This window comes from Perognathus longimembris, chromosome 26 (assembly GCF_023159225.1).
Source record: "Perognathus longimembris pacificus isolate PPM17 chromosome 26, ASM2315922v1, whole genome shotgun sequence".
In the NCBI taxonomy this organism is placed as follows: Eukaryota; Metazoa; Chordata; class Mammalia; order Rodentia; family Heteromyidae; genus Perognathus; species Perognathus longimembris.
In genome coordinates this window covers 11,293,762-11,433,111 of record NC_063186.1, presented here as the reverse complement: position 1 = coordinate 11,433,111, position 139,350 = coordinate 11,293,762, and the positions used below count along the sequence as shown (strand labels likewise).

Below are 139,350 nucleotides of genomic sequence, written 5' to 3'. Positions count from 1 at the left end.
AAATATTTATAATGATAAGGAAGGAAGGAAGGAAGGAAGGAAGGAAGGAAGGAAGGAAGGAAGGAAGGAAGGAAGGACATTTCCTCAGACCCCAGGCTAGATTTAGACTGAATTCAAAGGATTTTTAGAGTAAGAGTAAAAGCCTGCAGGGTCTCCATCTTGCCTACACAAGCTAAAAAGAACAAGACAAATCACATCTTCAGAGAACCAGAAATAAATGCCTGTTGACTCCATTTGATAATGTCTTCTTTTTTCTGAGAGAGAGAGAGAGAGAGAGATACAGTAATACTACAAATTTGTTCTCTTCTTTATATTATGAACACACCACTACCTCATATGAAAAAATTAATATAAAAGGGAAAGAATTGAACTCAACCAATTTAAAGGTATTTTTTTTCTTAACTGCAGTAAGGACTAAACAATTGACCTAATTAGAGTAGCTCTCCTCTCTCATCTCTCTCTCTCTCTCTCTCTCTCTCTCCTCCTCTCTCTCTCTCTCCTCTCCTCTCTCAATTTGTATCATCTTTTTGTATCTCTTTAGAAAGTATGGAATTTCCTTCTTACCAAGGAAAACCTACAGTTCTTTACAGGCACATGGGAGCTCTGGGGAGAGGAAGGCTGGTGAGAAGCATGTTCAAATTCCTACACACACACACCCCCACCATTCCCTAGATTCAGTCGAGTTCCCTAGATTCAGCTGAAATTTAAATGGCCCCTTCTGTAAATGATATTTTGGTTGTTTTTTGTTTTGTTATTTGTGTGTGTGTGTTTGTCCTGGGGCTTGCATTCAGGGCCTGGGCGCTGTCCCTGAGCTCTTTTGCTCAAGGTTAAGCCTCTACCATTTGAGCCACAGCACCACTTCCGGCATTTGGTGGTTCATTGGAGATGAAAGTCTCACGGACTTTCTTGCCAGGGGCTGGCTTTGAACCGTGATCCTCAGATCTCAGCATCATGAGTAGCTAGGCTAAGAGGCGTGAGCTACCGATGGTTGACCCAGAGATTTTATATTTTTGAGTGAGAGAGATTAAAGCATATTTCATAGTGATATAAACCATGAGACAAAGAAGCGCTGGGAGGCTGCTCTTCTCTCTTAGAAAGCCTAAGAGACGCTGGGCACCGGTGCCCACGCCTGTCATCCCAGCTCCTCAGGAGACTGAGATCTGGGGATCGCGGTTCAAAGCCAGCCTGGGGCAGGAAAGTCCCTGAGACTCTCATCTCCCATGACACCACCAGAAAACCGGAAGTGGAGCCAAACATGGCTCAAAGAAGTAGGGCACGAGCCTTGAGCAAAATAAATAAAATAAAAATAAATCTCAGGGGCAGCGCCCAGGCCATGAGTTCAAGCCCCAACACTGACCAAAAAAAAAAAACCCACCATTATTTTAAAACAAATCTCTGCCCAGTGCATGTGCCAACTGTCACTGTTCATTATCAATCCAGATGCCCTAGGGTGAGGCTAGCAAAAGCTGAAGTGGTGACTCCACATCGATTGGCTCACATCCTGCTTTGCCCTTGAGCCTCGATGGCCCTTTGTTGACAACAGTAGCTGCTAGGAGGCGACAGCTCACTGGCCTGGGCACTTGAGATGATATGGGGTTTGATCAATGGCAGGCTGTCATTAGAGCCTCTCTCTCTCCCTCCCTCCCTTCCTCTCTCTCTCTCCCTCTCCCTCCCCTCCTTCCTCCTCCTCTCTCTCTCTCTCTCTCTCCCCCCCTCCCACCTCTCTTCTTCTCTCTGTATTCTGGCACTGAGGCTTTGAAGTCTGGACCTCCCGTTCGCATTTGACTGTCTTGCTCCACAGCCGGTGCTTTACCACGCGAACCACGCCTCCAGTCTCCAGCATTTTGCTAAAGATCCGCTCATTCTGCCTCAGCTGGCCTAGCACCTCAATCCTCCATATCTGAGTCTTCTGTGTTGGCTAGAATGGCAGGTGGGAGCCACCAGCACCTGAGTTGTTATTTTGTTTTCTTTTTTCCTTTCTGGAATCACATACACCAATAATATTCTGCATTCGATAAATGAATGAGAATATTGAAATATAAAAAGTGGAGTAGCCAATGACAGGCATGCAGGACTCTCCTGGTCATGGTTTGGGAAAATGGCATTTGTGGTTCACGCTGGTCATCCTAGCTACCCCAGGAAGCTGAGATCTAAGAAGAACCCCAGTTCAAAGCCAGCCAGGGCAGGAAAACCTATGAGACTCCCTTCTCTTCGGAAACAACCCAACTCCAGAAGTAAAGCCATGGTTCAAATGGTAGAGTGCCAGCCTTTGTAAAAGACAAAAACCAAAAGCTAAGGAACACTACTTAGGCCCTGAGTTCAAGCCCCAGTCCCAATACAAACTAACAAACAAAAAAAAAGAACAAGAAAGAATGAACTAAGTAGTAGCTCACTTTATTCTGTATCCAGCACCCCTTGTATGAGGTGAAATTTGGGGGTTGGGGGGTGTGGGGTCCCTTTCCACCTGGAGCTGTCGGGCCATGGCGTAGCAATGACAGATGGGAGGACAGCAAGTTGGGGAGTCGGCCTGGGCCAGCTGTGTGCTCCTCCAGGCCTATAGCTTGCAGCCATCTAGCCAACGGTCCAGGGTGTCCAGACAGCTGGCAGTTCCGGGACCAGGTGGGCCTAGGAGAGGGGCAGGCCAGAGAGAGAGAGAGAGAGAGAGAGAGAGAGAGAGATCAGGAGGAAGCTCCTATCTATCTTTTTCTTCCAGTCCCAGGACTTGAACTCAGGGCCTGGACTCTGTCCCTGAGCTTCTGTTTGCTCAAGGCTAGCACTCTACCACTTGAGCACAGCACCACTTCCGGCTTTTTCTGTGTCTGTGTGCTGAGGAATCGAACCCCAGGGCTTTGTGCATGGTAGCGTGCGCTCTATCACTGAGCCACCTTCCCAGCCCATGTGTGTCTATCTCAACCCTGTGCCTTGGAGGTGAGTGTGTGGCCCGTGCCGCCCCCATGTCACACATGCACCTGGCCCAACTGTCAGCTGTGGAACCCTCTCCACCCCTGGCCGCACGCTCACTCGCTGCTTCTCTAAACATGAGAACTTCTAATGGCGCCGGTGGCTCACGCCTGTCATCCTAACTTCTCAGGAGGCTGAGATCTGAGGATCGCAGGTTCAAAGCCAGCCTGGGCAGGAAAGATTGTGAGACTCTTATCTCCAGTGAGCCACCAGGAAACCGGAAGTGGTGCTGTGGCTCAAGTGGTAGAGAGCTAGCCTTGAGTGTAAGAGCTCAGGGACAGTGCCCAGTCCTGTGAGTTCAAGTCCCAGGACTGGCCAAAGAAAGAAAAAGAATATGCTATAGATATTGTTCTGTATATTGTGTTCCCCATTGCATTACAGTGTACTGTATCTTATATGTTATGTCTCATGTACTGCTATATCTAGCATAAATGTGTACGGTTGTGATGTAATGTTTATATATTGTTATAATCTAACATAATTACATATGTCTCTATAAATATATACATATACGCACTTATGCTTATATTTATATATTAAAATATATATAACACATTTGCTGTCTATAATAAATGTAAATAATACATCTTTATATAATATTTACGTTTTTACATATCACATATATTTACATGTGAATATATTTGATATAATACACACAATATAAAATATATTATTATATTATACATTTACATATGCATATAGTATTATTTATTATATTATTTATAGGTAGTATTATATATAACATATTGTTATATATTACATGCAATATATAATGTAAATAATGTATTATTTGTATATTATATATTATAATAGCATGTATAGCATAAACATAAATAGTATAAGTAACATATAATATATAATACATAATATATAAATATTATATAACATATTATATATAAATATAATAAAAGATATTTTTATACATAAATATATTTTATATTATATGGATTATTTATATATCTTACCATATAGAATATGTACATTTGATATTACATTTATCTATAACATGCATTCATAATAATAAACAGAAAGAATACAGCTTTATATTATATGAAAATATGTATATATTTGTCAGACACACATTTATGTGAGCTATATAAATGTTACAATACATTATAAATATACATCCACATTTCCGCATATACACTGTATGCATTACATATTGTATATTATATAATATACATACTATATAATAGATAGATTGCATGGTATGTGTATACACACATATACACACTCACGACATATTATACACACAAATATACACACACACAGTGACTCACCACGCTCCCATCCCTTGCTTGCCTTTCACAATTGTCTTGGCACATTTTATCGTGTCCTTTAAATTCGGATTCAGTAACGCTGTGGAGGCAAAGGAAATGGCAGCTATGTGGACAGCTCCCACCGGAGAGTAGCCCTCCCTCCCTCCCTCCCTCTCTCCCTCCCTCCCCATCCTCTCCCTCCTTCCTCCCTCCCTCCTTTCCTCCTTCTTCCCTCCCTCCGTCCTTCCTCCCTCCTCTCTCCCCCCTCTCCTTCCTTCCCTCCTTCCTCCCTCCCTTCTCCCTCCCTCTCCCTCCCTCCTTTCTCTCCCCTCCCTCCTACCTCCCTGCTCCTTTCACCTCGGTACTCCCTTCCTCCTTCCTCCCTCCTCCCCCTCCCTCCTCCCTCTTTTCTCCCTGCTTCTTCCTCCCTCCTTCCCCCATCCCTCCTTCCTTTCTTCTCTCTTTCCCCCTCCCTCCCTTCCTCCCTCCTTTCTTCCTTCCTTCCTTCCTTCTTCCCTCCCTCCTTCCCTCCTTCCTTTTTTCCTTCCTTCCTCCCTCCTTCTTTCCCTCCCTCCCTCCTTCTGTCTCTCCCTCCCTCCTTCCTTGCTCTCTCTTTCCTCTTTTTGTGTGCCAGGACTGGGACTTGAACTCAGGCCTTGGGCTGCCCCTGAGCCCGCATCCTCCCCCTCTCGGCCTCCCCGCCCCCCCACCGCACCCCTTCAGGCCTCGCAGGCCTGGGCTCCCCTAACCTCCCCCTCCCTGCACGTCCTGGCTGGGTTCTCGTCCTCCCTCCCCCCCACCCCGGAGGAGGCCGCGTGGGAGCCCACCGGAGCAGGACACGCGACACAGGTTCTTCCCGTGGTCACACCAGTTGGTGTCTCGGATCTGAAAGAGGCCGTAGCCCATGTAGCCGCCCTTGGCATTCTCATACACGGCCGTGGGGTTGAACTTGCTCTCGAAGTAAGCCAGGCACACCCCTGGGGAAGCAAGGAGGGGCACGTGGGGGGGGGGCCCTCCCCAGGCCGGGGGGGACAGGGAAAGGAGAGAGGGCAGGGAGGCCTCTACTCACAGTTCTGAAGGCTGTAGCCCTCGAAATAATTCAGGCCTCCATCACTGAGTATCTTAGCGATTTCACAGCGGCCCATGATGGCCGAGCCAGTGGGGGCCGCCAGGTAGCCAATGAGGGAGAGGAGAAGGGGTGCACGCATGGTCTCCCCTGAGCAGGGGATGATGGTGGTGGGACCGATTACTCCTGCCAAGATAGCAGGGACACTGGGGAGAGTCTCACCAGGAAGCCTGCAAAGCTCCCCAATCTAAAATCCTTAGCCACTCCAAAGGCTGAGATCTAAAGGATCACAGTTCAAAGCCAGCCCAGGCAGGAAAGTCTGTGAGACTCTTAGTGTACAATTCACTACGCCACCACCCCCAAAAAGGCCACAAGTGGAGGTGTGGCTCAAGTCTTGAGGGAAAAAGCAAAGGGACAGTTCCCAGGCCCTGAGTTTAAGGCCTGACACACACACACACACACACACACACACACACACACAACAAATGAGCAATACATGAAGTTACTAACAAAGTGCCCCCACAGTTGAGTGTCAATGCAAGACCCCCCTCCTGCTCACCATCTACCCACTCTGGCTGCACACCTGAGCTCTCCCAGCTCTTCCAGTACCTTCTCCAGGGAGGGGAAAGGTCAGTCCCAGCCACAACCCTGGGGGGTGCAGCTGGACCGGTTGCTGGACCTGCGAGTGGTTTCCTGGTATCTTAAGGCTTTGTTTCTTCCTTCCTAACTCATTTGCCTTCACCCAGCAACTTCTAAACCACCAGTCCTTCTCCATGACAGGACCCTCTTCTAGAATCTTCTCTATGACATCACCTTACTGGGAGCTAGCACATTCTGAAAAAGGAAGGGCTAGATCACCATCCGGGTTGGTAAGAGCTCTCTACTGTTGTTGTTAATAGGCTTAGTCTCCAAATTCAGAGGCCGAAAGACAGACAGACACAGGCAGCTGAATTGATGTTTGGATGGGTATCTAGATAGCTGGATCGATAGAGAGATATATGGATGGATGGATGTGTGGGTGGATGGATGGATGGGTGGATGGATGGGTGGGAGGATGGATGGATGGGTGGATGGGTGGATGGATGGGTGGATGGGTGAGTGGACAGATGGATAGATGGATGGATGAGTGGGTGGGTGGATGGATGGTTGGATGGGTTAGTGGATGGATAGATGGATGGATTGATGAGTGGATGGATGGATATATGGAGTGACAGGTGGACGGATGGACGGGTGGGTGGGTGGATGGGTGGATGAATGAGTGGAAGGACAGATGGATATATAGATAGATGAATAGATACTTCATTTGCTTGCTTGGTGCTACTTTCTCCCACTGTTGCCCTCAGCCAGAAAACCTGCAAGGCTCAAGAAGGCCTCCATACACCTGCCAGACCCCCGACACTCCCGGATTCAGAGACCGCGGTAGCCGAGGCCCACCAAGCCCACCCTAGCTGCACGGGAGTGGCAGAGACTCAGGCCAGCTCCAGTGGGAGGGCGTGTCCCCAGAGGGAGGGGTTCAAGTGTAAGGGGCGTGCCTCGACTGGGAGGGGCGTGGCTAGCAAGTGGGGCGTGGCCTGCGTGCAGTGGGTGTGGTCCGGGGAGGAGCAGGGCCCCAGTGGAAGGGATGTGGCTTGAGTGGGAGGGGCGTGGCTCGAGCATGGGCGTGGTTCGCACGTGGGGCGTGGCCTGCGTGCGGCGGGTGTGGCTCTGCAGGCACCAGCGGCATTTAGTGGGCTTCAAAGTGGTTTTCACGCTGTGATGTCACCAGCACAAAAGTCCTGTGCAGGGCTGGGGGCGTGGCTCCAGCGGGAGGGGCGTGGCTCGAGTGGAAGGGCGTGGCTCGAGGGGAGGGGCTCAAGCTGGTGGGTGTGGGTTACTTGGGATTGGCATTGCTCAATGGGAGGGGTGGGGCTCAAGTAAGAGGGGAGGGGGCTAAAGCAGGAGGGCGTGGCCATGTGGTCAAGGTGGGGTTCAAGGGTAAGGGGAGGAGCTCAAGGGAGAGGGCGTGGCTCACGTGGGCGGGGCATGCCCTCGTAGGATTGGAGTGACTCACTCTGACGGGGAGGGGCTGAGGAGGAGGGTATGGCTTGCAAGAAGTGGGCGTGGCTCAAGTGGAAGGAAATACGCGGCTAGAACTCTGTGGGTGTGGCTCATCCTGATGGGCGCGGCTCTCGCGGTTGGTTGTGGCTGTGTTGAATGGGCGTGGCTCACACTGGGTGGGCGTACCTCGTGTTGAGCAGGCGCGGTTTACACTGTGGGCGTGGCCCTGGGGCGGGCGTGGCTTGCACTGAGTGGGCGTGGTTGTTGTTGAATGGGCGTGGCTCCGTGGTGGGCGTGGCTTGCGCTGGGCAGTCGTGGTTCTCCTAGGATGGGGAGGCTCCAGATAGACCCGGAGGGAACAGGCCCAGCTCTTGCTCACCCCGCTTCCTCTTTGGGGGCCCTGGGCCTGGCGCTGCGCCCCGCGGCCGCTGCCTGGTTGCCCTGGCTGCCCCTGACCCCCAGGGGCCCAGGCTCCCCAGGCCTATCCGCCTGCCCGGGGCCCGCCTCGCCCAGCGCGCCCCCTTCCTGGCTGCTCTCCCGCTGCCTCGGAGGGAGATGCGCGACGCGGTCACACGTTTTATTTTCAGACCTGAGCATCCCGAGCCGGGGTGTTGCTTGCCTGGCTTAAAAATATCCGACTGACGGGAGAGAAAGCAGGCCTGCCTCCTCCGAGCGCCCATTAACTGTTCATTCGAAATAACAATATATATATTACATTTCAATTAAAAGTACATTTATATATAAGATCTGTAGAGAGTAGGCATTATATGTTTATTTTTCATGTGTTCTTCACCATCCCTGGGCCATGGCAGGGATGGGGGGGGGGGGCCAAGCTGCCTTTGTGAACCCCTCCTCGTCCCCTCTGCTGGGGACAAAGCCGCCCCTGGCCGCCCACCTCGCTTTGTCCAGATGGAGAAAGGCCCCAGGCTGTGCCAAGAGGCCCAGCGGCCAGGCGCAGGCGGGGGACCATCACGACCACAAACCCCAGCATGGTGGGAGGCAGACACACCATTCAAGGCCCCGAGTCCTGTGAGCTCACGTCATAAAGGGGGGTGAGGAGACCCAGCGGGGACCCCTGACCCCAAGGACAGCTCTGAGGTGGCGACTTCAGGGTTGGGAAAGGCTGACATCATTGTCGATCTGGCTGCAGGAGGGGTTGGTGACTAACCTCTCCCTGTTTATCTGGGACTGAGGGGCTTCCTATGCTGGCGAAAGAATGTGGGGGTTCTAAAAAGGAGGCACATGATTTCGTCTGAAAGAACCCCCTAACCCTCATATCCTTGGCCCCTTCCCATCCCCTACCAGGGGAGGAAGTAAACTAGTGTGGTATAGGGTACCCAGGATGAAGACGTCTCTTGTGGGGTCTAACATCCAAAGGTGGGGGATGGATGGATGGATAAATGGATGAGTAATTGCATTAGTTCTGATAGCTTTTTTCTTTGCCCATCCTGGGCTTGAGCTCAGGGCCTGGGTGCTGTCCCTGAGCTCTTCAGCTCAAGGCTAGCGCTCTACCACTTTGGGCCACAGCTCCACTTCCGGTTTCCTGGTGGTTCATTGGAGATCAGAATCTCACAGACTTTTCTGCCTGGTCTGGCTTTGAACCATGATCTTAGTCTCCTGAGTAGCTGGGATGACAGGCCTGAGTCCAGTGCCCGGCCCATCTTTTTTTTATTATTATTATTAATCACATTGACACTCATAGGTGCACCATTCGTGGTCCGTTTGTGTGTGTGTGTGTGTGTGTGTGTGTGTGTGTGTGCACCTGTGCCAATACTGGGGCTTGAATTCAAGGCCTCCCACTCTTGTTTGGCTTTTTTGTTCAAGGGTAGAGCTCTACCACTTGAGCCACAACTCCACTTCTGGCTTAAGAGTCTCCTGGACTTTTCTGCCCAGGGTAGCTTTGAACCATGGTCCTCCAGATCTCAGCTTCCTGAGTAGCTAGGATGACAGGCAAGAGCCACCAGCACCCAGCACAGAATCTGCATTTTTCACAAGATCCCAGGCAATTCCTAGCTTCGCAGAAGTCTAAGCCTCAGAAAGCTGGCCTTTGAGTCATAGAGATGGAGAAAGGGTATGGGGAGGGGGAAGCAAAATGCTAGACTGACTTTGAACCTAATTAAACTCCAAAGTTCAGGCTGGAGGGGAAATGAGGGGATGGTTATTTTACAATGGCGATCGGATAACCTCATCTCCTGGCCAACACAAAAGGTAAAGGTGGTAGATCGCTGTGTGTTTAAACTTCAGATGCATTCTGTGGTTGTAAATGTTCAGGAAGTGAGAGCTCTTTCTGGCTGCTCAGTGTTTACTTATCCACTACTATATCCGCCAGAAGACTATAATATTATCTGGTGTCAACAGTTTTCTTGTTGGGCCCTGGGCTGGGATTGCCAGGAAAATATCAGCCTGGTGACAAGGAAATGATACCCAAAGGGCACTTTGCTCATCCAAAAGAACTAGTTTCTTATGTCTGGGAAACTGAGGTAAACTGTGGAGAATTAAGCAGTTAGTTCCCCAGCCAGGACATGAATTTATCCTCTGTCGACAAAGCAAAAGACAAAAAAAGAAAAAACGGAAGAGACATTCGTTTCACACTTTGTGGACTCTCAGAACAGTAATTCTTAAAACAGCAAGCCCATCTGGATTAGCCATACGCTCTTTTAAAACACAGATGGCTGAGCCTCACCTCCGGAATATCTGACTCCACAATCTAGAGATCCGGTACTACAGAATGGCCCATCTAGACGTCCAGTAACAAGACCCATTACAGAATGACCCATCTCGACATCCAATAACAAGGCCCATTACAGAATGACCCATCTCGACATCCAATAACAAGACCCATTACAGAATAGCATCTAGACATCCAATAACAAGGCCCATTACAGAATACACCATCTAGAGCCTGGGAATATGGCCTAGTGGTAGAGTGCTTGGCTTGTATACATGAAGCCCTGGGTTCAATTCCTCAGCACCATGTATATAGAAAAAGCCAGAAGTAATCCTGTGGCTCAAGTGGTAGAAGCCAAGGACAGTGCTCAGACCCTGAGTTCAAGCCCCAAGACTGGCAAAAAAAAAAAAAAAAAAAAAAAAAAAAACACAGAATACACCAGCTAGACATCCAATAACAAGGCCCATTACAGAATACACCATCTGGAGATCCAGTACCAAGGCCCAGTACAGAATAGATCATCCTGGTTACAGAATAGACTAGAGACCCAATAGCAAGGTCCGTTACAGAACAGATCATCTAGAGGTCCAACAACAAAACCAGTTACAGAACAAACCATCTAGGGATCCAGTAACAAGGTCTCTTACAGAATGGACCACCTAGACATCCAACAGCAAGGCCCATTACAGAATAGAAAACATCTGACACATGATGGCCCCCCAACCCCATAGTGTTTTCATCTCAGAAAAAAAAGGGGGGGGGGGACTCTGCCCTTCCCAACACCTGAAGATAGGACGAGAACTCTGCTAGAATCCCCCCAGGAACACCCAAGGGCCCATGGTCATTTGGATCAATCCATATCAGACTTTCACAAAGGAAACAAGGGTGTCCCTAGTCCATTGTAGTTCAGGACCCGAGAGAGGCCTTCATGGACAAACACCCCCCCCCCTCATTCCTACAGGCCGTCCTCCACGGCACTCCAACTCCCGTGTAAGTGCAGAATCCCTCCCATGCGTGGCTTCTTCCCACTCTTGCCCAGTGATGTTTCTCATGAAGCTGCAAAAGTGTACATGATGCCCCTTGGATCACATCGTATAAAGGACCCCATAAAGCAACCTACACCTGGGTTCAAAATCCAAAGCTCTAAGCCGTGACTGAATTGCAAGTTTTAATTAACAGTATGGGTCCCCCACAACCTCTGTGACCAGGTTCCGTCACTCAACTCTCATCTTTTACGCTTCTTTGTGTCTGTTGGTTTGTCTGTTTTGCTGGTGTTGCAGTTTGAATGCAAGGCCTTACATTTGCTGAGCAGGTGCTCCACCATCTGAGCACACCCCCAGCCTATTTTGCTTTTCTTCTTTTTGGGATAGGGTCTCACATGGAGATGTAAGCCCGCATAGATCATGATCCTCTTCTTTTTATTTTTTATTTTTTTATTTTGTGTGTGTGTGCCCTTTCTTGGGGCCTTGAACAGCTCCGCTTCTGGACTTTTTGGTAGTTAATCAGAAATAAGAGTCTCACAGGGAATATGGCCTAGTGGTAAAGTGCTTGCCTACCATGCATGAAGCCCTGGGTTCGATTCCTCAGCACCACATACACAGAAAAAGCCGGAAGTGGCGCTGTGACTCAAGTGGTAGAGTGCAAAAACAGTTCAAGGGACAGTGCCCAGGCCCTGAGTTCAAGTCCCAGGACTGGCAAAAGAGAGAGAGACAGAGAGAGGGAGGAGGGAGGGAGGGAGGGAGGGAGGGAGGGAGGGGAAAGATCAGCATGTAGGAACAGCAATGAGATGGGAAATTTCCCCCATTTGGTAGAAACTAATTGCCCCCCAAATGGCTGGTGAAAAATGATGGATGGGGTGCCAGAATTATTTCTAAAGATTCTGGCTCCTGTGATTTTGATACATTTATCATGACACACTGCACAGAAATGCAAGCCCAGCAGTAGTCTGCTGTTTTTGTGATCACCGTTTCAGACATGCTTACCATTCTCCCTGGAGCCTGGGTTGTTGGGGTGTGTGTGTGTGTGTGTGTGTGTGTGTGTGTGTGTAGTGTGTATGTTGCTTGGTTCTGGGGCTTGAACTCAGGGCCTGGACATTGACGCTGAGTTTATGTACTCCAGGTTAGTGCTGTACCACTTTGAAGCCACAGCTCCACTTCCAGATTTTTCTGGTGGTTCATTGGTGATAAAAGTCACAGGCTTAAGGCTGGGGATATGGCCTAGTGGCAAGAGTGCTTGCTTCCTATACATGAAGCCCTGGGTTCAATTCCCCAGCATCACATATACAGAAAACGGCCAGAAGTGGCGCTGTGGCTCAAGTGGCAGGAGTGTTAACCTTGAGCAAAAAGAAGCTCAGGAACAGTGCTCAGGCCCTGAGTCCAAGCCCAGGACTGGCCAAAAAAAAAAAAAAAAAAAAAGTCACAGACTTTCTTGCCCCAGGGCTGGCTTTGAACCAGCAATCCTCCAGATCTCAGCCTCTTGAGAAGCTAGGATGATAGGCGTGAACCACCAGCACCTGGCTTATTCAATCATTTGTTCAATAAGTATGTACCAAAGCTGATTCTGCCTCTGATAGCGTTCAAAGAGCTAGAGGGCACCTGGGAAAGTTTCTACTTGTGGAACTTAATAGTCTATAGAGGACGGAGAATGTGGCTCAGTGGTAGAGTGCTCGTCTAGCATGCATGAAGCCCTGGGTTCGATTCCTCAGTTCCACATACACAGAAAAAGCCGGAAGTGGTGCTGTGGCTCAAGCGGTAGCTAGCCTTGAGCAAAGGAAGTTCAGGCACAGTGCTCAGGCCCTGAGTTCAAGACTGGCAAAAACGTCTATAGAGAAGACAGATAACAAGCAACCAGACAGACATGACCAAGATCGTATCCAAATTGTGACAGAAAAGGGCAAGGAATCTAGCTCTCCTAGTTTCCTAGTTTGTACATTTGGCTGGGAAATCCAATTTTGCTTGAGTCTATGATTCCTCAAGCTAACAAAACACGTTTCCAGACCTCACTTTGTTTCCCAAGACAATTCCAAGCTGCTTGGTTGGGACCACATGGCGTAGTTATTTCTGTTCTTCTGCATAGGTCCGTCTTAAATAGATGATGCAAAATGGGGCCTTTACCACCGCCCCCAGGAAATGAAACATTTTCATCATTTCCGGGAACTCATGCTTCTTAGCAAACACAATGCTAAGGAGTCACAAGCTTCCACCTGCGACTTGTCAGGTCTTGTGTCTTTCTGAATCCGTTTAGATCTCTTTTGGGGGAGGGGGGGGAGAAAAAGAAAACAAAGCCTTGATTAAATTTGGAAATAATATCAATGTCTTGGAATTGGGAAGTGTCAATGAATAGCTAACTTGTCAAGGGTTTCTTTCCCTCCCTCTATCCCTCCCCCCAGACTCTCTCCCCTCCCTCTCTCCCTTTCTTTCTTTCTTTCTTCTTCTTTCTTTCTTTCTTTCTCTCTATCTTTCTTTCTTTCCTTCCTTCCTTCCTTCCTTTCCTTCCTTCCTTCCTTCCTTCCTTCCTTCCTTCCCTTCCTTCCTTCTTTCTTTATACTGGTCCCTGGGGCTTGAACTCAAGTCCTGGGCACTGTCCTTGAGCTTCTTTTGCTTACGGATAGTGCTTGCTCTACCACCTGAGCCACAGCACCTCTCCCTGTTGTTGTTTTTTTTAGGTGGTTACTTAAAGATGAGTGGACTTGCCCTACCTGCCCTGGGCCTCAAGCCTCAATCCTCTAGATCTCAGTCTCCTGAGGAGCTAGGATGACAGGTGAGAGCCAGTGCACCAGGCTTTGGTTCACAAAAGGCTCTGCCAGGCTCTTGTGTCTTTCATCCTGGTCCCCCCAGCAGATGGAAAGGCTAGCTCATCGCTCAGAAGACAATGACACACACACACACACACACACACACACACACACACACACACTGCCCCACATCTGGAACCCAGCCAAGAACAGATGACTGAGTTTTCTGGCAGGTGCTAAGGGAGGATGCTCTAAAGAAGAGAACCTCTCCTGCCTGTCGTGCTGCGATCTGACTGCTGTCACCAGTCACCCAGTGCACAAGGTGGAGATGACAGTGTGGGAGGCTCCCGTGAGCCTCACTGACTTCGAGGATGACTTCCAGATGTGGCCCAGCCCCCGGGCTTCCTCCCTTCCAACATCTGGGACTCCCTTCCAGGGGAATCCAGGACATGGGAAAGATAACAGAAGGGAGGCAGCGTTTGGGGTGGACCTTTGCATTTCAAGAGTCCACTTTGAACATGGGGTTGTGGCATACTAACACGACTAGGAAGGGAGGATTGCAAGTAGTGGCAAAGAAAAGACAAATGGACCATTTGTGCATAACCCCGGGGCTGACCGATACATCCTGTGTGAATGCATTGACACTATTACAACATGTAATTCAGGCTGGGCGCTGGTGGCTCATGCCTGTCATCCCAGCTCTTCAGGAGGCTGAGATCTGAGGATAGTGGTTCAAAGCCAGCCCAGGCAGAAAAGTCCATGAGTCTCTTATTTCCAATGAGCCACCAGAAAACTGGAAGTGGAGCTGTGGCTTTAAGTGGTAGACCGCTAGCCTGGAGCAATGACCAAAGAAATGGAAGTGGAGTTGTGGGTCAAGTAGAATGCTTACAGAAAGAAAATCCTAGGGACATACTAAGACCTTCAGCTCAAGTCCCAGGACCAACACACACATGCACACGCGCGCACACACACACACACACACGCACACACCTTTGTTGCTGTTTTCCTTTTCTTTTCCTTTGTGTCCTATTGGCTTGTTCATCTGTCTGGGGGGGGGGGTCAAAGGGAGGCACAGAAATGGGGGGACAGAGGGTGAACAAAAGCAGCCATGGTCCTCACTGGACACGATGTGGAAAATGAACTCTACAACTTGTGGGTGGAGACAGGAAGGAAAAATGAGGAGAGAGAGAGAGTGAAGGAATGGGGAGGGACACTGTCCAAAAAGAAATGTGCTCATCAATGGAATTTTATGCCTCTATCAGAAAGAATGACATTGCCCCTTTTGTAAGGAAATAGAAGGACTTGGAAAAAATTATACTAAGTGAAGTGAGCCAGACCCAAAGAAACGTGGACTCTATGGTCTCCCTTATTGGGAATAATTACTACAGGTTTAGGCAAGTCATAGCAGAGGATCACAAGAGCCCAATAGTTATAACATTATGATCACATAAGATGATGCTAAGTGAAATGAACTCCATGTTATGGAAACGATTGTTATATCACAGTTGTAACTACTTTCAATGCCCCATGTGTAGCTTCTATTATTGATGATGTTCTTGTATCACCTTCCTGTGGTTGTACCTACACTATCTCTGTAATCTTATCTGAGTATATTGGAAACCGTGTATACTGGTATTAGAACTAGGAAATTGAAAGGGAATACCAAAATTAAGAGACACAGGGTAAAAAAAGACAAACAAGGGCTGGGGATATGGCCTAGTGGCAAGAGCGCTTGCCTCCTATACATGAAGCCCTGGGTTCGATTCCCCAGCACCACATATACAGAAAATGGCCAGAAGTGGCGCTGCGGCTCAAGTGGCAGAGTGCTAGCCTTGAGCAAAAAGAAGCCAGGGACAGTGCTCAGACCCTGAGTCCAAGGCCCAGGACTGGCAAAAAAAAAAAAAAAAAAAGACAACTACAAAAGCAATATTTGCAAAACTGTTTGGTGAAAGGGAACTGAACACCTCATGGGGGGGAAGGGAAAGGGGGAGGAGCGGGGGGTATGAGGGACAAGGTAACAAACAGTACAAGAAATGTATCCAGTGCCTAACGTATGAAACTGTAACCTCTCTGTACATCAGTTTGATAATAAAAATTTGGAAAAAAAATAAAAATTCTTCCAATTTAAAAAAAAAAGAAATGTGCTCATTACTTGACTTATGGAACTGTCACCCCTTTGTATATCACCTTTGTAATAATGTTTTCTTTGCCAGTCCTGGGGCTTGAACTCAGGGCCTGGGTGCTGTCCCTAAGTCTCTTTGTGTTCAAGGCTGGTGCTCTACCACTTGTAGGCCACAGTGTCACTTCCAGTTTTTTCTGAGTGGTTCACTGGAGATAAGAGTCTCATGGACTTCCCTGCCCAGGCTGGCTTTGAACCGTGATCCTCAGCTCTCTGCCTCCTGATTATCTAGGATGACAGGTGTGAGCCACTGGTGCCCCGGCTTAGAATCATAATTTTTAAAATTAGAAAAAACAAAGCTGACGAGGCAGGAGGTTAAGGCACAGAGAAGTCCTTAGAAATCTCCTCTCAACTTCTCCAACCTGGGGACCCCCCCCCACACCCGGGGACCCCCCACACACACCTGGAGCATGGGGGCCCCCTCCTCACACCGCCTTCCAGGAGACCCTCCCAACCAAACACTAACGGGGAGGCTCTCCTGGGTCCTCAGAGCGTGGCGAGCCTGCCCTCTGGTGGCGCCACTCCTGTATGACACCCACCTCATGCTGGTGGCTCAAGACCGGCAGGCATACTAGCTACCTAGGAGGCTGAGATCTGAGGACAGCAGTTCGAAGCCAGCCTGTGCAGGAAAGTCCCCAGGAAACTCTGGTGTCCAATAAACTTCTCCAAAAAGCCAGAACTGGTGCTGTAGCCTAAGTGGCACAAAGAGGCTCAAGGACAGCACCCAGGCCCTGGGTTCAATCCCCAGGACCAGCAAAAACATTAAAAGACAAGGCAGTTTGTGACCAATGTCGCCCCCTTTCAACATCCTCACTCATCTTCCCACCCATCCCTTCCCTCACTTCCTTTTTTTTTTTAATTTTTTCTTTTTAAATTGTTATGATAAAGGTGTTGTAAAGAGGGGTGACAGTTCCATAAATCAGGTACGGAGCATATTTCTTTTTGGACAGTGTCCCCCTCCTTCCCTCTCTCTCTCTCCCAGTTTTTCCCTCCTGTCTCCACTCCCAAGTTGTAGAGTTCATTTTTCCATATCGTGTCCAGTGAGGACCATGGCTGCTTTGTTTACCCTCTGTCCCCCCATTTCTGTGCTCCTCTCACCTTCTCAAAGACAGATGATCGAACATACAGGACAGAAAGGAAACAGAAACAACCACAAAAAAAAAACCCTCTTGGGTCCATTTCCTAGAGTTCATTTCAATAAATATTATTGGACGTGATCAGAGGCCTTGAGCCTTTGTGTTCCTCCCCTAATAATTTTCTTTTTAAAAAAAATTAATATGTATTAATTATATACATTACTAGCATTCCAGATAACATTTTTATTTTTCACAGTTTGATTTGCATTTTTATGATGTGGAACCAATCCAACAGCTTGCTTGGTACATGTAAGTAACCAATAAATTAGAAAAAAAGTAATAGAGAGTCATACCGAAAATTTCACACCCACTTCATAAGTAACTGTATTTGCTGTTTTCTTTTTAATTACTGATAATACTTGGGCTTGAACTCAGGGCTTAGGCATCATAATTGACTTTATTTGCTGTTTTTGGTGGGGTTTTTTTTTGATTGATTGTTTGCTAGTCCTGGGGCTTGAACTCAGGGCCTGAGCTTCTTTTACTCAAAGCTAGCACTCTACCACTTGGAGCCACAGCACCACTTCCGGCTTTTTCAGTGTCTGTGGTGCTGAAGAATCAAACCCAGGGCTTCATGTGTGCTAGGCGAGCACTCTACCACTGAGCCACCTTCCCAAGCCCTGTTTGTTTTATTAACGCCAGTACTAGGGCTTGAACTCAGGGCCTGGGCCTCTCTGTCCCTTAGCTTTTTCATTCAAGGCTGGTGGTCTAGCACATGAGCCACACCTTCACTTCCTGTATTTTGCTAGTTCATTGGAGATCAAAGAGTCTCCTTTTGGGTTGCCCCAGGCTGGCTTTGAACCACGATCCTCTAGATCCCAACCTCCGGAGTAGCAAGGATGCCAGGCGTGAGCCACAAGCGAGTTGTTCTATCGCCATCTGGCCCAGTCTGGGGTTCATGTCAAGGCTGTTTGATTGGACAGATCGTGGGGACAGATTCTATTTGGTAGGTATCCATCTCATCTCGAGGCACAAATAAGCAAGTTGGGAAATAAAGGATTAGTTTAATCCCCAGAAGAATCTAGATCTTCGCCTGTAGCTGTGGAAGGCAGGGCGGGCGGTGAGCTCTAAGCCTCCCTTGGGTTCCCCTCAATGCATCTGTGCACATCAAGGCCACAGAGCCACCAAAGGCCCTGCACTGGTCACATGATGTGTGGTCGAGGGCCTGAGCTAGGGGAGAGGAACCGGATCCCTTTGAGGGGTTCAACACCAAAGCCAGTCCAGCACAGGCTCCCTCCATGCTCCTAGCTCCTCAGGAGGTGAGATCTGAGGATCACAGGTTCAAAGCCAGCGCAGGGCAGGAAAATCTGTGCAACTCTCCTCTCCAATGAAACCACCAGAAAGCCAGAAATGGAGCTGTGATTCAAGTAGTTGAGCACCAGCCTGGAGTGAACAAGTGAATGGACAGTGCCAGGTCTGGAGTTCAAGCTCCAGGACCAGCACACCGCACATGTACATGCGCATGCATGCACACCGCAACACAGCAACAGCATTAGAACAGTCTCTGAGGCCTACAACTTGAACCTGAACCTTGTGGTGGGGCCTGCTCCCAGAAACAAGATTGGATCAAGGCTCTACCTTCAGGACTTTAGAAATGGAATTTGGATCTAAGAACCAAGATTGATTCAAAAGTCTCTATTTCTTTCACTATTTTATTTTATTTTTGTCAGTATTGGGGCTTGAACTTGGGGCCTGGGCACTGTCCCTGAGCTCTTTCGCTCAAGGCTGGCGCTCTACCACTTGAACCTCAGCGCCAGATCTGGTTTACTGGTGGTTTATTGAAGATAAGAGTCTCACGGACTTTCCTGCTCACGCTGGCTTTGAACCATGATCCTCCAGATCTCAACCTCCTGAATGATGACAGGCATAAGCCATCTGCACCGGGCCCAACATCTCTATTTCTATGTAGAACAAATATGATAAAAAGCAGACATTATTCTAAGATGAAATCTAAAAAAAATACTCATTTGTCTCAATTTTATGGATGAGTCGTCATAGCATTCGCGAAAAGGAGCAAAGAATTGCATGGTTCTTTAAAAAAAAATCCCTCTTGAAAGTTAGTAACAGTGAATCTAAAGAGGATTTGTTTACGAGTCCATTCATCGCATGTTGCTATCTAAAATGTGTCCTTATTGCAAGTTATAGCTAGTTAAGATGAATCAGATAAGTGTCTGGGAAACGAAGACAATTTATAAAGACAGTCACATACATTTGTTCTTCAAAGAATGTTCTTGCTGAAATGAAAATACCTTTACTTGCACAACACAACAAAGGGGTGATGGGAGGGGAAAAAAAAAGGAAAAATAAGCTCAGAATCAAAGCTGAAGGTTTTGCTTTCCACAGCAAAATCTAGGCCCAAGGTCAAATTTAAAACCCCAGTGGCTCACGCCTGTCATCCCAGCTACTCAGGAGGCTGAGATCTGAGGATCACAGTTTGAAGCCAGCCTGGGCAGGAAAGTCCCTGAGACTCTTGTCTCCAGTGAACCAGTAGAAAACCGGAAGTGGTACTGTGGCTCAAGTGGTAGAGTGCTAGCCTTGAGCAAAAGAAGCTCAGGGACAGCGCCCAGGCCCTGAGTACAAGCCCTAGGACTATGAAAAATAATTATTATTATTATTAATAATTATTAGTAATAATAATAATTTTAAAAGAAGGCTGTCTAGAGATATCTGAACTTAAGAACCAAGCTGCTGTGACTCCTGTTTTCCTCCTCATCCAGATTTTCTGGCCTGGGTCCTGTCTTAAGCTCTTAACCATGAATAGGCAACAGATATGGAAGCCCCAAGAAAAACCAGTTTCCTCCCTAGCCAAAGGGTCAGGAAGAGAAAATTTAAAAAAAAAAAAAAAGAAAAGGTGGGGCTGGGGATATGGCCTAGTGGCAAGAGTGCTTGCCTCGTATACATGAGGCCCTGGGTTCGATTCCCCAGCACCACATATACAGAAAATGGCCAGAAGTGGCACTGTGGCTCAAGTGGCAGAGTGCTAGCCTTGAGCAGGAAGAAGCCAGGGACAGTGCCCAGGCCCTGAGTCCAAGCCCCAGGACTGGCCAAAAAAAAAAAAAAAAGGTGCCTTCAACAAGAGAAAGAAGAAAACAACAGCTCTTGGCAATCGTCTTTCTCTGCCAGCCAAGCACAACCGATGTAGCCCTCGGCAGCTTCCAGGAACCCTTCCAATCCAGGTTGGGTGTGGAATTGCTCTTCTCCTGGGTTTGTGCCACCACCAGCAAAGCAAAGGGCATCCTCTCCTTCTCTTTCATGTGTGCGCACACGCGCATATGTGCAGGTGTGTGTGTGTGTGTGTGTGTGTGTGTGTGTGTGTGGTCATGCGTTCAAGCATACCACATCCATGTTTGTTACCACCCTTTTCACCAGAGCCAACATGGAAACAACCCAGATGCCTCACAATAAATAGAGGAATGGATAAAAAAAAATGTGGTACCTATACACAATGGAATTTTATTTATTTATTTATTTTTTGCCAGTCCTGGGTCTTGAACTCAAAACCTGAGCACTGTCCCTGAGCTTCTTTTTGCTCAAGGCTAGCACTCTACCACTTGAGCCACAGCACCACTTCTGGCTTTTCTGTATATGTGGTGCTGAGGAATTGAACCCAGGGCTTCATGCATGCTAGGTGAGCACTCTACCACTAAGCCATCTTCCCAGCCCAGGTGTCTGTATTTCTTGACTTTATCTATGGTGTGCTCACATGCACATCTGAGGGAGGACACACAAAATCAGAGGGAAAAGGGTGAAAAAGTGCAGCCGTGTTGCTCACTGGACACTGTGAAAGGATGCATGAAAGGTTAACCCCTCTGTACAGGACCTGTAAAACAACTGGGCAAAATGAAAGTAATAATAACAAAAGGTAGCACCCATAGGGGGCAGTCGTGAGCCATGACGTCTATCTCCACCACCCAACAATCCTGAAATCCTGTTCCAGGCTGCAGGGAAATAGGAGAGGCCAGGGTTGTGTTTTTTTTTTATTACTACTATTATTATTATTACTTCCTTTTTTGGGACCAGCTTAGAGACAAGGGGTGCTGAGCCTCCTGGCCTTCAACCTCAGCTACTCGGGAGGCTGAGATCATGGTTCAAAGCCAGCCTGGGCAGGAAAGTCCATGAGACTCTGATATCCAATGAACCACCAGAAAACCAGAAGTGCAGCTGTGGCTCAAAGTGGTAAAGTGCTAGCCTTGAGCTGCAGAGCTCAGGGACAGCACCTAGGCCCTGAGTTCAAGTCCCAGGACTGACAAGAACAAAAATAAAAAAATAAAACCGCTGGTTCCATGACTCTAGGTGGGGACAATGGAGGCTTCTCCTTGGAGTGCCTGGCACGTTGATGTTTCTTCGGTGAGCTGCCCTGAGGCTAGACTGCAAGCTGGACCGGATCTCCCAGTAGCCTCCCTAGGAGGAAATGCCCCTTCCCCCCAGCTTAGCAAAGCAGTTCGGGCTCCATTGGTGTCAATCCATCCCCCACGCCCCAGCCTCTGCACCTTCACTCCTGATCAGAGCTGACCTCAAACCGCCATCCTCCAGGTCTCAGCCTCCTGAGGAACTGGGGTGACAGGCGGGGGGCCGCTGGTGCCTGGCTCGTTTGCTTTGGTACCTTTTCAGGGTGGGTTGTTTGGCTTTTCTAGTTTCTTGAGCTAGGCCCCAGTTGCTCACGCCTGTCATCCCAGATACTCAGGAGGCTGAGATCTGGAGGATGGCTGTTCAAAGCCAGCCCCGGGCACGACAGTCCCCAGGAGAACTCTGATCTCCAACAAAGTATTCAGGAAAGCTGGAAGTGGCACTGGGGCTCAAAGTGACAGAGCGCTAGCTTTGAGCAATAGAAGCTCAGGGACAGAGCCCAGGCCCTGAGTTCAATCCCGGGGCCTGGCTAAATAAATAAATCAACAAATCAAAGGAGATAAAGATAGCCTATGTAGCCCAGGCTAGCTCTTCTCCTCTCCTCTCCCCTCCCCCCTTTTTTCTCTGTCTCTGTCTCCTCTGTCTTCCTCTGTCTCTGTCAGTCTGTCTGTCTCTCTGTCTGTCTCCCTTTCCATTCCCTCACTGAGGACAGAATTTATAGCCTCAAGCCCTACCTCCCACTCGAACAATATCACGGGGCCTTTTGTTTTTCTTCTTCTTTTGTCAAATAAGGTCTTGTGCTTTTGCCCGGGTCTCCCATCACAGATTCTCCTACCTCCACCCCCCCCAATCACAGCTGGGATTACAGGCGCCCCCCCCCCCCGCCCCATCTCCCCCATCTTGCGGCTTTCCTGGGCTTCTGTTTGTTTTTGTTCGAAATGGCTTGGAATGGCAGGAGCTGGCATTCTCGCAATCCTGGAAGCCCAACATCCAAGATGGAGGCGTGAGCCAGGCCAACCAGGCCCCAGGGAAGAAGTGGGGTGCAGGCCAGGGAGTGCTGAGATCCAGGAGGCGGCACAGGGAGGAAGCCATCCCGGCTGTGTCAATAGAGGCCTGGGCTGGTCTGGCCAGTTTTCTTCCTCTCCCTCGGCCTGGCCTGGCGCCTGGCCTTGGCCGCCCTTCCCTGGCAGGCCAGGCCTACCCTGGGGTGGGGAGCCAGGTGGAAGGGATGAGGGGAGACAGGCACAGGTGGACAGCAGCCTCCAGCTGCCCCCCTTCCCACAACCACCCCCACCCACAGTCCCCACCTTCAAGCCCTCACTCCTGGTGTGATCCTGGGCTGAAGCTTCAGATGTGGCCCACAGAGCTCTGGGACTGGGGTTGGGGTGGCCGAGGGGGGACGGTCAGGCTGGGGGTGTCAGGAGTAGTAACTCGAGGTTGGAAGGCTAGAATCTCCAGGATGAATTGATGTAGGGTCACAACAACAACAACAACAACAAAAGGCCCTGACCAGGAGACCCCCGAGTCTGAGATCTCCACATGCCAGTGTCTCCCCCTGAGGACCTGTGGTCCCCAGAAGACGACCCCCCTCCCCCCCAGTATAATCTCCCCAGTAGGGTGGCTGCCTAGAGATCTGAAAGGATATGTCCCCCGCCTTCCCAGGGGATCATGGGGAGATGGTCACTGACAGGAGAAGGTTCATAAGGAGGTTTATTAGTGGGGTCATATCTCCCACAAGAGAGGGGAGCAATATGGCATCTGTGCCTTATCCAGGTGGCAGCTTCTCTCTGGGGCTAAAGGGGAAGTAGGCAGGTCTTTTTTTTTTTTTTTTTGCCAGTCCTGGGGCTTGAACTCGGGGCCTGAGCACTGTCTCTGGCTTCTTTTTGCTCAAGGCTAGCACTCTACCACTTGAGCCACAGCACCACTTCTGGTCTTTTTGTATATATGGGGTACTGAGGAACCGAACCCAGGGCTTCATGTATAGGAGGCAAGCACTCTTGTCACTAGGCCATATTCCCAGCCCTAGGTAGGTCTTACTAGTGAGTAGGAGTGGCCCATTAGGTTTGGGTGGATCTGGGGGGCTAATGGGAGGAGCTGAGGACCTGAGGCAGGGGAAATGCTAACAGATTCCCCACCCTGAGCCAAGCTGGTCTCCTAAGAAGAGTGGGAAAAGGCATCCAAAAAGAATAGAAGGGGGGAGGAGAGAGGAGGAGGAGGAGGAGGAGGAGAGGAGGAGGAGGAGGAGGAGGAGGAGGAGGAGGAGGAGGAGGAGGAGGAGGAGGAGGACAGGAGGACAGGAGGAGGATAGGGGGAGGATGGGGAGGACGAGAAGGAAGAAGAGGAAGAAGAAGAAAAGGAGGAGGAGGAGGAGGGGGAGGAGGAGGAGGAGGAGGAGGAGGAGGAGGAGGAGGAGGAGGAGGAGGAGGAGGAGGAGGAGGAGGAGAAGCAGGGTGCTGGTGGCTCACACTTGTCATCCCAGACACTCAGGGTGCTGAGAGCAAGAGAAGCGCAGTTCGAAGCCAGCCCGGGCAAGAAAGTCAGTGAGACTCATATCTCCAATAGAACCACTGAAAAGCCAGAAATGGAGCTGAGCTCCAAGTGGTAAAGCGCTAGCCTTGACACCCACCAACAAACCAAATCTAAACAACAAGGAATCTCAGGGCCTGAGTCCAGACCCTGATCTCTCCAGCCCAGGACTGACACAGCCTGGCACAGCAAAGGATGCTGGGTGGTGGCTGGAGACCGGGAGGAGGCGGCCTGGGTGTGTTGCACACCAGCCGGGCACGCTCCTGGATAAGTAACTAACTGCAGATTTACAAGGGATGGCAAAGTGACTCTCTCTCTCTCTCCCCCACCTCCCACTTCACCCCTGTGATTTGTGGGGAAACCAGAGGGAGATGGAGACTTAAGACGATGTGGAAGAGCAGGTTCTAGGGCAGGGTAGACGGGGGTAGCCACTGCCGGTGGCTCAGGCCTGTCACCCCAGCTACTCAGGAGGCTGAGATCTGAGGATCCAGGTTCAAAAACAGACTGGGGGGGCTGGGGATATAGCCTAGTGGCAAGAGGTGCCTGCCTCGGATACACGAGGCCCTAGGTTCGATTCCCCAGCACCACATATACAGAAAATGGCCAGAAGCGGCGCTGTGGCTCAAGTGGCAGAGTGCTAGCCTTGAGCGGGAAGAAGCCAGGGGACAGTGCTCAGACCCTGAGTCCAAACCCCAGGACTGGCAAAAAAAAAAAAAAAAAAAAAAAAAACAGACTGGGCAGGAAAGTCTGTGAGACTCTTCTCATCAACCAACTGCCAAAATTTAAAATAATAATAAGCAGGAAGTGGAGCTGTGGTTCAAGTGGCAGGGCACTACCAGCTTTGAAACACAAAAGCTCAGGGACAGTGCCCAGGCCCTGAGTTCAAGCCCCAGGACCTGCAAAACAATAAATTTTCTTGTAAATTGTAGAGGCAGGCAGAGCCAGGGATTGGATGTGGTTCATGTCTCCTGCCTGAACCTGTAAGCAGAGGGAAAAAAAGCGAGAAGAGCTCAAGTTAGGGACAGGGTGTGTATTGGGGTGCTAGAGGTGGGGGAGGGGGGAGGAGGGCTCTGCTTTCCTCTTGTCCCAAAACCTTCTCACACATTACCTGAATGGGTCAAAAAGGGGTGGGCTTCCATCAGATTGTAAAGGGTCCCCAAGAAGAAGCCTGTGCGATGGAGGATCAACGTTTCACCTCTGATTTTCAGGTTTGAGTGTGTGTGTGTGTGTGTGTGTGTGTGTGTGTGTGTGCGTGTGCGCCGATCTTTGGGTCTGGGTCTTGAACTCAGGGCCTGAGCACTGTCCCTGAGCTTCTTTTTGCTCAAGGCTAGCACTCTACCACTTCAGCCACAGCGCCACTTCTGGCCTTTTCTGTGTATGTGGTAGTGAGGAATCGAACCCAGGGCTTCATGCATGCTAGGCAAGCGCTCTACCACTAAGGCACATTCCCAGCTCTGAGTTTCTTTTCTGTTTGTTTTTGTTTTTCTTTTCCACTCAAGGCTGGTGCTCTACCACTTGGAGCCACTGCTCCACTCCCATTTTTTGGTGGTCCATGGGGGCTGAATGAGTCTCACAGACTTTCCCTGTCTGGGTTGAGCTTCGAACCCTGATGTGATCCTCAGATTTCAGCCTCCTGAGTAGTTGGGATGACAGGTGTGAGCCAGAGGGGGGAAGAAGGAAGAAGGAAGGGAAGGAGGAACAGATGAGGAAGAGGAAGGAGAGGTGAGTGCATTTGGATAGAAGCCACACAATTCACCCCTTTACCTCCGGTTTCCCCTAGCTCACCCCAACAAGAATAAGCTGGAGAGGGAGAAGCCCAGATGTGCTCCTCACCCCAGGAAACTGCAAGGACACCTGTTGATCAGCCAGTGCCTGGGAATTGGGGGTGCATCTTTAGATCAGTACACATGGGGCAGGGGGCACCCCAACCCTCGCTATCTGCTCTGAACACATCACCCCCTTTTCATTCTGTCATGCCCCTCCACCTCACACACACCATTCACCCTGTATCACTTATCACCTGGCCAAGACAGACCTCTGAGCTGGGGGGAGAAGGAGGACAGGGTTTGGGGGGGGGGTGAACCTCAGTCTCTCCAGATAGTAAAGTGGGCAGCAGAAGCAGATGAAGATGGAAGTGGCTTGCAGGCGGGGGGACCAGCCGGGATCCCCTCAGCGCCCACGTGAGGGCGCTGGAGTCTCGTCTGCCTTGGGGAGACGCCTGGGGGACCCCAGGGTGTGGTGGGGGTGGGGAGGCTGGGCAGAGACATAGATCTTCCACCATGGATCAGTGATCACAAAAATCTGGGGTGTCCGGTAAATTGGGATGGCTTGAAAAGTCCCATACCTAACCCTGATGGAGCTGCAAGTACTGGCAACCCACAGGCTGGGAACAGAAGTTGGTGCGTTCCTGTCTGTGCCCACCAGTCCCCCCCCCACCCCGTTCCCCCCACCCAGTGATGGCGGTCTGGGGAGAGGGCCTTCCTGGAGGAAGTGTCTCAGAGGACAAACGAGGTGCTAAGCCCCCTGGAAATCTGGGAACAAGCAGGGAAGGGTGCGTAGGAGCAACCAGAATGAGGCTTGGAGCATCGTGACCCCCTTGATCCAAGTGTTGGGGTGTATATAGGCATGCATGCTCTTGCATGTGTTTGCATGCTTGTGTGCGTGTGTGCATCTGCGTGTTTGCATGCATGCACATGTGCATGTGTGTATGGGGGAGGAAGGGGGGTGACATGGTCCACAAAAGAAATGTACTCATTACCTGATTTAAAGAACCGGGAATTCCTCTGCGCATCATCACCTGTATAACATTCAAACGTTTCAAAGAAACATTTCCACCTCCAGTGATGGGAGGAGGGAGGAGGGGGGGGGAAGATGCTAGTGCCCCCTCCTCTCCGGGATGGCGGGGACACCCCACTTTCAAGACCACTTTCAAGATAATAAGGTAGGGTGGGGGGCACTCCAGCTCCACCCCCTACACCTGCGCTGGAGGCCCCGCCTTCCACCGACCCATTGGCAGGACCAGCTGTCTGTCAGACCAGCCCTGGCTTCTCTGTGGGCACGCCCCCCCCCTCACTCTCTACACACCTATCCCCCCCACAAGTGTCAGGCAAGCCCCGCCTCTCCTCGGCCACGCCCACCCCGCGCCCTCCCACATCTATCCCCCCAACTGTCAGACAAGCCCCTCCCCTGCCACGCCCACCCCGTGCCCTCCCACACCTATCCTCCAAGTCTGTCAGGCAAGCCCCGCCCCTTCCGGCCACACCCACCCCCCCCGCGCCCTCCCACACCTATCTCCGCCTGTCCAGCAAGCCCCGCCCTCCAAGGCCCCGCCCCTACACTCCCCACCTATCCGCAGCGTCGGTCGGGAAAGCCCCGCCTCCCGGCCCCGCCCCTCCTCCTCCGGGAGCGCCGCTGCCGCCGCCGCCGCACTCGCGCCCGCCGCCCGCCGGGGACTCCCTGCCGGGTGTGGGGTCCCCTCCCGCCGCCCCCGACACGACGCCTCGCCGGCTCCTCGCGGGCTCCGGGAGGACCATGCGCCCGCCCGCGCGCTGGCTGTGGGTGCTGGCCGGAGCCCTCGCCTGTGCCCGGGGCCCCGCGGTGAGTGCTCCCCCACACTCCCGACACCCCATCTCCCGGGCTGAGGGGCCGGGTGGAGGGAGCTGTGCCACCTGTGCGCGGGAGAGGGGGTGGCTGGGGACGTTGGGGTGCCGGGCACCCCCTGCTCGCCCCTGCCGGGATGGGGGGAGCTGTGCCACCTGTGCGCGGGAGAGGGGGTGGCTGGGGACGTTGGGGTGCCAGGCACCCCCACCCCCTGCCCTCCACTAGGATCAGACGCAGAGCCCCAGAAGTGAGGGGTGTCCTCAGTGGGCGCCCGGCCTTTCCTGTGCAGCCGGGGCTGCCTGCGTGGGTCCGGGGTGCCGGGGAGCCCCGGTTTGCCTTCATGAGTTGGGGCTGTATGGAGGTGCATGGAAGAGAGGAGGCAAGGTGGGCTGGAGGGGCCCATGGAGGGGAGGGGCGCTGAGAGACAGGTGGCTGTGGAGGTGGGGGTGTGTGTGTCAGTCCTGGGTCTTGAACTCAGGGCCTGGGTACTGTTCCTGGCTTCTTTATGCTCAAGGCTAGCACTCTACCTCTTGAGCCACAGCGCCACTTCCAGCTTTTTCTGTGTATGTGGTGCTGTGGAATCGAACCCAGGGCTTCGTGCACGCTAGGGGAGCACTTTACCACTGAGCCACGTCCCCTGCCTGTTTTTCTTTGAGGCGGGGGTGCAGCAGGGGTTGGTTCATTGGAGATAAGAGTCTCAGAGACTTTTCATCCCACATCCCGAGGTAGGGGGTTGGTGGCGGGGGAGGCTGGCTTGGAACCACCATCCTCAGCTCTCTCCAACCTCCCGCGTAGCTGGGACGACAGGAATGAGCCACCGTTCCGGCTGGAGGATTTTAATATCTCAGCAACACACTCAGTACTGGGGGAGGAGAAGTGGGGGGTGTCACACCTGTCATCCCAGCTACTCAGGAGGCAGAGAGATCTGGAGATATCGTGGTTCAAAGCCAGCCCCCACCCCCACTTACCCCGAAGGAGAGTCTATGAGACTCTTAGGTCAATGAACCACCCAAAAAGAAAGTAGAAATGGAGCTGTGGGTAGTTCAAGTTGTAGAATGCCAACTTAAGTGGGAAAAAAATTAAAAAGCTAAGGGACAGGCACCCAGGTCCTGAGTTCAAGTCCTAATATTGGCATCGCCCCCCCCCCACACACACACAAATAAAATATAAAATAACATAACTGTAGAAATGAGCCAAGGATCTTAGCCTGGTCCTTGACTCCCCCATTTTCTCTATCCACGGAGGCTTGTGAACCTGGAAGGGCCTGTGTCCTTCTCTTCCCTTTCCCACACCTTGATTCACCAAGCTCCTCCTCCAGACAGCCCTCTAGGATTGCTCCACCTTTCAGCTGAACAGATCTGGGGGCATTCAGGGATGGGGTTGTGGGAGGGGGGGGCAGGGAGCATGGGGTGTGGACTGTGGTGGGGGGGAGGGAGCAGACGTTATCAAAGTCATAAAGTAGGAACTGCAAAGTTCAAGTGGAAGGTCTGGAGTAGCTTTTATCGCTGTGTTTATGGTGCCCTGCCTTTGGCTTGGCAAAGGGGAAAAAATCTTTCTGAACAGAGAGAGACATAAAAACATAAAGTGTAAAAAAAAAAAAGAAAGAAAGAAAGAAAAACTTCAGTGTGTGTCTGGGAAGGAAGTTTGCTCTTAAGAGCCATCTGCCCCTGCCCTCTCCCCGCCCCCCCCCACCCCCCCCCCATACACACACCCTCGCCCCACCCGCCCAAGAAGGCCTGGAGGAAGAAATCACAAAGGAGCTAGGAAGGAATCTCAGGCTAGGGAGTACACTACACCCAGGAAAAAGAGTTCCCCACCACCACCTCCCCGGCCATCTGCTTCAGAGGTTAATTCATTGTCCTCCTAGGCCTCCTTGATCCCCCTGCAAGGCCATACTGTGGGGCTTTAGAAACTTCTAGCAACCTTCACCTATAGAGGGGACAACCTCGTTTAGGCCTGCCTGGAAATATTGTACCTTCCCATCCTGAGACCCTTTGCTGAAATTCCGGGGGAGACTCTCTTGGGCAGGACCCTGGAGTTGGGGTGCCCAGTTGGCTCGAGAAGATCGCTTTTCTCTTTTGGAGGGCTCTTGGGTTCCTCATCTCAAAAGAGGCACAAGGTGGGGACTGGTGGCTCACGCCTGTCATCCCAGCTCCACAGGAGGCTGAGATCTGAGGATCGTGGTTCAAATCCAGCCTGGGGCAGGAAAGCCTGTGAGACTCTTTATCTCCAATGAAAACCACCAGAAGACTGGAAGTGGTAGATCGCCAGCCTTGAACTGAAAAGCTCAAGGACAGGGCCTAGGCCCTGAGTTCAAGTCCCATGATCAATTCTACCACACACTGTAGAGCCCTCAGCCCTGCCTCCCTCATTTCTCCCGCACACCCAGTCAAGGGTTCCCCCATTCCCCTACCTCTCTTTTTATTCGTGGGCCTCTACTGGGCCTGACTTGAACTCAGGACCTAAACACTGCCCCTTAGTTTTCTCCCCCTACTGGTGCTCTACCACTTGAGCCACACCTCCACTTCCAGCTTTTCACTGGTTCATTGGAGATAAGAGTCTCACAGGGACTTTCCTGCCCGGGCTGGCTTTGAATCCTCGATCCTCAGATCTCGACAGTCTTTGCCCACCCTTCCTCTCTCCCTTCCTCTGTCCTCCCTCCTCTGGGCCTCCCCCCACCCCTCACAATGCACATTTCAGCTGCCCGGCACTCATTTTGTTCCACTAGAAGTTTGGTTGTTCAAAGGGGTTAGACCAGACACAGGAAGGAATCTGCACCTGCTCCTCTATGTTTATAATTTACATCCACATATGAGAGAAGACATATGAAGAAGAAGAAGGAAAGCACAATAAATGTATACAAATCCTCCCTGCGGATTTGACAGTCGTCAACCTCTCACAATGAATCTTTGCATCATTTCCTTTCTTATTTTTCTTTGTTGGCTCACGTCTGTTAGTTGATTTATAAACATCCTGACCTTTTGCCCGGAATTATTTCTAGATGCAGTCTAAAACCAAAGAGTATTTTCCTATATAAACAATACTATCATCAGACAGAAAATAAAATTGAAAACTAGGTGGGCCGGTGGCTCATGCCTCTCATCCCAGCTACTCAGGAGGCTGAGATGTAGAGGATCACAGGTTCAAAGCCAGCCAGGGCAGGAAAGTCCATGAGACCCTTATCTCCAATAAACTACCAGAAAAACAGAAGTGTTATCGTAGCTCAGAGTGGTACAGCACTAGCCCTGAGCAACAAAGAGCTCAGGGACAGCACCCAGGCCATGAGTTTAAGCCCCAAGATCCATAAACAAAAAAAAAGTTTGAATATTACCTTTCTTCATATCTAATATTCAAATATTCCCCAGTCACATTCGATAAGGACCACAGAGTGATTGCTGCCCTATCCAAGAGATCTGCTTTTGCCAGAAGCTTGCCTGTCTGTATCTGGTAGTGTTTGGGCAATGACCTAGCTGGGTTTTATTTTATTTTATATTGTGCCCATCCTGGGGCTTGAACTCAAGACCTGGGCACTGTCCATGAGCTTTTGTGCTCAAGGCTAGCATTCTACCACTTTAAGCCACACTTCCAGCAGTTTTTGTTTTTGTTTTTGTTTTTGGATCAATGGAGCTAAGAGTCTCACAGACTTTATTTCCCTGGACTGGCTTTTATCCGCAATCCTCCAGATCTCAGGCTCCTAAGTAGCTAGGATGACAGACGTGAGCCACCAGTGCCTGCCACCTTGACCCTTCTTATGCTGCTGGAGACAGGGGATTTCTGGCTTTAAGGAAGTCTCTCCTCTTATCTAACTTCAAAACAAGTTCTTCCTGCTTAGCAGTTCACCCAGCAAAGGGGGAATTAATTCACCAAGGACTAGCTGCCATCTGCCTATCTTTGCTGGCATCTGACCCCACACCAACAACTCTGACACCAACCCCCCCACAGACACTGTGTTTACAAACAAGGTTTTGGAAACCCCACTGTTTTCTTTTTAATGTGCAAGTCCTGAGACTTGAACTCAAGGCTTTGGCTTCTTGTCCCTGAGTTTTCTTGCTCAAAGCTGGCATTCCACCACTTGAGCCAGAGCTCCACTTCCGGCTTTTGAGGAGAAGATTAAAAAGTCTCCTGGACTTTTCTCGCCCCTCTGGCTGGCTTTGAACCATGATCCTTAGCTCCCAGCCTCCTGAGGAGTGACGCCAACAGGTGCCTGGCAGAGTGCTCATTTAATAAAACTTAGAGGCACAAAGGACTGCTTAGCAATCCGTAGCCGTTGCTGCTTCTGATTTCACCAATTAAGTTAATCTAATTTGTACCACTGGGGAGGAGTGGGGTCCTCTCTTTCTGTGCTCTACCCACCTGTAAACCTCAGGGGAAGGGGTGTCTCTTTTTTCTGGTCCCCATAATCAAAGCTCACCTCACAAAATGGACCTTCAAGGCTCTTTTCAATGCCAGAAATTTCCCCCTCCCCCAATCCACAATTTCTCAGGCTTCTCTCTGTTTTCTGGAATTTTCTTACTTCGCCTCTCATTGTCAAACCCTTATCCGTCCTCTAAAACTTCCTTTTGTGTATTGCCCATTCCTTCATAGGACCCCATCACTGAACTTTCTCCCATCCCTCAAGCTCTTCTTCTGGCTTGATAAGCCATGACATTTGACCAGGAGATTTTCCAATTTGTTTTTTCCCCTCTGTGATCTCTGGAATCCAGAGGGATAATGAGAATGTTTAGAAGAAGGAAATGAGTGGAAGAAGTCCAAAGTTTTGCCTGAATTTCTCCATGATAGCAAAGGGGCTGACCTGACCCCGCAGCCTTCCGAGGTTGACCAGATGTCTGCAGACAAATCAAATCTACAGAAGTGGATTGATAATTGTTGGGATCAATGGTCAGAGAGACTTCGACCTGTCTTGGAATGTGCTTCGGCTGTGTGACCTCAGCTCCCCCCTCCTTTTTGTATGTGTGCCTGTTCTGGGGCTTGATCTTAGGCTTAGGTGTTTGTCTCTGAGCTTTCTTTTTGTTGTTGTTGTTCAAAGCCAGCGCTCTACCACTCTGAACCATTATGGCGCCACTTCCGGCTTTCTGTGGTTCATTGAAGATGAAGAGTCTCACCGACTTTCCTGGCTTTGAACAGCAATCCTCTAGATCTCAGCCTGCTGGGAAGCTGGGATGGCCGGCGGGCCGGCGGGAGCCTCAGAGCCAGCCTAGCCGATTGGTTTCTTACTAGTTGTGACTCCCCCACACCCCCCCCCAGGGCAGCCGGGCGGCCATGCTGCAGCAAGAATGTGACTACTTACAGATGATGGAGGACCAGCAAAGGCAGTGCCTGGAGGAGGCCCAGCTGGAGAATGAAACAACAGGTGAGACCCCCAGTGGGACAAGAAAAACCCCTCAGACCCCACGGAGCCCCCCCGTAGCTCTTAGGTGGTCACCCCCATTCTACCCCTGCTCAAGTGCTAGCCATCCACCTCTTAGATGGAGAAACAGAAGAAAAGTCTAACAGAACCCCCTCCCCCCACACACACATGCACACCCCAAATTCTCATCACTCCACCCCAGGCCTTATGGGGTGTTAGCTGGAGACAATATGCTTAAACTAGGGTTCTGAAAAAAAAAAATTTATGGAAGTCAGTTTTGTCTTTGGGGAATCCAAGACAAAAGAGAGGTGAAGCCAGGTGCTGGTGGCTCACACCTGTCATCCCAGCTACTCAGGAGGCTGAGATCTGGAGGATCGTGGTTCAAAACCAGCCCAGGCAGGAAAGTCTGTGAGTCTCTTATCTCCAGTGAACCACCAGGAAACCGGAAGTGGTGCTGTGGCTCAAGTGGTAGAACGCTAGCCTTGAGCTGAAGAGCTCAGGGACAGCAAAGTATATAAAATAACACAACAGATGTGGAGGCTGTTGATTGTGTTTGCTCCTTGGGGAGGGGGAAGCACAGGCCCCGGGGCGGGTGTGGAGAGGGGGGTCCTTCCAGATCATTCTCAGGCTAAGGGACCATAGCTCTATCACTGGCTCTCATCATTTCACTGGTTTTATTTTTATTTTGGTTTTTGGTCGGTCATGGGATTTGAACTCAGGGCCTAACACCTTGAGCTACACCTCCCTCCCACCCCCTCCTCCACTGGCACCCCACTCTGCCCTGAGAGTCAGTTGGAAGGGTGGGCAGGGAGGCCATTTTTCCACTTCCGCTTCCCAGGTTCCTTTTTTTCTTGGCAACCTTCTGACCTGGGCCGGACTCTTCTTGGCCCAAGGCTGACGTTGACTTTGGCTCAGGGATTCAGTTTCCCTGAACAAATCTACAGCACTGGGTAGCAATGAAACACTTCCCTCAGGGGAAGGTTCTGGAATAGTCCTAGTCCCCCATCCCCCCACCACTCTTGAAGTGTGCATGCCATAGCCGCTCCCCCCCCCCCCCGCCCCCCAGGCCAGCCTTTCAGGCTGAGAGCTGTCAGGAGGATGGAGGGAGGGACCATGAGCTTAGCTCACCTGCTTCACTTGACATTCCATCACTCCCCACCTCTGAAAACCTGAGCTAGGGACTTCCCTGTGTGTTTGCCAGCTTTTCACAGGGCCGCTTGCAAACACAGGAGATGGCCCTAGCGCCACTGCGCCAGGCCTGAACAACATCTTCTTAGAAGCAACAGTTTCATCTTTGATCTATTTTTCTATGATAGTACTGGGATTTGAACTCAGGGCCTCACACTTCGCTAAGTCGGTGCCATGCCACTGAGCCATGCCTCCAGCCCTGTTTTTCACTCTGTGTGTGTGTGTGTGTGTGTGTGTGTGTGTGTGTGTGTGCCAGTCCTAGGGCTTGAACTCAGGGCCTGGGTGCTGTCCCTGAGCTTTTCTGCTCAAGGCTAGCACTCTACCATTTTGAGCTACGGCGCCACTCCTGATTTGGGAGTGGTTCATTAGAGACAAGAGTCTCATAGACTTTCCTGCTTGTGGCTGGCTTTGAACCAGGATCCTCCAGATCTCATGCTCCTGAGTAGCTAGGATGAAAGGCATGAGCAAGGGGTTGGGGATATGGCCTAGTGGCAAGAGTGCTTGCCCTGTATATATGAGGCCCTGGGTTCGATTCCCCACCACCACATATATAGAAAATGGCCAGAAGTGGCGCTGTGGCTCAAGTGGCAGAGTGCTAGCCTTGAGCAAAAAGAAGCCAGGGACAGTGCTCAGGCCCTGAGTTCAAGGCCCAGGACTGGCCAAAAAAAAAAAAAAAAAGAAAAAAGAAAGGCATGAGCTACTGGGATCTCCTGACTTATAACACACATCTTCTAATTCTTTCTGTGTGATGATAAAATCTAATTCAGAACACACACATAGTCATTTGGGGGCCATAGGGGGACAAGCTTTGATGTTTAAATGTGGAATAAAAGTCTCGTGGGTGTCAGGAAAGACGAATTAATCAGAATCATAGTGGTTCACGTCTGTCATCCTAGCTACTCAGGAAGCTGAGACCTGAGGATCGCGGTTCAAAGCCAAACTGGGCTGGAAAGTCCATGAGTCTCTAATCTCCAATGAACCACCTAAAAAAGCTAGAAGTGGAGTTGTGGCTCAATTGGCAGAGCACTAGATTTGAGCACAAAAAAAAAAAAAAAAGCACACCTGAGTTTGAGTCCCAGGACTGGCACCAAAAAACAAAAACCAACCAACCAAATAAAATAATCCTGCTGCTGGTAGTTCTGTAATGTAAAAATTGAACATGGAAATGTCTTGTTTTCTCACAGATCATAAAATTAAAAGGTCCCACGTGGTGTCGTCACTAGGTGTAAATATATGGTGTGCTAGCTTGTAAGGTAAAGGAAAAACAAAAGGGAAGTGATGGATAATAAAATGCTGGGTACAAGTTCAGGCGTGACTGCACTAAACGATAAGAAGTTTAAGAGTCTGAAGGTTGTATCTATAAATATAAACGCTGGGAATGGGAGAGGTGTAAATGTTGGGTTACATACACATACAGTGGCCGAATCATCAACTCTCACCTTGAAAGTAGAGCCTGGCTGTAGGTGACTTAATTTCCCCAAACTTCAAACAACTCTTCCTGAAAGTTTGGAACCAAGCAAAGCACACAGCGCCTTCTCCATTTTCTAAAATCAAAACCTTTCTCCTCCATTCTGTGGGATTCTCATATTACTAGTCTATGCTATGATCATTGTAAATAAAGTTTCTCCCAGTGCCTCATTTAAAAGTCATGTAGAATGTAAGGTTGTTCCTCATTGGACAGGACCATCCAAGTGGCCTGTCCATCATTCCCAGTGCCTGCCTATCAAATGCTTGGGGCTCTTAGAGGTAGGCAGCACCTTGGCAGGAGGAGGAAGAAAATGGGATACAGACCCCAGGACTGACTTGAGTGACTCCCATGTCTGTCTGTCTATTTGTCTGTCTGCCTCCAATCCACAGGCTGTGGCAAGATGTGGGACAACCTTACCTGCTGGCCAGCCACCCCTCGGGGTCAGTCGGTTGTTTTGGCCTGCCCCCTTATCTTCAAACTCTTCTCCCCGATTCAAGGTAAGAGCCAGGGGCTAACAAGAAGGTGCCTGAGGCTGAGATCTAGAGGATCGAGGTTCGAGGCCAGCCTGGGCAAGAAAATCCGTGACTCTGATCTCCAATGAAGCACCAGAAAACCAGAAATGGTGCTGTGGCCCAAAGTAATAAAGCTCAAGCCTTGAGCAAAAAGAGCTCAGAGGTGGCACCCAGGTGCTGAATTCGAGCCCCACAACTGACAAAAAAAATAGTAGAGAAAATCCTGGGGTACTGAGGGGGTCTGTAGTGATGGGGCAGGGTGCCTGGAAGAGGAGGCGAGGCTGTGGCAAGCCTCTGACAGGCACATGGGGTTTTGATTCTCTCTTCACATAGAGATAAGCACGGGAAAGGCGTCACTAAATATTTGCTAAGCAATTGATAAAGTGATTGACCGACAGGGACTTCATTACGCGATAGCTCTGCGCACCTGCTTCTCCCCCGCTACTGGCGATTCCGTCTGTGCCTACCTGGGGCAGGTGACCTTTTGGGGTCCAGTAAAATAGTCACAGAGAGAGAAAGAGAGAGACACACAGAGACACAGAGAGATATACAGAGAAAGAGAGAGTCAGATACAGAGAGACAGAAAGAAACAGAGACAGATCGTCACACAGATATAGAGACAGAGAGACACATACAGGGACTGAGTCAGAGACACACAGACACACAGAGAGAGACAGAGACACAGAGGGACAGAGAGAGTCAGGCACAGAGACAGAGACATAAAGGGACAGAAAGTCAGAGACAGAGGGAGACAAAAACAGAAATATAGGGGGACAGAGAGTCAGACAGAGAGACAGAGACAGAGGTATACAGATACACAGAGAAAGAGAGAGGGAGACACAAAAACAGAGAGGAGCTGCGAATGTGGTCTAGTGGTAGAGTGCTTGCCTCGTATACATGAAGCCCTGGGTTCAATTCCTCAGCACCACATATACAGAAAAAGTCGGCGCTGTGGCTCATGTGGTAGAGCACAAGCCTTGAGCAAAAGAGGCCAGGGACAGTGCTCAGGCCCTGAGTTCAAGCCCCAGGACTGGCAAAAAAATAATAAAAATAAAAAAACAGACACATAGGGGGACAGAGAGAGTCAGAAAGAGAGACAGAGAGGCACAGAGACAGTCAGAGACAAAACGAGAAGCCCTTTGCTCACCTGGTTACATTCTCCTTCTGTAAATGACAGATAGGAAAAGGAGCAGCCCTCCCCCACACCCTTGAGATTCTAGGGTTCACTCGAGTCTTGTGACCTACAGCTTTCCTTGTGATGTGCCCTCCCTATATGTCACTTGGGGATCCCTTAGCCTTTGGTTTCCCCTACTTTTGGGGGGGGGGCAGAACTCATGTAAACACTTGACCTTCAGCCTTTCACACATTTCTCCCCCATACCTCCACCACGCCCACTGAGGCACGCCAAGTGCATGTGTCACCACGGTGTGGATCATGCCAGAGAGAGCCGGCCACCAGCCCTGCCTGACCTAACCCAGCCCAATCCTCCTGGAGGAAAACAAACTCAACTGGAATCTCATCTCTCTCTCTCTCTCTTTTTTAAAAAAATCTTTCCTGGGCTGGGGATATGGCCTAGTGGCAAGAGTGCTTGCCCTGTATACATGAGGCCCTGGGTTCAATTCCCCAGCACCACATATACAGAAAATGGCCAGAGGTGGCGCTGTGGCTCAAGTGGCAGAGTGCTAGCCTTGAGCAAAAAGAAGCCAGGGACAGTGCTCAGGCCCTGAGTTCAAGCCCCAGGACTGGCAAAAAAAAAAAAATCTTTCCTATTATAATGTGTACCAGTCCTGGGGCTTGAACTTGGGGACCTGGGCACTGTCCCTGAGCTTCTTGTGCTCAAGGCTAGCATTCTACCTACCACGTGAGCCACAGCACCACTTCGGGCTTTTTCTGTGGGTGTGGTGCTGAGGAATCGAACCCAGGGCTTTGTGTTTTATTCTGCTTAGACTAGCTAGCTGCAAGTGGACAAGGGAGTCTCAGGAACTTTTGGGCTGGGGGGGGGGGGAGATTCTGGCTGGCCTCTGACTGTGATCTTCCTTTTCTTGGGGCCTCCCAAGTCATTAGCCTCAGCCTCCCAAGCTGTTTGTTTCAAGACACACACCACCACCCCTCCCCCCTTTCAGATCAGGAGCTAAAGCAGCATGCTTGTGGGTTTGAGGAAGGACAGAAATGAAGACTTGAGGTCAGGAACATTCCAGATGCAATTTTGGGGGAAGCACCAAAGGGCTAAGTAGCCAGAATGGATTCACTCCTCCCAGCCTTGCTAAGAGCTAACCAGCTGGGAAACAGAGTCAGCCTGGCTGTCAACCCCCACCCCCCCACCCCCTCATTCCCAGATGCCTACGCACTCATTCCTTGGCCAGGAGGATTTGCAGTGGGCAAATCTAGAACCCTCTGGAATGTTCCAGACACATGCCAACATGTGGCAAGTAGGCACAGGACACAGACCCGAGTCCCTGGGGGCAGCTGAAGGTCAGGCTTAGTTGGGAGTGCCAGGTCACCTGCACTCTGGGTGGGACCTTAAGGCAAGTGACCTGTCTCCTGAGCCTCCCCTTCTGAGTGTGAGCTGGGGTCACTTTCTTCACTGGGCACTGGAGGGGCTAAATAGGAGAAAATGTGCTTAAAGGTACACAGCACCACTTGGAGAAAAGTTCTACAAATTGGTGATGGATGTTGGATGCCACCACTGGTAGCTCACGCCTATCATCCAAGCCTTGGGAGGCTGAGATCCAGAGGATCATGGTTCAAAGCAAGCCCACCCAGGGAAGTCCAGGTGCCTCTTATCTCCAGTGAACCCCCAGAAAGCAGGAAGTGGCGTTGTGGCTCCAGTGGTAGAGTGCCAGCCTTGAGTGACAAAGCTCAGATAGGACGCCTAGGTCCTGAGTCCAAGCCCAGGACTGGCACACACACACACATTGTAATGACACAGATGGTGCTGATGGTGGTATGGCTGATGTGATAGCATTTCTGAGGACAGTGAGGATGCTCACCATTGTTGGTCCATCTCCCTCCTTCTGAGGAGAAGGGGTGCCTCCCTAGGAGCCTGGGTGGTAGCCCTCACTCTTCCTGCCCCCTGAGACACCTCTGTGTACAGCCATCAGTTTGCAAGGACAGCAGAGAGCACAGCTGCCCCGGAGCCCCCGCCCCAAACTGTTTTAGCCCCAAGATGCCCTCAGTGCTGGGCTGCTCAGTCCCCTCTGGGTGCTTTGCCTGGGTGGCTGCCTCTGCCAGGAGCTTCTCTTTCTCTCTATAAGCAGATTTCAGTCCCACGCCTCACCAGGTGTCCTGCAGCTAACAACTGTGGTCCTCCTCCAGCTGCTCACAGAAGCCCCGTGCCAGGTGTAGGCAGACACGCGGCTTCCACAAGCCCAGGCAGGCTGAGCCCAGGAAGGTGAGGCAGGACCGGGGCTCCTTGCTCCAGTGATAGTTATAAAGCCTTCTGTGACAAGGATCAACATTCATATTGGGGCTGGGAAGGTGGCTTAGTGGTAGAGTGCTCGCCTAGCATGCAGGAAGCCCTGGGTTCGATTCCTCAGCAAGCCCACAACACACACACCAAAAAAAGCCAGAAGTGGTGCTGTGGCTCAAGTGGTACAGCGCTAGCTTTGAGCAAAAGGAGCTCAGGGGATAGCGCCCAGGCCCGGAGTTCAAGCCCCAGGACTGGCAAATAAAATGCTCAGGGATGGCACCCCAAGCCTTGAGTTCAAGCCTTAGGACTGGTGCCAAAAGCCCCCAAATTTAAAATAATAATTTAAAAGACAGAATTCGAGTTTATATTATACCTAGCTGGTTGTACCTGGATCCAGGAATGTCTTATCTGCTGCTTGAAACTGGTACCCCTGCCAGGGACCCCTGCCCCATTGAGGAGGCCGTGTCTGGCAAGACCAACAGCTAAGAACACCCTCCTGCCCGGCGCATGCACAGTACAAAGCTAGGACCACTCAAGCCATGTTTCCTGCCCTGCGCAGGCGCGGTACAGAGCTAGGCCCACTCAAGCCATGTTTCCTGCCCGGCGCAGGCGCGGTACAGAGCTAGGCCCTAGCGCATGCGCGGTACAGAGTTAGGACCACCCACACCACACGGTTCCTGCCTGGCGCATGCAAGGTCCAGAGCTAGGACCACCCAAGCCACATTCCTACCCTGCACCTGCGCAGTAAAGAGCTAGGACCACCAAGCCACGTTTCCTGCCTGGCGCACGCATGGTACAGAGCTAGCGTTAGCGCAAGCCACGTTGTTTTCTGCCGTGCACATGCGCAGTACAGACATCCGGGGACCCTGCGGCCTACTTCCGGCGTTCGCCTCAGCCTCTTTTCCCTGATCTCCTGACTCCACCTCAGGTCGCAACGTGAGCCGCAGCTGCACGGACGGAGGCTGGACACAGCTGGAGCCCGGCCCCTACTCGCTTGCCTGTGGCCTGGACGACAAAGCGGCGAGTCTGGATGAGGTGGGGGCCCCATGCCTCCACGCCCCACTGCACCCCATCCCACCCAGGGCAGCACCCAGCCCAGGTGCCTCTCACTCTCCACCATCTAGGACTTTTTTCTCTGTGGCCAGTGGTGGGACTTGAACTCAGCGCCTAGGCGCTGTCCCTGAGCTCTTGTAGCTCAAGGCCAGCGCTCTACCACTTGGGCCATATATGGCGCCACTTCCGGTTTCCTGGTGGTTGGTTGGAGATTAAAAGTCTTATGGGCTTTCTTGCGCCGCAGGCTAGCCTCGAACCCGATCCTCCAGATCTCAGCCTCCCTGAGTAGCTAGATGACAGGCCGAGCCACCGGTGCCCCGCTTCACCGGATTTGAGGTTTTCTCTTGTGCCTCAGAGCCAGGAGGCCTTGGATCCACATTCAAAGCCACCTGCCCGGTTACCTCTGGAGGCTGGGCCCTTCACAAAGAGGGGTTCACCCACACCACAAGGGCATCCTCTTTTCCAGAGCAGCTGGACTCAAGCTGCACCCCCCAGTGGCTCATGCCAGTCCTGGAGCTTGAACTCAGAGCCTGGGCGCTGTCCCTGAGCTTCTTTTGCTCAAAGCTAGCACTCTACCACTTTGAGCCACAGCGCCACTTCTGTTTTTTATTTTTCTGTGTACGTGGTACTGAGGAATAGAACCCAGGGCTTCATGCATGCCAGGCAACACTCTACCGCAAAGCCACATTCCCAGCCCAACCCACTTGAGTTTCAGAAACTAAGCTACACAAGGTAACCAGCCTCAGATACCCAAGGACACATTGGAAACGGGCAAGAGCAGGGCCCTACATCCTGAGACTCAAGCCACGAATAGGTGGTTTTTTGCCACACACCAGTGTCTGTGGCCTGCCATCCCAGCTGCTCAGGAAGCTGAGATCTGAGGATCTCGGTTTGAAGCCAAGCCTGGGGAAGGAAAATGTCAGTGAGACTCTTACCTCCAAGGAACTAGCAGAAAAGCTGGAAGTGGAGTTGTGACTCAGGTGGTAGAACACTAGCTTTGAGTGAAAAAAGCTCAGAGACAGCATCCAGGCCCTGAGTTCAAGTCCCAGGACTGGCACCAAAAAAGAATAAGCGGTTCTTCCCTGGCACCTGGTCATCCGAGATGCTCAGGAGGCTGAGGTCTGAGATTCAGTGCTTGAGGCCATCCAGGACTAAAGGGAAGCCCATGAGACTCCTATCTCCAACAAACCAGCAAAAAGCCAGAAGTGGAGCTGTGGTTCAACTGGTAGAGCACCAGCTTTGAACAGAAAAAAAGCTCAGGGACAGAGCTCCAGCCCCACATGCCTCCTTTGTCTGAGCTGGACTTGGAAGGCAGAATATGCAGCCAGCTTCCCCTCAGCCATAGCCCTGGGGCCCAAACAAACCCAACAGCCCCCCACCCCATCTCCCTTCACCCCATCTCTCCAGCAGCAACAAACAATGTTCTACAACTCGGTGAAGACCGGCTACACCATTGGCTACAGCCTGTCCCTGGCCACCCTCCTGGTTGCCATGGCCATCTTGACACTATTCAGGTGAGGACCGGCACTCTCTTCCCCTTCCCCTCTTGGGCCAGGCCAAGCCAAGCCAGCCGCCCCCAAAAGTTAGAAGACCCAGGTGTGCCCAGGGAGGGGCTTTACTGGGAGCTGGACTGGGCCTGAGGACTGATTCCTATTGGCTGGGGTGGAGTAGGGGGTGGGTGTAAGATGCCTTCAGACTCTACGATCCACCTGCTTCCCCCCACCCTCCAATGCAGGAAACTTCACTGCACCCGAAACTATATCCATATGCACCTCTTCATGTCCTTCATCCTGAGGGCGGCCGCTGTCTTCATCAAAGACCTGGCTCTCTTTCACAGCGGGGAGTCAGACCACTGCTCCCAGGGATCAGTAAGGACCCCGAGCCTTGGAACCTCTTCTCCTCTCTTCCCTCCACCATTTTTTTTTTTGTTTTAGGGGGGGTGTGGAATCCTGGGGCTTGAACTCAGGGCTTGGGTGCTTTGTCTCTGAGCTGTTTGTGCTCAAGGCTTAGTGCTCTACCACTTGGGTCATAGCTTTTGTTGGATCATTGGAGATCATAGTCTCAAAACTCTCCTGCCGGAGCTGGTTTTGAACCACAACCCTCCAGATCTCAGCCTCTTGAGTAGCTAGGATGAAAGGCCAGGAGCCACCAGCACCCGGCTTGAGTGCCCCCATTTCAACCTTAAACAGGGCAGGGACCCTGATGTCTAGAGATATCTCAAATCTAAGGGCACAGGAAGGAAGGGCGGGGAGCTTTTGCTGTGGGTACAGGGGAAATGGGAGCCAGACAGCTTCCGGAGCAAGGTGGCTCTAAGCCCTGACTCAAAGGCACATGGCTTGGGTCTGAAAATGACATCCTTTTTCTGGAAGGGAACACAGGACCCAAAAGATCTTCAAAGAAAGAACAGGCGCTGGTGGCTCACACCTGTCATCCTAGCTACTTAGTAGGCTGAGATCTAGAGGATGGCGGTTCCAAGCCAGCCCAGGCAGGAAGTGTGGCTCAAGTGGTAGAGCGCCAGCCTGGGGCCATGAGTTCAAGTCCTGGGACAGGCCCTCCATAAGCCTTGTCTCCGTTGCTCCCCTTGGCAGGTGGGCTGTAAAGCGGCAGTGGTCTTCTTCCAGTACTGCGTCATGGCTAACTTCTTCTGGCTGCTGGTTGAAGGCCTCTATCTGCACACCCTGCTCGCTGTCTCCTTCTTCTCTGAGCGGAAGTACTTCTGGGGGTACATAGTCATCGGCTGGGGTACGGTGCAAGGGGGGGGACCCCAGGTGGGAGCAGTGGGGGAGAGGTGTGGGGAGTTCATTGGGAGGACAGTGTTAACCCAGCCCACAATGTTTTTCTTTTTTCTTGGTTGTGGGACTTGAACTCAGGGCCTAGGCATTGTCACTGAACCTCTCTGCTCAAGGCTAGTGCTCTACCACTTGAACCACAGCATCACTTCTGGTTTTTCAGTGGTTAATTAGAGATAAGAGTCTCAAGAGGACTTTTCTGCCCAGGCTGGCTTCTAACCCACAGTCCTCTAGATCTCAGCCTCCTGAGTAGCTAAGATGGCAGGTGTGAGCCCACTGGTGCCCAGCTAATATTTGTGTGTGCGTGTATGTGTTTGTCTGTTTGTGTCTGTGTGTCTGTGTATGCCAGTCCTGGGCCTTAAACTCAGAGCCTGAGCACTGTCCCTGAGCCTTTTCACTCTAGGCTAGTGTTCTACCATGTAAACCATAGCTCCATTTCTAGATTTTTTTTTTTTTTGTGGTTCACTAAAGATTAACAGTCTCTTGCCGGGTGCCGTTAGCTGACAGCTGTCATCCTAGCTACTTGGGAGTTTGTGAGGATTGCAGTTCGAAGCCAGCCAGGGACACAGGCTGTGAGACTCTTAGATCTAACGAACCACCAGAAAAACCTGGAAGTGGCACTGTGGCTCAAGTGGTAGAGCACCAGTGTTGAGGAAGAGAAGCTCAGGGACAGCACCCAGGCCCTGAGGTCAGACTCCACAACTGGCAAAAAATAAAGTGTCTCAGAGACTTTTCCTGCCCCGGGCTGGCTTTGAACCATGATCCTGTAGATCTCAGCCTCTTGAATAGCTAGGATGACAGGCGGGAGCCACCAGCACCTGTCTACAACTACATCCCTCTTTAAGGAAACCTATAGTTTTTGGTTTTTTGAGTTTTTTTACCACCTCAGTTTAGCATTTTTGCACAGAATACAACCTGGGTAACCCTAGGTGGCTGCTCAGAAAACTCATCCTCCCTTTTTTTTCCTGTGTCTTCTATTATGCCCCCCTCCTCTTTTTCCTCTCTCCCACCCCCTCTGTTCGGCCCTGACAGGAGCGCCCAGTACCTTCATCATGATCTGGACCATCATCAGAATCCACTTTGAGGACCATGGGTGAGTGTTACCCCACTTCCTGTCCCCCCTGGAACCATCCTTGGGTAAGGAAATGATAAAAACACACACACCCCCTCTCCCCGCAAACTTAGCATACTCAACAGACAGATCATCCTATTTGAAAGTCCAGATATAGGAGGGAGAAACACCAAATTGGTCATTTAAGGACTGGGGGGGTTGGGGTGGAGGCTTAGGATCGCTTCATTCTCTCCTAACCCCCACTCCATCTAGGTGCTGGGACACGATTAACTCCTCCCTCTGGTGGATCATCAAAGCCCCAATCCTCACTTCTATCCTGGTAAGATTTCCACCTGCCACTGGGACCTGAAGTGAGGTGGGGGGTAAGTGGCGAGGCCCAGAATATGAGTAGGCAGCTAAGCTCAGGCCCCCAGGAAATTGAGTCTAGAGAGCAGACCTTTGGGGCATGGGGTGTTGTCCTGTAATGCACAACTGGGCGCTGGTGGCTCACGCCTGGCATCCCAGCTACTCAGGAGGCTGAGATCTGGAGGATCACGGTTCAAAGCCAGCCCAGGCATGAAAGGCTGAGGGACTCTTTCTCTCCAATGAACCACCAGAAAACTGGACATGGTGCGGTGGCTCAAAGTGGTAGAGCACCAGCCTTGAATGAAAGAGCTCAGGGACAGCGCCCAGGCCATGAGTTCAACTCCCATAATCGACCAAAGTAATGCACAGGGAAGAAGAAAGGCTATCAGAAGCTGGGGACTGAACACCCCAATCTCCCCTCCTTCTCTAAATGACCATTTGGGGGGACCTCTCCCTTCTTCCCCACCTGCTAGGTGAACTTCATCCTGTTTATCTGCATCATCCGAATCCTGGTTCAGAAACTGCGGCCCCCCGACATTGGAAAGAATGACAGCAGCCCATATTCGTGAGTGTTACCCATTCCTTGTACCCTTCCCCTGCCCCCCCAAACCCCACCCCCACCCCCACCCCAGTCCTCCAGGCATCCATCATGCTCAGGTTACATGGCCAGGGAATTTAAAGGGGTCAGAAATGACCTGTGGGAACCAGGCACCAGTGGCTCCCACCCGTCATCCTAGGAGGCTGAGATCTGAGGATCACGGTTCAAAGCCAGCCTGGGCAAGAAAGTCCATGAGACTGTCATCTGCAATGAACCACTAGAAAACTGGGAAGTGGCGCTGTGACTCAAAGTGGTAAAGTGCTAGCCTTGAGCTGAAGAGCTCAGGGACAGCGCCCAGGCAAATATTAAGAAGAATACAGATATGTGCTGGGAAGGTTGCTTAGTGGTAGAGTGCTTGCCTAGCATGCATGACACCCAGGGTTCGATTCCTCAGTAACCATCCAGAAAAAGGCAGAAATGGCGCTGTGGCTCAAGTGGTAGAGTGCTAGCCTTGAGCAAAAGCAGCTCAGGGACAGTGTCCAGACCTTGAGTTCAAGCCCTATGCCTGACAGCAATATATGGATGGATGGATGGATGGATGGATGGATGGGTGGATGGGTGAGTGGATGGGCGGATGGTTGGATAAATAGATGGACAGATGAATAGATAGATGGATGGGTGGGTGGATGAGTGAGTAGATGTACAGATGGATAGATGGATGCACAGATAGACAGACAGACAAAGAGATGGGAATGAGTATTCTAGAGCGTGTCCACCAATGGGAACCTGCCCAAGAACCTTTGAACAGGGGCAGACAAGATTAAAAATTTAGCATTCTCACAAGGGGCTTTCTGCTGAGCAGAATGTTCTAGAATGTTCTAGAATGTTCTCCCTCTGGCTTCTCTTTGTGGGATTGGGGGGAGGAGTCTAGGTTAGGGTTCCAAGATTTCCCTCCACAATGTCACGAGCTGCCGGATTTCAGGTTCTATTTTGGAGTCGTGTGATTCTTTCTAATGAGATTTAAGATTCACATTTGTGGTGTGACAGGTTTTTTGGTGTGTTTTTTTTTTTTTTCCCCCTCTCCCACCCTCCTGCCTGCCTGCCTGCCGGGTGTGTGGGCAGGACTCTTTCCTGTAAAGATGGAGAAAAAGTTGGGGGAAGGGGGCCGGTGCTGAGCCAGCAGGACAAGGCAGACAGCCCACCCTCCTCTTCCTCTCCTTTTTGCTGGATGGGGCTTTGGCCCACCTCCCAGGCCCCCCAAAGAACCAATAGCTGACATGGGCTGGAAACTGAGGGCAAGGATCTGAGCCGGTCCCAGTCAGGTCCTTTCAGTTCAGGGCAGAGAACAGCTGTTGGTGGCCAGCAGGGGTGGCAGGAGCTGAAGATGATATTCTCCCTTCATTCTTCCACTTTTTTTTTTTGTCTTAAAAAATGCCTCCATCTGCCAGCCTATCCATTGGGGGTGCGTGGGATGGGTTTTGCCAGCCAGGGAGGGGCCCGCGGGGAGCCAGGCGGAGGAAGGGCTGCGCTTGGCCCCAGCCAGAGTCTCTGTCCTCAAACTCTGGATCCTCAAAGGCAGACAAGCACCCCCCTCCCATCTCTCCTCAAATCAACCTGTCCCCCAAAGAAGTGGACGGAAAGAACCAGAAATTCTAACCCAGGGCTTTTCTCATGGCATTTGGGCACTAACGCTAGTATGTCAAAGAGATGTGGCAGCTGGGTGCTGGTGGTTCACACCTGTCATCCCAGCTACTGAGGAAGCTGAGATATGAGGATGGCAGTTCAAAGCCAGCCTGGGCAGGAAAGACTGTGAGACTCTTGTCTCTCATGAACCACCAGAAAACCTGAAGTAGGGCTGTCGCTCAATGTGGTAGGGCACTAGCCTTGAGCAGAAGAGCTCAGGGACAGTGCCCAGGCCCTGAGTTCAAGTCCCACAACCAAGAAGAGAGAGAGAGAGAGAGACGTGACAAAGGGCCTTTACCCAATTCTAGACAAGGGAGAAACTAGGAACAAAAGATCTTGCTTCCTGACAATATTTCTCAGTAACTGAAGTCCTACATAAAATAATAGCAATAAAAAATAGCAATAATAATAATAAGAAGAAGAATAGGGCCAAGTGTCAGTGGCCCACACCTCTCATTCTAGCTACTCAGGAGGCTGCGATCTGAGGATTCCAGTTTCAAGCCAGCCCAGGCAGGAAAGTCTGTGAGATTCTTATCTCCAATTAAGCACTAAAAACTAAAAATCAGGGGCTGGGAATGTGGCCTAGTGGCAAGAGTGCTCACCTCGTATACATGAAGCCCTGGGTTCGATTCCTCAGCACCACATATATAGAAAATGGCCAGAAGTGGCGCTGTGGCTCAAGTGGTAGAGTGTTAGCTTTGAGCAAAATGAAGCCAGGGACAGTGCTCAGGCCCTGAGTTCAAGCCCCAGGACTGGCAAAAATAAAATAAAATAATATAAAAAAATCAGAAGTGGAGCTGTGGTTCAAGTGGTAAAGTGTTAGCATTGAGCCTTGAGCAAAAAATCTCAAGCACTCAAGCCCTGAGTTCAAACCTCAGGACTGGAACAAATATTTTTTAAATAATAATAATTCAGGACTGTATACTTACTAGGCAGGTGCCACTTGAGCCACACCTCTAGTCATTTTTGCTTTATGTTATTTTCTCATATAGGATCTTCAGATTGGTGTGCGTGTGTCTGTCTGTCTGTCTGTGTCTGTGTCTGTGTCCTGGAGCTTGAACCCTGAGGATTCCTTAGCTTTTTTTTTTTTTTTTCCCAAGGCTGGTGCTCTACCACTTAAGCCACATCTCCATCCTAGCTTTATGGTAGTTTGTTGGAGATAAGAATCTCACAGACTTTCTTGCCCGGGACTGACTTAATATCCTCAGATCTCAGCCTCCTGAGTAGCTAGGATGACAGGTATGAGCCACCCGTGCCAGGCTAGTCTTGTGCCTTTTGTTTCTACCCAGGCTAGCCACCTGCCCATGACCTTCCTGCTTACCCCTCCTGCGTAGCTGGGGTTACTGGATTGTACTTTTATACCCAACTTGCTTGTTGAGATGAGGTCTCTCTGGTTTTGTTCCCCATCTCCAACTCCCCACGATGCTACATCCTCCTCACTGACTTCTCGTTCAAGAAGGATAAGCAGGGGCTGGGGATATAGCCTAGTGGCAAGAGTGCCTGCCTCGGATACACGAGGCCCTAGGTTCGATTCCCCAGCACCACATATACAGAAAACGGCCAGAAGCGGCGCTGTGGCTCAAGTGGCAGAGTGCTAGCCTTGAGCGGGAAGAAGCCAGGGACAGTGCTCAGGCCCTGAGTCCAAGGCCCAGGACTGGCCAAAAAAAAAAAAAAAAAAGAAGGATAAGCAGAGAGAGAATCTATCTCTTTCTCTCCAGGCCTAGATGGCCAAGGACAGGAGGGCAGACGCCCTGCAGGACTGGTAGAGGAGTTGATGTGAGCGTAGTGTTGGGGAGGGAGTTCCACACATGGCACAGTGGAGCGCATGCTCGCTGCTCACCGTCCCCGCCCCCTACGAAGCTGACAGAGTCCACACCCTTGCTGACCCCATTTGGAGTCCTTTAGTGTGTATGGGTCCATGCGGGGCACACGGGCTCACCATCCATCATTCCCACCCCCTAGGAGGTTGGCCAAGTCCACATTGCTGCTGATCCCCCTGTTTGGAGTCCATTACATCATGTTCGCCTTCTTCCCCGACAACTTCAAAGCGGAAGTGAAAATGGTCTTTGAGCTGGTGGTGGGGTCTTTCCAGGTATGGACTGTGGATTGGCTGGCCCTTCTTTTGTGGGGATCCCTTAGGAAGTGTTTAACCTTTAGAGGAGGCAAACCTCAATATGGAACCTCTAGCTGCTTTCATAATTCCCAGACTTTTCCATCGTCACAAGCATCTAGGGATGGGACGGTGGCTTAGTGGTCGAGTGCTCATCTAGCATGCAGGAAGCCCTGGGTTCGATTCCCCAGTACCACATACACAGAAAAAAACAGAAATGGCCCTGTGGCTCAAGAGTTAGAGCTCTAGCCTTGAGCACAAGAAGCTCAGGGACAGCGCCCAGGCCCTGAGTTCAAGCCCCAGGACTGCCAAATTAAAAAAAAAAGGAATTATAAGCATCTATTTGGTGCTAAGCCCTCACCTTAACTAGTGTCAGGGAATGTGTGGAAAAGAGATCAGGGAGAGGGGGTGGGGAGGAGAAAGTTCTGGGGTACAGGGCTGTTTGACCTCTGCTGTCTGTTTCCCTCCCAGGGTTTTGTGGTAGCCATTCTCTACTGCTTTCTCAATGGTGAGGTAAGTTCCTCTGAGGCCTTGCAGGGGTCCCCGCAAAAAATCGTCTAAACTTTGGTGCTCCAAAGATAGTACCAGGGTTTGGTGGCACCCTAGACATTAGAAACCTCTTTAAAATGCAAACTCCACTGGGGTGCTGGTGGCACACGCCTGTCATCCTAGCTATTCAGGAGGCCGAGATCTGAGGAGGATTGAGGTTTAAAGCCAGCCTGAGCAGGAAAGTCAGTGAGACTCTGATCACCAATGAAATGGGGGGCGAGGGGGGGTGGAGAGCCAGAAATGAGGCTGTGTTTCAAGTGCTGGAGTCCCAGCCTTGAGTTAAAAAACAAAAAAACACCCTCAAGGACAGCACCCAGGCCCTGAGTCCAAACCTTAGGATTGGCACAGAAAAAAAAAGGGGGGGGGGAGGAAGAGAAAGGAGAAAGAAAACCTGTAAAATGCAAATCTCTGAGACCACCCCTAGACCAGCAGACTTTGAATCTGCATATGAACTCCACCTTTTTTTTTTTTTTTTTTTTTTGCCAGTCCTGTGGCTTGAACTCAGGGCCTGGGCACCATCCCTGAGCTTCTTTTTGCTTAAGGCTAGCACTCTACCACTTGAGCCCACAGCACCACTTCTGGCTTTTTCTGTGTATGTGGTGCTGAGGACTCGAACCCCTGGTGTCGTGCATGCTAGGCAAGCACTCTACCACTAAGCCACACTCCCATCCTTTGAAGCATCGAGTGAAGTAGCAGACTGAGTTGAGGGCTGGGTCAGAGAGAAGATGGAGGCTTGTCTATTGTTATAAACATGCCCTCCAAGAGCCACCGGAGCCACAACAATAATTAGGAAAATAAAGAATTGTCTCAGCAAGGCACAATTTATTTCTGCACAGAAAACCGTGCCATCAGCCAGAAATCTGGCACACAAGCAACAGAGAGCAGGCCCACTGCTTCCCTATTTATACCTAATGCAGCAGGCCCCACCCCTCTGCTCTGATTGGCTGATCTCTGGTTCACAGTCTGCTTGTGATTGGCTGGTTTGAGTAGGGTCAATGTATTTATATAGGTTATCTCTAATGCAGCAGGCTCCCTCTGCCCTGATTGGTTGAGCTCAGCTTCATAGTCTGCTTTCGATTGGCTAGATTGAATAGGGTAGAATGTATTACATAGGTTATCCTCACTCCTCTGCCTGGATTGGTTCACAATCTGCTCGTGATTGGTCATTGGAATAGGGTAGAATGTATGTAGATAAGGTGAGTGAAATAATGTTAACAGTACACAAGGGATCTCCAAATCTCCTTGGCACTGTGCTATTTCTCGAACTAGCGAAGGTGTGTCTCAGTTCCATCCTGAAAAGAAACCAGTTTAGGACAAAAATCTCACTTCTTTCAAAACCCCTTCCTTAGCTGGGTGCCTATGGCTCAGGCCTGTCATCTTAGCTACTCAGGAGGCTGAGATCTGAGGATGGCGGTTCCAAGCCAGCCCAGGCAGAAAAGTCTGAGTCTCTTATCTCCAATGAACCACCACAAAGCTGGAAGTGGTGCTGTGGCTCCAAGTGGTAGAGTGCTAGCCTTGAGCAGAAGAGCTCAGGGACAGCGCCCTGGGCCCTGAGTTCAAGCCCCGCGACTGAAAAATTTAAAAACTAAACAAAACGATAAAAAGCCTCCTTATCCCAAAGCCACCAGGCCAACAAAGCAGGAACTTTTAAGCAAAAACAAACAAACAAAAAAAAAAAACCCACACACATGCATTGATAGAAAAGACAATTTTCTCAAACTACAAAACCCAAACCTTGGGGCTGGGAATGTGGCCTGGTGGTAGCCCTGGGTTCAATTCCTCACCACCACACATATAGAAAAAGCCAGAAGCGGTGCTGTGGCTCAAGTGGTAGAGTGAAAGAAGCCAGGGACAGTGCTCAGGCCCTGAGCTCAAGGCCCAGGACTGACAAAAAACAAACAACCTCGCCCCCCAACCTTCACATCAATGGAAGCCTGGGAAACTGAGGCCCAGACAGCCTCCCTCTCTCCCTGGCTCCAAGATCCTGATGTGTCCTTGAGCTCCACACCCACCCCTTCCTAACTCCCCAGCTTGCGGGGGGGGGGGGGGGGGGGTCCCCTCGACGTTGGCTTCCCCAAAGGGCCCCGAATGGTCGGCTTGGGAGCAGCGGGTCTTGATCCCCGGACCCCCACCCTCAGGTGCAGGCGGAGCTGCGGCGGAAGTGGAGGCGCTGGCGCTTCCAGGGGCTGCTGGGGTGGCACCCGAAGCACCCGCCTGCGTGGGGCGGCAGCACGGGCGCCACGTGCAGCACGCAGGTCTCCATGCTGACGCGGGTCAGCCCCGGCGCGCGCCGCTCCTCCAGTTTCCAGGCCGAGGCCTCCCTGGTCTGACCCTCGGCGGCGCCCCCTCCGCGTGGCCCCGGCCCCGGGCTGGGAGCCCGCCCCGACTGCCTTAACCACAGACCTGCCAACTGCTGCCCGCCCACCGCTCCCGCTAAGCAAGCTGACTGCTGAGAGCTTCCCTGGCGCCGGCCTCCAGACCCCGCCTCCGAAGGACCCTCGTCCAGTCAGAAGCGTGGGATCTGCATACGACTGCTGACTCCGCCCCTCTCGATAACTCCGCCGACCAATCAGAGGAGAGCAGTCGCCTAGACTCGGAGACCTCCCCCTGGCACCTGTCTCCAGGTCCCGCCTCTGAAGGATCCTCGGCCAATCACAAGCGTGGGATCTGCATATGGCTGCTGACTCCGCCCCTTGCAATAACTCCGCCGACCAATCAGAGGAGAGCAGGTGCCTAGACTCAAGGTTGCAGCTGCCTACGCCTTCTGGCTCCGCCCTTCCTGGTAACTCCTCCAGCCAATCAGAGGAGAGCCTCGGAGAAAGGCCTTCGTGCTCCGAGGGGCCGGAGATGAGTTGCCCCCAGAAGAAGAAGGGGTCCCGTGGGACCCCAGGTTTCCACGCAGGCCGGCCGCCAGGCGCTCTGCCCTCCGCCCTCCCGCTACCTCTGGTGGGCGCTGCCTGGCTCCGCTCCGCCATCCCCAGCGAGGGCCTAGCGGGTGGCGCGTTACCAACCCCAGGACCAAGGAAACTCCGCGCCGCCGGGGCCTTCGCTCTCCACGGGAGCCCCGATGCCTTCTCCCTCCACGCCAGCCTTACACGACAACCAAAGCGATCGAGATCCAGGGTGGTGAGCCAGCCCAGGGCGCCCTCCAGTCCCGGCCCCAGGAAGGCAGGATGGCTGTCCGCACGTCCCCAGGCGGGGACACTGAGTCTCCAAGAGACAGGATTTGAACTCGGGGACCGTGGCTCTCTCCTGTGACCAGTGTGTGTGTGTGTATGGTGTGTGCTGGATTCTTGTGGATTGGTTTTGTTGTTGTTGTCGAGAATGTGATTTCCCTTCTTCTGGAGGAAGATCTTCAGCCCGTGGGGCATCTCATCCAAGTAGCTGGTGGTGGGGATGTTCTAGAACCTTCCATTCACCCTGGTGGGCAGGCGGCGGCTAACGAAGACGCCGCCCCCTCCCCCAGGATTGCAATAGACTGAAAGCAATAACTTTTTTTTTTTTTTGCATTCACCAAGTTGTTCCCAACCTAGCTCCCTAGTTTCAGGGGGTCCCCCACGTTCCTAAAGCTGGAAGCCATCCTCCTCTGGTTTTTGAGCGAGGAGCTCAAGCCTTCGAACCTGCGAACCGGTTGTTTCCAGTTATATCATCTTCCTTCATCTTGTTCTGCCTGTCCTGGGGTTTGAACTCAGGGCCTGGGTGCCATCCCTGACCTTTTGTGATGTTGGTGTCATTCAAGGCTAACGCTCTACCACTTGAACGACTGCTCCACTTCCAGCTTGTGGTTCATTGGAGGATGAAGAGCCTCACAGACTCATCCTGCCTGGGCTGGCTTCGAACTGCGATCCTCAGATCTCAGCCTCCTGAGCAGCTCAGGTGACAGGCGTGCGCCTCCAGCACCCGGCTTCCAGTTTAGAGTGTGAAGAAGGCAAAGCTGACGCCATAATGATCCTTAACTCCTATAAAACCAGCCAAGAGACGATTGATTCCAGGCTTGGACCACCAAATCAGAACAAGCTAAGAAAGCTTTTTGTATTGGAGGGTGGGGATCCAACTCCATAAACTTGTAATATTGTCTCCCTTGGGGGAGGACAAGTGGACAGCAAGCTGGCCCAAAGAGGACAGATGGACTGGCAAAGGCTCTCAGGGGACCACAGTCCTCCTTCAAAGCTGGCTCCTACCAGGTCTGGGTGGTCCTACCGTCATGCATCTATCACCAAACAACAGATCGCCCCCCCCCCCATCCCCGTGTTCTGTCTGAGCTTGTGTGAAGGCCCAAAGAAGCCCCCATGTCTAATCATTCACCCCTCCCACCACACCACTGTGTCAGTAGAGACTGGGGAACAAAGGAAGGGGGGCACCGGTGGCTCAAGCCTGTCATCCCAGCTACTCAGGGAGGCTGAGAGGGGGAGGATTGAGGTTCAAAGCCAGCTTGGAGCAGGAAAAGTCCGTGAGACTCTTTTTGATCTCTAATATAACCACCCTGAAGATCAGAAGTGGAGCTGTGGCTCAACATAGTAAAGCGCTAGGCTTGAGCTAAAAAAGAGTTCAGGGATAGCGCGCAGGCCCTGAGTTCAAGTCCCATAACCAACAACAACACAGAAAAGTTGGAGAATAGAGATGGCGGGATGTTACTCAGATAAGTGACAGGAGGTAGAGAAAAGGTGGGGGGACCCAATGATGGGGAGAAAGAAGTTGGAATTCTCCAGCAAGAAGACCAGAGAACAAACTTAAGACAAGGCGGGGCTGGGAATTTTCTCCCAGGCACTGAACACCCCCCCACCCATCCCAGCTCATCTCTGATGCCCCCTAGTGGGGACCTCAGGGATTGCGCCAGGCTGGGCCTCAGGACTCAACATCTCTCCCCCCTCCCCCCTCCCTTGCAGGGAGTCAGAATGGGGTGCAAGAGGGGGAGACAGACCCCAGGATTTGACTCTCCAGCCAGGCCCTTGGGCGCGAGAACCACCCAGTCTCCAAACCCCACTGTAAGCCCAGACGTAGATCCCGACCCCACCCCACCCCGGGGACTGGGGGTGCCCACCAAATCTGCCAGCAGTTTCCCGGGGGAGGTGACACTCTTTCTTGGGGTTCCAATGGCACCTCTGGAACTCAAGGCCTGGGTGCTGTCCCTGAGTTCTGTCACTCAAGGCTGGTGGTGCTCTACCACTTGAGCCACAGCACCACTTCTGGTTTTCTGGTGGTTTTTCTTGGAGATCAGTCTTAGGGACTTTCCTGCCCGGGGCTGGCTTTGAACCACAGTCCTCCAGATCTCCACCTCCTGAGGTGTGAGGCCCTGGCTCCCCGGGTGAGAATGAGGACGATAGAGCAACAGAACCCAAGCAGAGGGCAGGGCGATGACCCCCCGGGTGGGTGGGAGAGGGTTCTGGACCAGGTCAGGGACCAGGCGTCATTTCCACTGCCCAGCCCCCGGTCCCCCTCTCCCACGTGGGAACAGGAACTGCTCTTATCTCCCCGGGGGCCGGGGCCACAGCTGGCGGTCATTAAGCACCCTGCACAGGGCCAGGGAGGATGGAGTTATTTATAGCCAGGAGTCCTGGACTCCCAGCTAGAGGACCAGGAGTCCGGCAGGTCACCAAGAGGAAGAGGGGATGGAAGGCCATTTGGCCTCAGGCCCCAGGCAGGGCACACGGGGGCACTAAAACCCAGAGAATAAAGGAGATCAGCTTGGTGTGGTGGTTGGGGGTTTGGGTCCCCCCCCCATTTCTGTGATAAAATCTGGCAGGGGGGGAACAGTTGAAAGGAAGAAAGTCAGGTTCATGGTTTTATTTCAATGGTCATTGGTTGGTTCCAGTGTCTGGGACATGATGGTGGAAGGGTGGGAAGGCAAGCAAGCTGGCAGCATCAGGAAGGAGGGAGAAGAAAAGGAAAGGAAAAAGAAAGGAAGAAGAAAAAGAAAAGGAAGAAAGATCAATGGAAGGAAGAAAGAAGGAAATGTCCTGTAAAAGAACAAGAGGGAAAGGAAAGGAAGAAGGAAAAATAGAGGAAGGAGAAGACGGAAAGAAAGAAAAGGGGAGAAGGAACTTAAGGAAGAAATGATGGAAGAAAAGGAAGAAAAAGGGGAAGGGAGAAAGGAAGAAAGAAGGGAAGAAAAAAAGGATCCCCAGAAAATATGGAAGGAAGTAAAGAAAAAGGAGGAAGGAAAGATCACGAATACAGAAAGGAGAAAGGAACACAGGAAGGAAGGAAAGATCACCACGAATACAGAAGGGAGGGAGGAAGGAAGGAAGGAAGGAAGGAAGGAAGGAAGGAAGGAAGGAAGGAAGGAAGGAAGGAAGGAAAAAGGAAGAAGGAAAGATCACGAATACAGAAGGGAGAAAGGCAGGAAGGAAGGAAGGAAGAAGACAGGAAGGAAGGAAGGCAGGCAGGCAGGCACGGAAGGGACAAGGGCCAGGCTGGACCCTTCCACACCATCCCTAATTGACCTACATGGCCTGACCAAGCCACGCCCTCTTGTCGCTAGGGCAACCGTGACCTCACCAATGGGAGAAGCCGCTGATGAGATGAGCACCCCGATGACCCAATCGCCGCCTGGGGGGTGCCATGCTGGCCCCCATAGGTGCTCCGGGAGGGGGCGGGGAAGGGCAGATGCAGCTCCTCACACTAACTCTAGTTTTATATATATAGATATATATATATACATATTTAAATTTGGTATTTTTTGCATTCACTTTGATCCTCTTTCTTTTTTTAAAAAATAGTTCATTAAAATATTCCTTACCATGACGATGGGGCCATGGTTGCTTGTTTTTGCCCACCCTCTTACCCGTCCCATGGCCTAGACAGGCAAGGCCTGCTGGCCCCCATCTTCCTCTACTCTGGAGGCTGAGAGCTGAGGATCAGGGTTCAAGGCCAGCCCCCCCCCCCGGGGGGGCAGGGAAAGGTCTGTTGAGACTCTTTCTCTCCAAGGACCAAAGCCAAAAGGTAGAGAGGTGTGTGGGGCAAGCTGTGAAAATGAACAACAAACGCTAAGACGAGGGCCACTGGCCGAGGCCCTGAGTTCAAGTCCCCAGTTACAGGCATTAAAATTAAAAGTAATAATACATAACAACTGCCCCCCCCCCCGCCACTCAATGTTCTCAGTGCCAAGTGACAGAGAACAGGCTGCTCTCGACAAAAGACTAATATTTACTCTTCAAACAGGGAGCTGGCACAGGTCGTTTCCTGTAGCGGCCTGGGACTGTCATCCTAAGACATATTCCGGGTGACAGACAAAAAAAAAAAATGTCCCCTCGGTCACCCGTGATGAAGACCAGATCATGTCTTCAAGAGGAGAACAGCTCATTCCAATATCCTATCTGGGACAAGTCATCAGGGCTTGTATACCTCCACAGCCGGGGAGCTCACTACCTCACCAGCCCTGACTTCCCCACCATTGGACGGCTCTGTGAGAACAGTCATTGAGACGCTGACCCTGTGTTCCTCACCTCTGACCTCAGCGCTCATCTCTGGGGGAAATTTTAGAAAATGGGCCTTGGACAGTCTCCCCCCAGTAGGCCCAGTCACCTCCAACTTCCCCACTCCCACCCAGTTTCAACCCACCTCTGACTTAATATCTGATTTGTACTCAGGGCTCAGGGTATTGGGGGGGGGGCGGGAAAAAGGGGGAACCCCTGTCCCCTGCGGCTGTATGCTTCATACTCCTAAGAGCACCCCCTGTGGGAATATCAGGGCCAGGAAACTATGGCCACACAGCCTGGCTTTCCTCCAAGTGTGTGTGTGTGTGTGTGTGTGTGTGTGTGTGTGTGCGTGCGCGCGTGTGTGTGCAAGGGCTTGAACTCAGGAGATTTGGGTTCTGTCCCTAAGCTTTTTCACTCAAGGCTGGAGCTCTACCACTCGAGCCACAGCTCCACTTCCAGGGGTTTTTTGTTTGTTTTTTTGCTGGTGATTCATTGGAGATCAGAGTCTCATGGACTTTCCTGCCCGGGCTGGCTTCGAACCATGACCCTCAGATCTCAGCCTCCTGAGTAGCTGGGATGACAGGTATGAGCCACCTGCACCTTTCTTTTCTTTTTTAAATTTGGAATTACTGTCCTTTTAAATTTTTTTTTTACTTTTTGCTAATTTACACAGTTGCTTTTATATCAATCCTTATTGATTTCTCAAATTTCACAAGTATCTTTTTTTTTTTTTTGCCAGTCGTGGGACTGGAACTCAGGGCCTGGGCGCTGTCCCTGAGCTTCTTTTGTTCAAGGCTAGCACTCTACCCCTTGAGCCACAGCACCACTTCTGGCTTTTTTCTGTGTATGTGGTACTGAGGAATCGAACCCAGGGCTTCGTGCATGCTAGGTGAGCACACCATCGCTAGTGTATTTACATTTTACCATTGCTTCTGCAGCTCGGTATGCTTTCGGGTTGTGCTTGTGACACTGCTCTACAGGGCAGTGCTGCACACCTGTCAGCCCAGCTACTTCAGGAGGCTGCAATCTGAGGACTGTGCTTCAAAGCCAGCTCAGGACAGGAAAGTCCCCAGGAGATCCTTTTTTTTTTTTTAATCTCCAAGGGAACCTAAAACAAGCAGGTAGAAGTGGTTTGTTTCAAGCTGTAGAACACCAGCCTTGAGAAAAAAAATTATATATATATATATAATATACACACACACACGCCTGAGTTCGAGCCCCAGGGCCAGCACCAACACAGGAAACCCAGAGGGGAGGGAGCTGGGAACTGAGAAGGAATTTCCCAGGGTGCCTGGGGGGGGGGGGAGGAGAGGGAAGGCAACAGACAAGCAGACCCATCCCATCTCTATGGCAGCTCTAGGCTGGACTGGTGTGTGTGTGTGTGTGTGTGTGTGTGTGTGTGTGTGTGTGTGTGTGTGTGTGTGTGTGTGTATACGTGCCAATCCTGGCACTTAAACTCAGAGCCTGGATGCTGTCCCTGAGCCTTTTCTTGAACTCTTACCACTTGAGCCACAACTTCATTTCCAGCTTTTTGCTGGTTCCTCGAAGAGGGGCCTTGTCCAACCCAGGCTGGCCTCGAACCTTGATCCTCCCAATCTTAGCCTCCTGAGTAGCTAGGATGACAGGCATGAGCCACCAGCACCCGGCTTTGGCGAAGGCTAAACTAACCGGTCCTGGCTTACTTAAGGGGACACTACCTTCTCTCTCATGTCACCAGGGCAAAAGACCCCCAAAGCCAGAAATGTTGGCAGAGACAGGAAACACAGCACATGTTAACAAATCCCTTCCATTTATTCCCCAACTTCGCTCAATGTTATATATACACAGTATATAAATTAGCTATACAGCGTTAAGTGTACTACTTATGGGAAGGTTAATGACAATCCCACTTCTCAGGTCAAGAGAGGCTAGAAATTGGTTACAGGAAAAGAAGTAAAAAGCGCATGAAACAGGGCGGGCAGAGCTTCCGGGTGAACAGGAAAAATAAGTTTGCCCTGGCGAACTCAGCCTCCAAGTTTTTGTTTGGTGCTGATCTTAGGACTTGAACTCAGGGCCTGGCTCTGTCCCTTTGCCTTTTTCCCAGCCCCTTCCCCACAAGGCTGGTGGTCTACCGCATGAGCCACAGCTTCACTTCAGCTTTTTGGTGGTTCCTTGGAGATAAGAGTCTCAGGGACTTTCCTGCCTAGGCTGGCCTCAAACCGTGATCCTCGGATCTCAGCCTCCTGAGTAGCTCGGATGACCTGTGTGAGCCACCAGCTAGCCCGACCAGACCTCAAAGTTTTATCATTCAATTCTAACATCTAGGCCTGGGAGGGGGCTGGGGCTGGCAGCCCCAACACCCGTAGGGTAAACTAAGCTACATGCTCCACTGCAGGGTGACCACCACCCCCAAATCATGCAGGGGGGTGGCTCTGGGGCCACGGAGACATGAGCATGAACCGAGTCAAGCCCACACTGGGCCTCCTCGGGGACGCAGGAGTTGAGGCTTGTTTTCATGGGATTGCAGCTAGACAATGGGGTGCTGTTGGGTTGGTTGTAGAGACACCATCTGAAACCCTGTCTAGATGTGGAGGGATGGAGACCACACTCCCCTCAGCAGGGACTACAGGACTGCCCAGCAACACTACTACCACATCACCATGGCTCACCAGGTGAAGCTGCCTTTACCAACTTCCAAAGAGTGCAGTTGGGTGGGAGGGGGAGGGGAGGCTTCTAATTTAAAGCAATAAAAAGATCCCCCTCCTCTGCCACGTCTTCAAAATAATCTCACGAGAAAACGACAGGACTAGGTGTGTAGACAAGTATGCTGGTGTGAAACCAATGGAGAATCATGAGTGTGTGCGCATCTGTCAGCCCTGGGATTTGAACTAAGGGCCTGAGCACTGCTGTTTAGCTTTTCGCTCAAGGCTGGTGCTCTACCTTTTGAGCAACGCTTTCATACCTGGCTTTTTTTTTGTTCAATCATGGAAAATAAAAAAATCTCACTGACTTTTCCTGCCTGGGCTGGCTTTGAACCCTGATCCTCAGAGCTCAGCCTCCTGAGTAGCTGGGATAATAGGCGCGAGCCACCAGTAGCTGGCTTGAGCTTCTAATTTTTTTTTTTCTGGCTAGTCCTGGGCCTTGAACTCAGGGCCTGAGCACTGTCCCTGGGTTCTTGTTGCTCAAGGCTAGCACTCTACCACTTAAGCCAAAGCACCACTTCTGGCCATTTTCTGTATATGTGGTGCTGGGGAATTGAACCCAGGGCCTCATGTATACGAGGCAAGCACTCTTGCCACTAGGCCATATCCCCAGCCCTTAATTTTGTTTTTTTAAAGGTCCTTCCTTCCATAGCTAGTTTCCCATTCCTTTTCTTTTTTACTTGCCTTTTTCCATGTCTTCCAGAATGCTCTTAGGAAGACTGTACTTAATTGATGTGCAGAAAATTATGCGGGTGTGAAATCAGTGCAGAAACAACATTGACATTTACATCTGAGCTGCCAGTTGATTTTTCCTTCCAGATTGTTATATTTGGTTCAAAATAGAAAAGTCTATTCTAGGAAAATAAAGTTACTATGGCAACATTTTCCCAATGCGATTCTGAGTCACGGAAACTGGATCAACGCCCCCCCCCCCCCAAGATGATATGTAGGTAGCTGGGTCCAATAATCAAATACCAAGGAATTCTTTTTAAACTACCTTCTTGCCTTCCCCAATCAACCCGGTAAATTTTTCCACTTTAAAAACTATTATCAAGCTGGATGTCAGTGGTTCACGCCCCTTATCCTAGCTACTCAGGAGGCTGGGATCTGAGGATCACGGTTCAAAGCCAGCCCAGGCAGGAAAGTCCCTGAGACTCTTCTTTCCAATGAACCACCAGAAATCTGGAAGTGGAGCTGTGGCTCAGGAGATAAAAGTGCTAGTTAGTTTTAAGCAAAAGCTCAGGGACAGTGCCCAGGCGCTGAGTTCAAATCCCACAAGAGGCAAACACACAGTAGACACACGCACATCCACACATAATCACCAAAACAGAATTTTTCTGTTACATATCAAACTACAACATTTAACCCACAATATTCTGTGTATTTGTGCCTAGGCTATTTTTGTTTTTGCCAGTCCTGGGGCTTGAACTTAGGGCCTGCGCATTGTCCCTGAACTGCTTTTGCTCAAGGCTGGCACTCTACCACTTGAGTCACAGAGCCACTTCTGGCTTTTTTGGTGTATGTGGTACTGAGGAATCGAACCCCGGGCTTCATGCATGCTAGGCAAGCTCTCTACCACTAAGCCACCTTCCCAGCCCATGCCGGGGTTATTTGGACTCTAGATTTCTACCAAGAAAAATCTAAAGGGAAAATTTCCCCCAAAGACCTCCAGAGTTCAACCCAGGTTGCAGATCTTATTCAGAACTGTATGTGGGGGAACTATGATCAGCCAATTTTTATTTATTTGTCTTAGTGCCAGTTGTGGGGCTTGAACTCATAGCCTGGGCTCTGTCAGCCCTGAGCTTTTTCTTAAGGCTAGGGCTCTATAACTTTGAGCCACAGTGCCACTTCCAGGTTTTAGGTGATTCATTCAAGATAAAGAGTCTCATGGACTTTCCTGACCAGCTGGCTTTGAACTATGATCCTCTAGATCTCAGTGAGTTACTCATGCCTGGCTATCTATCTATCTGCACACACACATATATATATACATATACATACACACACACATATATATATACATATATGTGTATGTGTGTGTGTGTAATGAAAGAAAGCCCCTTCTCAGAGCACAGGTCAGTTAGGTGTTTATAAAGCCGTAGTAAAGTTACTTATATAACTCTTGCTGTTTTGTATGTCGTTGAGAGAGTCCCTTGGTATAATAGTTATCAGGAGAAGCTCTAGGACGCATGAGACAGGTCTGCTGCCAAGCAGGTGAGAGCTGCTGCCACAGCGCCCTCGTCTGGCGGAGCCCGGAACATTCCTTCAAATCCTCGCCCTCTAGTTCAGCAGAGGCTCTGGTGTGAAAAGCCACCTTCAAACCCCAGTCCTGGGGCTGGGAAGGTGGCTTAGTTGGTAGAGTGCGAAGACTTGGGTTCGATTCCTCAACATCACATACATAGAAAAAGCCAGAAATGACCCCGTGGCTCAAGAGGTAGAGGGCTAGCCCTGAGCACAAAGAAGCCAGGGACAGCGCCCAGGGCCTGAGTTCAAGCCCCAGGACTGGCAAAAAAAAAAAAAATAAATAAAATCAAAACAATACTTCTATCCTCTGCCCTTAGCACTCGGTGACACCCTGAATTCTCCTTCCCACTGGTGCTCACAAACTTTAGGATACAGTAAGTAGTTACCCAGTTTGTTTACAAAATGAGAAAAACCAAACAAACAATAAAACAAACCATAAGATTCCAATACACCCTACCAACAGATACAGCAGGTGTTTCCGGTTAACGCACTGTCTCACCACCATCCCAAGTCCCGGCTTTGGTTCAATTCAGATTTCTTTACCATGTTCTCCACCTCGGTTGGTCATCCTCCTCCTCCAATCAAGTTCAACGTGTATCCAAAATGTATTTAACTATTCTTAAGGATATATCGGAGCCAAGGCAAATAAAATTTATCTAGCCTCTATGGATGAATCTTATTCCTTGTTTTTAAAGTTTCTGTGACACTCTCTTGTGCCAGTCCTGGGACTTGAACTCAGGCCCTGAGCTTCATTTGTGCTCAAGGCTGGCGCTCTACCACTTTGAGCCACAGCTCCACTTCCGGTTTTCTGGTGGTTTATTGGAGATAAGAGTCTCATGGACTCTCCTGACCAGGCTGGTTTTGAACCAGGATTCTGTTAAATAAACTAAGCATGGTCACCACCAGACTGCACAGCTGATTTTGATTTGAAAGTGGTTCCTTGGTGAGATAACTGCTGGGAACTAAAACTAATGATGCTGAGTCTAGTGGCTTATTTTGATCATCTAATTTTTTCTTTCTTTTTTTTTTGCCAGTGCTGTGACTTGAACTCAGGGCCTGGGCACTGTCCTTGGCTTCTTTTTGCTCAAGGCTAGCACTCTACCCCTTGAGCCACAGCACCACTTCCAGCTTTTTCTGTGTATGTGGTGCTGAGGAATTGAACCCAGGGTTTCACGCCTGCAAGGCAAGCACCCTACTACTAAGCCACCTTCTCACCTGATTTTTTTTTTTTAAAGACTCTTGCCCTTCCATCTTTCCCATCAAGGCCTGAGGGCTTTTCCTGCTCCAGGCCCAGGCTTGACCACAGAACCAGGGGCCTGCCTTGCTGGCATTTTCCCCCTGAAACTGTCAGGAAGCCATCCTCTCCGATCTCTGTTGTTTGGGGTTTTCAGTGGGGGCGGGGGGGGGGAGGGGGCTGTCTGTCTGGGATGGAAAGGCTCTGAGGTGATGCGGAGAGGCAGGAGGGGGTAAGCGAGATGATCCACCCACCCACCACGGTGACCGTCACACCCCGCAGTCTGCCCGTGTCTCCTGGGGCTGCCGGCTCAGGATCTGGTGGGAAGACAGGAAAGCCACTCCGATGTGGAAGAGGATCTGCCAGGCGTTCCTCAGCCCGTGCAGGTACACGTTGCCCAGGCAGATGGAGAGGAAGATCAGCGCTACCTTCGCCGTCCTGGCCGGACTGTAGAACAGGTACAGGTAACACTGAGAGGAAACAACAAAACAAAAACGCAAGACCAAGTGCAAATCAGAGAGCATCCGCGGGTAGGTGGTCAGGGAGGGTCACTAAAGTGAGGGCGCAGGGAGCTGTGTGCACCTGTCAACATTTTACCCACCTGAAAAATGCATGCTGTGAACGGAATGAGGAAAGCCAGAATATTTCCAATTTCCTCAGGGGTGATCTAAAAGCAAGAGAAGGAACGCAGGGGAAGAGGGTTAGGGCGATAGGATGCATATTGTGGTGGGCTATTGTTCCTGCTGATCAGTGCTGCCTCACGCCTGACATCCCAGCTACTCAAGAGGCTGAGATCATAGTTCAAAGCCAGCCTGGGCAGGAATGTCTATGAGACTCTCATCTCCAAAAAGCTAGAAATGGTGCTGTGGCTCAATTGGTAGAGCGCCAACCTTGAGAGAAAAAGTTAAGGGACAGTGCCCAGGCCCTGAGTTCAAGTCCGTATCTGGCATAAAAAAAGTTGTCACATACAGATATAATATCAATAACATGGAATCAGTAAGCTAGTCCTTTTATTAAAGAAAGCTAGATATAAGCTGGGAGCCAGTGGCTCACGCCTGTCATCCCAGCTACTCAGTAGGCTGAGATCTAGAGGATCATAGTTCAAAGCCAGCCAGGGCAGGAATGTCTCTGAGACTCTTATCTCCAAAAATCTGGAAGTGGTACTGTGGCTCAAGTGGTAGAGCACCAGCCTTGAGCAAAAAAACTCAGGGATAGTGCCCAGGCCCTGAGTTCAAGCCCCAGGACAGGTACACACACAAAAAAAAGCTAGGTAAAAATACATATATTACACATATATGTATTATATATAAATATGTATATAGATATACATATGTATTTAAATATATGATCACTGTGTAATATATTAATTATATGTAATTAATATATATTACTATGTACACTGAAAACAATTTTTGAACTATTAGTCTGAAGTTATTTCATAAATATACATATCAAGGCCTTGGCCTGCAAATTACAATTCTAAAAGCAAATTGCCAGCAAATTAAAAACTTCCTTGACCGGGAGTTTGACCTAGTGGTAGAGCACTTGCCTAGCATGCAGGAAGCCCTGGGTTTGATTCCTCAGCACCACAGACACAGAAAAAGCCGGAAGTGGCGCTGGGGCTCAAGTAGTGGAGCAGTGGCCTTTCACAAAAAAGCTCAGGGACAGTACCCATGCCCTGAGTTCAAGCCCTAGGACCAGCAAAAAATAAATATAAAAACTTTCTCATAAGCCAGGCACCAGTGGCTTATGCTTGAAATCCTAACTACTCAGGAGGTTGACATCTGAGGATCTCAGTTCAAAGCCAACCAGGGCCAGAAAAAAGAAAAGTCTGTGAGATTCAATTTCCAATTAACCAGCCAAAAGCAGGACTGGAGGCCTGACTCACGTAGTAGGTAGCTCACCGGCCATGATGAAGAAAGCCGACTGGGGAGTACAAGGCCGTGAGTTCAAGCCCTGGTCCCAGCACCCACACAAAATAATGATGATGATGGTGGTGGTGGTGGTGTCAAACCCTGGTTCATAATAACTTATACTAGAACACATATCCCTGGGGAAGGGGGGGGGTTACCTGTAAGGAATGTTCTGCAAGGTGCACACCCCGGATAAGGTTCAAGGCAGCACACATGATGTTCAGGACCAAGGAGAGGATACCCAGGGCCGTCACAGGCTCCATCCGGAAGCGGGGAGCTTCACAATTCAGAAAAGAAAAGAGGTGAAAGCAAGGTCTATGGGGAAGGAAGCCGGGCAACAGCAGGACCTCTCAGCCTCACCTCGTGCCCATGACACAGAATCACACATCTGCTTATTTAAATCACAGCAGGAGTGGGGGGAGTGAGGGCAGAAATGAAGGACAGAATCCATCCAGGGGGTCCCAAGGAAGCCAAGGGGCTTCCACAAACAGGCCCTTTGGGCGGAGTAAGCTCAAAGTTCTAGATGTCCAATCTCCCTTTCACTGAAAGTAGCAGGTTTTGCTGTTGTTTATTTGTTTTTCTGGTACTGAGGCTTGAACTCAGGGCCTTGTACTCTCAATCGGCTTTCTTGATCATGGCTGGCACCCTACCATCTGAGTCATGCCTCCAGCCTGGCATTTTGCAGGCCAATTGGAGATTGAAATCTCATAGACTTCTTTTTTTGTTTTTTTCTGGCTTCGAACTGAGATCCTCAGATCTCAGTCACGTCAGTAATTAGATTTTCTTTTTTGTTTGCCAGTCCTGGGGCTTGAACTCAGGGCCTGAGCACTGTCCCTGGCTTCTTTTTGCTCAAAGCTAGCACTGTACCACTTGACCCACAGCGCCACTTTTGGCCATTTTCTATATATGTGGTACTGAAGAATCGAACCTAGGGCTTCATGTTTATGAGGCAAGCACTCTTGCCACTAGGCCATATTCCCAGCCCCTCCTGAGCAATTAGGATAACAGGCCAAAGCCACTAGTGCCTGGCTCAAGCGAAAATTGTTAATGTGCTGGCAACAGCTCTAGCCTTTGGTGTTTTGTGCTCAAGGCTGGCGTCCTACCACTTGATCCATACCTCAGGGCTTTGAACTGTGATCCTCAGATCTCAGCCCCCTCAGTAGCTAGAATGACAGGTGCTAGCCACTCAGCTAAAAGGCTCAAGGACTTTGCTCAGGTCCCGAGTTCAAGGTTCAAGCTCCAGGACTGGCACCAAAGAAAAAAAGAAAGGAAGCAAGCAAGCAGGGCTGAAACTGACTCTGGTTGATGCAGTTCAATGGTGTCCAGCAAGTTTTCCTGCTGAAATCATTTAAATGACCCTGTCTTGTCCTTCCATTTCCCATGGATGTGTAGACACACACACGCGCACTCCCTTGCCTAGCCACGCCCAGCTAATGTCAGCTGCTAGTGTTAGCCCTCCCAGGGAACAGTTCAAAGTTCCTCTTACAACCTGGCGTACAGCCTTGGAAGGGTGCTAGCCCTAGGGTAATAGAGTGACTCAAAGCACAGTAGAATGTTCTAGAAAGACTGGGAAGTGGACAAAACAAAAACAAAACAACAGATCACAAAATGATCCCTGTCTTTTCTCCCACTGGGTAAGAGAGACATTTGGGGCTTCATTACCCCAGCTTCCCTTTACAAACATTACTGCTCTTCCAAATATTAATGACGAACTACCTATTGGAATTCCTGGTTGAATTTTAGGAATTTCCTGGTTGAAACAGAGAAAGCCAAAACACAGAATGAAATTTAAAAAAAAAAACAAAAAACAGAAAGTTTGTTTTTGTGACAGTACTGGGGCTTGAACTCAGGGCCACAAGCTCCTAGCTTAGCTTTCTCTGCTCAAGGCTGGTGCTTTACCACTTGAGCCACAGCGCCACTTCCGGCTTTTCTTGATGTTTCATTCGACATAAGAATCCTTCAGATTCATCTGTCCCGGCTGGCTTTGAACCTCCAGCCTCAGATCTCAGTGTCCTGAGTAGCCAGGATGTCAGGCGTGAGCCATGGATGCCTGGCTAGACATAAAGATTTTTAATATACCAAATTCAAGCAAGAAATTTAATATGAAAGAAAAGAAATTAGATCATGATAGTGTAGACCCCTTCCTTTCAGAAGATTCAATTCATATATACTGTCACCGCATTTGCAGGCTGTGAAACATCCACGACAATTCTATAAAAATTCATGTTTATGTAGTTAGGAAACAAACACAGGCACCGGTGGCTCCTGCCTGTCATCCTAGCTGAAATCTGGAGGATCGTGGTTCAAAGCCAGCCTGCGGAGGGCCCCTCACCAGGCTCCGAGTAGATAGGTGTGTGACCGTTGGCCAGTGTCCCATTGGCCGTTTCTGTGTCGTCCAGGGTGAGGACGGCTGGAGGCTGGAACTGAAGCTCCTCCTGGATCTTCTCCAAGCTGCCCCTCAGCTGAGGAGAGCTGAGGGTGTTGAAATGCCACTTTGTTGTCTGAATGACGCTATCTGCAAAGGAGAACAGCCCACGGTGAAAAGTCTCAGCAGAACATCCCAGGCATGGGCTGGGAACCTGGCTAAGTGGTAGAGTACCTGGCTAGCATGCATGAGGCCCTGGGTTTGATTCCTTAGAAACCACATCAACACAAAGTAAACAAAACTACTTAAAAAAAAGAATATCACAGACATTGTATAGCTTGCATGTGGCATCCTTGCTACAATCAGGAGGCTGAGATCAGAGGATCATGGTTCAAATCCAGCCCCTGGGAAGACAAATACACGAGATTCTTATCTACTGAACCAAAAGATGGAAGCGCTCTAGTAGAGCCTCTGTTTGCCAAATAGGAGGCCTTAACTTCCAATCTCAATACTACTAAAAAGTAAAAAATAAAAACAATAAACAAGGGGCTAGGAGGGTGGCTTAGTGGTAGAGTGCTTACCTGGTATGCATGAAGCCCTGGGTTCGATTCCTCAGCACCATATACACACAAAAAGCCAGAAGTGTCGCTGCAGCTCACGTGGCAGAGCAAAAGAAGCTCAGGGACGGCACTCAGGCCCTGAGTTCAAGGCCCACAACCCACAAAAATAAAGCCACCGTAGATGTTTCTGGGCCGCTGGAATCATCTCAGGGACACGTGGCTACCACAGCTCCACCCCCATAATGTGTGACACCCCCCCCAAAAAAAAACAAAAGAAGAGTAATTATAAAGGAGGGGTACACACCAAACTCCAGGAAGGCGTAGGGCCTGGAGGCGAGGCCGATGCGGGTGTTGTCGTAGGATGCGGTGAATTCCCACCACAGCGTCTCCAGGAAGCAGAAGGCCATGGCCGCCGGACACTGGAGGGAGCAGATGGCCAGGCAGGCCACGCCCCCCGCAGAAGAGAAGCTGAAACACAAGGGGGGGGGACGGGACACCCACCTCATCCCACACACACCCAGATGCAGCCTCCACTCAGGTCTGCACCGCTTTGCGTTTCTGGTGGTTGCTTCTTGCCTACGTGTTGTCTCTTCCTCACCTACCCCAGTTTCTGAGAACACCTTGTTCTGTGCTTCTTGCAAAAGCCCATTGCAAGGCTTGATAGAGATCATGATTCGAAGCATTTGGCTCAAGTGGTTGAGCGCCTGCGCAAGGATGAGGCCCTGAGTTCAAACCCAACTACTGTCAAGAAATAAAATAAAATAGACAGATACAGGGCTGGCAATGTGGCTTAGTGGTAGAGTGTTCGCCTAGCATGCATGAAGCCCTGGGTTCGATTCCTCAGCACCACATACACAGAAAAAGCCGGAAGTGGTGCTGTGGCTCAAGTGGTAGAGTGACCAAAAGGAAGCTCAGGGACAGTACTCAGGCCCTGAGTTCAAACCCCAGGACTGGAATAAAAAAACAACCCCAAGCTATCCCTAGCTCTCTTCACCAAGGATAGCCATAGACAGAAACAGCATTAGTGGGAGCAATGTTCAGGGGCTCTAAAGGATCCCCCTCCCCAACTCCAAGACTGTTATAAGCCCACAATCTCAGGCCCTTATCTGATGCCCGGATCTACTTTGACTTCTTTTCTGTCCCAGTCCTGGGATTGGAACTCCAGGGCCTGCATGCTATCCCTGAGCTTTTCCTGCTCAAGGCTGGCGTTCTACTACTTGAGCCACACCTCCACTTCTGGATTTATTTTTTTCTGTTTTCTTGCCTAATTGGAGACAAAAGTTTGATCATCCTTTCTACCCAAACTGTCTTCAAATCGCAAATCCTCAGCGCTCAAGCTGGGATTATAGGGATGAGCCACTGGTGTCAGCCAGGTGTCCTCTGATAACACATGACCCGACCCAGCTCAGCACCGCACGTGGGCAGGAAGTAGTCCCACTGGGTGACGTTCTGGCAGAAGTGAAGGTGCTCACTTACTATATGCTGAAGTCGCGGCTTTCTGCAGAACCCCGACCCGGGTGCTGGGCGAGGCGGGAGGCAACCGTCTTCAGCCGTCTCCTGCACGCCAGCAACTCCGGGGCCTGATAGAAGTCAGTGCTCGCCGAGAGCGGCAGTCCATCTCTCACCCGTACCACACTGGCAAAGAGGATCATGGACATGGTCCACGGGAGAAATCATGAGGACACCTGACAAGAGCAAGGTCACTTTGTTAGTGTGATCAGATGATGGTGCAGGCCATTGGAGGTCCACACTACATAATTTCACTCTCTTACCTATCGAAGGACAAATGGTTACGTGTGTGTGTGTGTGTGTGTGTGTGTGTGTGTGTGTGTGTGTGTGTTTGCATCGGTCCTAGGGCTTGGACCTCAGGGCCTGGGTGCTGTCCCTGAGCTCTTATTTCCTCAAGGCTGTGCTCTACCACTTTGAGCCACAAATCTACTTCCGGTTTTCCAGGGGTTTATTGGAGATAAGAGTCTCATGGACTTTCCTGCCCAGGCTGGCTTGGAACCAGGATCCTCAGATCTCAGCCTCCGGAGGAGCTCGGATGACAGGTGTGAGACATTGGTGCCACCTGCAAGTGGCATTTCTGATATTATTTCCCTGCCCTCTCCTGCCTCATCATTCACAATGCTCCTGTGTTTTCTTCACTTTGTAATCTTCCTTCTCCTGTGTTCCATGAGTTAAACTGGTGGGGAATGTGGGATAAGAGGGGAGATCAGCTAGGAGACAGGACCACCTGTAAGTTCCAGAAGCATCTGTAATAACAGCAGAGAGCAAGACACACAGCAGGCCAGGCTGGGCACCAGGGGCTCACGCCTGTAATCCACGCTCCTCAGGAGGCTGAGATCTGAGGATCGCAGCTCAAAGCCAGCCTGGGCAGTAAAGTCCATGAGACTCTTATCTCCAATTCACCACCAAAAAGCATAGAAGGTGTGGCTCAAGTGTTAGAGCATCAGCCTTGAGTGTAAAAGCTAAGGGACAGTGCCTTGAGTTCAAGTCCCAATACCAGCCCCATCCCCTAAAAAACCTAAGTAAATAAAAAGAGAGAAAGCACGTGAGGGTGTAGTATGTCTTGAATTTCTAGAAATATTGGATGAAGAGCTGGTCATCAAAACAATGACTGAATTCATACAGATGGCAAGGGGACATCATACTGCCAATCCTATTACAGTAAGATACTAAATATTTGGTCCTGTTATGGGAGAATAGTAAGAAATAGAAGGAAACAGATCTGAGTCCCTCATGGTGCCTTTGATAAATTAGGAAAAAAAATCCCTTTCAAGGGGCTGGGAATATGGCCTAGTGGCAAGAGTGCTTGCCTCCTACACATGAAGCTCTCGGTTCGATTCCCCAGCACCACATAAATGGAAAATGGCCAGAAGGGGCGCTGTGGCTCAGGTGGCAGAGTGCTAGCCTTGAGCAGGAAGAAGCCAGGGACAGTGCTCAGGCCCTGAGCCCAAGGCCCAGGACTGGCCAAAAAAAAAAAAAAAACACAAAAAACCCTTTCAAATGCTGGGCACCAGTAGCTCACAATTATAATCCTAGCTACTCAGGAGGATGAGGTCTAGAGTATGGAGGTTCAAAGCCAGCCCAGGGCAGAAAAGTCCATGAAACTCTTATCTCCCATGAACCACCAGAAAAATGGAAGTGGCACTGTGGCTCAAAGTGGTAGAGCCCTGAGTGAAAGAGCCCAGGGCCGTGAGTTCAAACCCCACAACCAACAAAAACACAAGGACTCTTCACCTCTGCACTTTCCCAAAGCCTCCTGGGACAAACCCAGCTGGACCAGCTGGTCTCCCAACCAGCCAATCCTCTGTTTTGTTTACCCATTCCGCCTTTCTCCTCCTGAGTGAGTGCTGAGAACAAAGACTTGTTTGCCCAGGAAGAAGGAAGGTCTTCCAGCTGGGCAGCTCCTGGCCGGACTACCAGCTACACAGGGCTAAGATATAAGGATCATGGGGGGCTGGGAATATGGCCTAGTGGCAAGAGTGCTTGCCTCGTATACATAAAGTCCTGGGTTCAATTCCTTAGCACCACATATATAAAAAAGGCCAGAAGTGGCGCTGTGGCTCAAGTGGCAGAGTGCTAGCCTTGAGCAAAAAGAAGCCAGGGACAGTGCTCAGGCCCTGAGTTCAAGCCCCAGGGCTGGCAAAAAAAAAGGGGGGAGTGATCATGGGAATTCTGAGCCAGCCAAGGCAGAAGCACCTTATCTCCAATACACCAGCAAAAAGCCTGAAGTGGAACTGTAGTAGAAGGGTTCATTTGCCTGGGGCTAAGGGTTGGGGGCAGCTAAGGGCCTGGATGAGTTCAAGACCTAGGACTGGCACTAAACAAAGAAACACAAAGCAAAACTCTACAGTGTTGGGCTGGGGATATGGCCTAGTGGCAAGAGTGCCTGCCTCGTATACATGAGGCCCTGGGTTCGATTCCCCAGCACCACATATACAGAAAACGGCCAGAAGTGGTGCTGTGGCTCAAGTGGCAGAGTGCTAGCCTTGAGCAAAAAGAAGCCAGGGACAGTGCTCAGGCCCTGAGTCCAAGGCCCAGGACTGGCCAAAAAAAAAAAAACAAAAAAAAAAAACTCTACAGTGGGCCATGACCATTCATCCCACTTCCCCACGCTTTCCTTTGGGGAGTTAAAATGTGAACTATCCCAGGAAAAATTAATCCCCACACAAAAGACACTCAGTTCTCAGCACCCAGGGCCAAGTCAACTGCCCGAGGGCACGGCAGACTTTCATGCCCACACTCAAGCTGACAAGTTTGGCACCAAAGGGAAGGGGGGGAGGGTTAATGGGACATTTGAAATCTTAGTTTGGAAACTGTACTTTAAATCATTCTAGTGATGAAGAGCTGGTGACTCAAGCCTGTAATCCCAGCTAATCCAGAGGCTGAAATCTGAGGATTTCCATTTAAAGCCAGCCTGGGGCAAACAACCACAACAACAACCACCCCAGAGATTCTTACCTCCAATAAACCTGCAAAAAAAAAAAAATGACAAAGCACCAGCCTTGAGCGGAAAAGCTAAGTGAGAGTTCAAAAACCTGAGTTCAAGCCTCACTACAGGCGTGCGTGTGCATACGTGCACACCCACCCACTGATTTACAACTAGGAATTTACCTCCAACAAGAGCCTTAAAGCTGAGACACAAAGGAAAAACAAAGCCAGTGAGTGAATGAGATCGCGAGAAAGTCAGGCCAGGAGAGAAAACACCCCCAAAACAAAACAAGGAGATGCTTTTGGGGGATCGTCTTACGGACAGCAGTATACATGCATTCCAACTGTGCACCCCAAACAACACCATCTCTACTGCTGTCTTTTTCTTTTTTTTTGTCAGTCATTGGGCTTGAACTCAGGGCCTGGGCAAAAAAAAAAAAAAGAGTCTCACAGACTTTCCTGCCCTCGGCTTTCAACCCTCATCCTCTAGATCTCAGCCTTCTCCTGAGTAGTTAGGACGACAGGTGTGAGCCTGTGAGGTCTCAGCTTGGAGGTCTTCTTGTTAAAGGGACAAGAAGGGGCTGGGAAGGTGGCCTAGTGGTGGAGTGCTTGCCTAGCATGCCTCAGCACCACAAACACAGAAAAGTCTGGAAGTGGCACTGTGGCCCAAGTGATAGAACACCAGCCTTGAGCAAAAGCAGCTCAGGGGCAGCGCCCTGGCCTTGAATTCAAGTCCCAGGACTGGCAAAAAAAAAAAAAGGGGAGGGAGGCAGAAAATCTGTTACGGGAACAAGGAACATATACCTTGACTTTTCTTTTAGAAAAGCTGGCCTAGTGCATGGTGGGTTCCTGCAGGGCGGGAGGGGGGGCCTAAAGTCGCCCCGGAGGGAGAGAGGAGGGGGAACGAGGGGGGAACAAGGGGGGAGGAGGGGGGAAGGAGGGGGGAAGGAAATGGGAAGGAGGGGGGCGGTGTCCAGGGATCCCTGGGCCGGAAAACCTAGGTGGTAGGGGGGAACCGAGGACGCAGGGAGCACCCCCATCTAGCTCGGTGTGGGGAGGGCTCCGCTCCGCCCCCCCCCCGGCCTGACCCCGCCTTCCCCACCCCTACCCACCCCACCCCGCCGACGTAATGGACCTCGACAGCTTCCCAACGGTTCTCACCTCGCCCCGACGGCGGCTTTCGGGGGAGTTGGGATCGAGTGCAGCCCAGCTGGCCAGCTGTCACCGTCCTTCCTCGTGCCGCCCGCCCGGGGCCGCCCGGCCCGCAGGTCAGCGCAGGCCGGGTCCTCCCCGCACCTCCAGCCCCGGATGGGACGCAGGGGCGGGGTTGCCGTCGTGCGCACGCGCGGGAGCGCGCGCGCGCGGGCGCCGGCGCCTCTCACTCGCTGTTGCTAAGCAACGCCGGTGCCGGAACGGACCAATCACGACGCGACGCTGCCACCTGCCCGGTTTCCTCCTCCCCCGCCTCGCCCCGCCCCTCCAGCCCCGCCCACCTCCAGCCCGGGCGCTGGGTCTCCAAGGGCTTCGACCCCTGGGAACTCGGGCGCGTGCAAGCGGGGCGCCCGCGGCCGGGTGCCTCCGGTTCCCAGCCCGGGCGCTGAGTCTCCAAGGGCTTCGACCCCTGGGAACGCGGGCGCGTGCGGCCGGCTGTCCCCGGTTCCCACCCCGGGCCGTCTGGGGAGCCTAAGCCCGTTAATGCTCACACCTCTCCTGGACTCCAGCAGCTTTTCCTCCGGGCCGGGGCGGGCTGGGGGTTCCGGGGTCCAAAGACCCGCACCTCCCGGGACGCGGCTCCGCGTCGTCGGCCCAGCCTAGAATGGGGGCCCTGAGCCCGGCCAACCCCAGGGCACGGCCTCCTGCCAGCCTGGAAGCGGTGCCGAAGTCCGTGGGCCGCGACACGCCCTGCGCTAGGTGCCCCGGGGGAAACGGAGGCAGCCGATACCCGGCGAGGGGGCGCCTGGCGGGTGTGCACACCTGCCGGTGCGAGCGCAGGGCGCCCGCGGAGAACTTCCCGTCCCGTCCGTGCCCTGGGAACGAGGACGGGCACGGCAAGCCGGGGAGCGAAGATCATAGCGGGGAGAACGGGAGGCTGGCGTCCTGGGTTCGAGAGATGTGATTCAGAAGGAGAGATCAATCTGGAAGAGGAAGGGGGGGGGAGGAAGAAGAGGAGGAGGAAGAGGGAAGGAGGGAGGGAGGGAGGGAGGGAGGGAGGAAGGAAGGAAGGAAGGAAGGAAGGAAGGAAGGAAGGAAGGAAGGAAGGAAGGAAGGAAGGAAAGAAGGAAGGAAGGAAGGAAGGAAGGGAGAGACAGCAGAGGAGGGGACAGGGAGAGCTAGTAGTTCATGCTGGCGCTGTGGCTCACGCCTGTCATCCCAGTCATTCAGGAGGCTGAGATCTAGAGGATCGAGGTTCAAAGCCAGCCCCGACAGGAAAATCCGTGAGACTCTTATCTCCAATGAACCACCAGAAGACCAGAAGTGGAGCTGTGGCTCAAGTGATAGAGCGCCAGCCTTGAGTGAAAGAGGTCAGGTCCAAGTTCAAGCTCCACAACCTGCCAAAAAGAAAGAAAGAAAGAAAGAAAAAATTCTGTGCTGATGATGGGTGTATAACACTGTAAAAGCATCCGGGCCATGAGTCAAGTCCCAATACTGGCACACACGCGCGTGTGCGCGCACACACACACGACCTGAAACTTTGAAACTCTTACGGGGAAACACTTGAAGACGCAGACATTGGCAAGCAACCATTTTCTGTGTAACCTCAAAGTGGGGGGGGGGGTGTTGGAAAGTAACAGAGAGAATAAATGTAATCAAATTAAGGGAGATACATGTATGGACATATGACAAGAAAACGCCTTTGTACAATGAGTATGCGCTAATTACGAAATAAAACTGTAAACAGAAAAGGACTTCAATGAGGTCCCGGAATAAGAAGAATCGGCAAGTGAGATTTCATCAAACTAAGACAGCTTCAAGCCACAGGCCGGTCGTCCCAGCCACTAAAGTGTGATTCCACCCACCCGTCCATCGTCACGTAACGAGACTGGAGCTGTGGACTGGAGCGGTAAGGCGCCCACCGTGCGTGGAGGAAGCCCAGAGAGAGCATCCTTTCCTCATCTGTGAAAATGGAGAAAGTCATCGTGCTGTTTAGAGTTGCAAACCGCAGAAGCATTATTATTCAGCCCAAAGCTAAATGCAGCCGCCCACCAGCGATTGGGCTCAGGAAAGGTTTTGTTTGTTTGTTTAAACATCAATTCATAAAGACGTCCAGGCCATTAAGGCTGGGTAGAGTCTACACACTAAGGCAAGTCAATCACGGACCTAGCCCCGCCCCCAAGGCTTGCGCAAGCGCAAATCTCCCCAGAGCCCAAGGGGCGGGAACCGGAGGGGGAGGGACTAAATTGCTTTTTATTTTCTGGCGCGTCCAATCCACAAAGGAAGCCCCGCCCACCGTCGGCAAAGCCCAATTAACGTCAAGATAGTATCCCCGCCCACCGCCGCAGCTGAGCGGCGCGGAACATACGTCCATCTCGGCGCGCCGGCGTCGTGACGTCAATCTGGACGCGCCTCGGTCGCGGCCCGAGCTGAGGTTGGTGCGATTCTGAGTGGACCTTTCGGCTATGTCGGTCATCTTCGCGCCGGACTGGCTGCGAGGCAAGGCCAAGGTCAACCAAGAGACGGTCCAGCGGGTGAGCGTCCTTGGGGACAGACGGGCGTCGAGATCCCGAGGGGCCCGGGAGGTTCTCGAAGCTTCCTGGAAGCGGGTCGCGATCCAGAACTGCGGAACTTGTTGCCCCCCTCCCCTCACGAGCATGCGCGCACCGGGGTATGGCGCTCTGGGACTCCGCGGTTCGAAGCCAGCCCGGGCAGGAAAAATCCGTGAGTCTCGTTATCTCCAATTTAACTATCCAAGAGCCAGAAATGGGGCGGTGGCCTCAAAGTGGTAGAGCACCAGAACAAAAGAAGCTCAGAGACAGTGCCCAGACCCTGAGTTCAAGCCCCAGGACTGGCCAAAAAAAAAAAAAAAAAAAAGAAGAAAGGAAAGACAAAAGACACAGGACTGCTGGGCATGAGGGGAAAAGGGAGAGGTGCCATCCTGACATCATGCCGCAGTGAGCCCTTTCTCTGATCTTTGCAGCTCCTGGAGGAGAATGACCAATTGGTCCGTTGTATTGTGGAGTATCAGAACAAGGGCCGGGCGAACGAGTGTGTCCAGTAAGTAACTACCCTCCCCCTATCTCCTTCCCTGGAAATGGAACAAGGAGAAGTAGGCATGGTGTGTGGGTGGGGCCGTCTCCAACTAGGAGTCTTGGGTAACTGATGGAGTTCAACCTCATTTTACAGCCAAGGAAAGGGTGGCTCAACGAGTTTATTTACATACCCAGCACAATATATAGCCCAGTACATTGTAGACTCTGGAGTTTAGTTGCTTGCTAGGACTCCCTCTTCAAAACTTGATTATTCTCATTGCAAAGATGCCTTTGCCTAAAGCCACCCCAGCTAATAACTCAGAGACAGGGAAGGGAGCACAGAAACATAAGGCTTAGGAGATAGGAGCCATGACCCTTTAATGGTTCTGGGTCTCTCCTTCCTTTCCCCTGCCCTCCTAAGTAAAAGTCAGCGCATTTGATTGCTTAGTTCTCTCTTATTCCTTGCAGTCACCTGAGTGACAAACACGAAGATCAACAAAAGACTTCCAGGTTAAGGCTGGGTGCTGGTGGCTCATGCCTGTCATCCTAGCTACTCAGGAGATGAGATCTAAGAATTGAAGTTCAAAGCCAGCCCAGGCAAAAAGCACTGAGACTGTTCTCTCCAATTAACCACCAAAAAAAAAAAAAAAAAAAGAAAAAAAGCTGGAGGTGGAAGTGTGCCTCAAGTGGTAGAGCTCAGCCTAGTGCAGAGAAGCTAAGGGACAGCACTTGGGCCCTGAGTTCAAGCCGCAGTATCACACACAAATATCAGCCCTGCTTTATTGGAGTACACTAGATGCTAGAGAGAGGACATATATAATTGGGCTTATAAGGGCTTAATGAGAATAACTCAGGGGTAGGGATGTCGCTCAGGGGTAGAGCACTTGCCTAGTATATATAATGTGTTCCCAAGCAAGATGGATGGATGGATGGATGGATGGATGGACGAATAGACTGTCGGATGGATGGTTGGATGGACATTAGGTCAGACAGATGGACAGAGAGAAAAATGATGACAGATAGAAGGGCTGTTTTATGCAGAATGTCTCTAAGCAGAGAGATCATTGGCAGGGAAAGGCCGCCTGGTAGGAGTGCTGGATATCTCTACACCATAGCAAAGAGTCCACTGCAGCCAGAATTCAGCCAAGGGTAAACCATAGATGAGGTAGATGAGGAGATCCAAGAGATACCCAGAGACTACCACCATAGAGAAACTTGTGGAGCACAAGAATTGTTTAGCTTTACTATGAGATTCGGAGCCTTTAAAGGCTGTTGATGATGATGATGATTTGCTGGTCCTAGGGCTTGAATGCAGGGCCTGGGCACTGTCACTGACCTCTTTGTGCTCAAGGCCAGTGCTCCCACTTTTTGAGCCACAGGGCCACATCTGGCTTTTTCTGAGTAGTTTATCGGAGATAAGAGTCTCATGGACTTTCCTGCCCCTCTTGACTTCAAACCATGATTTTCAGGTGTTAATCTCTCGAGGATGACAGGTGTGAGCCACTGGTTCCTGGCGTTATTTGTATTTCTTATTGTTATTACCTAAAGGTGATGGACAAAGGGGCTACAGTTCACTTAAAGCTTTCTCTTTTTTTTGTCCCGGGGTTTGAATTCAGGGTGTGGACACTGTTCCTTAGTTTCTTTTACTCAAGGCTAGCCTACTCTACCACTTGAGCAGGACCACTTCTGGCTTTTTCTGTATATGTAGTACTGAGGAATGGAACCCAGGGCTTCATGCATGCTAGGCAAGTACTTTACCACTAAGCCATATTCCCAGCCCAGTTGAAGGCTCTTAAACAGTTATGAAGTGGTCTTGACTTAAATTGAAGAGTGACCATTGAGACTCCAGAGAATAAAGTAGGGCTGTAAAAGTAGATCAAGGAGGTGGGACCCATCATGGCTGTAGTTTTCTTTCTGTTTTGTTTTTGTTTTTTTGTCAGTTGTAGGGTTTGAACTCAGGGCCTGGGTGCTGTCTCAGAGCTCTTTCACTCAAGGTCAGCTCTCTACCACTTGAGCCACAGCACCACTTCAGGCTTTCTGGTGGTTCATGGGAGATAAGAGTCTCACAGACTTTCCTGCCCAGGCTGGCTTTGAACCGTGATCCTCAGATCTCAGCCTCCTGAGTAGCTAGGATGACAGTCAGGAACCACTTTCAGCCATGGCTATAGTCTTCAGCAATAAATGGTAGCCAACTGTTTATAGAAAGGTATCTGTGGAAGTAGTAAGTTTGAATGAGTGAGATTCTGCATATATTCTCCTGGAATATGTTAAAACAGGAAACTGCTAACACTGCATCATGTAATCAAAAGATGGACCCTCCCATTAGATTACATATATTCTCACCCAGCTCTTACTTGTAGTCAGGAAAAACAAGCCTCTAATTTTCACCTCTTGTTTGTTTTTTTTTCCTTTCCCATAGGTACCAGCATGTATTACATAGAAACCTTATTTACTTAGCTACCATCGCTGATGCCAGCCCAAATGGTACTCCAAAAGCAATAGAATAATCTCCGATTGGCTAGTAGGTGGAGTCACTCAAATGTAATCCAGTTCCTATCAAAGGCAGACTGGACAATCACTACATTCTGCTGTTGAAAACACAAATGAAACTTCTGTGGTTCTTTTATTTAACTGTGAAGCAAGCTACTAACTTAACTGTATTCTCCATGCCATTATTTATTTTAATAATTAGGTTGACCTCTCAGTAAACTGTAAGGACTTAAGGCATATGACAACCTTATCATTGCCATTTCTAATAAAATTAATGATTCATAATTATCATATGACATCATCTTATAGTAAGCCATGTGCAGTGTTGTCCATTTATCCACAGTGTCTTTGCTAAGTTGTTTGAACTGGAAGCCAAGCAAGGGGAACATGTTGGCTTCAAAAGTAAACTAAGTTCCTCTCTTCATTCTTTGCTACTGGTTGAAAAAGCCCGGTCATTTCTCATAGAATTTTTCCCATTCTAGATTCATCCAGTTGTGTCCCTGTCGTGCTGTTAGGTTTATCCCACTGTTACCCACTAGATCTAGGAACTCATTCCAATGTAAGATTCCGTTATTTGGGTTAAGGGTACATCAGATGAGACTTAATTTTGCATCACATCAGAAAGGACCTGATCTAATTTTATATTTCACTATTCATTACATAGTGCTGATTTTCTTTTATAGCAAGATGGTGGTATTGGCGTTTGAACTCTGCTCATCATGCTTGCTAAGCAAGTGCTCCACCACTTGAGCCACTCCTCTTTTGAGTTAGTTTTCAAATAGGGTGTCCCATGGGCTGGGGATATGGCCTAGTGGCAAGAGTGCTTGCCTCATATACATGAGACCCTGGGTTCAATTCCCCAGCACCACATATACAGAAAACGGCCAGAAGTGGCGCTGTGGCTCAAGTGGCAGAGTGCTAGCCTTGAGCAAAAAGAAGCCAGGGACAGTGCTCAGGCCCTGAGTCCAAGCCCCAGGACTGGCCAAAAACAAAACAAACAAAACAAAAAATCAAATAGGGTGTCCCATTTTTGAGTGGGGCTGGCCTTAGATATAGTCTATTAACATCAGAGACCTTCTGCATATCTCAGATTACAGGCTGGACCACCATGCCCAGCTTGTTTGTTGGGATGGGATCTGGCTGCCTTAATTGTCCCTTTCAATGGTTAATATGATAAGCTTTTTAGTGCATGGTTGTTTACACTTAAAAAAGTTTTTTTACTAGCCTGGTACTGGAGGGTTCATACCTGTATTCCTACCTAGGATCATATTTCATAGCCAGCTTTGACAGGAAAATCCATGACTCTTTTCTCCGATCAACTATTCAGAAAAAGCCAAAAATGGCGCTATGGCTCAAGTGGTATAGTGATAACCTTGAGCATAAAGAGGTTTAAGGACAGTGCCCAGGTCATGAGTTCTAGCCCCAGGCAAAATAAATAATTTATTGTTATTACAAGGGTGCTTTCAGAGGGGTTATAGTTACGTAAGTTAGGTAAAGTACATATTTTGAACAATGTCATTCTTTCCCTCTCTCCCAGTGTCTTCTACACTTTTAAAGAGTAATTTTAAGCTAGCTACTGGTGGCTCATGCCTGTAATCCTAGCTACTCGGGAGGTTAAGATCTGAGGATCATGGTTCAAAGCTGGCCCAGGCAGGAAAGTTTGTGAGACTCTATCTCCATTAACCACCAGAAAACCAGAAGTGGTGCTGTGGCTTAAAATGGTAGTGCTAGTCATGAGCAAAAAGCACAGGGACACAGTGCCCAGGCCCCCAACCACTGACAAAAGCCACAGGACCAACAAAAAATGTTATTAAAAAATGTGTCCCTAGGGGCTGGGAATATGGCCTAGTGGCAAGAGTGCTTGGATCACATACATGAAGCCCTGGGTTCAATTCCCCAAGCACCACATATACAGAAAATGGCCAGAAGTGGCGCTGTGGCTCAAGTGGCAGAGTGCTAGCCTTGAGCAAAAAATGAAGCCAGGGACAGTGCTCTGGCCCTGAGTCCAAGCCCCAGGACTGGCCAAAAAAATGTGTCCCTAATATACAGAGATGAATGAAATACGAATCACAAAGAACACGCACACACTATGTCAAAGGAGTTCAGTGAATGAGAGATAATCTTCAACATTCCCCCAAAGGAAAATGTGAACGCCCAACTCCAACCTAACATAAACCAATTCTAAGACTATGCACTTAAAACTTAGAAGTTAAAACTAAAATTTCCAGATGGGATCTTTTTTTTTTTTTGCCAGTCCTGGGACTTGGACTGTCCCTGGCAACCTTTTGCTCAAGGCTGTTAACACTCTTACCACTTGAGCACCACTTCCAGCTTTTTCTGTGTATGGAGTGCTGAGGAATCGAACCCAGGGCTTCATGCATGCTAGGCAAACACTGTACCACAAAGCCACATTCCCAATCAACCCCGTGGGTAGAGATTTTTGAGCACAGAAAAACATCCAAATGTTAAAAGGGGAAAATAAGCATTAAGTGGCTACCAAAGATTAAAACTGCTCTGCAGAAAGACAAAGGGATGGACTGTCAAACCCAAGAATAAGAAGGAGTGACACTGTCCAAAAAGAAATGTGCTTATTACATGACTTCCATAACTACTCTACATCACCTTTATAGTAATTAAAAATAAAAAGATTGGGAGGGGGTATTCGCATTTATGTAATGTAATGAGATTTATGCTCAAAACCACATTTTGTAATAAAACATCTGTGTATCCTCAACTCTTAAATTACATGCACCTAGATATGAAACTGAACAAATTACTTGAACAAAAGATGTAAAATTCACTCAGAATGTCAAAAAAAACCAAACAGCCAATGCTGGAAGGACGGCTTAAAAGTAGGATATATCATAACTCTTCCTCGAAAAACAATCAGATCCAAGTGCCACGTGGGGTTTTCCACTTGAAGAAGCAACTCATTCACACCCTAGGCAGGTAAATCTCGCGATACCTGAGAAAGCGGCGGCTGCTCACAGCCTCCGGGTAAGTCCAGATGCCGTGTGGGCGTGTCGAAGCCTCTGATTGGGTGGTGGAGGCTGTGAGGGCGGGGCATAGACCTGCCACGTTATTTATAACCGGAGGCACCGGACTTGCTCACGTTCCCAAAGCCGGAGCTGTGGCTCCCATCGCGCCCAACGTGTACCAAGCCACACACGCTCGCCCGCCGCGAGATTGAGCTCTCGCGGTGTTTGCCGCCGCTCTCGCGGGATCTGGCGTGGCACTGGGAATCCGGCCCAGGGGGAAAGGCGGCGGCGGCGTTGGCGTTCCGTTACCGACGTTGGCTTCGGTCGGCGGTGGCCAAGTTTTCTGGGGGAAGGGGAGGTCAGCCAGGTGAAGAGCTCGCCGGGGAGCTCTGGAGTCCGGGGCGCGAGTGGAGCCCTCTGTCCGGGACTCAGAGAGCGGGGTGCCGGGGGGCGAGGTCGGACTGAGGTGCCGCCGGGGGTGGCGGGCCGAGGCTTCCTGGGGGCGCGGCCGGGCCGTGGCGTCGGTGGGCGAGGTCGGGGCACCCGGGGGGCGAGGCCGCGCCGGCGGGCGCTGCAGGGGCGGGGGGGGGGGGAGGGTGGGAGGGGTGGTGGGCTCCGCCCCGGTCCTGACCGCTCTCCTCCCCTTCCCCCACACCCCCAGTTCGTGCTGTCCCCTCGGTCGCCATGGGGGTGCAGGACCGACCCCAGTGTCACTTCGACATCGAGATCAACCGGGAGCCGGGTGAGCTGGAGCTTGGGGGTCCGTGAAGAGGGGTGGGGGGTGGGCACAGGAAAACAGAGTGAAGTGCCAGACTTTGAAGTCAGGCCCCATTTTACCACTTGAACCCCATTTTAGAATCGAACCCTGAGCCAATCAGATTTGTACCTGTGTCCTAATCTTGCTTGCTTGAACACCTGATTGTAGTAACCTTGTTCTTTGCCTTTATAAGCCCTGTATAACCACAGCTCGGGGGGCTCCCTCCTCACCTCCGCTGTGTCGGTGGGTAGGACGAGACCGGAATTGCAGCTCACTTAAATAAAGCCCGCCTTGGAAAAAACAAAAACAAAAACCGAGGGGCCAGAGTTGTTTTTGGGAAGATGAGGCAGGATAAACGAGAGGCATGCAAAACAAAGGTACAGAGACTATACTTGTAAGAAATGGTGACAGGCCCTTTGGTTACTACATTGGGCCCTACTGGCCCATGCCTTACCTCTATATCATCCCCTAGACATGCAAGCCATTGAAATGGACAGAATGGAGCCATGATTGGCTCCCAAGGTACCAAAAAGAAAAAGGGGAAAATGAAGTGCCAGACTTTGAAGTCAGGCCCCATTTTACCACGTGAACCCCATTTTAGAATCAAACCCTGAGCCAGTCAGATTTGTACCTGTGTCCTAATCTTGCTTGCTTGAACACCTGATTGTTGTAACCTTGTTCTTTGCATTTATAAGCCCTGTATCACAGCTCGGGGCTCCCTCCTAACCTCCGCTGTGTCGGTGGGTAGGACGAGGCCCGAGTTGCAGCTCGCTTAAATAAAGCCTTGCCTTACTTTTGCATTTCGGAATGTCTGAGTCTCGGTGGTCTTCTTGGTGGTGGTCTTGCGACTTGGCACAACAAGAGCCCCGTCCCCGAAGTCTCTGGGGAGCTGGGGACCAGTGCGTCCCCCACACCCCAGTGGGAATCCTGACCTTATGCTCTCTCCTCTCTCTCTCCTCTCTCTCCCCTCTCTCTCTCTCCTCTGTCTCTCCCCTCATACCCCCCACCCACCCCGACATGCTGTCCTACCTAGCCTGGCAGCCAAGAAAAATGGGGTGCCTTCCCTCTCCCTGTTCTCCCAGGAGGTCCACACTCCTGGTGGTCCCTGGTTTGGGGTAGTATTGAATTGCAAGCCACCTCAGTCTTTTTGTTTTGGGAAATGTAGGTCTGTATTCTGTTATTTCCACAATCACAGCAAGAGTATTCAGAGATCAACTCTTGTTTTCCCATAAAACTTTTTTTTTTTTTTTAACTCAGGACTGGGGCACTGTCCCTGAGCTGCTTTGGCTCACGGCTAGCAAGCACTCTTACCACTTGAGCCACAGCACCACTTCTGACCTTTTCTGTGTATGTGGTGCTGAGGAGTGGAACCTAGGGCATGCATGCTAGGAGCAGCACTCTACCACTAAGCCACATCCCTAGCCCTCCTTTAAAACTCTTTAATCTAGAATTTTTCTTCTTGACTGCTCAGGGTGGGGAGGGGTGGGGGAATGGCTTTAGGGAATGTCTGGAGATAAATCAGAGCATTCTTAATAAACAGCACTCTTGCAGGGGACAGCAGAGGAAGAAGTAACTTTGTCCAAAAAGAATTGTACTCATTGTCTAACTTATGAAATGGTAACCCCTCTGTACAACACCTTAACAACAATAAAATTATATATATATGTATACACACATACCTATAAAGAATTGAAACATATGCGCTTAACATTGGTGGTTTTTTAAATTAGGATTTATTAATATTCAGCTATACAGTAGTAGATGGGTTTTTATCCACCAAAAAGCTGGAAGTGGAGGTGTGGCTCAAGTAGTAGAGTACCATCCTTGAACAAAAAAGCCTGCCTGCCTGCCTGTTTACCTTCCCAGTACCAGCCTTGAACCAAAAAGCCTGCTTGTCTGCCTATTTACCTTCTTTCTCTTTCCTCCCTCTTTCCCTTTCTTTCCATTTCTTCTTTCCTTTTTCCTTCCCTTCCCCTTTCTCTTTTCCATTTTTATCTCAGCCTCCTGAGTAGCTAGGATGATAGGCAGGAGCCACCAGCACCTGGCTTAACGGATGATAATTGGCAATTTCATATGGTTCAGTCTTGTATAATACTTGATTGACACATCTAAGAATGTTGCCTAAAGGCCAGGCACTGGTGGCTCATGCCTATAACACTGGCAACTCAGGAGGCTAAGATCTAAAAATCATGGTTTGAGGCCAGCCTAGGCAGAAAAGTCCATGAGACTCCAGTATGAAAAAGCTGGAAATGGAGCTGTGGCTCAAGTGGTAAGACACTAGCTTTGAGCAAAAAAAGTCAAGGACAGTGCCCAGGCCCTGAATTAAAGCTCCAGGACTGGTTCCAGAAATAATGATACTTACATCACAAGTTAACTATTGAATAAGACCATGGAATGAAAGTATATATTAAAAGAGGAAAAGCCTTCAAATTATATGAGTTTTGTCCTCTTTGAATTTTACATGAAATAATTCAGGACTGTTCATTTACATTTCCTTTTCAGGCTTTAAAGTAAGGTTTTGATTTCCTTAATAGAGACAGAAGTATTCATGTTGTTTCTTGAGTGAGTTTTGTAGTTTGGTGGCTCATATTTTAATTTTTTTATGCTAGTCCTGGGCTTGAACTCCGCTTAGGAATTGTCCCTGAGTTCTTGTGCTTAAGGCTGGTGCTCTACTAGTTGAGCCACAGTTCCATTTTTTGGTAGTAAATTGAAGGTAAAAGTCTCACTGGCTTTCCTGACCAGTCTGGCTTTGAACCTTGATCTTCAGATCTCAGCCTCTTGAGAAGTTAGGATTACAGGTGTGAGCCACCAGTGTGGCATTTTGGTGGCTTTTAAGAAATTGATGCATTTTGCTTAAGTTGTGAGATTTATATACATAGAGTTGTTAGTCTAAGTAATGTTATCTTTCTCTCTTGATATTGATGAACTATGTCTTTTTTTCTGTTTAGAGGTTTGTCAGTTTTATGGCCAAAGAAACATTTTAGTCTCATTGAATTTTCTCCTGCTCTTTTTCTGTTTCAAATTCTGTTTTTATCATTTCTAGTGCTTTGCTCCTGTTTTAGTTTTTAAGGTGGACAGTTAGCTCATTTCCTTTTCTAACATAAGAGCTAAATTATATAAACATAGAGGAAGGTTTATAGGTTTCGCAAAAATTTTGATGTTAGTCATTTTCTTTTTCTGATTTTCTCTCAGACTTTTTAACTGACATTACCTATAAGTATTTCAACTTCTAAGTAGAGATTGAGTATCCTTTATCAGAAGGAACAGGACCAGGAATGTTTCAGGAATTAAGATATTTGTGGATTTTGGAATATTCACATGTATGTAAGATATCTTGGGGATAAATCCCAGCTCTGAATACAATGTGTCTGTTTCATATTTGTATTATACATGTAGTCTAGTAAGCATGTAGGTTTTTGTTGTTATTGTTTGTGGTAGTGGGGTTTGAACTTGTATTCTCACTTAGTAAGCAGGTTCTCAGCCATTTAAAGCCAGATACTTTTTAGTGAATCTGAATTTTGACTAGTAGTGTCTGTCAGATTTAATTGGTTGTCCATAACCTATATATATATATGTATGTATATATTTGTAATCTGCCATTGGTGCCCAGAGTGGTCTACAAAATGTCAATTAAATCAAGTTGACCAATAGTATTCTTCAATAGTCTCTCTGATTTTCTGTTTGTTTAAGAAAGGAGTATTGAAGTGTCTGGGTAAAATTGTCTGTTTGCTTATTTCCCCTTGCACTTTTTATTTTTATTTTTTTGCCTTTCCTGGGGCTTGAACTCAGGGCCTGAGCACTGTCCCTGAGTTTCTTTTGCTCAAGGCTAGCACTCTACCACCTAAGTCACAGCGCCACTTCTGGCTTTTTCTGTTTATGTGGTAGTAAGGAATGGAACCCAGGGCTTCATGCATGCTAGGCAAGCACTCTACCACTAAGTCAGCCCCTCCTCTTGCACTGTTGCTAGTTTTTGCTAAATTTCCTATAAGGCATTGGATGCATACATATTTAGAATTGTTCTCTTCCTAGGGAATTGATTCTTTTACCATTCTGTAATAACCCTTTCTGTTTCTGGTAATTTTCTTGCTCTAAAATTTACTGTGTCATATAGCTACTTGAGCTTTCTTCTAGTGTTAACAAGGAGTATCATTTTTCAATCTGTTCATCCTACTTTGTATTATATTTAAAGTGGCTTTCTTGTAGAGTGCAAGCAGATGGATCTTATTTTTATTTATTTTTATCCACTTTGACAATTTCTGTCATTTTGTTTTTAACTGTATTTAATATGTTCCTTGTGCTTGCATTTGTCTTTTCATTTATTTGTGGGTTTTGTGCAGTCTTCTTTGTTTGTTTTTTCCTTTTTGAGACAAGCTCCTACTGTGTTGGCCCAACTAGCCTCAAACGTTTTGAAACCCACACATTATATTTTCTGAACTGTTCCGTGTGAGTTGCTTACATCATAGCTCTTTGTCTTGAAATGCTTCACTGTGTATTTCTTTTTCTTTTATTTTTGCCAGTCCTGGGGCTGGAACTTAGGTTCTGGGCACTGTCCCTGAGTTTCTTTTGCTCAAGGCTACCACTCTACCACTTGAGCCACAGCGCCACTTCTGGCTTTTTCTGTGTATGTGGTTCTGAGGAATCGAACCCAGGGCTTCATGCATGCTAGGCAAGCACTCTACCTCTAAGCCACATCAGTCCTTCACTATGTATTTCTTAAGAATAGGGATATTGTCAGTACCTCATAAAATACATCTGTACAGTATTTACATATTCTCTTAGTCTAAAAAGTCACTTATACAGAATCCATTCTAGCATCAGATGCTACTGTTATCTCTCATGTCCTTTTCTCTTCTACAGTATAGCCCTTTTTGGTCTTTGAGGATGTTAGCATTTTCTCCTTTTAAATAGAACATTAAGCATTTTGTATTGTCAGAGGCTTGAACTTGGTTTTCAAACATGATAGCCAGTGTAGTTTCTTTAGGGGCATGTAGAGGAATTTCTTTCCGTTATATGCATCTGACAGCAATATTGTACATTCTTGGCAGTGTATCAAAATAGATATCATTGAGACTATGGTTGAAATGGGTGTATTTACTTTCTGTTTAAGATACATAGAAAGACTTGAAAGTGTGTCCTTAGTAAATATACATTTTAAAACATTGGGAAGTGATAATGTGTTTTTGTTTTTGTTTTTTGGGTTTTTTTTTTTGTTGTTTTTTTTTGGCCAGTCCTGGGGCTTGGACTCAGGGCCTGATCACTGTCCCTGGCTTCTTTTTGCTCAAGGCTAGCACTCTGCCACTTGAGCCACAGCGCCACTTCTGGCCATCTTCTGTATATGTGGTGCTGGGGAATCAAACCCAGGGCCTCATGTATATGAGGCAGGCACTCTTGCCACTAGGCCATATCCCCAGCCCTGGGAAGTGATAATGTGTTTTAAGAGATAATGAGTAGTACTTGTGAACCTGCTTGAGCCATTTAACCTCTTTGTAAAGTGGAAGTCCTATTTATCTTAATATGGTTCTAGAAGATAATAGTATAACTAGTTATAGTCACAATTGACAATTTCCCTTCAAACTATAGACTCAAGCTAGAGGGAACAGATTGGTACTAAAGGAGCATGCGAGTGTACCTCCTACCTGAGCTCCCCCTAGGCTATAAGCTCATGAATGGAAAGTAAACACATTATTAAATTTAAATGACCTCCATTTTTTAATTGCTCATGAGTTAAACAGGACACTAGTGCCTGTCCAATAAAGATTGTTGACAGGAGTTACTAAATAGTACCACCCACCTGCCTTAGACATTGTGTTTTTGTAGCATGAATTTAAATGGGGTAGATTAAAGAGCATGATTTTAATTAGGCAGACAACTAATGTTAATTAGTAGTGGAGAAGTGATAGTGTGGCAGGGAGGAGCAGTTTGTTCACCAGCTCTGTGAATCTGAGTCGTTTTGGTCTCAACAGTGATTTCAAGGTCACCATGCTTATTGACAGAGCTGCAGAAGGAGGCAAAAGTGCTGGGCGGTCAATTTGTAGGAGTTCCTCAGTGTTGCTTAGATTTTACAGCTAAATATCTGCTTTCAGTATTGATAATCCTAATGAATATAGTGGTTGTATTTTTTTCTTAGTGTGCATTTCTAATATAAGAAATAAAAATACTGTAACTTGAAATTCCCTTGTCTTTTCTCTATCCTCATTTCTCATGACAATGCAATAATTCCTTTTTTTTTTGCCAGTCCTGGGGCTTGAACTCAGGGCCTGGGCACTGTCCCTGAGCTTCTTTTGCTCAAGCTAGCACTCTACCACTTGAGCCACAGCGCCATTTTTCTGTGTATTTGGCGCTGAGGAATTGAAACCAGGGCTTTATGCATGCTAGGCAAGTACTCTACCACTTAAGCCACACTGCCAGCCAGTGATGCAGTTTTTCTTTTTCTTTTTTTCTGCCAGTACTGGGGCTTGAACTCAGGGCCTGGGCGCTGTCCCTGAGCTTCTTTTGCTCAAGGCTAGCACTCTACCTCTTGAGTCACAGCTCTACTTCTGGCTTTTTCTGTTTATGTGGTGCTGAGGAATCAAGCCCAGGGCTTTGTGCATGCTAGGCAAGCACTCTACCTATAAGCCAAATTCTCTCAGCCCTTACAATACAATATTTCTTAAAATTCTGAAACTACGTACTTGCAGAACCGTCTATGTTTGTAAAGAGCTTTGTGCAATATCTGACATACACACAGACACATTAATTTTATCTTTAAGAAAAAACTGCTTTTATTGCATGTGTACTGGGTCAAGTAAGGGCACAGCTTTACAGAACCTATAGTTTAGCCTGAATAATTGGTGGGACATAATACTTACTCAGATGGTCAGTTATTTAGCAAAAAATGTTAACAGGAATAAGCAGGTTTGAAAACAACCTAAAAAGGTTGTTTTCAATTAGGCAGAGGAGGCAAGACCTGGGTTACTGAGGAAGTTATCTAGATGTGAAGACCGAGCCTCCCAAAAGCTTTTCTCAAAAATTGCATTCAAAGCATCTAATTGTGGGCTGAGCTTAGTGGTAAGAGTATTTTCTAGCATGTGCTGAGCCGTGGGTCTAGTCTCTTGACCCTGCATAAACTAACAAACAGAATAAACTCCCTAATTATAAATTCTTTTTTTATTTGTTTATTAATTGAACATAAATTTTTTTACAAGGTGTTGTGCAAAAAGGGTACAGTTACATAGTAGGGCAGTGTGTACATTTCTTGTGATATCTTACGTCCTGTTTTTCTATCCCTTGTCTAGGTCAGGTAGACATATATACAATATACAATGTATCAAGAACATATACAGTATTCACAGACTTGGTCTCTACTGTCTCTCCGTCTCCCTTTGTTAACAGTCATATATCAGGGAGATCATGCCCCTTTGTTTTCTGTGTTCTAGGCTTGTCTCGCTCAACATTATTTGTTCAAGTTCTGACCATTTTCCTGTGAACAACAATATTTCACCATTCCTAATCGCTATGTAGTATTCCATTGTGTATAAGTACCATATTTTTTGGATCCATTTGTCTGTGGAGGGGCATCTGGGTTGTTTCCATATTTTGGCTATTGTGAATTGTGCCGCGATAAACATGGAAGTACAAATGTCTTTTTGATATCTTGGGTTTTGCTGTTTAGGGTAGATGCCTAGGAGTGGTATGGCTGGGTCATAGGGTAGATCTATATTGAGCTTTTTGAGAAACCTCCATACTGTTCTCCAAAGTGGTTGTACTAATTTTCACTCCCACCAACAATGGAGAAGGGTTCCTCTTTCCCCACAGCCCCTCCAGCATTTGTTGTTTCCTGAGTTCAGAGTATAGGCCATTCTAACTGGGGTGAGGTGGTATCTCAGGGTTGTTTTCATTTGCATTTCCTTTACTAGCAGGGATGTTGAGCATTTCCTCATGTGTTTCTTTGCCATTTTTATATCTTCTCTTGTGAAGTCTCTCTTTAGCTCTTTTGCCCATTTCCTAATAGGTTTATTGGGCTTGGAGGGGCTTTGTTTTTTGAGTTCTCTGTAGATGACAGATATCAGGCCTTTGTCTGTTGCTGTGCTGGTAAATATCCGTTCCCATATCGTTGGCTGTCTTTCTATTTTGGTGGCTATGACCTTAGCTGTGCAAAAACTTTTTAATTTGTAGTAGTCCCATTTGTCGAGTCTTTCCCCTATTTGTTGTGCCCCTGGGACTCTATTCAGGAAGTTCCTTCCTGTGCCTATAAGTTCTAGCGTCTTTCCTATTCTGTCCTTCAGTAGTTTCAAGGATTCAGGTCTGATATTGAGGTCCTTGATCCATTTTGAATTGATCTTGGTGCATGGTGATAGGCTTGGGTCTACTTTGAGTTTTCTGCATATGGCTGCCCAGTTCTCCCAGCACTAGTAGTTGAAGAGGCTATGTTTATTCCATTGTATGTCTTTAGCTCCTTTGTCGAATATCAGTTGGCTGTAAGAGTGCGGTTTTATTTCTGGATCTTCAATTCTAATCCATTGGTCTTCCGATCTGTTCTTATACCAATACCATGCTGTTTTTGTTATGATGGCCTTGTAGTAAAGCTTGAAGTCTGGTATTGTGATACCTCCTGCACTGCTTCTTTTGCCTAGAATTGCTTTGGCTATTCTAGGTTTTTTGCTGTTCCATATGAATTTATGGATTGGTTTCTCTATTTCAGTGAAGAATGTGGCTGGGATTTTGATAGGTATTGCATTGAGTTTGTATAACAATTTGGGCAATATGGCCATTTTCACTATATTGATTCTGCCTACCCATGAGCATGGGAGGTCTTTCCATCTCCTTGTGTCTTCTTTGATTTCCCTTATTAGATTTTTGTAGTTTTCATTGAATAGGTCCGTCACGTCCTTGGTTAAGTTGATCCCTAGGTACTTTATTCTTTTTTTGGCTACTGTAAATGGAATTGTTTCCATAATTTCCTTTTGGGTTTGTCTATTGCTGGTGTACAGAAAAGCTGCTGACTTTTGTGAATTGATTTTGTATCCTTCTACTTTGCCAAAATGGTTTATTAGGTGTAGGAGTTTGGGTACTGAGTTGTTTGGGTCCTTCAGATATTAGATCATGTCGTCTGCAAATAGGGATAGCTTGATTTCTGCCTTGCTGATGCGGATCCCTTTGATGTCCTCCTCTTGCCTTATTGCTATGGCTAGGGATTCCAGCACTATGTTGAACAGAAGTGGGGAGAGTGGGCATCCTTGTCTTATTCCTGAGTTTAGGGGGAATGATTTAAGTTTCTCTCCATTTAATATGATATTAGCAGTTGGTCTGTTGTATATGGCTTTTATTGTTTTGAGGAATGTTCCATCTATTCCTGTTCTCTCCAAAGCTTTTAATAGGTATGGATGTTGTATTTTGTCAAAGGCTTTTTGGGCATCGACCGAGATAACAATGTAATTCTAAATTTTAGATCTGTTTATGTGGTGAATTACGTTGATTGATTTACGGATGTTGAACCATCCTTGTGACTGAGGGATGAAGCCTACTTGGTCATGATATATGATTTTCTTGATTAGTTTCTGGATCCTGTTAGCTAATATTTTATTGAGGAGCTTTGCGTCTGTGTTCATTAGTGATATTGGTCTGTAGTTCTCTTTTTTTGTTGGGTCTTTGCCTGGTTTGGGAATGAGTATGATATTAGCTTCGTAGAATGAGTTTGGGATTTCTCCCTCTGTTTCTATTTCGCGGAAGAGTTTGAGGAGTATTGGTATTAGCTCCTCACTAAAGGTTTTGTAGAATTCGTTGGTGAAAACATCTGGGCCTGGGCTTTTCTTAGTAGGGAGGTTCTTGATTACCTCCTGTATCTCACCGTAAGTTATTGGTTTATTTAGTTGATTTATTTCTTCTGGGTTCAGTTTGGGCAGTTTGTACTTCTCTAAGAATTGATCCATTTCTGTAAAATTATTGTTTTTTGCTGAGTAGAGGTTTTGGAAATAGCTCCTTATGATTGTTTGAATATCGTGTGTACTTGTAATTTTTCCGGTAGAGTCCCTGATTTTACGTATATGAGTCTCTTCTCTTCTCTTTTTTTGTAAGTCTTGCAAGGGGTCTGTCAATTTTGTTTATTTTCTCAAAGAACCAGCTTTTAGTCTTATTTATTTGTTGAATGGTCTTTCTATTTTCAATCAGATTTATCTCTTCTTTAACCTTTGTGATCTCTCCCCTCCTAGTCGTTTTAGATTCTGTCATTTCTTGTTTCTCCAGTTGTTTTAGTTTCATCGTGAGGTTATTCACCTGCTCTGCTTCCATTCTTTTAATGTGGGTGCTGAGTGCAATGATCTTGCCCCTCAGTACTGCCTTAGCTGTGTCCCATAGGTTTCTTTGTGATGTGTTTTCTTTGTCATTGTGGCTTATGAATTCGTTGATTTCATCTTTAATTTGGTCTGTGGCCCAAGTGTTGGATAGCAGCATGGGGTTTAGCCTCCAAGAGTGTGTATAGCCCCTGAGGTATCCTTTGTTGTTGAGAGTTACCTTTAATCCAGTGTGATCAGATATAATACATGGTGGGCTATGACGTGGTCTATTTTGGAATATGATCCATGGGCTGCTGAAAAGAAGGTGTATTGGGTCTCTGTAGGGTGGAAGGTTCTATATAGGTCTGTTAGATCCATTTGGGAAATGGTGTTATTTAGGTCCTCAGCTCCCTTACTAATCCTCTGGGTGTTGGATCTGTCTCTTGGAGAGAGAAGAGTATTAAAGTCACCCACTATGATTGTGTTTGCGTCTATCTTGTTCTGTAATTCTGTGAGAATTTGCTTGACATATGTAGGGCCTCTTTTGTTTGGTGAGTATACATTTATCACCGTGATTTCTTGATTCTGGATTTTTCCTTGTATTAATATGTAGTGTCCTTCTTTGTCTTTTTGAGTTGACTTTAATGAGAAATCCAGCTTGTCTGAAATCAGACTGGCTACACCTGCCGTTTTGGTGGGTGCATTTGCTTGGTAGATCTTGCTCCATCCTTTCATTAGAAGCCTGTTTTTGTCCCTTGCTGTAAGGTGGGTCTCTTGTAGACAGCAGATGTCAACTTTTTGTTTGCGAATCCATTCTGCCAGTCTGCTCCTCTTTATCGGGGAGTTTAAACCATTTATGTTTAAAGAGATCAAGGATAGGGGTGTTTTTTCTCCTTCCATTTTCTTGTTGGGCTGTTTTTTCCTCTTTTTTTTTTTTTTCTTGTCTTTAGTGAGCTGGTCTTTCTGCTGGACTTTGGCTATTGAAGTTTCTTTCTGATTCTGTCTGTGTGTCTTTTACGATCTCTGTTGGGTAGGGTTCCCCTCTTAAAATTCGCTGTAGGGCTGGTTTTTTATTCACATACTCCTTTAGCTCCTCTTTGGTGTGGCAAGATCTGGTTTTCCCTTTGAATGTGAACTCCAATTTCACTGGATATTTGATCCGAGGTTGCAAATTGTTATTCTGAAGTACTTGGATGGTGTTCTTCCACTCGCTTCGAGCTTGGTAAGTTTGTGTGGATAAGTCGGATGTTATTCGAATCCTCTTCCCATTGAAGAAAGTTTCCTTCTTCGCTTTGGCTGAATTCAGAATTTGCTCTTTAATCTTGAGGTCTGTAGTCTTGAATATTATGTGCCTTGGGGTGGCTTTCCTGGGGTCTGGCCTGCCAGGTGTCCTATAGGCTTCGGTTACCTGGATGGGATCCCCTGTGAGATTGGGGAAGTTTTCTGCAATAACTTTATTGAGAACATGATGAAGCCCTCTGCTCTGGTATTCGGCTCCTTCTTCTATTCCAATTATGTGCAGATTATATCTCTTGTCTTTGTCCATTAGTTCCTGGATTAGTCTTCCCTGAAGCTTCACCTTTTCTTGGAGTGTGGTCATTTTCTGGTTGTTGTCGGCTGCTTCATCGTCCAGGCGAGAGATTCTGGATTCTATATGGTCCACTCTTTGTGTTATGTTTTCAATTGCGGAGTTTATGGATGTCAGAGAGCTATTTATGGTTGTCATATCAGCTCTGATCGTGGAAATTTCTTCCTTTAAAGAGTTGTATTTTAAATCTATTTTTTCATGCATTTCAATTCTCAGGATGTGGAGATTTTCTTTAAAGGAGGCTTGCGTTGTATCCATTTTTGCTTCCATTTCTTTAAAGGAGGCTTGCATTGTATCTATTTTTGCTTCCATTTCTTTCTTGGCTTCCTTGGTGTCCTTCCAGATTTCCGCTCTAAACTCCTGGAATTGTTTTCTGATTTCATTTCTGACGCTTTCGATCATTCCTGTTAACATGGCCTCATTTGCTTTTTTAGTCTCCATCTCCTCTTCAGTCGTGCTGCTTTTTGGAGCTGGCGAGTTGGCTTGCCCTTTAATGAACTGAGTTATGTTTCTTTGTGATTTGCGCATCTGGAGGTCTGTGTAGGTCTTCCCTCCCTCCTGTGTAGGCGTGTCTACAGCAGCAGGTGCTGTCGCTGTGGCCCCGCCCACCAGTGCGGGGTATGCCTACCAGAGTGGGCGCTGTCGCCGGGCGCCCCGCCCTCCGGTGCGCTGTGCGTCCACTACAACAGGCACTTTAGCGGGATATGCCTCCCAGAGCGAGCCCTGGGTTGTTGGGTTGTGTTTGCGCCCTCCCGCGAGTCCGTTGGGGGGGCGGTATGTGTGGGGCCCAGTGGGATCGGCTGTCCGGGTGTGGGTTAGCACCCTCAGACCTCGCCTCCGCTGCGAGGGGGGGACGTGATCAGGCCCAGGTGTCCCTGCTGGGCATGTATTGCCCACCAGCGCCTGTGATTTTAGTTGTAAGAGTCTGCGAGGTCCAGGCACCTCGGGTGGGGCTTGCACTGCTGGCCGTCCCCCGGCCCCTGTTGGAAAGGGGGCGGGGCCAGTTCTGCCAGTTCAGGAACCTGTGGGGCCTTGGGGCTGCTCCGCCCTTCCCCTACTAAACTGGCTTCCCAGCGCCTGATGGGAGCTCCCCGCCTGATTTGGGGGTTCTTTGTTCCCTCGGGTGGGGAGGGAGAGGGAGGGAGATCTAGCTTCTTTGTAGGGCTTGGGTCTCTGATAGCTGGTCTCCCGTTGGGGGAGGGGATAATGGGGGACTCAGAGTTGCTGCTTTGTGTGTGTGTCCCGCGCAGCCGTTGGTCCTTCTGGGGTTGGCGAAGTGTCGTGGTGGCTTCCCCGGTTCCCTCTTTCTGGCGCGCTGGATTCCCTTGTCCGAACCCGGTGTGGACCCGAACTTCTCGTCGCTGCCGGTGTGCGTCTTGGTTCCCACCCTCCCTTGTGTCCGTGGGGTCTCCCGCTATCTGAATTCTGCGCTCCTGGCAGCCTGTCTGCCGATCGCCGGGTTCCCCTTTCCCAGCCTGGCCCTGTTTGGGCCAGGGTCGGCTGGTGGGGGGAGGGTGCCCCGGAGATTCTCCGGCTCCGTGTAGGTTTTCGGTTCTTCTTTTTTGCTCCTTTTTGTTTTCCTGCGTTTCTCCACTGCTTCTGGCTGCTGGTTTTGCTGGGTTCTTGATGGGGTGTTGGGTGTTGGAGTTCCCAGCTCGCTATTCAGTTGGAGCAAGTCGGGGTGCCTCCCTATTCTGTCGGCGCCATCTTTCTGTCTCCCCTATAAATTCTTCACTCTGTAAGCCTTGCTATAGATGGCGCCCACTCCCCAAGTGTTTGCGGGTGAAAAGTGAGACTGAAGTCAAAAGAACCATGCAGGGGCTGGGGATATAGCCTAGTGGCAGGAGTGCCTGCCTCGGATACACGAGGCCCTAGGTTCGATTCCCCAGCACCACATATACAGAAAACGGCCAGAAGCGGCGCTGTGGCTCAAGTGGCAGAGTGCTAGCCTTGAGCGGGAAGAAGCCAGGGACAGTGCTCAGGCCCTGAGTCCAAGGCCCAGGACTGGCCAAAAAAAAAGAACCATGCAGAAAAGGGCTGGGTGCATGCTGAGTGTAATGTGTCTACCTAGCAAGCACAAAACCTGAGTTCAACTCCCAGAGTCTGGCAGTAGAGCCCAGGCTGTCTTTCTTTGACCTCAGGATCCTCCCTCATGCTTGGTCAACACCACATACCTCACCATACGCCCTGTCTGAGAGTTTTTATAGAGGTGTTATCATTTCAGTGTCAGCATCACTTATCAGAGAATCTTGAGACTTTTTCCCTTCTTTGGAGATTGGGGAGTAGGCCTTTCTGGTAATCAGTTCCCATCCTGAAACTAGCAGTTATCTTTATAGACATTTTGTTTATTTTATTTATTGTTTATTTTATTTTTGTCTGTGGAACTCAGGAGAGCCTTGGTGTTGTCCTGGAGCTTTTCTACTCAAGGCTAGTGCTCTACCATTTTGAGCCACAGTGCCACTTCTGGTTTTCTGGAGTCTTAATTGGAGCTGAGAGTCTCATGGACTTTCTTGTCCAGGACAGCTTTTTGAACCATGATCCTCAGATCTTAGCCTCCTGAGTAGCTAGGATGACAGGCATGAGCTGAAAGACGTTCTTATCATCCACAATATTCCAAGAGATTTAGAAGCTCTATGTTAGAAGCTAGAGAGAAAGACCAAATATTGAAACAAAAGATGAGATTAAAGGAGTGACCACTACACCTGGCTTAGAAAAATTTTTGTGGCTATTAAGAGGGTGATTTGGGCTGGGAATGTGGCTTAGTGGCAGAGTACTTGCCTAGCATGCATGAAGCCCTAGTTGATTTCTTAGTACCACATAAACCGAAAAAGCTGGAAATGGCACTGTGGCTCAAGTGGTAGAGTGCTAGTCTTGAACCAAAGAAGTTCATGGACAGTACTCAGGCCCTGAGTTCAAGCCCAGGACTCACAAAAAAAGTATGATTTTTATTCTATAATTTTTGTCTACTAGTTGTTTAATTGGCAAAAGATAAATAGCAACTCGTGTCACCATTAATATTTCAGTATGTTGTTTTGTATGCCTTCATGAGAGGTATGTTATCCTTGACTAGAATTTCTAGAATAGCATTATTTAATAGTGATGTTTGAAAGAATCTGTTTAGCCATCCCAGAGGACCATGCAGAGATAGTCACCAACAGGAGAAGAAGGTTTATAAGGAGATTTATTAGTGGAACCATATCTCCCACAAGAGAGGGAGCAATATGGCATCTGCACCTTAATCCAAATGGTCACTTATATAGAGGGGAAGTAGGAAGGTGCTAGGGGGTGGCCAGTTATAGCTCTAGGCAGGGAGTTCAGGTATGGGTTGTGCTGGGGGCTAGTGGGAGGGGCTGAGGACCTGGGGTGGGGGGAAATACAATGCTAATGTGCCTTTTGTGTGCTTGTTACTTTTTTTGTTGTTGTTGTTAGTCCTGGGGCTTGAACTCTGGGCCTGAGCACTATCCCTGGTTTCTTTTTGCTCAAGGCTAGCACTCTACCACTTGAGCCACAGCACCACTTCCAGCTTTTTCTGGTTTATGTAGTACTGAGGAATCGAACCCAGGGCTTCATGCATGCTAGGCAGGCACTGTACCACTAAGCCACCTTCCCAGCCCTCTGCTAATATTTCTATTGAGCACAAAAGCTGGCTATTTCAAATGACATAATTCTAATGCCTCCATGCCAGAGTGTCTTCCTTTATAGCTCTGAAAATGAGTGGCTTTCTTCAGCTAGATGTTTGCTCCACTTAGAATAATTTTTCCTAGTAAACATGGAATGCTTGTTTAGTTGATATGTTGGGGAGCCCTTCATTTATGCAAATGCATTTCATTAAATCTCTGCCTTTGAATCATTTTGTTTCAAGTGTTAATATTCAAATCTTTATTGAGCACCTATTCTCTACCAAGCTCTGTTCTGGTAAATGGGGTGCAGTGGGGAGTGAAACAATTCTGGGTCCATCTCCCAGTCCTCACATACACCATCAGTCATCTGGTATTCAAGGGATACTAAAATCCTTACATGCTCAAGCCACTTGAACAAGGAGAAAAGAAGCCTGTGTGTTCACTACATGTTTTCTCCTATGGTTGGTTGCATGCACGGTCACAGGACCCACGATCACCAAGGCCACACGTGTGTGACCTCTGATGGCTGGCATCATGGCGTGGTAGGCCCGAGCTGCTGAACATCTGATTAAATGGCCCACTTGTACTGAAGTGCTACTTACATTCCTTAGTGTCCTTCTAGATTTTGCTTGCTGTCTGACAGCTTTTCTAAAAAGCAAGGCACCCTTTGTACAGGACTGATGTGGTTACTGCCACCTACTGGTCGAGTCGGGATCTACAACAGGACCCAGCACCTTGCTTTTCCAGTTTCCATGTTAGAACATGCCTGTGGGGCTTCAGGGATTAGGTTAGCCCTGCTTTGTGTCACTTGTGTCTTTAGCCAAATATTTTTCTCCTTAGAAAGTCCATTACACTCAGCAATTTCGGATTTTAGTCATACTTGAAAATCAGTAATTCTGTGGAATAGTCATTTACATATCAAAAATGTTTGTTATAAAAATAAAAGTTCTGAGTTTAGATCATGCGTATGCCAAATAATAAACATAAGCAAATGATAACCATCTAAAGGAAAACTTGAGGATTTAGAGGAATTTATAGGAAGCCCCGTGGTTGAAGAAGTTTGTGAACCGTTGTGACAGTATGGAAATTGCAGACCCATTCCTTCTCATTCCTAGGGTTGGTTCTTCTAAGAAACCAATACTTTTTGCTCTCACAAGAATTAAGATTAATGTATTAGTAATCAGTGTATTAAGTTGGGTGGTGCAATTCAGGAAATTGGCCACACATAGATCTTTGTTTCTCCTCCTCCTCCTCCTCCACCTCTTCCACCCCCTCCTCCCTCTCCTCCTCTTCCTTTTGCCAGTTTGGGGCTTGAACTCAGGGCCTGGGCTCTGAGCCTCTCTGTACTCAAGGTTATCACTCTACTGCTTAAGCCACAGTGCCACTTCTGGCTTCTTCTGTGTATGTGATACTGAGGAATTGAACCCAGCAGGACTTTGTGCATGCTAGGCAAGCATTTTACCAGCAGCCACATTCCTGGCCCCACATGGGGTTCTTCAAGGAAGAATGCTAAAAATAGCATGCAGAAGAATCCTCCCTAAATGTACCAGCCACAGAGACTGTCTTATGATATACACTATGATAGGGCCTTGATAATGACTTTTGATCAGGCTCCTCCTGAACCCAGATCCTCAGATCTCTCTTCTGAGCACTGTGATTACAGGCATTTACCTTTGTATATGTCTTGCATGTGACTTAAAACAGTTAACAAATAGAGTTAGATGGGTTTAATACCTCAGAACTGGAGTCGGGGCAGGGCGGGGGGAGTGGAGAAAGACTGAATGGAACTTTTGTTACTTATTATCTCCCATTTATTATTTTCTTGTTAAACCTTTAACAAAGCGAACTATAAAATGGGATTTTGTTGTTGTTGGTTGTAGGGCTTGAACTCAGGGCCTGGGTTATCCCTAAGCTCTCTTGCTCAAGGATAGCACTCTGCCACTTTGAACTATACCTCGTGGTTAATTGGAGCTGATTCTCATGGAATTTGTTGCTCAGGCTGGGTTCAAACCCACAATCCTCACATCTCACCCTCCTGAATGGCTAGGATTATAGCCATGAGTCAGAATCTATAAAACAGATTTTTCTACTTACACCTGTTTATCTATTTTTGTTTTTATGTCTAAAACATATTTAATCAACTTGTTCCTTTTTTTCCCAACCTTTTTTTATTTCAGTTGGTCGCATTATGTTTCAGCTCTTCTCAGACATATGTCCGAAAACATGCAAAAATTTTCTTTGCCTATGCTCAGGTAAGAGGATTTTTTTCAATTATTTATTTTTTCTAGCATAGTGGATATTTTCACAAAAATGAGATGAGGGAGAGGGAGGGGAAGGGAGAGAGGGGGAGAGAGGAAGAGGAGAGAGAGAATCTGCTTTATGTAGTAGAATCAAAAAGAGAGAGAGAGAGAGAGAGATTCACCTTGCCAGATACTCATGGCTCATACCTGTCATCCTAGATACTCAGGGAGCTGAGATATGAGGATTAAGGATTGCAGTTCAAAGCCAGCCTGGGCAAAAAAGTCCTCATGAGACTCTTATCTCCAATAAACTACTTAGAAAAGCTGGAAGTAGCGCTGTGGCTCCAAGTGGTAGAGTGCTAGCCTTGTGTACCAAGAAGCTCAGGGCTGGAACCCAGTCCCAGGACCAGCAAAAAAAAAAAAAGAAAGAAAGAAAGAAAGAATTTTCCTTCACAATTGATTTATCTTGGTAAAAAAGTACAAATTTCAGTACTTTGAACACATCCAGCAACTCAGATTTCATTCTCCATGACTTATGTATGATATTTTGTATTCTTTTCTTGAGTTGTGTGTTAAATTTCCATGGCATCTGACTATTCTTTACGTCTTTTACAGTACCTAGCACATAGGAAAGGTGTGTGGGTGGTGTTACTGGAGATTTGAACTCAGGGTCTCATGCTTTCTAGGCAGGTGCTCTACCACTTGAGCTACTTTGTAGCCCCGGAATTTGACAGTTAATTTGTTGAGCTCTTTTCATGGAGGGATGGGCTTGTATACAGCTAAAACTTGGTTTCTTTTTTTTTTTTTTCTCCCAGGGGAGAAGGGCCGTGGGAAAACCACTGGAAAGAAGTTATGTTATAAAGGCTCCACATTCCACCGAGTGGTTAAAAACTTTATGATTCAGGGTGGGGACTTCAGCGAAGGTAGAGCTAAAAGTGATGTTTCTAATCATTACACCCATGAGGTTTTAAAATAGCTCTTTATTATTGCCAACCATTAACAACTGCCTGTTATTATTGGTTAGTTACTATTTTTAAATCTTGTAGCTCCAGAAAGTATGAAAAAGTGAAGTACTATGCCATTTTCATTTGACTTTCATATCATTTACTCCATTTACACTTAAGTCAATTCCTTTACACCAAGCCCCAAAGTACTGTCCAGTTGTATTTATTGTAGAACTTGGTAGGTCTGATTACTATTAGAAATAAGTGGGTAGTGGAATGCCTTTGGAGATGGCATTCTACTATTCTGTTTGTTTGGTTTTATTTTTCTGCCACTCCTGGGGCTTGAACTCAGGGCCTGAGCACTGTCCTTGGCTTCTTTTTGCTCAGTGCTAGCACTCTGCCACTTGAGCCATAGCGCCACTTCCAGCTTTTTCTATAAACGTGATGCTGAAGATTCGAACCCAGGGCTTCATGTATACGAGACGAGCATTTTACCACTAGGCCATATTCCCAGCCTGTTCTAATATTCTAACATTAAGTGAGGAGTCTTAAAATTCTGGCCATTGGCAGCAATTATAAGATGAGGTTTCCTTCAATAGATTGAAATGATCAAAAATAATTGGTAGCTGGGCGTGATGACATACACTCATGAGTTTGAGGCCAGCCTGAGCTACACAGTGAGATCCTGTCTCAAAAATAAGATAATTTATATATTATGTTCATTATATGCATGATGCATGTATACATGCTAGTGTGTTTAAATCTTCACTTTGCTTAATGTAGCTCTATTTGTAGGTAATGGAAAAGGTGGAGAATCAATTTATGGTGGCTATTTTAAAGGTAAGGCTTTATATTTTATGGTCTTTACAGTTCTGATGTTAAAGCAAGTCAAGTTTGGTCATATACCTTTAATGAAGAGAGGCTTACTTATATATAGTTCACTTTTTGCATGAAACTAATGCTGCATGAAAATACTTTTATTTGCATGAATTTGGGGATCAATTTTATTGTAATCTATAACTTAATTGACAAGATTAATTAAGGCTAACTTTATGGTTAAACATGACTTTCAGCATGGAGGTTAGGCAAACTATATACATGAAAACTCCTATCTTCCTGCCTAAAACTGTCAACATATTCTTTTGTTTATAGAGAATGTGGTCTTTTGCAAAATGAAAAGGTAAGAGAACGAAGCTCAGTAACACAAACTCCAATTCTGTTCCCTTGTACCCTTCCTAATAAATTTATGGACAGTCTGGGTCAGGATTGTTGCTGAATTTCTATTTTGTTTGAAGACTCGGAAACTTCTTTATGTTATTTACATACATGCATCTGAATCTGTTTTCTTTTCCCAATGAGTTGTTACTGCTGCATCAGGAAAAAGAATTTGGTTGTGGATTTTTTTTCCCCTCCCCTAAACCTAGCAATTTCTTTAAATACAGTGATATTTCTTCTTTTCTCAAAGGTTTGTATGTTTTCTTTTGTATACTAAAACTATGTAATTGTGTTTTATTCCTACAGTAGTAGCATTTGAATAAATCTTAACTATTGAACTTGCCCCAAAAAGCCTTAGAAAAGTCAGTTGCAGAGATTTATTTTTTTTTTAAAAATCCATTAGGTTTAATGCTTTAAAAGCTGCAGTGTTATAATAGTCTTTTATATTTCCTTTGGGAGAAAATGGATTACTACTCTTTTTCAGAAGCCCTGTTCCCAAGGTAATCATTTTTTCAAGTTTTTTTTCCTTGTTTCTCTTGTTCTGAAGAAAGATTTGTTTGTATTAGTGTGAAAAGGAAGTTCGAGTTAATTTTAAGGATGTTTCTGCTGGAGTGAAAACCATCTCTAAGCGACCTTAATGACAAATTTTCCCCTCTTCTAACCTTGCTGGTTCTATTAGCATGTAGCAATTTCAACTTACTGCCTGGCCCACTTTAATGTAGCTGTTCTGTGTAGCAGATACCTTTATACCTTAAAAATGGTGTTTTGCCAATTAAACTTTTATTTTTATAAAACTTTCTTCCTTAGATAACTTTGTGGTCCTGTTGATTATCCATATACTTAGTTTAATTTAGACATGTCCATAAAACTTTTTATAATTTTTTTTCTCTCATAGACTAGCTGTGCTTCCATTCACTAACAGATTACCTACATATGAAAATTACACCTATAAAGGGGTTATTAAGCTTCACCCATGTGTAGTTCTTTTGGTAGGTTAATTGGGAATTTGAAGGAAATGAGCTTTATTTTAGAGGCTTTCCTAAAAGTTTATTATTTGTTTTCTCTGAAAGTTAACATCTTATATATCATTTAGCTACAGTACATTGCTACTAAAAGTGACTCTTCTAAGGCTGTTTGTATAAAATATTAAATATATGTTCGTTTTTCTCAAGGCTTTAATTAGAATCTTTGGGCCTTTTATGCTTTTATGACTTGATTAGTTAAAAGATTTTTTTTCTAAATGTTGTCAAATAACTATACTGACCAGAAGAGGAATTTCGTCCTTTGCTTTCTGTTTATTACTTGAACATTATTACTTTGAACGTGGCTTATCATGGGAGGCTGACGAGTTTGTGTTTTCTTCAAACAGATGAAAACTTTATTCTCAAACATGACAGAGCGTTCCTTTTGTCAATGGCAAATCGAGGGAAACATACCAATGGTTCTCAGTTTTTCATGTAAGTAGGCGTGATTCACAAATGAACCTTTCCTAACCAGAGAAGTGCTGTTCATAGGAAAGATGGTGTAGTTAAACTACCTTGACGGTTAAATGCTAACAACTTGGGTTTCATTACAAATGTGTGTTGCATAGGAATTAGGCATCTTTAATTCCCTCAGCATTCAGCACATATAATAGATTTTAAAATGTAAGGATAGGAATTAAAAATATAACTTGAAGCCGGCAGGCAGTCCTAGCTACTCAGGAGGCTGAGTTCTGAAGATCAAGATTCAAAGCCAGCCAGAACAGCAAAGTTCATGGGACTCTTCAGTTAACTACCCAAAAAAGCCAGAAGTGGAAGTACGGTTCAAGTGGTAGAGTGCTATTCCTGAGCAAAAATGCTCAGGGACAGCACCTAGGCCCTGAGTTCAAACCCCAGGACTGGCCAGCACATGCGCGCATGTGCACACACACACACACACACACACACACACACACACACACACAGTAACCTGAAGATATGTATTATTCTCAGTATGAGCTGTCATAATGAGAAAAGAAACTGGCTTTGGCTCAGTTTGTGAAATACAGATTGGATTGATCAACATTTGAAAATCCCTGATAGTGTATGACCAGATATGGCCTAAGCATAAAAAGCAGTTGCTTTGAGTAAGCCATTGTGAAGTGGCTTTTTTTCTCCTATTTTTCCTCTTTGAGCCACTTTTGAGAGATTAAAATCTCAAAAGTTTGTAAAGCCTTTGTGCATAATTAAATTAACCTAAAATGGAAGTACCTTCTGCCAATAATATACAGATTTTCATTCTGCAAACTTGAGAATGCTATATATCTGTATGTATGTATATATCTTGGACTAGAGACATGGCTCAAGGCCCTGAGTTCAAACTCTAGTACCTAAAAAAAAAAAAATTATACACACGCACATATAAAAATTATCTGGTTGTACATGCATGCACAACCAAAACCTTATTTCTCATGCTAAAATTCTAAATAGGACCTTTGGCCTACTTTTCTAGTTTATATTCTTTTGTTGCTGTTAATGCTTTGTCTTTTTTTTGTACTGGGCTTTGAACTCAAAGCCTTGCACTTGCTAGGCAAGCATGTTACCATACTTTTAGTTACATTCTTATCTAAACAACTCCAAAACCAATTTGTTTTTATTATCTCTCCACACAAAATCTGAAAGATGATTGATTGTTGAGCATGAGGTTTAGTGCTCTTGAGCAGAAGTAAGTCTCTCTTGCACTAGGTTATGTTGGGAAAGGATTTTATTTATGCTTTATCAGAACAAGTTTTCTTTGCTAGGTGCTGGTGGCTCATGCCTGTAATCCTAACTACTCAGGAGGCTGAGATCTGAGGACTGCAATTCAAAGCCAGCCCAGACAAGAAAGGGCATGACACTCTTATTTCCAATTAACACCCAGAAAAAAGAACTGGAAGTGGCTCAAACAGAAAGTGCTAGCCTGAGCACAAGTTTAGGAATAGCACTCAGGCCCTGAGTTCAAGCCCCATAACCGACTACCTTTTACTGGATAGGTAAATATGAATGGCCCTTTGCTGTCTTTAAGGAATCATTATTCACATAGAAGTCAACATAAGTTTTGTTTATGACCTGGATCTCCAACATGATGTGATGAGAGTCACATGAGAGGCATTCTGTTCCTGCAGACGCCTTAAACAATGGAAAGATGGTGGAAGGTGTAATGGCCGACCTGTACAGGAAAAGCCAAAAACCTCTATGCTATCGTTTCTCTACCTTTTAGTAGATGAGTTCTCTGTTGTTAATTTTCTAAAGAGCCAACAAAAAGTTTTCAAAGCCTTTTCTTGTCATTTCTTGTGGAAGCTATCTACCATGAGCTTTCCCATTTTCCATGGTCTTGCTTATCTGAACCATAACCCTGAAACACCCGTGGTTCCATTGGTCTAGAAGGTGCCCTCCGAGGGCTCTCAATTTCTTCTCAATCTCATTTTTTTAATATGCTGATGCTTAACTTTTATCAGGTAGTGGCAGCTGCAGCTTCTTGCCCTGATCACATATATTGAGGTTAGCTAATATTTATCATGTTAGAGTTGAGACTCCATATTTAACTATATCCAAGATCCATCCAAGATCTGAGATTCTCCCTCCAGAAATTCAGACTATTTTGCTTTTTGTCATTTAGTACTGATGTCTTTATTAGGACTGTCTAGTAAAGCCCATTTACTCTATTACGCTCCTCCACTTGGCCTAATTTTACCTTGGCCTTTGAGGTTTTTTATTTTTTGTCAGTTGTGGAGCTTGAACTCTGGGCCTGGGCGCTCGAGTCCCTTAACTCTTCAGCTCAAGGCTAGTGCTCTACCACTTGAGCCACAGTGCTACATCCCATTTTCTGGTGGGTCATGGGAGATAAGAGTCTCACAGACTTTCCTGCCTGGGCTGTCTTTGAACTGCAATCCTCAGATCTCAGCCTCCTGAGTAGCTAGGACTATACAGGTGTGAGCCACTGGCACCCGGCTATTGTAAGCAGGGATGAATTGTATTTGAATGTAAGAGAAAGGCCAGGAAAGGTTAGGAAAGCCTCTCAGCTGCTGGCAGATTGGTACAGATTCTCAACCAGGACTCCTGACTGGTGAGGGCTGTTGTAGGTTGTGTGAAGTCTCTAGGCTGTAATTTCTTTTAAGAATAATATTAAATGAAAAAAAATTAATAACCTGGGATTTAAAAATCAAGCTTGTTTTCATGATTACAGAATAGACCTAAAAATCACTTTGAATTTGTGTGCAAGAGAAAATTCTCAGGTTTTAGTTTGATGGAAGTCTAGTGTAAAGTCTACTTCCAGAAAGGTTTTGCATTAACAAGCAATCTTGAAAGTAGTAGTAGACTATTTCTACCCACAGAAAATCCTCATTTTTTTTTTAAAGAAGTGAGTTCCCATGAGTTGAAGATAAATTCAAATTAATGTTCCTATGTCTGAGCAAATGTATGGTGACTTTTATAGAAAGGTAAAACAGAGGTGGCAGCCTTTCTGTATGTCCTGCAATCCTTTTGGAGTTGGACATAATAATGAAGCATGATGTCCTATCTCCCCACGATGCTTGTGCTCAGAGAGCATTAGTGTGGTGGTCAGGTGACCCGAAGGCCTCCCAGGGCTAGCTCACACCATCAGCCACAGGGCTGGAATCTCACATAGAAAAGGGGTAGAGTTAATAAAAAAGAACTGAGTTATAAGCTTCATAAGGATACTGAGTACATTTGTGTAGAGTTGTACTTGCAGTGCATGTCATCAACTCTGCAATTCCTAAAGAGTCAGTGCAAGTCCTAAAGAGTGGAAGTGGGGCGGTGGCTCAAGTGGTAGAGTGCCAGTCTTGAGCAAAAGAAGCTCAGGGACAGTGCCCAGGCCCTGAGTTCAAGTCCCAAGACTGGCCAAAAACAAAACAAAACAAAAAAACAACAAAAAAGAAGTCTGTGGTTCACCTTGAAGCAGTTTGGAATGAATCCAAAGACCTGGGAGCAGAGTTAGTTACCACCTTAACTCAAGGGTTTCTCATTTTATATTATTATTGTTGTCATTATTATTATTACTACCAAAGTCAGGAAAAGAGCGCAAGAATGCCTCTAGCTGCTGATGTTCAGTGGTACATGGCTTGTGTAATGTGACACCCAGTGAATCACAAACATAAAGGAATAAAATAAAATTGTACACTCTAAAATTATAGACTATAGAATTAAAGTCTCCAAGTTTAAAGGGATGTAGCGATCATCTATGCCATACTTTTCATTGGGTGGATAATTGTTAATTAAAGTGGAAAAATCATGTGAGGTCCAGGTTGTAGAAACTTTAGGGAAGGAATGCTGTAGACTATCAGCTGTGTTTTTATTTGTAATATAAATATAAATGTAACCTATATGTTTATTAACCATTATGTTATGAATTTACTTTAGCAGCAGCCAACATTTTGCTAGAAAGTTAAATCATATTTTGGGAGCATTTTTTTCCTCTTGTTACTAATAACTCTGACTCTGTGTGTGTGTGTGTGTGTGTGTGTGTGTGTGTGTGTGTGTGTGAACTCATGGCCTTGAGCACCTTGCTAGGCACAGGCTTCACTGCTGAGCTATGCATCTAGCCCTTGCTTCTAATTTTAATTGTCTTCACATAGTTATCAAAAAAATAAAGACAGTACATAAAGTAGTGACTCGGAAGATGAGGTAGAATTTTATATCTTTTGTTATTAAATAACTTTCCGAAGATAGAACACAGGCTATCAGTTGATTTTTGTGTTATTTCCTATGTATTTTCTCTCCTATGAGTTTTTGATTCCTTTAAAAAAAAGTTTCCTACTCTTAAAGATAAATGAATACACATTATGCTATTAAAATAGTTATAAAAGAAAGGCCATGCTTTATGAAGTGATTTATGTGCAGACATAATCTCGCTGCAAAGAAGTGCTTTGTACCTGTCTGGTGGGGGCTACATAGAAGTTTGTAGAATCATTTTATGTCCTGGAAAAGTTTGCCTTGCCAGTGTTTCTTATGAGGGTTGATCATTTCATAGAGGGTGGGGGGCAGGGAGGGAGGGTAAAGGTGGTCTCAAAGGGCTCAGGAAGCTACATTAAAATTTAGGGCAGCAAAAATAGATGTAAGAGACTGGGCATCAGTGGCCTGTCATCCTAGCTACTCAAGAGGCTGAGATCTGAGGATCATGGTTCAAACCTAGCCTGGGCAGGAAAGTCCCTATGAGATACCTATCTCCAATAAACTACTCAAAAAAGCGAAAGGTGGGGCTGGGAATGTGGCTTATTGGTAGAGTGCTTGCCCAGTGTGCATGAAGCCCTGAGTTTGATTCCTCTGCACCACAGTAATAGCAAAGTAGTGCTGTGGCTCAAGTGGTAGACTGCTAGCCTAAAGCAAAATGAAGCGCAGGGACAGCACTCATGCCCTGAGTTCAAGACCCAAGACTGGCCAAAAAAAAAAAAAATAGATGTAAGGGTAGAAACATTTTCCACGCACACATTCATAAATTTGAAGACATGCTAGTAAATGAAAATAATCTTGAGATATTCTAAATGTTTTTTTTAAAGATAAAACAGAATAATTTTAACATGTAATAAATAATACAGATCATGTAGAATTTTTCATGACTGAAGGTGTTCTATACCTAACCCCACAAAAGCTTCTTTGGATATCAAACTTCCTCTTCCTTAGTGTTTATGAATAATAACATGGAGGAAATGTTGTACTTGGTAGTTTTTCATGGGCATGAACCCTTATATTAGTGCTGGATTTTAGAAAGTTCTTCAGTTTGGGCCCAGCACAGCTGGCACAGCTGCACAGTTGGGTGCTTATGTGACAATGTCATAGTTTCAAGAATTGAAGGAAAAAATTGCACATTAAAGGCTAAATTAGAAATAAATTAGGGGCTAGGACCGTAGCTTAGTGTTAGCGTGATTGCCTAGCATGCATGAAGCCCTGGGTTTTATTCCTCAGCACCACATATATAGAAAAGGCCAGAAGTGGCGCTGTGGCTCAAGTGGTAGAGTGCTAGCCTTGAGCAAAAAGAAGCTCAGGGACAGTGCCAAGGCCCTGAGTTCAAGCCCCAGGAATTTTAGGGTCATAGCTTCTGGTGGCTTTCATTCTCAGAGTCAAACATGAGATAGATCTTTGAAACTAACAGGGGCAGTGGCTTGGGGTAGGGAGTGGGAAATTTAAAATTAAAAAAAAAAAAAAGAATGAATCTCCAGGCATTGATGGCTCACACCTGTCATCCCAGCTACTCAGGGGGCTGAGATCTTAGGATCGAGGTTCAGAACCAACCCAGGCAGAAAAGTCCAGGAGACCCTTATCTCCAATGAACCACCAGTAAATCAGAAGTGGCGTGTGGCTTCAGTGGTAGAGCGCTAGCCTGGAGCAGAAGCAGCTCAGGGACAGTGGCCAGGCCCTGAGTTCAAGCCCCAGGACTGGCAGAAAGAAGAAGAAAAAAGAAAACAAAAAAAATTATTTCCCTATTCCATACTCTTCTTCTACACCTAGAACACTATTTTTTTTGCCACATTCATTGAAAACTACACATTATTTCAAACATTTTTTTGCACTTGTGAAAGTAACGATACATGGACAAGAAATTAAAGCTTCTATTTTACAATACTGTAGTATTTCCAAAATTCCACTCAAGTATTTTGTCCATTGGGTATTGGGATTTTTTTGGCGGGGGGGGGGGCAGATATGAGTAATACTAGGGAAAAGAAAATGCTGGGATGGAGATTATATAACACACTCTTAATCTTCTTTTGCCTTTTTGTCTTTTTTTTTTTTTTTTTTTTTTTTTGCCAGTCCTGGGACTTGAACTCTGCCTGGACACTGGTCCCTGAGCTTCCTTTTGCTTGAGGCTAGCACTCTTCCACTTGAGCCACAGTGCCACTTCCAGCTTTTTCTGTTTATGTGGTGCTGAGGAATCAAACCCAGGGCTTCATGCATGCTAGGCAAGTACTGTACCACTAGGCTACATTCCCAGCCCCTCTTTTGCCTTTTTATCTTGGGAGGAAACCCTGAGTAATTGCAGTAGGCTGCTTTATCATTTTCATATTACATTGAGTGACTGACAGCTTCAAGTACAGATTCAATAGTAAACAGTGACTCACTGGCTTCTGCAAGAACTCTATTGTGAATGTAATCTAAGAAAGGTTAGGAATATAAGGCATGAAATCTTCCTTCAGTATTGATGGGAATTCGTTTAAAACAAACAAAAAGTCTTGAAATTCTGTTTGGAATTTGCTTAATTTTTTTTTCCAGTGAAAGTTTTCATTTTCAACCAAATATAACTTCCCAGGCATTTGGATTTTTTTCCACTTATGCTTATAATCAATATATTTTACTTGTTCTTTTTGAGGAAGATGTCGGTTGTCTTAGCTAGTTTCTGGGATTTGGGAGGGGGGAAATGAAATGTGTTGTTAATAGCTGTTATTGACACGTTTAGATCTGAATATTTGTGTCAGCCACCCCCTAGTTCTTTCCTTGAGCATCTATCTCTCTACAAATACCCCTGTACAAAAGAAAATTTAGGGTCCTCTATTTTGAAAAGCTTTCTTGCTTTGCATAAAAATTGTAAAGTATTTAATTTCAAAGTTATATTGATATTAAAACATAGATTCAGTCTTGTCTTAAAAGTGTATTACAATTTATTTCTTGCCATTTTTGTGTAAAATTTACAGAAAGAGTGTTACACCGTGCGCTCCAAAGGTAATGTCTCATTACTCTTAAGGTTCTCTCTCTCTCTCTTTCTCTCTCTTTGCCTTTATCTCTGTAATCCTGTTGTTATGTGCCTTGAAACGTGTTTTTTTTTTTAAAAAAAGCACTTTTAAAAAGCTTTCTGCTTGTTCTGTATAGCAGCAAGACAAGTGTGTTTATATTGCTTCTGGGAAATCAATTTTTATGTCCGCAGTTTTTTGCACCAAGTTATCCGCACAATTTTCTATTATGATATGAGATCACAGCTCACATTTCCATGCCCAACTAGTTATGTCTGCCGAAGGCCAAATAGTTCCCTTGATGGTACACAAAATGTAGTTGCTACTTTAGAGTAACAGAGATGGTTTCCACTTCTAGAATTTATGAAGTTAAAATAAAGAGGGGCACAGGAAACGGGGATGATCAGTCTCTATAATTGACAAATTCTAAATATTGGAAGGCTTCATGATTCCAAATGTTCTTTTTGGGGGATGGTTCTTTTGGGGGGATGGCTCTTTCCCCTTATGTTCACTGAATAAGCATGTGTTTCAACTTTCATATTTATGACCATCTCTGGCCTTCTTAAATGAAGGTTTTAACTTCTGTGTGTATTAGTATATTAGTGTATGTAAAATGATCCTTTCCAGGGCTGTATAGTTTTTGAAAGATGGGTACAGTTAAGATCTCTGCCCATTTTAGAGTTGACTGAGCCACACATTTCCAATCCCTGACGGTTTGTGACGGCACTCAGCTAGTGCTGTTTGCCCATGTAGACTGTTAGCCTAGTGCTGGTGAGCCTACCAAGGCTGAAATTTTTCCCTCTAGAATGTAGCCTTCTTTGGATTAAGTACTTCCAGTATTCCTAATATGTCATCAAACCCAGTTAACGTACACATTTACCTTCCTGCCTCCTGCACTATAGATAGGAGCAAATGAAATGATCCACATCGGTGTGGGTAGATTGCAAGTTGCCTTCCTCGAGAGTTGGTCTCGTCTTTGTGTGTTCTTTTCACTGCTACAGTAAAAGACCAGGGTTTTTTAATTCTTCCATTTTTGTTTGAATTAAAAGAAAAAAAACACACAGCTTGGGGCTGAACATGTAACTCATTAGCACAGGTAAGGAGGACATGGATTCAAGTCCAGTACTGGAACAAATAACCAAAATCACCCTGAATCATAAAGATAGCTCTCCCACACCCAGGTAGCATTTTGCTGTGTCATGGAGTTAGCTAGGATGTTTCATCTCATCATTTTCTCCAAAGGTTTGTCAGGAGGGTTTTTTTGTTTGTTCCTTTGTCTATTTACAATGTTTCTATTAGCCAAGATGACAAATTGACTTGAGCTTTGTGTGTTCTAGAAGAATCTGTAGACTTTTCCCCAGTGCCAGAATGCATCCTCTGAGAAAGAGGATCATAGAAAGTTGAGGGAACTGGGCATTGTGTTCCTTTCTTTGAGACTGATTTCTTAACATTCTAGGAAAGTTTTTACCTTTTTGAAACATTCTATACATATTTTATCTAAGAGAATCTTTTTTGTCGGTTTGCTCTTATTGTTTGATAACAGTTTTCAAAGGTTACTGGCCAAGATGGTTTCTAGTTTAATGATCTCAAGCACTGGCAACTCACCAGTTGGCTAAGTTTTGGTTTTCTTTTCTTTTCTTTCCTTTTCTTTCTTGTTGCCTATTTGTATTTTTACAATTACAGTCACTGGGTTTCTCAGTCTCCTAAGGAATATATGAGACTTGTGCTTTTTCACACTCCAGATTCCATTAAGGTTCTGAAACTTTCTTCAGTTGCTATTTTTTTTTTTAAATTATCTACTGTAGCCCTCTTACAGAAGTGAGTGCTCTTCATGTAAGTCTGAGCCTCATCCTCTGCTTCAGTGAAGTGTTTGGATTGTTGATATTTGTGTCTTAAAATTGCCTTAGAAATAAACGAAAGGATTTAGGTGGAGCTTCTAGTATAGCTGACTGCTTTCATATGGCCTGGTTGCCAGGAACACTCATCTCCCACCTCTCATCTTTAGCCATACAGATGCTAATCGTGTAGCACCCCAAGTCTTGTTCCACATACAATGAAAATGAGTGAATGCTATGGGAAAGCCAGCATGGATTCACAAGACCTTAGCTCTGTGCACGCCCTCCTTCCCCACCCCCCCAACTTCCCAAGAATGACTCTTGACAGTTTGTGACTGTGGAGGAGGTTGATTGGGTGTTTGGGGGCCGGGGGGCAAGCAGGAATCTTAAGATGTCCAAGTTTTCCCCATCTTTACTGCCTGATAGCAGAAGAGTTGACCAATTGGAGGTTTCTGCCTTGGCATTTTCAGAGTTGTGAAGCAAAGAGGGGCAGAAAGTGCAGAGGTCTTCCTCCACCTGCCTGGCTAAAAGATGGCAGTTGGACTCAGGGTGAGAAATAAGACCTCAGTTACCCGTGCGAGGCCCCTGTTCACCCCACAGGGCAGTGGGAACTACTTTGCCTTGTTTAATGATGCTGACAGATTCTTGAGGTCCTTATTTATTTTTATTTTGTTTAGGACTTGAGAGTCATTTCCATTTGAATGTATATTTATGCTCTACATTGATGGCTATAACTCAAATGAAATGTATTTCGTGTTCTGCTGTGCCTATTATCTAGTAAAGATGACTTTGTGATTCATTGTAATCTCGATTTTCTTTTTTTTTTAAATCAGTAAATTGGCTACTATTGCTGTTTTGGGGGTCTTCAAGATTAGATGTATATTCTGTTTAACGTTTTCCCCTGTATTTTTTTTATCTTTACTTTGTTCTCCCCATGCTGTGTTTAAACCCTCTGCTCTCTTCATCTGAACATGTCGTTTTTGATGTCATCTTCCTGTTGATGTCTTTTACATAGTACTACGAAACCCGCTCCACACTTGGATGGGTAAGAGCCCCTTCTTTCTCTATTACATTGGGCAATGATTTGGGTAGGTAGCCAGAAAGACAGATCAACTGTCGGTAAATCTCCACAGGGCACTCTGGCTAGATCTTAGTCTGTCATGGCCACACAGTTGCGTAAGCAACATGGGGTTGCAGTGATTGTGAGATCCCTTTGGCTCTCACAAAGGGGTCTTCAATCCGTGGATATGCTTCCCTGTCCTGAAGTCTGGAGTGACCCTCAGCCGGCCACCAGCAGCTCACGCCAGTCATCCTAGCTACTCTGGAAGCTATGATCTGAAGATCACAGTTCAAAGCCAGCCTGGGCAGAAAATCTGTGAGACTCTTACCTCCCATGAGGCACCAGAAAAGCAGAAGTGGCATTGTGACTCAAAGTGCAGAACCCTAGGAGCTGGGGATATGGCCTAGTGGCAAGAGTGCTTGCCTCGTATACATGAGGCCCTGGGTTCGATTCTCCAGCACCACATATACAGAAAACAGCCAGAAGTGGCGCTGTGGCTCAAGTGGCAGAGTGCTAGCCTTGAGCAAAAAGAAGCCAGGGACAGTGCTCAGGCCCTGAGTCCAAGCCCCAGGACTGGCAAAAAAAAAAAAAAAAAAAAACCAAAGTGCAGAACCCTAGCTTTGAGCAAAAAGAGCTTAAGGACAACACCCAGGCCCCAAGTTCAGGCCCCATGGCTGACCACCTCCCCCCCCCAAAAAAAAAGATGTTTTCTCTAACTTGTTAATAAGATCCTTTACCCTAAAGCCAGAAAGCCAAGGTCCAATTTGGGGGCCAAAGTGTTGTGGTTTCCTTCGATGTCAAGTTCTTTCCCTTTAAGCTCTCAGTCCTGCCTTAGTTGCTTCATATACCAAACCCTCTGGCTTCACTTTTCAGGTTTGTGGGCATGTCCTTTGTAACACTTGTCTCCATTACCTTGTATTTGTATTGTGACAGGGTACATGTTGTCTTTGGCCTGGTGATCTCTGGTTTTGAGGTTATTGAACAAATTGAAAATCTGAAAACAGATGCAGCAAGCCGACCATATGCAGATGTGCGAGTTATTGACTGTGGGGTGCTTGCTGCCAAATCCGCCAAAGATGGTAAGAACTTTTAGTGGGTAAAGGAAGCTTAAGATGCAGGTATAAAGCTATTGTGTATGCCTGTCATTGGGACAGACCTCCTCGATTGCAGGAGGTGAGAAAACACTTAGGAGCAGTACAGAAGAAGCACCCACGCTTGTGTATCATATGTCCTGTCAGATATAACCTCTTCTGGTTTCTTATCCAGGCTGCCATCCCGGTCTAGGCCCTCTCGGGCCTGCCTTCAGAGTGGTAGCCTCACCATAACTCTTTGCCTTGCCTCTGTCTGCTTTCTCTGATCATCTTTTTCTTTTTTTGCCTGTCCTGGGTCTTGAACTGAGGGCCTGGGCACCATCCCTGAGCTTCTTTTGCTCAAGGCTAGCACTGTACCACTTGAGCCACAGTTCTACTTCTAGCTTTTTCTGTGTATGTGGTGCTGAGGAATCGAACCCAGGGCTTCATGCACGCTAGGCAAGCACTCCATCACTAAGCCACCTTCCCAGCCCTCAAATGTTATCTTAAACAAGCACCACTCTCCCTCTTCCCTTTATTCTGCTTTACTTTCTGTCTTAGCATGTTGTTGTAGCATGTATTGTATACTTCCTCATTTTTCCTAAGATCTGATCCACCTAGAATATAGCGTTCATAGCTGAGTGCTGGTGGCTCACGCCTGTAATCCTAGCTACTCAGCAGGCTGAAATCTGAGGATCAGGATTTAAAGCCAGCCCAGGCAGGAAAGTCTGTGAGACGCTTATCTCCAACAAACCACCAGAAAACTGGAAGTGGCACTGTAACTCAAAGCAGTAGAGTTCTAGAAGTTCAGGGACAGCACCCAGGCTTTGAGTTCAAGCCCACAATGGACCAAAAAAAAAAAATTCTCCTGGTTCATGAGGATTAGGGGCTTTGCTACTTTATAGATTTTACAAGCAAATGTGTTACCAATTTGACCAACAAAAATCAAAACAAGGGGCTGGGGATATAGCCTAGTAGCAACAGTGCCTGCCTCGGATACACGAGGCCCTAGGTTCGATTCCCCAGCACCACATATACGGAAAACGGCCAGAAGCGGCGCTGTGGCTCAAGTGGCAGAGTGCTAGCCTTGAGCGGGAAGAAGCCAGGGACAGTGCTTAGGCCCTGAGTCCAAGGCCCAGGACTGGCCAAAAAAAAAAAAAAAAAAATCAAAACAAAACATTTACTTTTAAAAAAATTTTTCTTGTCTTATTTTGGTCGTACTGGTTAGGTGTTGCTGGGGCAAATGTTCAACGCATACCTCCACCCTAAATCTCCCCACTAATTTTCTACATATAAAACATACCTTAGGGGCTGGGAATGTGGCCTCGTGGTATAGTGCTCACCTCGTATACGTGAAGCCCTAGGTTGGATTCCTCAGCCCCACATATATAGAAAAGCCAGAAGTAGCACCGTGGCTCAAGTGGTAGAGTGCTAGCCTTGAGCAAAAAAAGAAGCCAGGGACATTGCTCAGGCCCTGAGTTCAAGCCCCAGGACTGGAAAGAAAAAAAAGACAACAACAACACACCTTAGGGCTGGGAATGTGGCTTAGTGGTAGAGTGCTTGCCTAGCATGCATGAAGCACTGGGTTTGATTCCTCAGTGCCATATAAGCAGAAAAAACCACTAGTGGTGCTATGGGTCAAGTGGCAGAGTACTAGCCTTGGGCAGAAGAAGCTCAGGCCCTGAGTTCAAAACATATCTCACTGGTGTAATCCTAGCTACTCAGGAGGCTGAGATATGAAGATTACAGCTCAAAGCCAGCCTGGGGAGACTCTCACCTCCAATAAGTCACTCAGAAAAATACAAAAGTGGCTCAAGTGGTAGAGCACTAGCCTTGAACAACAACAACAAGCTTAGGGACAGCCTGCAAGCCCCAGGATCGGAAACAAACAAAAACATATCTTGGTACTTAAAGATCACTTTTTTTTTTTTAACTCTAAAAGGTAGTTAGTTGCTGGCATCTACTACTAATGCTTTTATCAAATATTTTATTAAAAGTTTTTGAGAAAAAAAGGAAGAAAGCAATGCATTCAGAAGACTGGGCTTCTTCTCCAAGCTCCTCCTCGTCTTCAGAGTCATCCTCCGACAGTGAGAGTGAGCGCGGGAGAAGCAGAAGACGGAAGCGGAAGAGGAGGCCAAAAGTTAAACATGCAAAAAAGCGACGAAAGGACGCCAGCAGCTCAGAGGAGCTGAGGAACACACATATAATGAGCCCAAAAGGGTAGGTGTGAGATGCAAAGGCAGTCTTCCCAAAACTAGTGTATACACACCCCCAGTATATGAAAAATACAATCCCTCAAATTCATTTTTATTTTGTTTTTGTTTTTTTTCCCCCAGTCCTGGGGCTTGAACTCAGGGCCAGAGCACTGTCCTGGCTTCTTTTTGCTCAAGGCTAGCAGTCTGACACTCTGACACTTGAGCCACAGCGGCACTTCTGGCCATTTTCTGTATATATGGTGCTGGGGAATTGAACCTAGGGCTTCATGTATATGAGGTGAGCACTATACCACTAGGCCATATTCCCAGCCCCACTTAAATTCAGTTTTAATACCTATTGTTACAAAGGATAGCATTTTTGAACTTCAGCTGAACTGAAACCTAGGAGTACTATAGACATATTATAGCCAAGATTTGTTTTCTGGTAAAAATACGTGCATACACTTGTGTGGTTTGTGTGTGTGTTAGGGGTGTGTGCATATCTGTTGAGGATTGAATTCATGGCCTCAAGATTCTAGGCATGCGCTCTGCTTCTTAAGCCATGCCCCAATTTATTTTTCAGATAGAAGTCTCGTGTTTTTCCAGGCTGACCTTGAAGGTTTTTTTTTTTTTTTCTGTCAGTCATGGGGCTTGAACTCAGGGACTGGGTGCTGTCCCTGAGCTCTTTTGCTCAAGGCTAATGCTCTACCACTTGAGCTACAGTTCCACTTCTGGTTTCTGAGTGGATAATTGGGAATAAAAGGGACTTTTCTGCCCAGGCTGGCTTTGAGCCATGATCTTCGGATCTCAGCCTCCTGAGTAGCTAGGATTACGGCATGAGCCACCAGCACCAGGCAGGTTTTTTTTTTTTGTTTTGTTTTTTCAATTGTTTTTACCAGTCCTGGGGCTTGAACTCGGCCTATGCTATTCTTGAGCTTCTTTTGCTCAAGGCTAGTGCTCCACCCCTTTGAACCACAGCTCCATTCCTGGCTGTTTTGGTATTTTATTGGAGGTAAAAGTCTCACAGACTTCCCTGCCCAGGCTGGCTTTGAACCACAATCCTCAGATCTCAGCATCCTGAGTAGCTAGGATGACAGGCGTGAACCATTAGCATTTGGCCTAACCTTGCAATTTGATCGTAGAATCTTCACCTCCTCAGTAGTTAGGACCACAAGCCAACACCACCATACCTGGCTTCTTTTGTATTTTTTGACAGTACTAGAGATTGAACTCAGGACTGTGTGCTTCCTAGGTCAGTCCCCTACCATTTGAACCACACCTCCAGCCCTTTTCAATTAATTTTCTAATAAGGGTCTGAGTTTATGACCCACTATGTCCACATTATTGTGTTTCCCCCATAGCTAGAATAACAGACCTAAGCCACTGGTTGAGATAGTCTCTCTAACTTTGATCTCCTGCCTTCCCCTCCCAAGCAGCTAGGATTACAGGCGTAAGCCACTGCTCCTAGCCAGCTTATTTTTGGGGTGGCTACTCTGTAACTTTTGCTCCGGCTGACCTTGAACTGTGATTTTCCTGTCTAGCCATAACTAGGGTTGGAGAGATGTGCACCATGCATGGGGCCCTCAAACTTTTTAAGAATTGACTATTAAACATGGAGAATTTTAGGATGCTAAGTTTTGGGGTTTTTTTGCCAGTCCTGGGGCTTGAACTCAGGGCCTGAGCACTGTCCCTGGCTTCTTTTTGCTCAAGGCTAGCACTCTACCATTTGAGCCACAGCGCCACTTCCGGCTTTTTTCTATATATGTAGTGCTGAGGAATCGAGCCCAGGGCTTCATGTATGCGAGGCGAGTACTTTACCACTAGGCCACATTCTCAGCCCGATGCTAAGTTCTCAACTGCGTGGATGTTCGCTCTGTGGAAGTGGACCCTTTGGAGTGAGACCTGTAAGCTGTGGGTAGTTTTGTTCTTATTTCAGTGTCTAGTTCCGTATGCTTTGCCTGCTGATGAAATGCACCCAGGACCAGTGTTTACAGGAGGCTTTGCTTTGCTCTTTCAAAGTCACTCTGAGAGAAGCGAAGCCAATGAGAAGAAGTCGGTGGAGTCCAGTGCCAAAAGGGAGAAGCCTGTGGTCCGCCCAGAAGAGATCCCTCCGGTGCCCGAGAACCGGTTCTTACTGAGAAGAGACATGCCTGTGGTGGTCGTGGAGCCTGAGCCGTGAGTGCGCTGCCCTATGTCCCTCCATGATGTCCTGTCCCTGCTGGACGGGCCCCAGCCAGCGTTCAGAGCGCACTGAGGAACACTAGGGCAGCTACCTCCCCTTCTTGAAGTCACAGTCCACTGACGTACTGGGAAAAGGAGGTTGCGCAAGTTGGTAAAGGGAGAGATTTTGCTCTTTGTTTTTGTTTTTCTTGTTGAAATGGGGTCCTACTACATGCCCAGACTGGCCTCAAACTTGTCATCCCCCTGCCTCAGTGCCCAGGCACTGTCCCTGAGTTTCTTTTTGCTCCAGGCTAGCACTCTGCCACTTGAGTCACAGCGGCACTTCCAGCTTTTTCTGTGGATGTGGTACTGAGGAATTGAACCCAGGGTTTCATACATGCTAGGCGACCACTCTACCACTAAGCCACATTCCCAGCCCGAAAGATTTTATTACTAACCATATTGATCTTTCATGAAAGAGGTAAGGCTTTGGTTATCAGAAGAGTTGAGCTTTTTGGATCCAAGTGAGTGATTAAAACACGTTTTGCTTTCTTGTGTGGGGGTAGGGGGCAGGTCCTACATGCAATCCTGAGTATCTTTTTTTCAAGGCTAGTGCTCTACCACTTGAGCCACAGCTCAACTTCTACTTCAGGCTTTTTTTTTTTTTTTTTTTTTGGTAGTTTAGTGGCAATAAAAGAGGGTCATGGAACTTCCTGCCTTGGGCTGGCTTGCTGCACTCCTCCTATCTCAGCCTCCTAAGTAGCTCAGATTCTAAGTATGAGCCACCAGCACCCAGCTGCACTGGCTTACTTTTTGTTTTCATCATGTCTTCTTTTCTAGGAACACTTCAGATGTTACACCCATTGTAAGTGATCAGAAACCATCTGTATCAAAATCTGGACGGAAGATTAAAGGAAGGGGCACAATTGTACGTGTATAGTTTTCTCTATTCAAACCACTTAACCTAAACAGCAACTTTTAAAAAATTTTATAACCTATCAGTAAAATCCTAGCATTGATTTGGGGCAGCGTATAAAACCTGTGCAGGGAATTAGTTGTGTTTGCTATCAGTTTAGGAAGGTATTGCTATGAGTCTGAATCCACAGCTATATGTGGGGCAGCTTATTTGGGTGGGATATGAGATAGGTGTGCAACTGTTATTGAAGGTGTTGTGAAATCTTAGTGTGCTAAGGAATACATACAATAACCCTTGGGGCTTTGAAAGGACAGCTTCAGATGGGGTGGTAAGGGAACGCCACCCTTCCCCATCAGTTCATCCCCAAGATCAGCTCTTCAGCCTGACAAGCCGATAGCAGACTGATGACAGGGCATTTTTAAAATAGGCCTTTCCTTTTCTGTGTTTAAAGCGCTATCACACACCTCCACGGTCAAGGTCATGTTCTGAGTCAGAGGACGATGACAGCAGTGAAACACCACCTCACTGGAAAGAGGAAATGCAGAGACTAAGAGCCTACAGACCACCAAGTGGAGAGAAATGGAGTAAAGGCGATAAGTAAGCCCAGCCTTGTGTATGTTTAGTATTTCAATTATTAGGGGACTAGAGGCCTAGCTCACAGCCCCGTGTGGAAGACAGTCAGTCAGAAGACAATTGTGACCCAAGAGAATGCACTTGGGAAAAGCTGGCGAGTGTCAGAGCTATGGTTAGGTGAGATGAACAGCTTTGAGGAGCTTACATCATTTCCTCTGTGCTGTCTTCCGAAACTCTACTCCATTTTAGGAAATATTAGGACTTAAAATTATATAGCATTGTTTCCTCACCCAGGTATCTTAGTCACTGACATATTAACTGGTGGACAGTAAAACCTGTTCCTAGCGTGTGCATTAATTTCTGACCCGCTTCTCAGGAACCAGTGGCTTACGCCTGTCATCCTAGCTACTTAGGAGGCAAGGATCTGAGGATCACAGTTCAAAGTCAGCCAAGGGAGGAAAGGTCGTGAGTCTCTTATCTCCAATGAACTACTCAAGCCATACATGGAGCTATGGCTCAAGTGGTACAGCACTAGCCCTAGCACAAAAGCATGGGGACAGTGCCCAGGCCCTGAGTTCAAAGCCCCAGAATCAGCACCACAAAAAAAATTTTTTTTTTTGTTCTGACCCTGGGGACTTCAGAAGCAGGCTCAAACATAACCTTCAGGCACACCTCACAGCAGAAGGGAGCCGTGGCTTTGTATGCATTCTAGTGGAAGAACTCCTCCCAGAGTGGAGGAAGGCAAGATGAGGCTGGCATTGAGAACTCTCCATTCTGAGCGGTGCTGGCTTTGCCACTGAGATAGCAAAACCCCCATCCATGTTCATGTAATTTGTCTTAAGGTTCTGCTCAAAACAGTGCAACTAACTACAACCTCAGGGGAAAAGTGATCATGACTGTTGAAAAGGTTGAAAATAAGAGTCAGGTTCCTTTTAGAAAAGAAAATGAGGCTTCTCCTAAAAAATTCAGACAAGGCCAGGGAAGAGTTGAGTGTAGTGCTTGCCTATCTTGAGTGAGTCTCTGTGTTCTGTGTCCAGCAATGTAAAAAGAAAAAAAGGTAACTAATTCAAGTAGCTATCCTCTGTCTACAGCCACTCAACAAAACGGTATAGGAATCTAAAGATTTCCAAATCAGAGACCTTTGTGTTGAAAGTGAGGTCAAGTGCTCAAGTTATCAGCAGGGAGAGACAACTGAAGGTACAGGAGACAGATCGCCAATAACTGCACAGCATGTCCTGTTCATCTCCCTGAAACTGCTTAGAGGAAGCGGGTCATGAGCACATGACCATGACAGGACAGCACAGTGTGGCCATGTTCTCAGACATCAGAAGTGCCTTGCATAGCTTTCGAAACAATATTTTTGTAAGTGAATCTGTTAGTGCTGTCAGGGTCACTTTGATTTGTGCTTCTCCCCCCACCCCCTACTGTGCTTAGACTCAGGGCCTTGAATTTGCCAGGCAGGTGCTCTACTGCTGAGCCACACTTGCAGTCTTTTTTTGCCGCCGATGATTATATAGGGTCTTTTCCTGCTTGGGTGCAGAACCAGGCTGCAGTCTGCCTATTTTGGACTTCTCATCAGAGTTGATATCACAAGAATCCACCACACAGAAAAGGCCAGAAGTGACGCTGTGGCTCAAGTGGTAGAGCACTAGCCTTGAGCAAAAAGAAGCTCAGGGACAAAGCCCAGGCCCTGAGTTCAAGGCCCAGGACTGGCCAAAAAAAAAAAAAAAAAAGAAAAGAAAAGAAAGAACTTTGCTCTCCAAGCTGGCTTGGAACTCCAGTCCTCTGCATCTGACCTCATACAGCTAGGGCAATAGGCAGGCACCACGGGGCCAGCGTTGGGGTGTGAAGTCTCAGGTGTGTGCCTAGCTGGCCTCCGGTCCCGATCCCGTCCCGTCGCTAGGATGGCAGGGGTGGGCCTCCGGCTCGCTGCCGGGAGCCCCGTGGGTGCGTTAGTGTAGCAGCGATGCCGAGCGAGTCTCGGGACTGAAGGCCCACAACCGCCATAACTGCGTGCATGTCGTGTTGGTGTCTGCAGGCTGAGCGACCCCTGTTCGAGCCGATGGGATGAACGAAGCCTGTCCCAGAGGTCCCGGTCGTGGTCCTACAACGGCTACCATTCCGATCTCAGCGCGGCGAGACACTCGGAGGGCCCCCCCAAGAGGCGCCGGAAGGAGAAAAAGGGGAAGCACCGGAAGAAAGCCAAGAAGCAGAAGCACTGCCGCCGCCACAAGCAGGCCCGGAGGAGGAAGGCGGCCCCGCCGGTGGACGCGGCCTCGCCCAGGGCCTCGGGTCGCCGGGCGCGGCCCCCCTGCGGCCGGGAAGGCCAGTCTCGCTCCTCCTCGGCGTCGTCCCGACCCTCCTCGGAGACAGCGTGGTCCAGGTCGGAGCGGGAGGCGCGCGGCTCCTCGGCCGGCTCCAGCCGGGACTCTTACAAATCCAAGTCTCGCTGCTCCGGGTCGGACTCGCCGTCGAGGGCCGCCTCCAAGTCCCCCTCGCACCGCTCCCACAGCAGATCCAGGTCCAGCCGCAGTTCGGCGTCGGGCCCGCGGAGGGTGACCAGGGCGCCAGGCCCGCCCACCGAGGGCCTCCCGGCGCACGCCGAGCCCCTGAGGGCCGCAGCCGCGCAGGTCGGCAGCGCGGCGGGGCCGCCCGCGGTGGCGGAGACCCTCCCCGTCATCCCCCTGAGCGACAGCCCGCCCCCGTCGCGGTGGAAGCCCGGACAGAAGCCCTGGAAGCCCTCCTACGAGCGGATCCAGGAGATGAAGGCCCGCGCCGGACACCTGCTCCCCGGCCCAGGCGCCTGCGGCCTGGCGCGCTGCGCCGCCGGAAGCGGAAGCGCGACCTCCCGTCGGAAACGAGGGCGGGACTCGGACAGCGAGCGCAGCGCCCTCTCGAGGTACAGCGGCGGCCGGAGCTCCGCGGGGTCACGCGGGTCGGGGAGCCGCACGTCCCGGAGCCGGTCTTCCTCGCGGTCCTACTCCAGGTCGAGGTCCCGCAGCCCGGCCAGCTCTCGCTCCCGCTCCCGCTCGTCCGCATCCCGCTCGCGTCGGGAGCGCAGCGACGACTACAGCCGCTCGTCCTCGTTCACGTCCGCAAGCAGCCATGGTGGGAGGCGCACCCCGAGGACGCGAGGGTCCGGCGGGAAGAAGCGCGGCCGCGGCGGCTCGCGGAAGGCCCTCGGGAGAAAACCCGCCCGGGGCCGGGGCCGGCGCCGGAGACCCCGCAGCGAGAGCGGGTCGTGGTCGGCGTGCTGCTCCTCGGACAGCGAGCAGGCCTCCGCGCCGCCGGCCCGGGGGAGGGGGAGGCCGGAGCTGAGAGCCGCGCGCCCGCGGGCCGCCAGGCGGGCCTGGAAGGAGAGCCCCGCGGGGCCGCCGCGCGCCGGGGCCCGCCGGAAGGACTACGCCGAGAGCAAGTGGGACGCGGAGTCGGACGCCGAGCCCGAGGCGGGCTCGCCGGACAAGCCCGATCCCCGCCGGCTGTCGGAGAAGGAGGAGGGGGAAGCCAGCTCGGACTCGGAGGAGGCCGGCGGCCTGCCCGTCGGGGCCCGGCGCCCCACGACCTCCCCCCGGCCCGGGGACCGCGCCACCCAGCCCGGCTGTGGCCCGGTCTCGGCCTCGGACTCAGAGGGCGCCCCGGGCCCCGAGCGCGGCGGGGGAAAGGCCCCGAGGCCCGGCCGCGGGGCCCAGCTCAACCGCAAGGGGAAGGAGAAGCTCAGGGCCAAGAAGGACCGCGCGCCGCGGGCCCCGAAGCGGAGCCAGGCGTTCCATTGGCAGCCGCCGCTCGAGTTCGGTGACGAGGAGGAGGAGGAGGCGGCGGTCGAGAAGCACGACCAGCCAGCCCCGCGGGGCGCCAAGGGCACGCCCGAGGCTTCCGGGCACGGCGGGCCCCGGGACGGGGCTCCCCCGCCTGAGGATGCGCACGACCCGGGGGCAACGGCCGCGACCCAGGAGCTGGCCCCCTGCTCCCCGGCCACCCCCAAGCCCGGCGGGGAGCAGGACGCCGTCCGGACGGACGACAACATGGAGATGTGCACCCCCGAGCGGAGCTCCCCGCCGGCCCCGTCCCAGCCCGGCACCCCGGAGTCCAGCCGCGTCCTCCGTCAGGAAGCGCCTGCGGGGCCCCCCGACCCCGAGGGGACCCCGCCAGAGAGCGGCTTGGGGAGACCGGCCGGAGCCAAGGAGAGTCCTGGAAAGAAGGAGGAGGCAGAGAAGAGCAAGTGGAAGCCCGTGCGCGGCGTGGGGAACGTGGCGGCCCCGTTGAGCGCCGGGGAGGGGCGCGGGGCGCCGCCGCCGCCGCCGCCCGCCGAGGCCCGGCCGCAGGGCCTGCGGATCGAGATCAAGAGCAAGAGCAAGGTGCGGCCTGGCTCGCTCTTCGACGAGGTCCGCAAGACGGCGCGCCTGAACCGGCGGCCCCGCAACCGCGAGAGCTCCAGCGAGGAGCCCACGCCTGGCCGCTCCCACTCGCACTCGCACTCGCGCTCGGCCAGCGCCAGCCGATCGCGGAGCCCTTCGGAGCCCTCGGCGCGGCGCCGCACTCGCACGCGGTCCGCCTCCTACAGCCGGAGCCGGAGCCGGAGCCCATCCCGGAGCTCCACCTCGTCCTACCGGTGAGCCCTTCCCCACCCCCACCCCTGACCGGGCACCTCCTCCCAAGGTGTCAGGCTTGGCGGAGAAGCCATCGAGTGGGATCTGAAGGAGTAGAGATAATGTAACTTTAATCTTACACGTTCTCTTGAGGCTGGTGCGCCCCCATGTAATCCGCACCTCCACTTGTAGCCTCTTTGCTGAGTAATTGGAGGTGAGGACCAGCTGCCTTTAAGCCACCATGGTCGGATCTCCGCCTCCTGGAGTCACCGGGATGGGGGGCGCGAGCTGCTGGGGGCCTAGCAATTGCATATTTTTTACTCATTGTCATTGTAGGTGGAGCAGGCACTCTGGCCTCATGCCTGTCATCCTAGCTACTCCAGGGGGTTCAAAGCCAGCCTGTGGGTCTCGTATGTCCGATTAAGCGCTCAGAAACTGGAAGTGGCACGGGGCTTACGTGGTAGAGCGCCAGCCTTGAGTAAAAGAGCTCAGGGGCAGCGCCCAGGCCCTGAGTTCCCGAGTTGGAACCCCAGGACTGACCAAACAATAATACTTATAGATCGAGGAGCTACTCCAGGAGCCGGAGCAGGGGACGGTATGGGAGAGGTCGAACCCGCAGTCGGAGCAGTTCCTACTGCAGTTACAAGAGTCACAGGTGAGTTTGCTCCATCGCGTGCCCCGCATGTCGCCTCCATCTCACCGCCTGGGCGGAAATCGGGGCCAGGGCCAGAGTCCCCACTCTCTTCCTCACCTTGCGCCATCTGCGTCTATGGTGCCCCCTGCCCTGCCCCCCTTGCCTTCCTAACTTGGGGTATAGATGAAGAGAAAGCCTGTGTACTGAGAGCCAGGGACCCAGGTCCGCGGTGTATGCCCTCTCCTCCCCTCCCCCCCTTCTTGCCACCCCCCCCCCACTCCTGTGGCCGCGGGTTCCTGTGCCCTCCTGGGCAGGTGTCTTTCCCCGTCAGCCCGTTTCACCCCCTCCAGCCAATAGCACTGCGTGACACTGCACCTGCAGGCTTTGATAAGCATCCATGGCTTTTTTGCTAAGCAAAACAATGAATCAAGTTAAAAGATATCCCTGTATGTCCCCTTTGATGGGCCCCCAAAAGGAAAGAAATCTAGGTTTTGCGTGGGGCTGCTGGCCTGTGCTGCCGGACGCCACACACACCTGGTGACCCCTTGCTGTGGTTTCCGCCAGGACATCCAGCCGGAGCCGATCTGCCAGCAGCTCATCGGGCGCCCACAGCCGCTCCAGGTAGGGCGGGCAGAGCCGAGCTGGGGGACCCCGCGGCAGGGGTGGGGGGTGGGGGGGGGCGCTACTGGGGTCTGGGAGTGCCCAGAGCATCACACAGGCTGTCGCAGACCTGGCTGCCAGTGCCCAGCCAGCATCACAGTCTTCCAGAGTCATAAGCCCCTTTAAAATGAGGTTGACTTTCCCTATGGAAGAGAACGTTATCATTTGCCTGTTCACATGCCATGGGTGGTTTGACCACCATGTCGCTTAAGAGCTCTCAGTCTTCTGAGGCAGGAGGTCTTTGAGTTCTTGGATGGGAAAAGCTAGCGTGTGCTGTTGCTGCTGAACAGGTCCTACTCTTACGACAGCTACTACAGCCGGAGCCGCAGCCATAGCTGGAGCCCGAGCCGCAGCCGCAGCCACCGGAGCAGCAGCTACCACCGAGGCCGGAGCTACCACCGATCCAGGTAGGCCCCTGCCTGTGAGCCCCTGCCGGGAGCAGGAGACTGGAAGCCCCCCAGGCTGCTCATACGAGAGACCCTGGTGTGGAGTATTGCCAGGTGATGGTGTTTGCTTCCCAAGTAGATGTAATAGTATTCACATACGAGCGGGCAAGCATGTCGTTTGGATAGAGTGAAGAAAGGTGGTACCCGCAAAATAGCGCTGCGCCTCCTCAAATCAGCCTACTTGCTAGAAAAGCCAATCTGTCCTTTTTAAAAGAAAATAATAACAATGTAATGTAAGCCCAACACTGGGCTGATACAGCCTGACACTGGAGGACTCCCCTGTCATCCTAGCTCAGAAGCTGAAGATCTGAAGATTGAAGTTCAAAGCCAGCCCAGGCAGAAAAGTCCATGAGACTTGTTTTTCCTTTTGTCTGTGGTGGGGCTTGAGCTCAGGGGCTGGGCACTGACCCAGAGTGCTTTTTGCTCAAGACTAGTGCCCTATCACCTTGAGCCACAGCACCACTTTCGGTTTTCTGGTATTTTAATGAGTCTCACATACTTCTCTGCCTACCCAGGTTGGCTTTGAGTCCTCAGATCACAGCCTTCTGAGTTGCTAGGATTACAGACAGGAGATTCCTTATCTCCAATGAATCCCCAGGAAACTAGAAGCAGAGCTGTTGTTGCTGAAGGGGTAGAAGGCTAGCCTTAAACAAACAAAAGGCTCCGGGACAGCACTCAAGCCCTGAGCTCAGGCCCCAGGGCCAACAAAAAAATGAAAAATGTCAGCTGGGCACTGGTGACACACCTGGTCATCCTAGCCCCTCAGGAGGATTGCAGTTCAAAGCCAGCCTAGTCAGGAAAGTCTGTGAGGCTCCCATCGCCAGTAAACCATCAAAAAGTTGGATGTGGCTTCAAGTGACATAGTGCCAGCCTTAGGCAGAAAGTTAAGGGACAGCAAACAGGCCCTGAGTTCAAGCCCCAGTACTGGCAGTGAATGGATGAACAAATCATCCTGAAGGAGCGAAGTGTCATGACCTTGGGAAGCCCCAGAGCCAGGGGGTGGGGAGGATTTCACTCGAGTTTTCCTTTCTGTGGCACAGGACTCGCCGGTCCTATGGCTCTGACAGCAGAAGTGACTGCAGCTACTCCCATCGCCGGAGCCCCAGCGAGAGCAGCCGATACAGCTGAAAATGGCCTTTTTCAGACAAAAAGCTTATCTTCATTGTAAATATCTGGTAACTTTTTAAAAGTTTACGAAACGTGAAACGTCCTGGCCATCTCTTGTTCTGCTTAAGTATCGGGAATGAGTTTCAAAGGCCGATTCTGGCTCAGTGTCATGCGTTCCTTTACATATTGGGTAGAAGAACGGAACATACAGACAGCTCTCCTAGAGAGATTTTTATGCCACATTTTGCAATAGCCAACCGTGGAAGTTTCGTTTTTCTTGAATCAAGAAGTGGTGAGATTTCTGTAAGTATTCATTTGTAATATTTCAGAGAAGACTAGGTAGGGGCTCATCTCACAGATTCCTTCGAATTCAGAAGGAATTCTTGACCTGTTTGAAGTTTGGGGCTCCTGTTGCTGCCAGGCACGGAACTATGAAGGTGCTGCGAGCCAGACGGAGCTCACCTCCAAAACCCACCAGCCAGTGCCCCATAGCCGTGGCGCCGTCACCTCAGGCCACTGGCTGCGTTAACTGGTACCTTCCTCCTTTTCTGTGTTTGAGGATGGATGGAGAAAGGGGTCACCAGACCACCCCCGATCCGCATTGCTTCCGCCTTAACTACATCTGCACTGTCTCCACAGAGCTACTATACACACGTGCTTTTTGAATAACAAACAGCATTGGAAGTTTCGGTTGGTAGAAACCAATTCTAGCCCAGCTCCCGTTTTGGTGCCTGGAAATCTTTTGGTGCCTTTTTTCTTTAAAGCATTATCCTTTACCTAGCAGATGTTAAAAAGACTGGAAGAGAGAATATGAATTTTTGTTTTTTTCTTTATTCACTGGCACCTAGAATGGTTTCTTCTGAGCTGGCTTCACTTTGACTATTGGAGGGAGCTCCTCTCAGCACACAACGGCCCCCGGTGGGAAGGGGGTCCTGCCGCGCGTGCGTATTGATAACACATGGATGGTGGGTTGGACTTGTCCTGCCATGCCACGACACCCTACAGCTTTCCTGCCCCACACCACGGCACAGTTTATCCTGTTCCACCAAGACCCACGCTGGGCCCAGCGAAGCCCTGCCTGACCTGAGTGAACCCCAGCCAAGAAAAGAGGGGTGCAGGGTACTGTACTGCCTCCGGCTTTCCTCCCAATGGCTGGTGGGGTTTCTCCTCTTTCAAGTCTCTTCATCTTCCCCAAGTGTACTTAAATCACCTCAGTGCCAACCTAGCCCGCCCGTGCAGAAGAAACTCCCATGGAATATGTGCCACGGACGCCCGTACCACCGTGCCCCCGGCCTCTTCCTGGTGTGTCTGACCCTCGGCGAAGAGGCACCCCAAGACCTGGACACACAGAGGAAGTGACATTGGATGTCTTGAGCATAGCCCCAGGGTAGAGAATGGATCCGGGATATCCAAAGCCCTGCATTCAATTGCCAGCGTCAAAAAACAAGCAAGTAAATGAAACCTGTGGCCCATAGGAGGTAGATGAACAGATCAGGAGGTGACTGCTACGCCAAACCAACTCCTAGATCCAGCCCTCGAAGTGAAGAACCAGCTACTCCTGGACTGCTGTAATAGGTTTCTTGTGGCTGTGGGGAGGGGACAAAAAAATCCCCCCAACTCAAGCGAGCTGAGAGAGCCCCACGTGTCAATTCTCAGCCTTGCTGTGTGTTCAGGGGGCCTCGCAGCTTCCTGTGCTCTGGACATCACACTAGCAGTGGGCCTGTGCACCCCTCGGTTACTCACGCTCCAGTCTACCTACCTTCTTCCTTCTGTGTTGCTGTTTGGTTTGGTTTGGGTGAGTTCTTTGGGTTTTTTTATTCTTCTGGTGCCAGAACTGTGGCTTGAACTCAGGACCTAGGCACTCTTCCCTTTACTTTTTCACTCGAGGCTGGCTACTCTACCACTTGAACCACAACTCCACTTTGAACCTTTCGTTGAAGCCAAGAGTCTCCTGGCCTTGCACTGCCCGGGCTGGCCTTGAGTCTCCTTCCATCCTCACATCTCAAGCTTCCTGCGTAGCTAGGATGACAAGCATGGAGCCAGCGGTGCCCAGCCATCCTGATCTGATTCCAGGGCTCGTGTGACTCAATGGTGCACCAGCAGTCTCCCCTGAAAAGGTCTGATGTGCTGTGGAACACAGGAGTGCCCCTGCTTGTGGGGTTTGCAAATGTGGGGGTCACTGTGCAGCAGGAAGGGCACCGTGGAACTCCACCCTGAAGCAGGGAGGAGGCCCCAGAAGCGGCCTTTGCAGTGCTGGACATCAGTGACCCACATTCTTCAGTGTTCCCCTTGCATTTACTAAAGTGAACTACAGGAATTGCTTTTCTTCCTCTCTTACTTTGAACTTTTTTTAAAAAAATAAAAGTAAAACAATGTCCTGTAATGTGCTTCTCTAAAGAGAAAGTGAATTTGGGGGACTTATATTGTAACATCTGGTTTACTGCCTATGATGATATGTTCAAAACATGTAAAAAAATACTTTTGTGCATACCAGCAAACGCCTCCTTTGTATCCACTCCAGTTCTCCTAAATGTTGAAACAAAGGGGGGGGGGGGTACGGGGAAACCTTGTAGAAATTAAAAGATAGTGCTTAGTCTTAAGTCTGTGCATAGTTCTTGTTTGTTTTACCTGCCCTGGGCCTTGAACTCAGGGTGTGATCACTGACCCTGGCTTCTTTTTTGCACTCTACCACATGAGCCACAGCGCCACTTCTGGCCTTTTCTGTGTCTGTGGTGCTGAGGAATCAAACCCAAGGCTTCCTGCATGCTAGGCAAGCACTCTACCACTAAGCCACCTTCCCAGCCCATTGTTCCTGTTTTTACTCAGTCTTACTGAAATGGGAAACACAAGCAGAAGAAAACATTGCAGTCTCAGTGAAAAGCAGCTCAGTTTCCTTCAGCGGTGTAATGGGCTGGGGTAGAGAGCCAGGCAGAAACCATTAATGCACCCAAGGCACCCAAAGCCTGGTCGCCTTTTCCTGGAGACTCTTGCCCTCCCGAGCCTCTGCAGCCTTCCAGCCAAAGAACCTGCACACAAGCTGCTGAGAGACTCTCCCCACCCCCATCCTTTGGACTGCAGCCCAGAGGGGCAGTGCCAACCCCAGGAAAAGATTGATCAGAGCCATCGTCACATGCATGAACATTACCAGGTAAGTACAATTCATTTATTTGTCTCCATGCTGAAAGAGAGTGAGTGTGTGTGTGTGTGTTTTCTTTCTGATATGTCTTTTTACTTAAGTAGTTGTACAAAGAAGTTTCAGTTCGGGCCTGGGAATGTGGCTTAGCCATAGAGTGCTCACCTAGCATGCACGAAGCCCTGGGTTCGATTTCTCAACACCACACACAGAAAAAGCCAGAAGTGGTGCTGTGGCTCAGGTGGTAGAGTGCTAGCCTTGAGCAAAAGCAGCTCAGAGATAGCACCCAGGCCCTGAGTTCAAGCCCCAGGACTGGCCAGAAAGAAAGTTTTAGTTCAACTGGTCCCTTCTTCATTCTCCCCCACCCATCCCCTCAAATCCCCCTCTCCATTTGTCTGCTCCCTCCCTTCTCCCATCCACAACACATGTTTTAGCTTCCTGGTGTTTAGTTAAGCCATCAAGTTGTTAAAGGAGTGAAGCCATCAGTCCACCCCTGCATATACCACGTTGTAATCAGTTGATTGTGTATATATGCATATGGCCCTGTATGTGTTCATGTCTCTTCACACCTGTATAACTTCTCACGTGCAGATTTGTTTGGGCTTTTTTTTTTTTTGCCTTGAAAAAAAAAAACAGTAGATCCCTGAAAATGATCAAATCTTTTCTATCAAGTGGCTCACACCTGTAATGTTATATATTCAGGAGGCTGAGGTTAGGATTGTGATTCAAAGCCAGCCATGCTGGAAAGTCGTGAAACTCTTTATCTCCAATGAGCCACCAAGTGGTAGAGCACCAGCCTTGGGTAAGAAATAATAATAAAACAACTCGGAGACAGCACCCACCACCCAGAGTTCAAGCCTTGGTGCCAGGGGTGGGGGACTATGTCCCACTAGGCATCTGGGCCCAGGAGGGAGTGGCCTGAAGCCTTCGTATGAATTTGCCCCTCCCTGGCCCCGGTGCCCATCCCATGGGGGGGGGGGGGAAGTCCCCTAGACTGCGGGGAGCACTCAATGGGGAGTGTGTGACATGGACAAGCACATCCTGGAGCTGAGTCCACCTGCCAGCACCCAAAGTCCTACCAGGTCAGACCCACAGAGAAAGCCCGACAGCCCTCACTAACTTCACGGCCTGGCTGAGTCATGATCAACAGTTGTACTGCTTGGCCCTTGAGACACAAGGCTGAAGCCAGTGGGCATGGGTTCAAATCCCACCCCAGGCCCATACATTTGAGCACCTCCCCTGGAAAATGGCTTTGAGAGTCTCTTCCCACTAGCACGGTTGGACAGTTGGCTGCAGCTGCTTTGATCTACAGGAAGGTGGCTCAGGGCTGGTTGGCCCCCTGGGCCTTGTCTAGTAAAAGTGGGGTTCATGTGGTAGGCCAGGCTCAATGTCAGGCCAGGATCTGGAGCCAGTGGGGCAGGAGATCACCCCAGAAGCTGCCATGCCAGCTTGAATGCCCAGGCCACAGTGCTTATGCTGTGGGGTGGGGGGACAGTGGGGCGACCTGCTGGTTTAGACACTGCCAAATCCTCCCCCCCCCCCCCCGCCCCCGCACAGGTCCCCAGGCCGCTTTCAGTGGGTAACCTTTGAACCTCCCAGCTCTGCCTATTCTTTCCAGGTTTTGGGGCCCAGTCTCTCCCCCCACCTCTGCGGGAGAAGCTGGGAACTATTTAGATTCAAGGGGGTGGCCTGGCTGATGGCCAGCATGTACCCCCAAATCTCTTAGGGGGTCAATGGGCTTTCCAGATGGGCAAAGACCCTGCTCTCCATAACTGAGGAGGGGACCGCCCCCCCCATGGTCCTCACGGAGGCCTGACTGCACCCCAACCATTACACACCACCAGCCAAGGCCACATCACCTCCAGTGGCCCACGTACTGAAGGACGTGAGCTCCCCCAGGCCCGCAGAGCTGCTGTCTCCCCGTTAGCTCTGGTTAGTGTCAGCAGTCAAGCCACCCCTGCAAGCAGAGCCCCTAGGGCCACGTGACTGGTAGCTGGTCATGTGACCAGAGGCCCTCCACCTCTGCCCTGGGACTCCCCCAGCAAGTAAACTGCTGCTGCTCAGAAGGTAAAATGGAGCAAAAGAGGTCATGGGCGGGGGACCCCCTCAGGGGTATGGCTGCCAGGGCCAACTTTGACCCTCGACCCTCAGGTCTCAGCCTCCTGAGTAGAGGTAGCTGGGATGGCAGGTGTGAGCCGAGGGCGCGCGCCACCCCAGGCCCATCTCACCACTGCCCTTGACATTTTCCTTCCAGGCTTTTCAATACCCTCATCTTGAGGGGCTCCCCATTTTGCCTTCCTGGACAGACCGTCGGGGTATTTCAGGGTGCAGGGCCTAGGGCCGTGGCCTACTGTTCCATTTCCACCAGTGGTACCCAGGAAAAGAAATTATTAGCAAGCCCGAGAGCTCCGGCCTACCCCGAGCCAGAGGGCGGGTTCCGAGGTGCCGCCGCGCCGGGCGGGGCCGCTCGGGGGCGGGGCCGAGATCGGGGGCGGAGTCTCTGGTGGGCGGGGCTGGTGGGCGGGATCCGGCGAGGGATGGAGCCTCTGGGGTGGAGCCTCGGGCGGGCGGGGCCTTTGAGGGTAAGGGTCCGGTGAGGGATGGAGCCTCTGGGGTGGGGACCTGGTGATGGGCGGAGCCAGTGGGGGTGGGCGGGGCCTGGCGGGCGGCACTCAGCGATGACACCCGGGTCCTCAAAAAAGTCTCCAGGAAGGGCCTTCTGCACCCCGGCCCCTCGCGGGTCCCCCACCCCGCGGGCTTGCCCGGCCCGGCGCCGTCCCCTGCAAACCTCCCGCCCGCCCGGCCCCCCCCCCCCAGCCCATCCACCCCTCGTCCGGCCGTGCCAAAGCCGCATTCCACAAAGCCGGGCCGGCTCCCCGCGGAGGCCCAGCCAGCCTGGCGGGCCGTGAGCGGAGCAGCCCCGACCCTCCCACCCCCGCCCGGGCCCCCGGGCTTCTTAAATGCGTCCCAGCCTCCCAGGTGCCCGGCCCCAGGGCGCCGGGTAGGTAGGTGGACACGGGGTGAACGGGACCCGCCTGACCCCTGACTCCCGCCCTCTCCCTCCCGGGGCGGCCCCGCGTGAGCCCCACGGGGGGGAGGGAGGGGGAACGCGCGATTGGGGTGAGCTCCCACCCCCCAAATCCGAGCAGCCAGGCCGTGATCCCGGAGGATGCGGGGTGCGAAGGGGACGGGGTGAGGGGGTGGCTCGGCCCCGGGCCGGGTGAGACTTTCCGCTGAACTTCCCGTGGGGCGAGGGCTGGTCCCAAGTCCCCACCCGGGCCCCTCACCTCATCCCCACTCGGGCCCCTCACCTCATTCCCCCCGCACCCCCACCTCGTCCCCACCCCGGTCCCCCCACCTCGTCCCCAGCCGGCCCCCTCCAACTCATCCCCACCCCGGGCCCCCAACTCACCCCACCCCGGTCCCCCCACCTCATCCCCACCCCATCCCCCACTCGGTCTCCCCACCTCATCCCCACCCGGTCCACCCCACCTCATCCCTACCCAGCCCCCCCACCTCATCCCCACCCCGGTTCCCCTCACCTCATCCTCACCCGGCCCCCACCCGGTCCCCCCTTCACCCCACCCCGGCCCCCCTCCCCCTTATCCCCCCCCCCCGCGTCCCCGCCGGGCGCGCGGCCGCCTGGCCCTTTAAGCGTCCGGACGCGGCCCCAGCTGACGCGCGGGCTCCAATCGCGGCCCGCGCCCCCCGCCCGCCGCCCGCCGCGCCCGAGGCTCCGGGGCCGCCGCGCTCCGCGTCCCGGCGCCGCCACCGCGGCCCGCGGCCCCGCGCCCCCGCCCCCCGCCCGGCCCGGCCGCGCCCGGAGCAGCCATGGTCCCTGGGCCCTGCCCCGCCGCGGCCCCCAGCGCCGCGCTGCACGGAGCGGCCCCGGCCCGGCCGCCGGGGGCGGCGCCGACCCGCGGGGCCCGGTGAGGCCCCGGCCCGCCCGCCGCACCATGGTACGCCGGGGCCGTCCACCCCGTCCTCCCGGCCCCCGGGGCCACGGCCTCCCCGGCCTCCCGGCCCCCGGGGCCCGGCCTCCCCCTCCTCTCCTCCTCCCCCCCCCCCCCCCGCCCCGCCTCACCCACAGGCCTGTGCACAGAGCACCCTGAGGGCTGGAGGGGTGCGGGAGAGATCGGGATTCCCTCCTTGGGTCCCTGCGCCCCGACTTTATCCTCTGGGTCCCCCTCTCCATCCTCGGAGTCCCCCCTCCATCCTCCCGGTCCTCCCTCTCCATCCTTGGGTTCCCCTTCTCTATCCTTCCCGTCCCCCCCACTGTGACCTCCAGGTCCCCCCACTCTGTCCCCAGAGTACCCCCTCTCCATCCTCGGGGTTCCCCCTCCATCTTCTGGGTCCCCCTCTCCATCCTTAGGGTCCCCCCTCCATCTTCAGGGTCTCCCTCTCCATCTTCGGGGTCCCCCTCTCCATCCTCGGGGGTCCCCCCCTCTTCATTCTCAGGGTCCCCTCTCTCCACCCCCGGGATCCCCCCTCTCCATCCTTAGTGTCCCCCCCTCTCCATTCTCGGGGTCTCCCTCTCTGTCCTCCCTGTCCCCCCCTTGGCGCGGACGCCCTGCTGGGTGGGGAGGGCCCGCATTCCTGGGGTGGGGGGAGCCGGGCCTGGTGCCTGCCCCGCCCTCCAGCCGGGCAAGGGGGGGACAAAGCTGGTCGTGCTCCCACCCCAGCCCTGGGCCACGTGGGTGCGGGGGCCGCCCAGCCTGAGGGTTTGTGGGGTGCCCCTGGCCAAGGGCAGCGGGTCCGGGGGAGGGAAGGGGACCCATAACTGGGATCCGACCCCCCCCCCCCCAGACCTGGGCTGTCACCCCTCCCGCTCTGTTCCTCCAGGGAAGGAGACAGGAGTGCAGGAGACTGCTCATGCTCACACCCCCTGCTCCCCTCAAACCAGGGGGCCCCCACCCCAAATCCATCCTGGGTTCAAAAGCTTGGGCATGGACATGGGAGGGGGCTTCCTAGTGCCAGCGAGGTGTAGCACGCCTGTGCTGTCAGCTGGGGGTCCAGCCGGTGTGCAGCACCCCCCCCAGGGGTGCCTGGCTGCCCTCCAAGTCCCCCCCACACACTGGGGGGGGGGGACTGGGGCCTTGGGAGGGCTAAGCAGCCGCAGCTGGCGCTGCCAGCTGGAGAGGAAGCCTTCGTGGCACATCTGGGCGGGATGGCCTCACAGCTGGCGGGCAGGCGTGGTTGGGGTGCAACAGCCATCTTGGCAGGCCCCTGGTGCCTACCACCCCCTCTCCCAGAGGGTGGCCTGACATAATGAACCAGCTGGAGGGGTGCAGGGGCCAGGCCCCATGGTCTTGAGGTGTCTTGGGGGGTGGGGAACTTGAATTCAGGGCCTGGGAGCCATCCCTAGGCTTTATTTGTTGTTGGCTTGGTTTTGGTTTTGCCAGTCCTGGGGCTTGAACTCATGAGGGGCCTAGGCGCTGTCCCTGAGCGTCTTTTGTGCAAGGCGAGCGCTGTACCACTTGAGCTACAGCGTCTGCAGGGGGTAGAAGGGTGGAATCTTCTCTTTCAGAGCCTCAGTTTACCCATCGATGTAGTAGAGGAAGCCAGGCCTGCCCAGATGGGGTGAAGGAAGGGGGGAGAATCGGAAGAAGATGGCTCCTAGCCAGGGGACAAGGCTTGGGAACAAGGCCACGTTGGGTGGATTTCTCTCCTCGTCCTTTCTCCAGTCTGACCCACCACCGCTTGCGTGGAGGGACAGGGTGGGCTGCAGATAGCTTATTTCACGAGGTTCCTAATCGGGGGGGAGCTAGGCACCCCTCAAACTTGGGGGAGAGGAGAGACTGAACCTGGACTATGGGGGGGGGTCAGTTCCCACCAGGCAGATACTAACTGATGTCTACTCTGTTCCCAGACATGCCTGTCTGCTCATGGTTGTTTGTTTTTAAGGGGGGGAGGGTGTCCCCTGTGTTAGAACCAGGGTCTTATTGAATAGGCCTTCCTTGTTCTGTGGCCCACACATGGGCCTGACTCTCTTGACTTATCTACCTTTGAGGTCTTGTCCCCCTGGAACTTTCCAGAAGGTAGAGCCTCTGAGCTGGACCACCCCTGATCACAGCCTGGGTTCCTGGAGAGAAAAGAAGGGCGGGCAGGCCTTGGAGGGTGGGGGGGACTGTGGCCTAGAAGGGGGTGGGAACAGAGCGGGGACCCTTGTGGCCAGGCCCCTGGGACAGCCCGCCCTCCTCCTGTCTGAGCAATGGGAACCAGGCTGGGGAGAAGTTACAGGCTTAGGTCTGGATTTTCTTTATCATCATCATCATCATCATCATCATCATCATCATCATTATTATTATTATTATTATGCCTGTCCTGGGCCTTGAACTCAGGGCCTGGGCGCTGTCCCTGGCTTCTTTTTGCTCAAGGCTAACGCTTTACCACTTGAGCCCCAGCGCCACTTCCGGCTTTTTCTGTGTATGTGGTGCTGAGGAATCAAACCCAGGGCTTCATGCATGCAAGGTGAGCTCTCTACCACTGAGCCACATTCCCGACTCCTCTAGGGCTTCTTGACTGCTGAGTTTTCAAGTGCTGGACACAAACTATGATTCCCACCCCCCACCCCCGCAAGAAGGGCCTTTTGCTGGGCAGCACTAGTAGTGCATCTGCCAACCTAGCTACTCAGCAGGCTGAGATCTGAGGATCACGGTTCAAATCCAGCAGTCCTGGGGCTTGGGGCCTGTCCCTGAGCTGCTTCAGCTCAAAGCTGGCACTCCACCAAGTTGAGTCACAACGCGACTTCTGGCTTTTTCTGAGCCTCGAAGGGGCTGGGAATATGGCCTAGTGGGAAGGCGCTTGCCTCCTATCCATGAAGCCCTGGGTTCCATTCCTCAGTACCACATATATAGAACCGGAATTCATGTATAGAACCGGAAGTTCGATTCCTCAGTACCACATATATAGAACCGAAAGTCATATATAGAACCGGAAGTCATATAGAACCAGAAGCCATATATAGACCTACAAGTCCGATTCCTCAGCACCACATACATAGAACCGGAAGTCATATATAGAACCGGAAGTCATATAGAACCGGAAGCCACATATAGAACCGGAAGTCATAGTAGCTGGTCTACGATGTTGATCTCTCTCTCTCTCTCTGTCTCTCTCTCACTCCCAGTTGCTGGTGGAGAAGACGACCGACTCCCCGGCGGCCGAGTTCTCGCTGGTGGAGGACGTGGCCTTGCACTTCGCCTGTTTGATGGGCCGCCTGAACGAGCAGCGCCTCTTCCAGCCGGACCTGTGCGACGTGGACCTGGTGCTGGTCCCCCAGCGCAGCGTGTTCCCGGCCCACAAGGGCGTGCTGGCCGCCTACAGCCAGTTCTTCCACTCGCTCTTCACGCAGAACAAGCAGCTGCAGCGCGTCGAGCTGTCCCTGGAGGCGCTGGCCCCGGGGGGGCTGCAGCAGATCCTCAACTTCATCTACACCTCCAAGCTGCTGGTCAACGCCGCCAACGTGCACGAGGTCCTCAGCGCCGCCTCGCTGCTCCAGATGGCCGACATCGCCGCCTCGTGCCAGGAGCTGCTGGACGCGCGCGTCGCTCGGCTCCCCCGGGGGGCCCGGACCCCTGGCCCAGCCCGCCGCCGCCGCCGCCG

General features: G+C 49.4%; 6 protein-coding genes across 21 annotated transcripts in view; 4 read left to right on the top strand and 2 right to left on the bottom strand.

Annotated features, from left to right (window-relative positions):
- Window positions 1–2,554: 2,554 nt before the first annotated feature.
- Window positions 2,555–5,428, bottom strand: Lyzl4 (lysozyme like 4). Its single transcript, XM_048334730.1, is given in 5 exon segments — window positions 2,555–2,593; window positions 2,595–2,625; window positions 4,242–4,320; window positions 5,048–5,197; window positions 5,290–5,428. Coding segments are annotated over 5 exon segments (438 nt in total).
- Window positions 5,429–27,382: 21,954 nt separating this feature from the next.
- On the top strand, window positions 27,383–51,973 carry Vipr1 (vasoactive intestinal peptide receptor 1). Of its 2 annotated transcripts, none has more exons than XM_048334721.1 (13): window positions 27,383–27,506; window positions 32,754–32,859; window positions 35,902–36,009; window positions 40,362–40,468; window positions 41,897–42,000; window positions 42,222–42,354; window positions 43,075–43,228; window positions 44,308–44,368; window positions 44,600–44,666; window positions 45,166–45,257; window positions 48,876–49,005; window positions 49,495–49,536; window positions 51,711–51,973. In XM_048334721.1, the coding sequence occupies exons 1-13, from the start codon at window positions 27,441–27,443 to the stop codon at window positions 51,900–51,902; spliced, it is 1,362 nt and encodes a 453-aa protein (XP_048190678.1). In that variant the 5' UTR covers window positions 27,383–27,440; the 3' UTR covers window positions 51,903–51,973. The 2 variants fall into 2 exon arrangements, with proteins under 2 accessions (XP_048190678.1, XP_048190677.1); XM_048334720.1 differs by having other exon boundaries at window positions 41,894–42,000.
- Window positions 50,217–74,233, bottom strand: Sec22c (SEC22 homolog C, vesicle trafficking protein). 6 transcript variants are annotated; one of them, XR_007209234.1, is made up of 8 exons: window positions 73,586–73,738; window positions 69,464–69,672; window positions 68,292–68,455; window positions 67,395–67,577; window positions 65,221–65,339; window positions 63,751–63,816; window positions 63,131–63,596; window positions 50,217–50,242 (listed from the first exon to the last, which is right to left on the bottom strand). XR_007209234.1 is itself a non-coding variant. In XM_048334727.1 (7 exons), exons 2-7 carry the CDS (start codon window positions 69,643–69,645, stop codon window positions 63,303–63,305), a joined length of 1,008 nt encoding a protein of 335 aa, XP_048190684.1. In that variant the 5' UTR covers window positions 69,646–69,672; window positions 74,130–74,233; the 3' UTR covers window positions 63,032–63,302. The 6 variants fall into 6 exon arrangements, 5 of the variants coding, with proteins under 5 accessions (XP_048190684.1, XP_048190683.1, XP_048190680.1 ...); XM_048334727.1 differs by lacking the exons at window positions 50,217–50,242; window positions 73,586–73,738 and adding an exon at window positions 74,130–74,233 and having other exon boundaries at window positions 63,032–63,596; XM_048334726.1 differs by lacking the exon at window positions 50,217–50,242 and having other exon boundaries at window positions 63,032–63,596; window positions 73,560–73,738.
- Window positions 74,234–75,952: 1,719 nt separating this feature from the next.
- Window positions 75,953–79,530, top strand: Ss18l2 (SS18 like 2). The gene is made up of 3 exons (XM_048334735.1): window positions 75,953–76,110; window positions 76,560–76,636; window positions 79,031–79,530. Exons 1-3 carry the CDS (start codon window positions 76,042–76,044, stop codon window positions 79,116–79,118), a joined length of 234 nt encoding a protein of 77 aa, XP_048190692.1. The 5' UTR covers window positions 75,953–76,041; the 3' UTR covers window positions 79,119–79,530.
- A 2,719-nt stretch (window positions 79,531–82,249) lies between these two features.
- Window positions 82,250–130,432, top strand: Nktr (natural killer cell triggering receptor). Of its 10 annotated transcripts, none has more exons than XM_048334695.1 (17): window positions 82,250–82,353; window positions 82,739–82,821; window positions 100,472–100,546; window positions 101,350–101,457; window positions 102,274–102,318; window positions 104,063–104,150; window positions 114,221–114,250; window positions 115,199–115,344; window positions 117,333–117,555; window positions 119,550–119,705; window positions 120,531–120,618; window positions 121,058–121,203; window positions 123,218–125,788; window positions 126,325–126,420; window positions 126,964–127,020; window positions 127,350–127,466; window positions 128,546–130,432. In XM_048334695.1, the coding sequence occupies exons 2-17, from the start codon at window positions 82,764–82,766 to the stop codon at window positions 128,631–128,633; spliced, it is 4,092 nt and encodes a 1,363-aa protein (XP_048190652.1). In that variant the 5' UTR covers window positions 82,250–82,353; window positions 82,739–82,763; the 3' UTR covers window positions 128,634–130,432. The 10 variants fall into 10 exon arrangements, with proteins under 10 accessions (XP_048190652.1, XP_048190661.1, XP_048190660.1 ...); XM_048334704.1 differs by having other exon boundaries at window positions 82,295–82,402; window positions 82,741–82,821; XM_048334703.1 differs by having other exon boundaries at window positions 82,296–82,446; window positions 82,741–82,821.
- Window positions 130,433–135,651: 5,219 nt separating this feature from the next.
- Window positions 135,652–139,350, top strand: part of Zbtb47 (zinc finger and BTB domain containing 47) — a 9,223-nt gene continuing 5,524 nt past the window's right edge. Inside the window, 3 exon segments of the mRNA XM_048334491.1 lie at window positions 135,652–135,704; window positions 138,875–139,291; window positions 139,293–139,350. The exon segment at window positions 139,293–139,350 is cut by the window's right edge and continues 1,016 nt beyond it. Coding sequence (XP_048190448.1) covers window positions 135,702–135,704; window positions 138,875–139,291; window positions 139,293–139,350 — 478 coding nt within the window. The 5' untranslated portion in view covers window positions 135,652–135,701.

Excerpts from the sequence above, each read along its gene's own strand:
- Vipr1 (XM_048334720.1), top strand. The coding sequence starts at position 27,441 with ATGCGCCCGCCCGCGCGCTGGCTGTGGGTGCTGGCCGGAGCCCTCGCC. Across the intron at positions 36,010-40,361 it reads ACTCTTCTCCCCGATTCAAG|GTCGCAACGTGAGCCGCAGC; the intron begins GTAAGAGCCAGG and ends ACTCCACCTCAG. Across the intron at positions 43,229-44,307 it reads GTACATAGTCATCGGCTGGG|GAGCGCCCAGTACCTTCATC; the intron begins GTACGGTGCAAG and ends CGGCCCTGACAG.
- Sec22c (XM_048334727.1), bottom strand. The coding sequence starts at position 69,645 with ATGTCCATGATCCTCTTTGCCAGTGTGGTACGGGTGAGAGATGGACTG. Across the intron at positions 68,456-69,463 it reads AGCCGCGACTTCAGCATATA|CTTCTCTTCTGCGGGGGGCG; the intron begins GTAAGTGAGCAC and ends CTTGTGTTTCAG. Across the intron at positions 63,817-65,220 it reads TTGCAGAACATTCCTTACAG|ATCACCCCTGAGGAAATTGG; the intron begins GTAACCCCCCCC and ends TCTTGCTTTTAG.
- Ss18l2 (XM_048334735.1), top strand. The coding sequence starts at position 76,042 with ATGTCGGTCATCTTCGCGCCGGACTGGCTGCGAGGCAAGGCCAAGGTC. Across the intron at positions 76,111-76,559 it reads ACCAAGAGACGGTCCAGCGG|CTCCTGGAGGAGAATGACCA; the intron begins GTGAGCGTCCTT and ends TGATCTTTGCAG. Across the intron at positions 76,637-79,030 it reads CGGGCGAACGAGTGTGTCCA|GTACCAGCATGTATTACATA; the intron begins GTAAGTAACTAC and ends CCTTTCCCATAG.
- Nktr (XM_048334695.1), top strand. The coding sequence starts at position 82,764 with ATGGGGGTGCAGGACCGACCCCAGTGTCACTTCGACATCGAGATCAAC. Across the intron at positions 102,319-104,062 it reads TTATGGTGGCTATTTTAAAG|ATGAAAACTTTATTCTCAAA; the intron begins GTAAGGCTTTAT and ends TTCTTCAAACAG. Across the intron at positions 127,021-127,349 it reads GGCGCCCACAGCCGCTCCAG|GTCCTACTCTTACGACAGCT; the intron begins GTAGGGCGGGCA and ends GCTGCTGAACAG.